At 34.6% G+C, this 144,179-nt stretch overlaps 7 protein-coding genes, 2 long non-coding RNA genes and 1 pseudogene across 14 annotated transcripts; 5 read left to right on the forward strand and 5 right to left on the reverse strand.

The window, feature by feature from the left end:
- The first annotated feature begins 5,056 nt into the window (after positions 1 to 5,056).
- LOC142633606 (uncharacterized) lies at positions 5,057 to 8,317 on the forward strand (annotated as a pseudogene).
- A 12,782-nt stretch (positions 8,318 to 21,099) lies between these two features.
- Positions 21,100 to 22,032, reverse strand: LOC142635521 (G-type lectin S-receptor-like serine/threonine-protein kinase SD1-13). The gene has a single exon (XM_075809663.1). It carries the CDS (start codon positions 22,030 to 22,032, stop codon positions 21,100 to 21,102), a length of 933 nt encoding a protein of 310 aa, XP_075665778.1.
- Positions 22,033 to 28,587: 6,555 nt separating this feature from the next.
- Positions 28,588 to 33,058, forward strand: LOC142635522 (uncharacterized). The gene is made up of 4 exons (XM_075809664.1): positions 28,588 to 29,035; positions 29,708 to 30,393; positions 30,532 to 30,674; positions 32,983 to 33,058. Exons 1-4 carry the CDS (start codon positions 28,588 to 28,590, stop codon positions 33,056 to 33,058), a joined length of 1,353 nt encoding a protein of 450 aa, XP_075665779.1.
- Positions 33,059 to 42,037: 8,979 nt separating this feature from the next.
- On the forward strand, positions 42,038 to 44,765 carry LOC142637222 (uncharacterized). The gene is made up of 2 exons (XM_075811505.1): positions 42,038 to 43,045; positions 43,640 to 44,765. The coding sequence occupies exons 1-2, from the start codon at positions 42,098 to 42,100 to the stop codon at positions 44,531 to 44,533; spliced, it is 1,842 nt and encodes a 613-aa protein (XP_075667620.1). The 5' UTR covers positions 42,038 to 42,097; the 3' UTR covers positions 44,534 to 44,765.
- LOC142637223 (uncharacterized) lies at positions 42,408 to 43,190 on the reverse strand. The gene is made up of 3 exons (XR_012844582.1): positions 42,987 to 43,190; positions 42,629 to 42,908; positions 42,408 to 42,544 (listed from the first exon to the last, which is right to left on the reverse strand). It is a non-coding gene; the product is annotated as an uncharacterized LOC142637223 (long non-coding RNA).
- Positions 44,766 to 45,054: 289 nt separating the features above from the next.
- On the reverse strand, positions 45,055 to 50,061 carry LOC142637487 (uncharacterized). The gene is made up of 4 exons (XM_075811762.1): positions 49,939 to 50,061; positions 49,329 to 49,419; positions 49,014 to 49,119; positions 45,055 to 45,449 (listed from the first exon to the last, which is right to left on the reverse strand). The coding sequence occupies exons 2-4, from the start codon at positions 49,395 to 49,397 to the stop codon at positions 45,409 to 45,411; spliced, it is 216 nt and encodes a 71-aa protein (XP_075667877.1). The 5' UTR covers positions 49,398 to 49,419; positions 49,939 to 50,061; the 3' UTR covers positions 45,055 to 45,408.
- Positions 50,062 to 58,861: 8,800 nt separating this feature from the next.
- Positions 58,862 to 60,914, forward strand: LOC142634399 (photosystem I reaction center subunit III, chloroplastic). 2 transcript variants are annotated; one of them, XM_075808686.1, is made up of 2 exons: positions 58,862 to 59,784; positions 60,772 to 60,914. In XM_075808686.1, exon 1 carries the CDS (start codon positions 59,091 to 59,093, stop codon positions 59,766 to 59,768), a length of 678 nt encoding a protein of 225 aa, XP_075664801.1. In that variant the 5' UTR covers positions 58,862 to 59,090; the 3' UTR covers positions 59,769 to 59,784; positions 60,772 to 60,914. The 2 variants fall into 2 exon arrangements, with proteins under 2 accessions (XP_075664801.1, XP_075664802.1); XM_075808687.1 differs by having other exon boundaries at positions 58,907 to 59,784; positions 60,735 to 60,914.
- Positions 60,915 to 62,980: 2,066 nt separating this feature from the next.
- Positions 62,981 to 65,966, reverse strand: LOC142634400 (LOB domain-containing protein 4). The gene is made up of 2 exons (XM_075808688.1): positions 65,514 to 65,966; positions 62,981 to 63,746 (listed from the first exon to the last, which is right to left on the reverse strand). Exons 1-2 carry the CDS (start codon positions 65,688 to 65,690, stop codon positions 63,408 to 63,410), a joined length of 516 nt encoding a protein of 171 aa, XP_075664803.1. The 5' UTR covers positions 65,691 to 65,966; the 3' UTR covers positions 62,981 to 63,407.
- A 24,319-nt stretch (positions 65,967 to 90,285) lies between these two features.
- LOC142636901 (uncharacterized) lies at positions 90,286 to 103,635 on the reverse strand. 4 transcript variants are annotated; one of them, XM_075811189.1, is made up of 4 exons: positions 103,317 to 103,635; positions 103,006 to 103,138; positions 101,088 to 101,190; positions 90,286 to 90,697 (listed from the first exon to the last, which is right to left on the reverse strand). In XM_075811189.1, the coding sequence occupies exons 2-4, from the start codon at positions 103,084 to 103,086 to the stop codon at positions 90,519 to 90,521; spliced, it is 363 nt and encodes a 120-aa protein (XP_075667304.1). In that variant the 5' UTR covers positions 103,087 to 103,138; positions 103,317 to 103,635; the 3' UTR covers positions 90,286 to 90,518. The 4 variants fall into 4 exon arrangements, with proteins under 4 accessions (XP_075667304.1, XP_075667301.1, XP_075667303.1 ...); XM_075811186.1 differs by having other exon boundaries at positions 103,409 to 103,626; XM_075811188.1 differs by having other exon boundaries at positions 103,253 to 103,361.
- Positions 103,636 to 109,198: 5,563 nt separating this feature from the next.
- Positions 109,199 to 111,151, forward strand: LOC142634401 (uncharacterized). 2 transcript variants are annotated; one of them, XR_012844136.1, is made up of 3 exons: positions 109,199 to 109,353; positions 110,342 to 110,426; positions 110,684 to 111,151. It is a non-coding gene; the product is annotated as an uncharacterized LOC142634401 (long non-coding RNA). The 2 variants fall into 2 exon arrangements; XR_012844135.1 differs by lacking the exon at positions 110,342 to 110,426 and having other exon boundaries at positions 109,199 to 109,338.
- Positions 111,152 to 144,179: the final 33,028 nt, after the last annotated feature.

Genomic DNA, 144,179 nt, shown 5'->3' on the forward strand with positions numbered 1-144,179 from the left:
ATGTTCTTGCCGCATAAGGAAGTGTTCTTGGTCTTTATTTATCCAAATTACACGTTTTTAGTTGAAACAAAATTTGGTTTTTGGCATGTTTTAATTGATTATAACAAATTAACTAAATAACTTTGTGGGTTTATTAGTTTAAATAAAATAGAAAATCTGATATGAGTGTTTTTGAAAAGTTATTGTGTAAAATAAAAAAAAGTAAGTTCTTAAGTAAAAAATAGACATAGATTTTTATATGAGCTAATGAGAATACTTTGTTGTTAAAGTGGAAAAATGCATAATTTTACATGAATTGATGTGGATGATTTTTAAGGATAATTGTCCAAAATTTTGCATTTAAACCATTTTAAATATACAGATGCAAGTGTTCTAAGTTTTTTTTTATTTTTTTTTATGCTTTTAGAATCACTCATTCTATTTACTCTATTCTGAAATTCACCGAGACTAAATTCTCCTTTTACCCCCCATAATTTAGATAAGAATCACAACACTAATTCACTATACTGTGAGTCATATAGTTTATAAACTTTACAAAGATTTCTAAATAATCATTTTTTTTTATTTTTATATTGATCAAGTAAAATGAGTTTATATTTAGTCCAATCATTTTTTTATGGAATAGTTAGTTCAATCATATATAACTATATATATTTTCCAATCATATTTATATTCTTTTTTCCCTAAAAAAAATTTATATTCTTTTTGAGCGAAGTAAAATTTCTAAGTATACTTATTTATATGACAATGTTCGGTTTTAAAGCGGTTTCTTTCATAAAAAATACGTAAGATAAGAGTTTAGACTCATAAATTTATATTATAGTAATAATTTAGTTTTCTTTTTATTATTATGGGACTTAACCGTACTCAATCACATAAACACTAACAAGTGAAGAAAAAGATTGAAGATAACAAGCAAGAATATTAACTTTATTCACTAATTTTATATGTTTTTGGACATATAAAATATATAATATTCACATGTAATTAATTATTTTTGCTAAGTGTATGTATGTGAAACTCTCCCTTAATTAAAAACTTGAACTTCAACTCTTACTTCTTTATCCCACAAGAACTTACACTTATAGTTTTGTAAAGTAACTATTGCATCAATGGTGCATGATGTTCAAACTAATTATGTTTTAAGTACATTTTGATTTTCACAAAATTAGGGGGCCGTTTGGTAGCATTATTCTGATAATATTGTTTGTATTTTTAGAAAATACATATGGGTGAAAAAGTATGTTGAAATTACGTGTAATGTTGTTTAAAAACTAAAAATATATGTTTAAATACATGTACCAAACGGGCTCTAAATTTCTAACAGGCTTCTTAGGTACGTCATGCCTAACATTACGGAGGCCGTAGATTCCTCTGTATTTCCTAGTGATCTAGAATGTTTGAAGTTTTTTCTTTCTATATAGACTGCCAATCAAGGACGATTTCTTAAGCCTTTATTGATGGTCTAATATTACTATAATCACAATGTTTTCGTCTTATCTCTCAATTTCAAACCTATCAATTTTTATTTTCCGAAAAAGAAAAAAACGATAAATTTTTAGCCGTATATGAAATCTACAAATCAGATATCATCAACAAAAAAAAAATCTACAAAAGTCTGTATATATAGTCAAGTCTTCTAGTAGGGGACCACGCATATTAGTTCCATGGACCGCATCTTCTTCTTTTTAATGCTATAATTCAATAGTTCACAAAGGGAAGATTTGAATTCTAATTCTCTTCGTAAAGGGACAAACAAATTGAAATTAGAATGTCGTTTTCAGTGACTTCATGAGCTTTCCATATTTGGCGCTGTGTAGCTAATTATAATAGCCTAAAATTCAAACCAATTGGAATGCGCAAATTGCTCTATTATTAGGTCGTTTTAAAAGACTGCGGTGAGCTTTGACTTTTGATTTTATTAAGGTGATTTTGTTTTCAAAGCAATACCTCTGAATCTGATCAACCCCAATCACGCTGTGAAAGAACTCTTAACTCAATGTGGGTTCTATTGTAGGAGTGAAAAATTCTTAGCTTATTTTTCAACTTCAAGCGGGACAAAAATCTTTTGCACAATTGTCAAACTGAGTGCCAAATTTTACTAAAGAGCTCGTTCAAAGCTTTTTAACTCTCCCTTAACATAGACTAGAGCAATACGAATTCTTCAACCTTACTTGTTAAGGAAATCCCAAGCATACCCTTGGTTGGAATTATAACAACTAAAGCCTTTAATTCAAAGATAATTGTTTTGCCGTTTATCTTGATATAGCTTGTTTGGGTTATTTTCTTTTTAAAATGGAAATTTGGATTCTTAATTATCTTGGTATATTTATATTCAGCTAAAGTGCAAGTTACACACCTTAAGTTTTTGGATTTTACATCCTAATAAAACTTCAGAATTTGAATTTTACTCTCATAAAGTTGTATTGCATTTGCATTAACAGTCTCTCCAACCATTGTTTTACGTTAAATGTCACATAAGCTTGCCACACATGTTTAGTTCATCCAATAAAATGGTGTCACATCATTTTCATCATAGCACATCATTTTTGTTTTAATTATTTAAAGTTTTTTAGGCTACAAAAATGACATGACACCATTTTATTGGGCGGATTAAACATGCTTGGTAAGCTTATGTAGAACTTAACAAAAAATATGAATGGATGGACTGCTAATGCAAACAGAATATAATTTTAAGGAATAAAATACAAATTTTGAAACTTCATAGTATAAAATCTAAAGACTCATAAATTTTAGGAGTATAGATTGCAATTTACCCTTTATATTCTAATACTAAATAGAAATTCAACATTTTTTTTTGGTGGTTAGAAATAAATCCAGTCCTTCTTTGAGCATAAGTATGGATTGCATTTGCAATTATATATTTTACATTAACACATGTTCTTATCATTGTTATATAAGGGACCTTATATAAATAGGTTTTAGAAATGTAATCATGTAAGTTATAGTTCTTTGTGATAATGAAGCATTCCATCAACTTCGTATGTTGTGTATGAACACAATATATATCCTAGCCTAAATTTTAAAGTGATGTGAATTTACATATATTAGTTATCAAAATTTGAAAGATTACTACATAGGTACTAACCAAAAAAAAAAAACATTGTTGCAAGCAAGCCTTTTTATTCTATTTATAAACTCTAGACATTTTCCAGCCCTTATATACATGCGGACTAGGAATTTTAGGATGGAGGGCGAGATTTTAATAACAAAAATACAACTATATGTATGCATTTGCTTAAAAAGTTTTTAGTAAAAAGTATCATGCTTTTGATAAAGAAGTAAATTAGCACCATATGAAGATTATTGATTCAATGTCTTTTTTAAACTTAACTTTATATTCGTTTTTTTTTTAATAATTAACTTCTTATTATGGCTTTTAAAACTCAACAAGAATTAATCAGATAAAATATGAAAACTTTAAAGACTTTTTTTTTTCTCAAAAATAAAGAAAATAAGACATATGAAAATAGGAGATATCTCTATAATATGATTAATTATTATTTTATTCTCATTTATGACACAACTTTGCTCCATTACAATAGTTTAAACCTCCTCAATATTAAAATTTAAAAGAAAAAAAATTCTTTCAAGATTAAGGAGTTCATACTTTTGGGGGACCAAAACCAAAAAGAATAAAATTTTAATTAATTTTCGTAAAAGCATTTTTCAAAGTCCTCCCCTTCCCACAAGCTATAAACAATATGTTTTTTAGGACCATACTATTTGTCTAAAGTCGTAAATTAACCAAACTGTCTATAAATAACTTGAGAGAACAACTTGGAAAAAGTCTTGTTTATGTTTTGCCAAACTCAAGTCAAGTTTAGGTGCAAGTACTAAATGAGCCAAGCTCAAATATAAAAATGTGTTCATGAATAAACTCATCAACAAAAGGCTCAATTTAATTAAAAATAATAATATATTTTATATGTATACTTTTCCAAAAATATATTGTTGTAGACTGGAGATTGAAATTTATAAGTTTGTAAATGGGTTCATATGACATCAAATTATTACTTGTAATTTATAGTTAATATAAACAATCTATTCATAGCAAAAATTCATAAATTTGTGAAATAGTAGAAAGTTTTAGCTATGGTTTTACAATATATGAAAAAAAGAATAGGTACTTAAGTAACTCGTAAACAAGTTCAAGTTTGTATTTTATAAGAAAATGAATTAAGTTCGAGCTTGTTTGATGATGTTGAAACACACCTAATGTTTGAACTAAAATTAAGTGAACAAGCCTAAACTTTTAATACTCAACTCTGCTAAACTCATTTACAATCCTACATTTGTCACAGATTTCGTTACAACTTGTTTAACTTGTCGATTGTGAGTGGCATGGATAATCACTTACACATAAATCCACTTTTATGATTTTACCCCACCATTCATAATCGATCACATTATTGTTATGACACATTTTTTTCCTATACTTTCTCATATTATAAGATCTTCCTTGGTATGATTTACATCAACGTCAATTTAATGATCAATGACATGTACTATTAACAACAGATCACATAAAAAATGTTTCCCCTTAATTTTTTTTTTTTTTAATTAGTCATAGTCAAAGATTCTATTATTCTTATAGACATAGTCTTCTTTTTTTTTTTTTTTTTTTAAATTCTATTATTCTTATAGTCATATTCTTCTCATTAAGAATAATACAATATTTGACTATAACTTAAAAAAACAAAGTAGTCATTGTTCTTACAGTCATAGTCAATTGGCGTTTGATTCAAAAGAATCCAAATAAAGGGGTAAATAGTTTCTTCTTTAACAGAAAATGATATGCGTAATCCTTCTCATACGTTAGTAACCCTTTTAATACGTTATAAACATATTATGATTGATGGAACATAACGTGAAATACCAAAAATAAAATAAATTAAGTATTCATTTTCATATAGATTAGTCCTTATGCTTATAAAAGGTGCTTAAAGTTAACCTCCCATTCATATATGGAACCCCAACATTGACCGACTTGGAAAACTGAAAATATTGTTTTACACTGGTACACATACACACAATGTCCATAATTTTCCTTGCACTACTTGCATGTTATCTGTTATCATTCAACGTTGAAGCAACACCAAACTTTGAGGCTGAGGCTCTCCTGAGATGGAAAGAGAGCCTTGAAAACCAAACATCTCTGCAGTCATGGACGCCGGGGAAGATCAACGAAAAGCTTACCACAGGCCCATGCATGTGGTTCGGAATTGCTTGCAACATGGCCGGAAGTGTCACAGAAATAAGCCTGCCAAGCGCACGGTTAAGAGGTAATCTCAGCAGTTTAGATTTCTCTTCCTTTACAAACCTTATTAGTCTCAATCTCAGTTGCAACCTTCTCACTGGTCCCATTCCATCCCAAATTGGTACCCTCTCCAGACTAACCCACCTTAATCTCTCAATGAATTTTCATTCTGGTAATCTTCCTCTTTCCCTCACCAATCTCACTAACCTTTCATTGCTCTATATGGGCAATAACTTGATAAGTGGCGAATTAGACCCGCGTCTATTCTCCAACTGGACAAGGCTTGAATTTCTTGAGCTCCAGAACAACAATTTTACTGGGGTAATACCTTCCCAAATAGGCCTCTTAACAAATTTGAAAGAACTAGCTTTGTTGAATAATCACTTCTTTGGCTCAATTCCACCCGAAATAGGAAATTTGATAAACTTGGAGGCTTTGGCTTTAAGTGGAAATCATCTTATGGGTTCTATTCCCCCATCTCTTGGTAACCTCAGCAAAGTGACCATAGTATATCTACATCAAAATAGACTCTCCGGCCCCTTGCCTAAGACAATTCAGAATGCTAAAAATCTGAAAGATTTGCGGGTGTTTAAAAATCAGTTATCCGGTCCTGTACCTCAAGGATTAGCAAATCTCTCATCCTTAGAGAATCTCCAACTTAATGAAAACTACTTCTCTGGTCACTTACCACCAGTCTGTCAAAAAGCACCTCTTCAAGTATTCACTGCATTCTCTAACAACCTCTCAGGTCCTATACCGAAAAGCTTGGGAAACTGCAAAAGCCTCACAAGGCTAAGACTGCATAAAAACCAACTTACTGGAATGTTAGACCAGGACTTTGGAGTGTATCCAAATCTCACCTACCTTGAGTTGAGCTACAACAACTTGAAGGGGGTGCTATCACCTCAATGGGGAGGGTGTAGAAAATTAGAATCACTAAGAATCGCTGGCAATAAGATCACCGGTGAAATACCCGGTGAGCTTGGCAAATTGAACCAACTCGGTCGGCTTGATCTCTCTTCTAACCAAATTGTTGGAGAAATACCAAAGCAGTTGGGAAGATTATCTAAGCTCATCTTCCTGCACTTGAGTGACAATCAAATTTCAGGTCAGTTGCCACCTGAAATTGGTGGCCTTTCCAATCTTGAGGATCTAGACTTGTCTGCCAATAGGCTGAGTGGACAAATTCCAGAACAAGTTGGGGATTGCTCAAGGCTGCGCAATTTGTGCTTGAGCAAGAACTATTTCAATGGAACTATCCCTCATACCATTGGTGATCCATCCCACCAAGGCTTACTTGATCTAAGTCAGAATAGACTCACTGGTGACATACCTCCTCAACTTGGGAGTTTGATAATGTTGGAGTACCTGAATCTCTCTCACAACGTGCTCTCTGGTTCCATTCCCTCTTCATTCAACCAGATGACAGGACTAACCTCCATCGATTTATCATACAATGAATTGGAAGGTCCACTTCCTGATAATAATATCTTTCGCCATGCAAATCTAACAGCATTCAGCAACAACAAAGATTTATGTGGCATGGTAGAAGGTTTGCGGCCCTGCAATGTTACATCACTGGAGAACGGTGCTCATAGCATTGCTGGACGCAAAGTTTTTATCATTGTTGGAGCTTGTTTGTTTGGAATGTTGTTATCATTTGCTATTTTGGTTTGGTTTTTAACTCTCTCCGGTAGAGCCGAATTGAAAAGCAAGTCAAAAGAAGCAACAACATAAATAGTGGAAACATTTTCTCGGTATTGAATTTCGATGGGAAGATTGTATATGAAGATATCATTACAGCCACCAATGACTTTGACGACATGTATTCCATTGGGATGGGTGGAACTGCAAGAGTTTACAAAGTGCAAATGCCAACAGGACATGTACTAGCAATAAAGAGAGTGTGGTGCTTGGAAGGTGAAGAAGAGGAAGAGATGGTGGAGACTTTCAAGAATGAAATTCGAGTGTTATCAGATATACGACACAGAAACATAGTAAAATTTTATGGGTTCTGTTCTCATGGACAGCACAAATTCCTAATTTATGACTACATCGAGCGAGGAAGCTTGGCTAATGTCCTTAGCAATGATGAAGAAGCCCAAAAGCTAGGTTGGAGCAAGCGGGTGGACATTGTTAGGGATATAGCTAATGCTTTATCTTACTTGCATCATGATTGCACTCCACCGATCATTCATCGAGACATCTCAAGCAAAAATGTGCTTTTGAATAGTGAGTTTGAGGCTTGCATCTCTGATTTTGGCACAGCAAGGTTTTTGAAGCCTGAGTCAAGTAATTGGACAGCTATGGCAGGCACGTATGGATATGTTGCTCCAGGTAAGCTTACCTTGCAATTCTGTTTTTACTTTACTATTTTATTTGAAAAGTGGTTGTTTCCACAATTTCAATTCAGGGTAAAGCTATAAGAAAGAACAAATTTTGGTAATTGAGTCAGTTGACAGCAATAGAAGTTGGAATTTAGATAGCTTTGTAATATAACAATAATGTTAGTATGTGATGTTGTGATGTTTTCTTTTACTGTATTTTGTTGCAGAGCTAGCATACACTATGAGAGTGACTCAAAAGAGTGATGTTTATAGCTTTGGTGTTCTAGCACTTGAAGTGATCATGGGAAAACATCCAGCTGAGCTAATTTCGTCTTTAAGTACACTTGAACAAAGCATAGAGCTAAAGGAACTGCTAGATCTACGTCTCCCACCTCCTACTGTTCTGTTTGAGAAAGATGTGGCTTCTGTAGTGAAGCAGGCACTGTCATGCTTACACATATCTCCAAATTGCAGACCCACCATGCGTGTGGTGTCTCAGGCACTATTGAAAGCTTAAGTAAATGTTACTCACTCCAACAGGCATCTCTCTCTCTCTCTCTCATAAGTTTCCATTATAGTCTTTAGTCCGTATTGACATGCTTCATAATCAGAGGAACCATGGTAGTTCAATGCACGCTGATGAATGAGGAAGTATAGATGGAATGGTGGGCAGTGTTTTGGTTTTATATAAAAATTAAGACATCCTAATATCCACACAAATACACGATGTTTTATTTTATATTTTTCTTTCTTGAGAACTTTTCGCATTATCTTTAGATAGAATTGATATTAATGAAATAATATGAATTACGATAAATTTAATACAACTTGTAGCCTTGTTGGTATCATGGGTACAACAAGAATGATGGCATCGGATCAACATGGACCACCAAAGGAAACAATTTGAGAACACTAATTTTTGTTGCACACAGAATTATATACACACTCTAGTTGAAATCGTGTTTTGTGAAATCAAGTTTTCACAATTATAACCAAAAAAATCATGTGTTTCAAAACATGATTTCAGTTGTACAGTGTGTAACTATCACATCTAGTTTGGGAAATATCACCAATTAGTTCTGGTCATTAATTGAGGAAAATAAGTATATAGCATTATCAACCTCGAGATATAAAAATAAATGTCAATGTAGTTTTTCAACTTCTAAGTATCACAAACCATATAAATACCTTCTCCGCAAACCACACTGCTAACATTAAATGATAGCTAGAACCTTCATAAGAATGTGTAAAGTGATGGTGTATAAACATATCAGCATTTTATCTATTTTGCATTGTTAAAAAAAAAAAAACTAAAAATTGGGAAATTAAAAAAAGTAAAGAAATAAATAATGCAGACGATGATATAGTGCAACAAGAGCATAGTAACATTAAATATTATGCTTTCATTATTACATAGTATATAAATATAGATATAGATTATTATTTTTGGACAAGAAAAACCCACCCTTATTCTAAGATAGTAAACAACATTCAGATGGGTCAATTTCTTTTCAAACAAAAGGATCAAGATTTTGTTGAATTTAGGTACTAATAAAAGTGGGAGCTCGGTGCCATTTGATTTGGGTCCTATAGCTCACTTGAATAAGGAGATTGCTTGGGATTGAACCATTAAGGCCGTCTTTAAGAAAGTTAACTGTTTTCAATGAATTCAACCACTTATGGAAAGGATTGAACAATTGCTATAAAGGGTGAAGTTTGGGTCCAATGTCCAGTTGCACTAGACCCATTAAAATAATGACATGTGTACACTTTTAGACACGTGTCATCATCTCAACGGGTCTAATGCACTGGATGTACTGGATCTAAGCCTCACCTGCGATAAAATTATGATCATCTTACATTTAAATACAATTTTTGGGAATCAAAATCTTTTGTCCCAAACCCTATATACTACCCTCATGCTCCACAAATCAAAATAGGCTACTTGTTCATTAAAACCCCAATGCATATTCATCTCCTCCCACCACCACCAACCTCCGGCAACACCAAACCACCACCTCCAAACTCATCAGCACATCCTAATCTAACTCGCTAGCTCCGCCTTCAATTCAGCTACAATAATTGTTAGATCTCAACGGATATTCATTCCACCACCACGACACCATTTTGCTATAGCATCAGCTCTCGGAACCATCGTGTCTTTCATATCCTAACAATTGTTTTGGATGTCTTTTGTATTTCATGATATTTGGATATTAGACTTACTTTGGGTTGGCGACTCTTCTGGTTGCCATTTGGGAAACAATTGTTAGTTTCTTCTCTTGTAACCGGTGGGTAATTGTTACAACATCTTAATATCTATGGTGTTTGCAACTTGTATTTGTCAAACCATCAGGCATTTCTCATTAGTGGGTGATTTGTTTCTTTCTAATCTGTTACCTATATATTATAGTACTTCAGCCTGCAAATTATTTTCTTGTGGGTTTGGGGATGAATATGCTTTGGGGTTTTTCTTTCTCCATTTATTTTGGGTAAATGAAATAAGTAGCATAAAATTAGGAATTAATGGGCAGATGGCCTATACTAATTTGTGGAGCATGGGGTGGTACAAAGAGTTTAGGACAGAAGATTTTGATTTAATTTTTGGGTGTTTTTAAGGAGTCCAAATCTTCTGTCCTGCTCTTTCTGCTCCATTATATACTCCACAAATAAAAGCATGTCACATGTCCATCTAATTTATTAAATGCTAACTTTTATTCATGATCATCTAGCTCCTATTGTTTATGGCATTTCATGACAAGGACAATTTTATTTCAATGGGCAATTTATTGCAATAGTTCCCACTACGACGTACCGGCAATACTATTGCAAGTACGGTAACGATGAATTGAGATTGAAATTTTTTCTTTTCATATTTTTCATTTTTCAGAAAATATTTTATTAATTTTAATATGAATTTAATAAATTTAATTTTTTTTTTCAAAATTTATTATTATGAATTTTTATAGTGTGAGAAAATTTATAATAAAAAAATCATTTAGGCACTTAATGTTGATCATCTAACAACATTGAATAAATTTAATAGTTAAAAGGACTAAATTGAAATAAATTAAAGTGATAAAACTTAGTTGAATTTTAGGCAAGTTAGGGGGTGTAATTTTAATTTAGTCTATAAGAAATTTAGTGTATTTGTATATGAATATGCATATGCATATGTTTATTGTAAGGTCACAATTCGCACTTGAACCCAACAATATGAAGGGTGCAGGCCCAAAAAGCCCTATACAATAAAATTTGTAGAGTGTGAGTTTGAAACCTAGGTTCTATGGATGTTGGATAACAAAAATGATGGGCTAGATTCCCAATTTACATGCGACGAACTGATTATGTAATAAGAACTCTCCTCGAACGTAAGCCGAGGATAACTTGTATTGTTTTTCCTTGTTTTAAAAATAGATTACAATTGAAGGTGGTGTGTACAGTATTTTTCTCTTTCTTCTCCCATCCCCTTGCTTGAGTGCCTTTCTCTTCCTTTTATCATCCTCCTTCTTCTCTCCTTGTTCCACGTATGGCTCAGATCATCAATCTAGATACTTGTCCCATCCACCACCCTCTTGAAGTTTTCAAACAATAGCTGTAAGGCTGATCACTACTGTTCAGAGGTAATTTCTTCATTAATGCAGCCAGAGAATTAGGTGCAGAGTCTTTAATGCGGCGGTAGCAACTTTCTCTAAGATATTTCTTATTCACTCCTTTTCTCTGTGTTCCTGTGGAACACATCCTTATCCACCAAACCTTCTAGAATTTCCTTATAAACATCATGGCGCATAGTATAGTCTTTACTTCATAGAGCTGAGGAAATCCCCCTCCTCGGACTATTTCCACCAACCTCTTTCGCAATAGTTTGCTTGTGGGCTTTTAAATTCGGTATAGTTATTACCACTAAACCCTCCTCGGACAAGTTAATACTCTCGGATCAAGCCCAAGGCCCAAGAACATATTCTGACCCTTTTGCCCCCACATTTATTTTTATGTTTATAAAGTTTTTATTAAATATTGTATTTAAAGCAAATGGTTCTTAATTTTTTACATAGTAACCCTTTAGGATTTTTGAAATGGTATATGAAAAGTAAAGATGATATATTAGAGTCAATTAAGCATCTTATGAAAAAAAAAATTGAATATTGAAAAATAAAAGGGTAAATTGCAAATTGCACTTGCAAAGTAAATTCATCAATTAAACTACAATAGTAATTAGCTTAGTTTAAATTTCCAAGAAAACATATGGTCTTTTATAGTTAAGATCCATCCATACAATTCTATCCATGCATTTTGAAATGAGTGAATTGAATATAACCACGTCATCAATAATTTAAATAGAAACCAAAAAGTTGATAGTCAACTTTTTATATCATTGACAATGTGGTAAAATCTAATTCACCCATTTCAAAATAGATGGCTTAGCCATGAATAAACTAAGGACTGAGTTTTGAGGGTTGAGCTCTAGTGTCAGTGCTAGTTTGGTTGTTTTCCTATGCATTTTGCTCGTGTGGCACATTCTTGATTTTGAACTTAATAAAGTTACCTTGAAACATTTTGAACTTTTCCATTTATTTCTTCATTTAGTCCTTGCCTCATAGTTTACTTGCACTTGATTTATGATCAACTGTGTCACTATTAACAACTAGGAATGGTAACGAGTCATGTTTGGGCCGGGTTTTTTTTATGTCCAAACCCGACCTGCGGGCTCGCTCGCAAAACCCAAACTCGACCCGTTTAATTAACGGTTTTTTTTTCAAGCCCCAAACCCACCTCATTGGGCCTCGCGGGCCTGCCCAGCCCATGCCACTTCAGGGCCCAATCTGTGGCCTAATTAAAAAAAAAAAAAAGTTTGCCTGAAGCCCTAAACCTCCACAAACCTAGATCAGATACCGAAACAAAAACCCCCAAGATCATGTTCATCAATCTAGATCAGAAACCCAAAAACAAAAACCCCAAGATCATGATCATCAATCTAGATCAAAAACCCAAAAACAAAAACCTAAAGATCATGTTCATCAATCTAGATAAAAAATGATAGGCCAAGAATGTATTGACCCCTTGTGATAAATTAATTGATTAATTAGCCAAGTTTATTAATTAATCAAATTAACATGCAAATGCGTGGTAGCACAAACAAATCACCAATAAACTAAAGTGCAGCGGAAAATAAATTGACACAGTGATTTGTTTACGAATGGGGAAAATCAACACGGCAAAAACCCACCACTTGGTGATTTTAAGGTTACCACTCTCGAGAATTCACTATTATCACAACAAGCGGTTACAAGTAAAGGAATCCCAGTACCTTATACTAACCTACAGTTGAACCCTTACCCCAATACCCAATTGGACTTATTCTATAGTGACAATCTCTCCTTTTAATGCACGGCTTCCGATACGTGACTAACCAATTGCGCGGATCCCAGTACGCGACTTCAATCACCAACTAGAGAAGGATTGTTGGCTGCAAAGTTCTTTAGTTCATCACACGATGAAGATCGAGAAGCTCATTGGTTACAAAATCCTACGGTACACAAACACAGCAGTTTCTTCACAAGAAAGATGAACTAGGGCAAATTAGGTCTCCGGTCACAATTTACTCTTGTGCAATTGTGCTCCTTGCTGTGTAACCTTTTACGGCCCGTAAAATAATCCTTTTATATGTCTAAGGTTGTGAGAAAATAAAACCCAAACATATAATCACGGATTGGATGAAAAACAGACCCGAAAATCTGAGTTTCATAAACCTTGACTGATACCTTATATGTCGAGCTGCTGTCGAGCCACAGGCTGGTACAGCTCTTCAAGTCTCGATAGATGCTAGTTGTTAAGCTTTAATGAAACAAGGTTTCTTGAAGTATTAAACACATCCTAGATCTACCCAATTACAAGTAAAGTGCGTTTTGTCAAAAAATTAACCAATTACATAAAATAGTGACATATGTTCCTAACATCAAATCACATATGTCCTAACAAAAAACCCAAAAGCAAAAACCCTAAGATCATGTTCTTCAATCAGACCAGAGTAGCCACCAAAACCCCAAACACAAACATAAAAATTTCATATTTTTTATTTTCCCTTTCAAAATCACAAACACAAACACTGAAATCACAAACACAAAAATTTTAGATTTATAATTTTCCCTTTCAAAATCACAAACACAAATCCTAATACAAACACAAAAATCACAAAAAAAAAAAAAAAGAGAAAGAGAAGAACATATCATTGAGAAATAGGAATGGCAATGAACCCAAACCCTAATAGGAACCCAACCCTAACGAACCTAACAGGAATGGCAAAAAATAAAATAAAATAAAATAAAAAGAGAGAGAAGGACATATCATTGAAGGCGCAAGGAGGAGGGAGAGTGGGTACAATTGAGGGGGGTTGTGGTGAGGCTGTAAGGCCATGAGTGTGGCTGTGCGGATCGGTGAGAGTGACGGCTTGAAGATTTGAAAGGGGCAGTGGTGAGGCAGTGGCCGTGTAGCTGTGACTGTGAAAGTGACTAGAGATTGAGAAAGAGTGGCTGGCGGCTCAGAGATGAGAATGAAGGAATGAGATAGGAAAGGATTAGGGTATTGAGAGAGAGAATAATTTAGTTTAACAGGTCGGGTCCGAGTCCAGGTTCGGGGCAAGTATCACTAAAACCCAAACCCGACCCGAACTTGCTTCGGGTTTTATTTAAAAACTCAGACCCAACCCTATTGTTTCGTAGGTCGGGTAAAACTTAACCCATTAGGTTCGGGTTGGATCGAGTATTGCGCAGGTTGGGTAACAATCTCCATCCCTATTAACAACTACCCAGTTAATCCCTACCGCCTTCATGAGCCTTAGTACGGCCAAATATTAAGGCTTAGTTCTTAGTCTAGCTGGTGGTGGTTGGTAACTCCAAACATATTGCTTAATTTGGTTTTTAGGGGAAGTTAACACCAACCATGCTCTGCGAACTTGGTGATTAATGACCTAATATTGATCTTCCCTTTGTTCATTGTCTTGGGAGTCTTTTGTACATTCTTGCTTTTTGTCCTCCTGAAGTGTGAATTCAACCACAAAGTTTGCTAAAGCCCGCACAATGTCAAATTCACTTAGTTCAATAGATGACTGAATGAGTCATCTCGACATTTGGTTTGTTTAGGGATTTCTTGAGGGGGTGGACAGTCCATACAAAAATGGCGTGAGCTTAAAAGCAGGGCCTGCATTTTCTTGTGATTATTTTCACTAATGAAAAGTGAATTGATGGAGGTTTGCCAAGGTACTCTTTCATCTCCTTCAATGCATGTTTGCACTCCCCATCCATTCAAAAACATTTCTAAGCACTTTGATAAAAGGGAAATATCTATCAGTTGGTCAAAATGCGATCCTGTTCAAAGTTACTACTCATTCAATAAGGTTTTATGTTTTGAATAATTGCTAGTTTCCCAATTCAATTTCACCCCCAAAAGCCAAAAGAGAGCCAATGACTCAAAAGCGAACTCACTTTTTCCAGGGAGTTATGCCACCAAACCAAGAAACTTTTAGCATGTTATAAAATAATCAAAGTTTAAAATAGAGGGTAAAAAGGCACTTGACATACTGCAATTTTGGAGCATAAAATTGAATGAAAAATTATTTGTATTGGGTTATGTTATCTAGAAGCCGAAACACTTATCAAACATCCCTATCAACCATGCATGTTCACTTTAAAAGCCAAACAGAAAATACCACAAGACTACATAAGGAGCTCCCCAATCATTGTCAAGCACATATTACTTTCTGGTTTTAATGTTTTATACCTCATCAAAGTAAAGTTGCATACCAGCCTGGCTATATATGCATTATATATACAAGTTAATGTCTTGAATACTTTGCAAATTTATATGAAATGATTTTTACATTTTTAAGATCATAAATGCTTATTTTGTTGTATAATATTTATGTTTTCCCACAATATTACTAAATGCTTTGAAACTAAAATAGTGAAGCTTGACACTAGTTTCGACACTAGCATCTATCGAGACTTAACGAATAATTCTCGACACAAGCTCAGCACCTTTGGATCTATCGAGCTGACGGATTTTAGAATATAGCTAGAAACATGTTATTCTAAAAGGCTATTTGTTTATGGGTTTGTATAATCCTTATAGGACTAGAAAATCCCAAGGTTTGTGTAAATCTAATTGGAATAGGAGAGCTAATTAAAAAGACCCATTAAGCTCATATTTAAATAAGGAGGTGGAGAAAGAAAATCACAACCTTAGAAAGCTTCATAAGGTTTTTTTTTTTGAAACCCTAGCCTCCTCCTACAGAGAAAAAAAAAAAAAAAAAAAAAAAAAAAAAAAAGAGGAGATATTGTTGTGTTTCTTATACGCCTTTGGGTTCTGTAACTAAACAAAGTCTTTAGTACCAACATTGAAGATCTTATTGGTGTTTCAATGTGAAATTTTTGCAAATCAACTATATCAATCAAAGGGTTGTTGTGGAGTTAGCCATGTATTGGGATCCGTGCAAAGCAGTTTCACGGATTTGAGATTTGTGCAAAAAGCGAAGAAGTCTTCTACAAGATCAAGTCCAATTGGGGAATGGATCAAAGGTTTAACTGTAGGTTGGTATTTTGAGATAATCCAAGGTGGTGGTAAGATTCCTTATACTTGTTACCACTTGTTCTTGATTAGTGGATTCTTGGGAGTGGTGACCTGAAATTCATATGGTGGGGTTTTTGCCTTGCGAGAGGTTTTTCCCATTCATCAACACATCATCATGTCCATTTAATTTCCACTGCACATAGTTTGTTTGGTGATTCGTTGATGCCTCCACAATTTGCATATAATTTAACTTAATAGTCAACTTGGGTAATTAAATTAATTAACTGGGATCAATCTATTTTAACCCAACAAATGGTATCAGAGCGAGCACACTATGATTAGGTTTTAATCTTTGTTGTGTGATCCATTGACCCTTGTTGTCATGGAAACTCTTGATTGTTTTGATTTGTATGATCTTGTGCTGAATGATGATGATGATATTCAAGATATCTATTGTAAGCTCTATAAATGTTGTATGAAATCTCTTAAAAGTTCTACAAAATTGAAATCTAAATTTAAAAACATCAAACTTGAAAAAGATGAATTGATTGCAAAATTAGATGAAGCCAATAATTTGAATGAGAATTTAAAAAATCAATTTTCATCTTAGGTGGACAAAATTAAAAGTTTGGAAGAGCAACTAGTTGAATCTAAAACTGAAGTTGAAAAATTAACTAGTGCCAAACTTGTTTTTTAGCTTAACTCAAAAGAAAAAGATTTTTATATTCCTCCATTTGAAAGGAATAATGGAGAGTTGAAGGCTAATATTGCTAGTATAGACAAAAGTAAAAAAATTTGATGTTAACATTGAAGTTCCTAAACCTATGTTTAAAACCCCTCCTAGGATAAAAGAAAATTTTGAATTTCTCCCCACTTGTCATCATTGTCATATTATTGGTCATATTAGGCCAAATTGTCCTAAGTTAAGGTCTTTGCCAACCTCTAAGGTTAGACCTTCTTATAGGAAACCTAGTAGTTCTAAAACTACTCATGTTTGTCACCATTGTGGTGCTTTTAGTCACATTCGCCCTAACTATTTCAAGTTGTTTCCTCTTAAGCAAGTGTTTAATGGGTCTCAGCCTTTGTCTAAAGGCTTTGTACCTATTCTTGGTGAGTTATTAAAAGTTTTGAACTTTCTAACTCAATTCAAGGGAATTCTAATTCCTCTATGTTCTTTAGTAAACATACTAGGACATGTGCTTTTTCATCTTCACGGCCAAAGACACGTGTTGTGTGGGTGATAAGGATCCTAAGACTTAATTATCTTTTTATTTTCCTTCTGCTTTAATTCTTTCTATCTAAAGTAGGACTTTCATGCTTGATTTCCTCTATTTTTGGAATCATTCTTTCATGCATTGCATTTTTTTTTTTTTTTTGCATTTATTTAATTTTGCATATGAATTTTTTATTTCTTTTATTGCTTTCAAGAAAAGAAAAATTAAAAAAAAAATTTTAAAAAATACAAAAAATTGTGTGTATGTGTATACAAGTACTTGTGTACCTTTAGATGGCCATTGAAACAAGGCTTCTTAACTTTGTATCACTTGTAACTTAGATAAGCATCTTCATGCACAACTAAGTAATGTGAACTTTGTGGCTTGTTATTTGATTTGTATGATTTGGTTAATCTTTTATCACTCATATTCATATCAGTCTTTTTGTCGGGAATGGCTAAAAAATCCTAAAAGAAAAGTATAAATAATCATTTGACCACTAAAACTCGTCAATCATAAAACATTTACATGCAACTCATAAAAGTTGTGCTTAGTATGATGTAGCACTTGCACAGCAAGAAAAAGATGTTTGGCTAAAAGATGTTTGGGTGTGTGACTTTTAAACAAATTTCAACATTCTAGCATAGCAAAGTCTCCATGGTGATGGATTTAAAATTTGGAAGGTATTAAAATTTAATTAGTTTAGAGATTGCTATTTCCTAATTTTTATTCTAACCTTGCTAGAAAGTTCAATACATTTGTCATTTGTTGTGTACTAATATCTATAGCATATATAGTTACCAACCCTAGATATTAATTTTATAACATACATTTATCTCAACTAGTCTATGATCACTTCTATCTGTATGACATTTATTAACATTTTAGGAAGTGTTAGAGTCATGCTTCAAATAGATTAACTAAGAGATTATTTAATCAATCGAGGTTAGAACTCAGTAAATTACATCTTTTCTTATTTTTGAAAAAATGGTGTGGTCATTGAACAATTGAGGACATGTCTAAATGAGCATTCATATCCAAATATGTTGAGAGATTTGCTATAATTCTTCGACAATTTCAAATAGTGATCAACAAAAGTACTAAAACAAAAAAGGCATAGTCTTCAAACAATTAATGATTTATCATAGTAACCATTCGTTTGTAATTTGTTTGAAACGTTAATTGTCTTTCATATCAATGTTAGAAATTCTATTATATTTCACAATTATATTTGAATAGAATGTAAAATATGTTTATATGTAGAAAAATATCAATGTTTATGTGTATGTTTATGATATTTATGTTTGAAATTGGATTTAAATAGTTTTAATTTTTTACATCTGTAACCGTTTTAAGTTTTTTGAAAATGTATATGAACAATGAACAATTTCTTTGTTTAGAATTCATATGGCGAGATGATGATGACAATAATAATAATAATAATAATAATAGTAATAACATGAAATTTCCATATTAGAAAAATGGAAAGCCTTTGAGCTGACATATGAATGCTACGCATGAAATAGTATTCTACCCAAAGAACTTGTTAAAGTTTAGGGATGAAAAACAAATTTTCATTAAAGTTTAGAGACCAAAATAGTATTTTACCCTAATTTGTTTTTCTTACCTTACCTTATCTTTAAACGTTTTGAGATTCAAACAATTTCAATGCCCAAAGATGACCTAATTTTATCTTGGTGTGCACTTCCCTTGTTTGGTACTTTCTTTAATCATGTTTTGGAGTTGTTATAGCAGTATTGTTGGTTTTGGTATTTTAAGCATTAGAAAATTTGTTTTAATATAACTCTTCTTCCACTAAGTATCTCTAGTAACAACATCCCAAAACTAAAGACATTTGATTTCTCTGAAAATCGTCTTTCCATTGCATATTCAAGAGACATATAGCCACTAAATTGCAACAACAAAACACATCAAAATCTTATCATCTCAAATATTATTATTAGTATCGAATTGAATTGGGCAAACTAAAAGGTACTTACTAATTTCCAACAACTCTATTACTATTGACCTCGTCTTCATTACTTCCAAAAATTTTGGCCATAGCAAAATCTAATATTTTAGGACTTAGCTCTATATCCAGCAAGATGTTACTAGCCTTTAGATCTCTGTGAATAATCCTTCATCTAGAATCCCAATGAAGGTAGAGCAGACTTCAACCAATTCTTTCAATAATGTTAAACCATTTTCTCCAATCTAGCAATTTTTCTTTGTGTGGATATAGAGTTTAAACAAAAGAAATAAGAGAAAGAAACTCACAAGGTGAATGAACATAAACTTTGCATATTGTAAAAGAAGTTCAAGTGGTGAAGTCAAAAGAAATTTAGAATAGTATGTTTCAAGTGAAGTATCAGGACAGAGAATATTGTATTGTATTTGTATTATAAGAAAGGACAACAAAACTAACTGAATAGGAATGCATCTAGACTTTTGTTCAGCATGTATTCATTGCATGTATTCTTTTCTTCTCTTTCAACACAGCAACCAAGGATCCTAACAAGGTTCCAATGTTGAAGTTTAGAAATTACCACCACCTCATTCATAAATTCTTGTAACCCTTGTCCAGAGGCTTTAGACAGTCTTTTTACTGCGACCTCTTGTCCATCTGACAATTTTTACTAGACAATCAAATTATTAGACAATAAACCTTTAGTAGAGCCCTGTATACGGGACCAAAACCACCCTGCCGAGCTTGTTAGATAGATGGAAGTTGTTTGTTGCACTTGTCAGCTTCTCAAAATTGAATAGTGGTAGCTCCTGGACTTCAACTTGGTCCAAGTTGTCACTACGAAATTTAGGTTGTGCTTCCCCCCATGTTGAACAATAAGATCTCCGCCGCTTTCTTTTTCCTTGCCTATGTCCACAATAGTAGTAATGAAATAAAATTAATAAATAGCTAAATTTCCTAGTCCACTGAGCTAATTTATGTGGGAATATTACCTTTTCATTTTGCCATCCCCCTCCATAGTAAATAAGTGCTGATGGAAAAGAAAAAAAATTGCAGATGGAAATGAATATTGTTCCTATAATCACTATGAATGTGACAACTGTTTTCACATCTGCCACTTTATCTGTAAATCAGATAAAAGTATGGCAATTATTCTAACAAAAGAGACGACAAAATCGTGATAAATAAATAGATTTTTAATAATGATTTCTTTATCAAGTGCAGCTGGGGAGGTAATGGGTGTCGGGTAAGACTTCAGTAATCTAGCAACAAGACCGGAAGTGGATAATTTGAAGCCTAATTTTCACCAGGCAAAAACAACTTACCAAGTTCTAAGTAGGCCACACGAACATAAAGATCAACTCCATCATTGATTAATTGTTGTGTGTCAAATAAGTTTCTAGTCCATGACATACAAGTGATACAACCAATGCCAGTTTCTTATGAATAGGCTAAACAGGAATAATTCTCCAAGAATTGCTCTCTGCATTTGTTTTCAGGAGCTGTTGACCAATCTGCATTGTCTGGCACTTTCATCATCTTCAGTTTCAAATACCCATCTTTTTTTTCCTTCTTCACCACTAGTGTTCACCCTGTCACACTGCAAGGATGCCCTTCTAACACATCCACTAGTCCAAGTTTCTCTACTCCATTCTTCTGTATTCTTTGGCACGAATCCCTTGAAGCAGCTGCAAATTGGTGAATTCTGTGGACTACAGCTTCCAAATGTCCCACACATACTGTAAACTACACACTCAGTCTGCAAAGCTGACCACCCTTCTTCCAATCCTTGTTCCCATCATACCAATACGATAGCACTAAATTTCCTTGTGAATTTAAGTCAAAATTTGACAAGAGAGTCTTGTTTGCAAAATTAAATGATAAATAAGAGGTTCCTTCATGATCATCTACAAGACTAAATCCATCAAGATATACAGAATCCATATATGATATACCAGTGAAGGCCCGACTATTCCAGGGACCACTGCCCCAATATGGGCTACCATCTTTCCAAATGAATGCTTGAGGAAGACTAAGAGGTTGAATGCCAACAGAGAAACTTCCAGCTGATAGATCCGAAGGGCTTGTCCATGATGTTAACAGGACTTTCTTACCTGTGATTACATTAGTACTAGGTTTTATCATTGACAAAAATGTATTAGAAGGATGTTGAAAACTCTCCCATATAATTGTCCCTGTAGTGCTTTCTCGCAAGACTAGGTTCCCCGAATTTAAAAGTTGGGCACTGGAATTGACAAAAGATTTTGTAACATTTGATGACCAAAGAATCTCCATTTGTCCAACTAGTACCACAAGATTGCTATCCTCAGATATACTAAGAAACCTGGAAGAATCTTTGAGAGGTTTCTGTCTATTAGCTATCCATACGGCTGTGAATATAGAAATATTATCAAACCATATTCCGAGGTAGCGATTGGTAGAATATACTGGGCTGAAGAATCCCAGTTTGAAAGCACTCCCATTGGAGATTATGTAATCTTTAAAGGGTTGAAAAGATGTAATGGTGTTTGTGGCAGAGCCAGAATCTAAACAAAAGCAACATAGCAAGACTATAAGAACTGACATGCTTGTATTTCGAACAAGCCCCATAACTTGTTCAATGCTTCTGGTTGGAGTGGTTTTGTGGGGATACACTAATGCCCCAAACCATTCAACCATTGTTTATAGATGGCTACCCACACATGGTTGGTGGGGTTGTACATTAAAGATTCGTCTCCACAACAATAAAGCGGACAAACGAACGGGTTTTCTAACCACATCCGTTTGATGATTCTGTATCGTACAATGATTCTGGTTTTGTGAGAATCTGAAAAATTTGGACCCCGACAATATTGATTAGAACGTCAAACATTTGAATCCCATATTGACTAAAACATTTGGATTTGAGTCCGTGAGCAGAGTTATTAAAATCTCAAAAAGTAAAGGCTTAAATGATGAGATTCAGTAGCATTGCCCCTGCAATTACCTTTGTGAAAAATTCACTTTTTCACTATGTTTGATTGAGGTGAAAATAAGAAGGATGGAACACTTTCGGTGGAAAAGTGAGTAGAAAGCTGCTAGGATTTTTATATTGTTGGCAAATTCCATGACAAGTTGAAGTATTTCACTCAATCAGAGCTCAATTGCAGATCTAGATGCTTGAGTAGAGAAAGGACTTGCAAAGTCAGTTGTGAGCAGGAGCTTAGAAGGCTTGAGTCCATAAATAGTACTACTAGACTTTGAGGGTTTTGTGAGTATCATGCATTGCAACTATCTATTCTAATGGATCAGTTTCGGCAGTAAGGCTGCAAAGAAGTTTCTTCGCCTAATTCTCAAATTTTCCTCTTCAATAACACACCCATGTGTTATGGTTGTGTTATTGTGGTTTTAATTTTTATTGACTGTTCACTTTATTTGTTTATCCTTGCTTAGTCTATCATCCATGTTTATGCTAATTGATTAATCACTTTAATTTGGATTTCATTGTTAGATTAGCCTAAAATTGACAAAGTCATAATTTAAAATTTGGGGTCTAAATCTTAATCAATTTAGATTTGATTGTTATCAAAAATTGATATTTTTATTGTTTGATTAACCAGAGAAAATAGTGGGAAAATAGTGAGGCTTAAGTGTTTTCCACTTGGGCCTACCAAATTATCATCTGCCCAAATTGTTGCCAGTGCTATTGTGTATGGAGCATATTTTTTGTACTGGGAACCCTTAGTTATGGGTTCCTTATTAGTTATTTTCATTGGTTTGGCTGGGGTTAGTTTCTTGGAGTCAGTTGTGTTTAGGTACAAAATCCTCTTTCCGTAGCTTTTAGGGATTGGCTCTTTGGGCCTTGTTGTGGTGTCTTTTGAGTTGAATAAAATCCTTCCTGCTTGATCAAAAATTAAATGGGTATTCAGTTGTTTATTGTACCCCAACGGATTGGAACATGAACTGTTATGAATTCATAGCCAATTGGCGTTTGATTCGAAGAATCCTAATACATAGGCTTCATTAATTTCACCTTAATCAGAAAGTTATGTGTAACCATTCTCATTCTCTTATGATTGCTATAAGTACTAGTCACAAACTCACGCAATATGTGTGGAAAATGTAATATAATTATTTTATAAGAATATAATATAAAATTTGTATATTAAATAGTGCATGTGTTATTTAAAAGTATGTTCTATATTTATAAGTTTTATGAAATGAAATATAATGTATTTTTTATTCAACAACAATACATAGTGATATATATGTGTGTGTGTGAAAAATGTAATCTAATAAAAAGATTTAAATTACATAATTATAATATTGTTTTATTTTATATAAATGGAGAATATGTTATTTAAATGATTTTTTAAAATATACTATAATTGGTTGACTAATTTGAACAAATCCAAGAATATTAAAAAATATATATACTCCCATTCCCTAGAACATATGCAACAAGTTACATTAAATTTAAATTATTCTATAAGTTCAGAATTATAACATTTTTTTTATTTCCAAATATAAGTATAATGTCTATATTATTGAAACTTTAAATTTAGTGTAATCTTTTGAATATTTATTAGTTTTATTGCTTTTTTGGGGCTCAAATCTCTATTTTCTAATACCTATTTTTTGTATTTCTTTGGCCCAAAACTAAAGGGTTTCGCCTAAACAAAATAAAATTTCATACCTTTCAACATAATAATTAAGGGGGAAAGAAAGAATTTTTGAGCTCCAAACTGAAAAATGCAACCTAAAAAAAGAATAAAATTAAGGTCCAATTAGAAAAAAAATGGACCGAACTGGACCATTCAGTCCACTTCGGTCTAGTTTAGTCCATCAACTTTGGTCTACTTTTGGGCTAAAAAATACAAACAAAATAGGTATTAGAAAATAGAGATATGAGCCCTAAAAAAAGCAATAAAAATAAATATTCAAAGATTACATTAAATTTCAAGTTTCAATAATATAGACATTATACTTATATTTGGAAAAAAAAAATGTTATAATTCTAAACTTATATAATAATTTAAATCTAATGTAACATGTTACACCTGTTCCATGGAATGGGTGTATATTCTTTATTTTTATAATATTCATTGATATGTTTGAATTAGTCAACCAATTATGGTATTTCTTTTTTTTTTTAAACAACATCTTTTCCTTTTGTATAAAATAATATTATAATTATAAAATTTAAATCTTTTTAGTAAATTATGTTTTCCACATATACAAATTTTTCACATACATCATTATGTATTGTTGTTGAATATAAAATGCATTATATGTTCCACTACATAAAACTTAAAAATATAGAAACTACTTTTAAATAGAACATGCACTATTTAACTTATAAATTTTAGCTTAGAGCCTTGTAGCTTAATTGACTATTTCTCATGCAGAAAGGTTTTTGGAAGCCTAGGGGAGAAATGATTGTAATTATCTCAAAAAAAATTACAAATTTAGTTATATTTTTATAAAATAATTATATTATATTTTCTCACTCATTGTGTGGGTTTCCTATTAGGGGTGAGCAGAAAGTCACCAACACCAATCCAACCAACCAACACCGATCATCCCGCACCGCCATTGCAACAGACCAACGAAGCTGATGCCGGCGATTGGAGCGCAAAGGGAGTTCCAATGCCGGTGTGTTGTTGTCGCCGAAGCTAGAAATCCGAAATCAATATATGTTGAACCAAACCGAACCGGTTAAGGGCAGCTAAGCTATACGTTCTTCATTCTCCCTATACCTTTTTAGTCCAAAAAGGTTTGTTGTTCTCTCCCCAAGTTTGGCAATTGGAACAGGTTCTGATTTTTTTTTTTTTTTTAATAAAACGTCATCATATGAGGGTGTTATTAAAAAAAACAAAAAAACAAAATCAAAACGGTGCATTTTATGCTAGGTTTTCAGATTTTGCCTCTAGTATAAATTCATTCTTTTTGTCTCAAAATCCTTTAACTCTTGCTCTGGCTCTCGCCTCTCGCCTGACGCAGCGACGCACCTCGCCTGAGCTCTCGCCGCGCCTCTACAACAACCACAAGTGCTCACTCATCAGACATGGCAAACCAATGGTAAGCCACCAGCAACCCTCTCTCTGATATAAATGATTTGTCTTCATGTTTCCACCATTATAATGAGGGATAGAATTTACAGGCATCATTTTCCATGGGTCCAACTATAATTAAATATGAATGCTGATTTTGCAACTAAGCTCAGTGTTGTATTCTTCAAAATTTTACTGGAATGTAATTTCCATTGTTGTTCTTAAACCTAATATCTGTGCATGTCATTTATTGATCCTTATCAGTGTCTATTCCTTCTTATTTTTTTGTTAAAAAAGTTAAGTCTGCCTACCCATTTATATACGTGCAATGGTTTTTAGCATTGCCTTGGTTGAAGAAAACTTGGCATGAAAACTCCTTGCCCACTTGATTCTGTCGGTGATCTGAAACAAGTTGAGGGAGAAGTCTCTAAATGAAAATCTTACACGTATGAGGCAATAAAGCTGTCAATAAGGCTATCATAGGAAACATATAAAGCTTCTGTTGAACAGATTTTTTTTTATTGGTTGAACAGATTTTTTTTATAATAAAAAAAACAAAAAAAAATTATTAGTTGAAGAGGATAAAAGTAAGAGACGGATTTCTTTTATCGAAGCACGACGGAGTGATGTTGGCGGATTGATATTACACAGACACATATTGGACGGTGTCGACATCAGATATACGACGAGTATTGATTAGGTGTCATAGACTCCTAATTAATATCAACATACATCACGTGATATGTTTGATATGGCTTTGCTTTATCTCTACACAAGCGTGAACACAGGATGTTCTTGCGTTACGCGTTTGATCGTAATAAAAGACTCCTATATGGAAAAGAATTCTAAGAGATACGCAAAATCTACGAGTCACTCTCCTTGAAGGAAAGAACTTCTTGACCAAGGCGAAAATTTAGGCCCTACGCTACTATAAATACCCCAAAACCCTCACAAAGCAAGGTACGCATAATTAACTCAACTCTGGCACTCTAAGGTTGTAAAAAAAGATTCTAACTTGACCTTCGGAGGGTTTTTGGCCGGCACCACACTGATACTCTCTTTTAGGTCCTCTATTTTCTTTTTGCAGGTGTTGCTTCGGTTTGGGGAGTGCTTGCAGCTTACTGGTGATTTTTTCGGCATCATCAGTTGGCGCCGTCTGTGGGGAAGATTATTTAGCATTTGCTCTATTCCTGAGACAAAAAGTTGCATGGTACTCACTCGATCGATGGCAACAACCAATAATCAAGGCGACGAACCGCACGCCACAGCTCTAGAGAGGCAAGTCCAAACACTTGCAGTGGCAGTTGAGTGCCTCACCAAGCAGAATCACGATGTAAAAGAGCAACTGAGACAAAGGAATGCCCACCAAAGTGCACATGAGGAAGACCAGGAAGGTGCTAGTCTGGAAGGAAGGAACGCGGAAGGGCCTGAGGGTAGCAACGCTCCGACTAGACCGGAGCGGCAAGAGACCAACCGACCATCCGTCTCGGACACCTTGCCGACTCACATAGCAGCTGAGATGCAGGAGATGAGGGAACGTATGGATGTAATGATGAACGCCCTTAGAGGGCGAGTCTCCAGCGACCTGGACGACCTAGTCCATAGAACAGATTCGCCTTTCACAGCGCTCGTGAATTCATGCCCCCTTCCTCCTAAGTTTCGCATGCCTCACGTGGAGAATTACGACAGATCCAAAGACCCATTGGATCACTTGGAATCTTTCAGAACCCTAATGCATCTTCAGGGCGTACCAGACGAAATCATCTGTAGGGCTTTTCTCACCGCTTGGAAAGGGCCTGCGAGGGACTGGTACAGTAGGCTAACACCTAATTCCATCAGCACTTTTAAGGAATTAGGCGCACAGTTCATATCACACTTTATCGAGAGTCATCGGCATAAGAAGTCTACTGCGTGTCTGTTGAATATTAAGCAACGAGAGGACGAGACATTAAGGTCATACATAGCCCGCTTTAACAAGGAAGCCCTCTCGATAGACCAGGCAGATGACAAGATACTTGTGGCAGCATTCACAAACGGGCTACGAAAGGGTAAGTTCTTGTTTTCTCTGTACAAGAATGACCCAAAGACTATGTCCGATGTGTTTTACAGGGTGACAAAGTATATGAACGCAGAGGATGCCTTGCTAGCTCTAGAGGACAAGCCTAGAAAGAGGGAAAGACAGGAAGATACACAACCGGACAAAGGACGAAAAATGGCAAGGACTAGAGAACGACGAGAAGATCGACGACCCAAACCGCCTACAGGAAGATTTACGAACTTCACTCCCTTCATAGCCCCAATTGACCAAGTGTTAATGCAGATCAAAGATGAAGGAACCTTGACGTTTCCCGACAAGCTGAAAGGAGATCCGAACAAGAGGCCAAGAGATAGATACTGCCGTTTTCATGGCGATTATGGCCACGATACGATGGACTGTTATGACTTGAAGCAACAAATTGAGGCCCTCATCAGGCAAGGAAGGTTGCAGAGGTTCTTGAGGAAGGAGAGAATGGATCAACCCCAGGAACAGAATCCCCGACGGGAAAATGAGCATCCCAGACCACCTGTAGGAGATATACGGATGATTGTAGGGGGCACTACTTCTGCAGGGTCATCCAAAAAGGCTAGAAAGACATACTTGCGAACGGTTCAAAGCGTCCAGTCGACAGGTCCCTCACTAAAAGCGACACGACGAGATAGCCCCAGCATTGGGTTTTCGGAAGAGGATGCGCGACGCCTTCACCACCCACACGACGACATGCTCGTGGTCAGCATACGGGCCAGGGACTACAACATGCATCGAGTTTTGGTAGACAACGAAAGCTCAGCAGATATCCTCTATTACCCCGCATTCCAGTAAATGGGGATTGCTAAAGAACAACTGGTCCCAGCGAATGCACCTCTTGTTGGCTTCGGAGGAACAAGGGTCTATCCTTTAAGCGTCATCACGTTGTTTGTGACGATGGGAGATTACCCACAGCAAATAACCAAGGATGTTTCTTTTCTCGTGGTTGATTGCTCTTCAGCGTATAACGCCATCCTTGGACGGCCCACCCTCAATGCATGGAAGGCTGTCACCTCTACCTACCATCTAATGATCAAATTTCCCACCGAATATGGAGTTGGAGAACTGCGGGGAAATCAGGTGGCTGCACGGGAATGTTACGTCACCATGATGGAAATGGATGACCACCTATAAGCAATGAACATCGAGGAACAGAGAATAGTGGCAGAACCGGTGGAAGAGCTGGAAGAAGTACAACTGGATGATTCTAGGCCCGACCGAATAACCAGAATCGGTACCTTCGTCAATCAAACGGTCCGACAAGCACTCGCTTTATTCCTCAAAGAAAACAAAGATGTTTTTGCATGGAGCCACCAGGATATGCTGGAAATAGATCCAACAGTCATGGTTCACAGGTTGAACACGTCACCCTCGTTCCCTCATGTTCGACAGAAGAAGCGAGTGTTCGCCCCCGAACGAGATCGAGCCATAGCAGAAGAAGTACGAAAGCTACAAAAAGCAGACTTCATACGCAAGGTGTACTACCCTGATTGGTTGGCAAACATAGTGATGGTTAAGAAGGCCAATGGGAAGTGGAGAATGTGTGTCGACTTCACGGATCTGAATAAGGCCTGCTCTAAGGACAGTTACCCACTCCCACGCATTGACACCCTGGTAGACTCCACCGCGAGACATGAACTTTTGAGCTTCATGGATGCTTTCTTCGGCTACAACCAAATCAAGCTGGATAAGACTGATCAGGAGAAAACCTCGTTTGTAACGAGTCAGGGGCTTTTCTGCTACAAGGTAATGCCTTTCGGGCTTAAAAACTCGGGAGCCACATATCAGAGGTTGATGAATAAGATGTTCGCGCACCAAATTGGCAGAAACGTGCAGCTTTACGTGGATGATATGTTGGTAAAAAGCGTAAAGGTGTCTGATCACCTGAAGGACCTCCAGGAGACTTTCAATACTCTTCGGGCATACAAAATGAAGCTGAACCCGAAAAAATGCGCGTTCGGAGTAACCGCAGGAAAATTCTTGGGGTTTATAGTATCCTAGAGGGGCATTGAAGTCAACCCAGAGAAAGTAAAGGCAATTATGGAACTGACTCCTCCAAAGACAGTAAAGGAGGTACAAAGCTTAACCGGGAAGATAGCAGCCTTGAATAGGTTCGTATCAAGAGCGACGGACAAATGCCTCCCGTTCTTTCGAACATTGAAGAAAACATTTGAATGGACGGACGAATGTTTAAAGTCATTTGAAGAGTTAAAGATATATCCCTCCGCTCTGCCATTGCTTAGCCCATCTATGTCAGGAGAAGAATTGTTCCTGTACCTTGTCGTCTCCTCAGCCGCGGTCAGTGCAACCCTCATTAGAGAAGAAAAGAAGGTACAAAAGCTCGTGTACTTTATAAGCTGGGCCCTAAGAGAAGCAGAAGAGAGGTACCCTCAGATAGAAAAACTTGCATTTGCTCTTGTGACCGCGGCTCGGAAGCTCAAGCCATACTTTCAAGCACACACCATAAATGTCCTGACAGATAAACCCTTACTAAAAGCAATGAGCAATCCCGAAGCTGCTGGACGGATGGCGCTATGGGCAATCGAGCTAAGTGAATTCGATATCCAATATCGGCCACGGACGGCAATAAAGGGACAGATATTGGCAGACTTCGTTGCCGAAATCACTACCACAAAGGAGCAGGGGGCAGAAGAGACGCCCATATGGAGAATTCACACAGACGAATCTTCCAATAAGCACGTTGGAGGTGCTGGTATCGTGCTCCACACCCCGGAAGGAGACAAGATTCAATGCATGCTTGGTCTAGACTTCACCACTACTAACAACGGAGTGGAATACGAGGCCCTGGTTGCGGGACTGGAGCTTGCAATAGCGGCAGGAGCTAAAAAGGCGATCGTCTACTCCAATTCTCAAATCGTGGCCTGTCAGGTTAATAGGAGCTATGATTGCAAGAATGAGAGGATGAAAAGGTACCTTGGGGAAGTAAAGGGTCGAACGAATGACCTTCAATTCACGATGATTCAAATCCCAAGAGAGGAGAACCAAGAAGCGGACCGACTCGCAAAGGCAGCTTCGGCCGAACCCATAATCGTCCCTGAACAGGTATTGTCCTTCGTACAGCTTTCATCGTTATTAGATGACATTAGCATGCAGGAGGTAAGCAATGAGAATGGTTGGACGGCTCCAATTATGGCATATCTCAAGGAAGGCAAGCTGCCCGATAACAAAGAAGACGCAAGGAAGCTGAAGGTTAAAGCTGCCCGGTTCGTCTTAATTAAAAATGTCTTATACAAAAGAGGATTCTCCCGACCATATTTAAGATGCCTCGGCCGCGGAGAAGCGAATTACGTGATGAGGGAGGTCCATGAAGGAGTTTGTGGAAACCATTCTAGATCAAGGTCTCTAGTGCACAAGCTACTCCGAGCAGGATACTACTAGCCAACAATGCAAAAGGATGCCCACACATATGTTAGAGCTTGCGACAAATGTCAACGATTTGGAAATTTCATTAGGCAACCAACGGAAGAACTTACCCCTATGACGGCTCCATAGCCATTTGCACAATGGGGGTTAGACATCATGGGTCCATTCCCAACAGCGGTGAGACAGCTGAAGTTCCTGGTGGTTGGTATTGACTACTTCACCAAATGGGTGGAAGCAGAGGCTCTGGCTACTATCACGGAGAAAAACATCTGTAGTTTTGTATGGAGAAGTATTATCTGCAGATATGGAATTCCGAGGGTGCTCGTTTCAGACAACGGGAAACAATTCGACAACGACACATTCAGAGACTTTTATTCCGAGCTTGGAATAAAAAATCACTACTCATCACCCGCCCACCCGCAGGCCAACGGACAAGTTGAAGTCACAAACCGGTCCTTGTTGAAAATTATCAAGACCCGGCTCAAGGGGGCAAAAGGCATATGGCCGGACGAATTGCCAAGTGTTTTATGGGCATACAGGACAACGGCGAGAACACCAACAGGAGAGACACCGTTTCGATTGGCATACGATACAGAGGCCCTCATACCGGCAAAGGTAGGACTAACAAGCTACCGTGTGGAAAGCTATGATGAGAGCAAGAATAACTAAGCTTTGCGTTTACAACTCAACCTTGTAGACAAAGTCAGGGCAGCAGCTGCATAAAGACTAGCGCGATACCAAGAAATGATGGCAAAACATTACAACTCCAAGGTTAAGCACAGGGATTTCCAGGTGGGAGATCTGGTCTTACGAAAAGTACTCGGCGCTACAAAGGATGCCTCCCAAGGAAAACTAGGTCCTAACTGGGAAGGACCATACAGAATCATTTCATGGCATAGGAAGGGAACGTACTACTTTGAGACGTTAGATGGAAGAAAACTGAGCCATCCATGGAACACAGAGCACCTGAAGAAATACTACCAATAGTCGAAGAGCAAAGACAATAGCAACATCTATCTCCTCGTTTCCAGTTTATTTTTAAGCAGTCATAATTTTTACTTATTAAAGCCAAAGTTTTTATTTTCCATGAACAATATAGTCTACCCGTATGTCATAATAAGAGGAGTTTTATTTACAACATATGGAATGTGTTTTGCTCAAAATCTACCAAGTCCACACAATGGACGGATCATCCAAAAGGATGAAAATCTACCAAGTCCACACAATGGACGGATCATCCAAAATGGTGGAAATTTACCAAGTCCACATAGTGGATGGATTATCCAAAATGGATAAAAATCTACTATGCCCACAAAAGTAGACGAATCCATACTAAGTCCACATAGTGGACGGACCTCTACTAATTCCACATAATGGACGAACCCCTACTAAGTCCACATAGTGGACGGATAATCCCAAGTGGATAAAAATCTACTCAGTCCGTATAATGGACCCTACTAAGTCCAAATAGTGGACGGATAATCCCAAGTGGATAAAAATCTACTAAGTCCGTATAATGGACGAACCCCTACTAAGTCCAAATAGTGGACGGATAATCCCAAGTAGATAAAAATCTACTAAGTCCGTATGATGGACGAACCCCTACTAAGTACACATAGTGGACGGACCATCCAAAATGGATAAAAATAAATCGTCCACATAATGGACGGATCTCTACTAAGTCCACAAAAGTGGACGGATATCTACTAAGTCCACATTGTGGACGGATCATCCAAAGTGGATAAGAATTGTCCACATAGTGGACGGATCATCCTACAAGGATTATTATATTATTCTGCATGGTGTCGGTCCATAAAATGGACAGAACAACCTCTAAAGGGAGAAATATACAAGTCAAATTGTGAAACGGACTGACATCATAAATAAAAGATGTCTTCATCGCATATAACTCACAATTAGACATGATTAGACTATTATATGAAGCAATAATTAAAAATAAACGACGGATAAAAAGCAAGTGAATAAGCTAGTTAAATCCCATGAGGAAATTGTTCACAATTACAGTACGACGGTTCAACAAAATAAATTACAACGGTTAAAGTTTTGACCGTGATCTAAAAAAAAAAACTGCTACTGATGCTTGGGGGAAGTACTTTCAATTTTTTGGTTGTCGTCTGGATGATCTAGAGGGAGAGTCTGGCCTTCGTCAGCAGGAGCAGTGACAGCAAACACATCGTCTGTATTCTCTGAATGGACGGATTGAGCTAGTGTTTGCCCTTAAGCATCGATGGAGACATGGGATACATCCAGATCGGGATACGAAGCCTTGACCTGATGGAGGGCGTCGTCGAATCCGTCAGCAAAGGAGCTCCCGAGCTCTGCCAAAAGAAGGTCGGAGTCGCGATACTCCTGGATCGCCACTTCTTTTGCATCACGGAGTTGAGTCTTGGCGTCCGTCACGTCTTTTTCCTTATCTTTTAGAATTTGTGTCAACTGCTCATTATGCTTCTCCAGCTCACCTTTAACCTGCTCCGAGCATTTGAGTGTCCTCTCCATGTTGATCTTCCAGGTCTTTAGATCGTGGAGCTCGTCCTCCATCATCTTATTCTTCCTCCTAAGATGGTCCATAGTTGTCTTATGATTAAGACAACGGCCCATCAGCCCCTTCATCATTAGCATGGCCTGAAAGCAAAATACAACTATATAAACGACGGATGATAAAGGACGGTTTCAAGCTTGAGGACAGGTTAAAAATTACCTGTGCAATTGTGAAGAGGCCTGTCTCTTCCATCGCCTTCGTCGCGTGGTTGCCAAGGTCCTCATAATTATCAGCCGTCATGATGGACGAGAGTCTTTCCAGGGCATATCTCGAGTCTTCTCGAAGTAGGACGGGTGGTTTCTCACCGGTATGAATTGGACCCTTCATCAAATCCTTACCCTTTCCATGCCTGACGGGTGGTTTCTCGGCCTCCAATGCTACGACGGGCTCTGGGGTGGTCTTCTGCTTCTTCGGCAGACGGTCCATCTTCTCCGGTTGATTCCGTTTTGATGGAACGGATGGAACCGTCCCCTTAGCCTAACCGACCTCTTGCTTCTTCTTCACTGCTTGTTGCTTGATGAAGGCTCTTCTCTTGGCAGCGTCCATTTCTGCAAATCAAAGAGGGATGTGCAGTGAAAAAAAAAAAAAAAAAAAAACGGAAAGTGTTTATGATGGGCTTACGTTTGCGAACTCTGCTGTCGTAACGACGGGCGGCGGATGTGGGTTCGGGGCCGTCACAATACCAATGGAGTGTGTCGAGAGTGACTAGTTGTGCCCACGTCCTCTCTTCAAGCTTCGTTTTGTTGAAAATCCTCTCCAAGAAGCTCCACTCCTCTAAAGTAACTTGTGGACAGTCCCGAGCTACAAAAAGACGGTTAGACTAACTTTGAAACAAAATCAAATGTTTTAGTATACGGGAGCTAAAAGCAATTGCATACCCGACGGAGGCATTATGCCCCATGTGGTGTCAACGAGCATATATGTGTCATCCCCTGGACGACACATCCATTCGTCCCCTTCCAAGAAAAAGTACCTACTCTTCCAGTCCCTATTGGAGTCAGGTGTATCACAGACAAGCCTCAACAATGGGCCCCTAGCTACAAAACTATACATTCCTTTTGACTTTACGATCTCTGTTGGACGGTAACAATGGAAAAATTCTTTAACCGTCAACCTTCTGGCACCGTTGGACATGGCCCCGTACAGGACCTCCACGCCTATGAAAACCCTCCAGGCGTTTGGGGAGATCTGTGTGACAGATAGACCAAGATATTGAAGCAGTTGACGGTGGAGGGAACTTAGAGGGAATCTGAGCCCTGCCTTCAGTGCTTGCTCATAGATCCCGACACCGTCGACCCCCCTGTAGTAACATTTCTCAGATTTGTGGGGGAGACGGAGACGGACGTTGTCTGAAATTTGATACTTGGCCCTAAATGTTTTAAAATGGAATTCTGTGATTGTGGACCTAAAATCGTTGACCGTCCATAAGGGTAGCATGACGAACTCCCTAAGACCATTCGGACCGATCACCGATTGAACTGGTGGATCGACACCGTCTAAGTTATCGCTTGAAGACTCGGAACTATCCAACTCCAAGCCTTCGTCATCTAGGGAAGAAGAGGTAGAGGATGGATTCCTTTCTTCACTTGAAGTGTCAGGATCTCTTTGACCTGACGGGAATCCCTCATCGTAGCCCGCTCCGTCACGGACAAACGATTGGTTACTTGACGCACTAGACATGACCTACATATATGATGGTAAAACCTAAGACGCTGACGGATTTACAGAAAGTGCAAAAAATAATAATAACAATAATAAAGAAGGTTTAGAGCACGTACCGGATTGAGGCCGAACGGTACTATACGACGGATGATGTAGCAGGACGGTACGAACGCGCGATATAAATGACGGAGGCGCTCTGATTGCAAATTTTTTATGAGAAGGTGTGAATGAAGGAAGAAAAGGCAAGCTTTTATAGAACGAAGGGCACAGAATACGAAGAGACGCCTCGCTTCGAGGGAACAGCTAATCAACAAAGGCCACGTGTCCTTCGTCATAAATGAATCCCACGTGTCTTTCATCAGCAATAAGCTTAACCCGTCAATTTTCAATAGGTGGTCATAATGAAGACTGCCACTCCATGAGTCCGTCCAGTCTGAAGCAACGGATCCAAGGAGTGAGGGGGCAACTGAAGAGGATAAAAGTAAGAGACAGATTTCTTTTATCGAAGCACGACGAAGTGATGTTGACGGATTGATATTACACGAACACATATTGGACGGTGTTGACATCAGATATACGACGGGTATTGATTAGGTGTCATAGACTCCTAATTAATATCAACATACATCATGTGATATGTTTGATATGGCTTTGCTTTATCTCCACACAAGCGTGAACGATGTTCTTGCGTTACGCGTTTGATCGTAATAAAAGACTCCTATATGGATAAGAATTCTAAGAGATACGCAAAATCTACGAGTCACTCTCCTAGAAGGAAAGAACTTCTTGACCAAGGCGAAAATTTAGGCCCTACGCTACTATAAATACCCCAAAACCCTCACAAAGCAAGGTACGCATAATTAACTCGACTCTGGCACTCTAGGGTTGTAAAAAAGATTCTAACTTGACCTTCGGAGGGTTTTTGGCCCGCACCACACCGGTGCTCTCTTTTAGGTCCTCTATTTTCTTTTTGCAGGTATTGCTTCGGTTTGGGGAGTGTTTGCAGCTTACTGGTGATTTTTTCGGCATCATCATTAGTGTTTCAAATAAAACCAACCAAACCGCTTAAACCGAGCCGATCAAACCGCACCGCTATAGGTTGGAAAACCGACCCTAATCAGTATGCATCGGTTTAATTATTACAAAAACGATCCCTATCAATTCGGTAACAAATTTGAAAAAAAAAAAAACCGAGCTAACTGAACCACGCACATCCTTATTTGCTACTAGTGTTCATAATTTTCCATGCACTGTCGATAACATGGTATCTGTTATCAGTCAACGTTGAAGCAACACAGAACTAAAGCTCTCCTGAGATGGAAAGAGACTTTTGGAATGGACACCTAGGAAGATCAACAAAAACACCTTACCACACAAACCCTAAGCTTTTAGAATGCTTAAAATCTACAGGATTTGCGGGTGTTTAAAATCAGTGATCTGGTCCAGTACCTCAAGGATTAGCAAATCTCTCATCCTTGAGAATCTTCAACTCAATAAGAACTACTTCTCTGGTCACTTACCACCAGTCTGTCCAAAAGCACCGATGAATTTGATACAATGCTGCTCCATATAATTCATTACAAAGAAGATACAATGGTTTTACTGTATTTTCCATTTGTCCATGTGATATATGCTGCTTTCCAATGTGTAGTTTCACTGCGGGCATGAACTTTTCCTTCTGGTTATCAACACCATGGGTCAAGCTTACAAGAATTCAGAGTCTGACACAACTTTGAAATTTTGAGGTCATGCACACAGGTTCCATCATATCAGAGGCTTCATAAAAGTTCTTTCTAGGGGGATAACATGCCATAGTTTTACTTAGTAGAGGAGCCAGTGCTTCCAAGATTGACCATGAATACCAAATATTCTGTATATTTTACTATGATCATTTTTTTAATTGAACTAATAGAATATAAACAGTGGAAAATTCTTAGTTTATATTATGCAAGCATTATATAATTTACATTATAAACTAAACAACTATGTACAACAGCGCAAGACAAGCGATGGTTCAACCATTAGGCCCTTTAGACAATGGCAAAAGGCCCCCCAAATGGAAGTAGGCCCCCTAAAATAAAATATAATAATTATAAAAATAAATTTGCTCACCTTGTAAAAAAAAAAAAAAAAAAAAAAGACATCTTATATTTGCCAATAGAATGTCTTATTTATGGTCATATAATATAAAAAATTTAATTAAGACCCAAAAATGTGATGAATAATTTTTTTTTTAAATTATATTCTTTTTTAATGTTGTGCATTTTACTATGTTTGCAGTACGTAGTTTAAGAGAGGAAAATATTAAATTTGTAAAAAAATATTTCCTTTCTCTCTCTATCAAAATTAAAATTAGAATCAATAGTTTTCGGAACAAAGCCATTACTGAAATCCACTTTTCAATACATGAAGTCCAATAATAGTCAGGCATGATATTTATTTTGAAATTAAGTCCAATACATGAAGTCCAATATTTATTTAAATTAGTACCAAGAGAAACAATCCACCTCAGGCATGATATTTATTTTTAACAATACATATTACATTTTCATATATTTATTTAAAATTAAAATTGATTAAATCATATTCAATATAGAATATGTAACTAGAAATATTAAGTAAATTAGCGATATTACCAACAGAAAAATAAATCTTAGCTGTTGAACACAAAAACATAATTAGTAGTAATTTTGTATCTCAAAAGGCAATAAAAATATATATTTTTTAATGAATGAAATATCAAAACATAAATATTATTCAACCAATATTTAAAATAAGAGAAGCCTCGCACTAAAAATTGTGGCCTTAGTAGATTAGGCCTTATTATTGCAGACTACAAATTTGAGCGAGGTTTGAAATAAATTTATTTTAAGTTAGTTGAATTGAGGTATTTAATAGAAATGGCACCATTTAGAATTTACAAGTTTTTTATAATAAAAAAATTATTTTATATTTAAAATATTTTATGCATATAAAAATATACTCATAGTTGCTATATTTTGCATGAATGACATTTAACATGTCAATAATATGGTTAATATTTCATAATTTTGGCATGATGGTCATGGTATTAGTACATAGAAATCAATTCAATTAAGGTTAAAGTTGTTAAAAATACACAAATATAAAATTGATGGTTTTGCAAAAAATAGGTTCAATAAAAACTACAATTAAGATATTAAAAGAAACTAATAATTTTTCACATTAAATAAATTATATAAAAAAAATGTCTCCCCTTAGTCCCAAAATGTGTTAAGCTGACTCCTGAGCAATAATATGTTATTATATATTCAAAAGATATTTAAAGGACTAAATCAAAGGTATCTGGGACACTCACCTATTAATTGATATTCTTTTTTTTTTTTTTTTTCCCTCTGGAATGTCATTTTTATGCAATCGTTTGTTCCTCCACGTGCCAAAGGTAATAAAATGACTACCAGCTTGCACTCAGCTTTAACTAGTTCCACATTATCTTTAGTTTCCATCACCATCTTAGGATCTTTTCTAATTTCCAGCAAGAAAGGCCAATAAACTAGTAGAAGCTCTATCATTGTTCCTTTCTTTTCTCTTCTAATGCCAATATGACTATATTTCTGTTATTGGGCCAAAGGCATGTTCATATGTGCTTAACTTAACCACTCCTTCCAACATAGTTTTATTTAAAAGCATGCTACCGCAGCCATTAGTGAAGGCAATGTTGTGTGCAGTGCAGAAAGCTAGGACAGTTTCAACATACTTTTATTTAAAAGCATGCTACTATAGTCATTGGTGAAGTTACTATTTGAAAGACTTAATTCTGAAATGTAATTCAAATTAGAAGAATTTGAAATATTTTTTAAAACATAAGCATATATACTGTGCAGTTAGGGAACTTCTAAAATACAAGTAGTCGAGTGATTCATCTAGTTTAAAAATTGGTATGCTATTATTTATCATTTCCATTTGCAAAACCAATCACTGAGAAAAACTTGTTTTTTAAAAACAACAAAAATTCATGATGGATGCCCTCCAGCGAAGTTGTGCAATCTTTTATTATTTATTGGTGCTAAATTCTATTTGCAACTTGAGAAGTCCATTTTATTATATTAGCTTTATTCAGTAACAAAAAGTGTTTGTAATGCTTTTTATTGTTTGATGTATTTTTCATGGGCTTATATGTAATCTAGGGTAGAGTACTTGGGTCTCTCCTTCAAAATTGGAAGATGTATCAACCAGTGATATTGCAACCTAGAGACAACCTAAATGGCTACGAGATCCATGTGGCAGGTGTTTTGGATGAAAGTGCAATTGTATACCTCGCAACCACCACACGACCTTAGGGCGCAACCAGGTCACGAGTTGCACAATCTTTATACTCTATAATGCACATGTTCACTGCTTATCTGTCAGTGTGCACACAGATGTGAGGCATGGCAAGAGGCTTCAAATAAGGTTGAAAAAACCATAGAAACCAAAAGAGTGATAGAAGTGTGAAGCCTATCAAGTGTATGAAAAGATAGAGCTTTTTGCCTTGAGAAAAACTAAAATCCTACCTCTCTTTGCATCTCCTTCATTATATTGATTGGGATTCTGTAACCACCATCCTTACCCATAGAGTGAATGGCAATGGAAACTTGAGAAGCCATATCCAAATCTAAATCCAAATCCTTTGGTGGCTTTCCATTAGTGGCTCAACTATGGTGAATCTAGTAAGCTAGAAGGAGAAAAGACTCATGGGAGTTGGTTGCCAACTGAAACTTAGATGGCTCAAGTATATAGGGAGATATAGACTTGGAGGGTTTATAGTCATCCATGTACTGCAACTATTCATACTAGTAGAGTTTTTGAACGAGTGGTTGGCAGAGAGGTTTTTCCACCCGAGTGATCGGGTTTTCCTCTTCGAAAACGTGCCTTGGTGTTTTCATGTGGTTTGTTTTATTTTCCGCATTTCCATATTGCTCTTTACTTGCTTTAGATTGTTCTTTTATCTTGCTTGCAATATGAAACTTTTTTTTTAAGAGATAATTACAACATATTACTAACTCCGCAACTCGAACTTTTCCCCCTTAAACCTCTAAGCACTTTGTGCATAAAGAGATGCCGATTCAGCTACAAGGCCTTTGGCTTGCAATATGAAACTTATTGGCTAAACACGTATATTGGTCTAAGTTGTTAGTTAAGTATTAAAGTGATTAAATTATAAAACTTTGTCTTAAGGGTTCTAAATACTTGCTAGGAATAATATAGCATATTTCACAACCATTTTAAGACTTTCACCATCAGCTACTTCTAGCTCCTCATCCGCATACTTCTTAGGCAGATTAGAGATATGGTTACTTTTAATAATATGCTTCATAAGCAACTCAGTTTCCCCAAACCTATCTCCACAACAACACCACACACAAAAATTTCATTTTTTGTCTTTCAATACAAAATTTAATGCTTCATTTAAAACTATCAAGGTGAATTGGTTCCCATTAAAATGCTCCTTAAGCGGATTTATGGTGTCATTGAGTCTGTTGACTATCTCTTCGTGTTCATGAGAAAGTTTATGGCGTTTTGAATTTGATTCTGCCATCGACGAGCCTCAATTCACAACTCTCAATGGCGTTACGGTGAAGGAAGGTTAGGGTTTGGCTGAACTAATAGTTTGAACTTTGAAAGACTGAACTGACACAGCACCTACTCAATATAAGAGACATGCCATAAAATAGACCTAAAGTACATTACTAGCCAAGCCCAAAATTAAATCTGAAGATTCTGAACTGATTCCAAGCCCAAGGCTCAATCTGACCCATCAAATTCCTACGTCCACTTTAATGAAAATAATTCAGAATTTTTTTTTTTAAGATAGTTAAAATATACTATTAATTCCATAATCTACAAGCCTCTTGACTTCATAATCTTATCTTAAGATATTTGATTCCACATTATCTTATTATTATCTATACTACTATCTAAGGGCTTAACCTATTTAGGATCATTTTTATTTTGTTCAAAAATATCTCTACACTCCTATGTTTAAATAGAGCCAAAACTAAAGGACAATCCGGTAAAAATAGAATTCTAACTCCCATTAGAAGATTGCCTAAAAAAATAGGGTCATTATCCTGTTGATTTTCAAATTGTTTTATTCTACTTATAAATTAAATTTTCGAAATAAAAATTAAATATATATATATATATATAATAAAAACATGCACGTGCGATGAGGCTAGTTTTTATTTATGGATATATAAGCTGTATATATGAGGGGTTTGACTTACCTCCAGTAGTTTTTTAATTGGACATCGCATTTTGTTTTAATGAAAAACTACTACATTACCCACTAACTAATTAAAACTTTGGTGGAAATTAAAAAATCATGTTGTTTGTGTCAAACATTGTCACCCTAAAATTATAGTAATATTTATAGTCCTATACATTGATGACAGTCCAGGGTATGGAAGTTTGAAAATTGTAAATGTCCATTTGTTTCAACAGTTATCCATAGAAATATCTTGAGTCCAGTTTGCGAAGCATCCAATTTTTGACCATAGGTCAAGACATTCAAATTCTGTAACCTTTTATAGTGATGATATCTATGACAGGGTACCACCGACATGTACACAATCGGATTCCTTACAATATCAACCAAGAAATTGAAACCCATTTGAAAGAATCTTCCTCTCCTGTTAAAACTCACCGTTGTTTCAAAGTTGGGATTTCATGATAGGGTAAAATCTTGTCACACACTGCGTTACACTCACATTTTCAATTTATAAAAACACAGTGTGTGTAACAACTACCGCCCTTGATATTAATCTAAAAATATAAACTTGTCCTAAGAATACTGAATGATTCTGTCTTGCTTATTAGAAGAAAAGGAAAGAATAAAGCACCAAAAGATAGAGTAAATTAAAGTTATACGTGTATCTTGCACTCAAGCATCTCTCTCTTTCTTTCTCTAATCTTTTATATATTCTCCTTTCTATTGTTAGAAATTTATATAGCCAACTTCAATCATAAATGCTACCTCAAATAAAACTGTAAGAAAGTTGTCACGTACCCTTTTCACTAACAATGTTATCTGTTCCAAAAAGACCAAATCGGATCCTTAGCTCCCTTCATCCACACCCTCTTACCCTACAACAGGGCAAAGCATTTTGCTGCCATGCTTGTTTGAGGGGATACAGTGTGGTCCGAGACGGCTATTGCTGCAAGGACTGCCGTTTCAACCTTGATCTTAAATGCGCTAATATAAGGCTTGCTAGTTACGAATTAACCAAAGGAAGGCTGACCATAGAAGAAGAAGAAGAGGTAGGGGTTGAGTATTTTAGCCACAGACATCCATTACAACTTTATAAGAAAATTCCTAATGACCGTATTAAATGTTGCTTATGTAGAACATACTGCTCGGATCATGCCTATTGTTGCTTTGAATGTTCCTTCTTTCTCCATCCATCATGTTTCACACGAAAGTTGCCACGAGAGATCTGCTATCCCTTTCATCCAGCCCACTCTCTCACCCTGCAGGATAAGGTTGTCGCAAAGAAATGGTGGAGAAATAGATATGACATTTGCAATGCCTGTGGCAAGGATAGTATTCGTTACCTCATTTATGCTTGTGACCAATGTAGTTTTTGCTTGCACATAGATTGCAGTGATGAGATAACGCATGCCATAAAATTTGAAGGTCACCTTCACCTCATCTTTTTCAGGGACAATATAGAGAAAAAGAAACTTGAGTGCAGCTCTTGCAAATTCCATATCTGTGAATCATATGGGTTCACTTGTCTATATTGTGATCTCAATCTCCATCTTACCTGTGGTCCCTTACCATATACTATTACATATAAATGTCATATCAACCCCCTCGTCCTTACAAATTCACCTGTTCAAGAGGAAGAAGAAGAAGAGAGAAACAAATTTTATTGTAATGCTTGTGATGAAGAAAGAGATCCACAATTACCTGTTTATTATTCTGCAAAATCTCGTTTTGTTGCTGAAATCAAATGCGTCTTCTCTAAGGTACCTACATACATTTTTTTTTAATGGAATGGTACCTATATAAACTGATAAAATATTAAGCTTTTAGCTTTCTAAGCTAGAGCGTTTTAGTTTTATTTTAAAACGTTTGAGCCAATCCTTAATTTATAAGTTCTTTATACTAGTAAGGAAAAAAACAGGAAGAAATTACAGAAGTTTTCATAGGGAAAGTCATATAAGTTTTAATCCCAAGCTTCAAAGAAATACTAGAACCTCTAAGGTAAAGGCAAAACGTAATCAATGATGTCTCTGATGTTCTTTTTTTGTTACTATTACACTATTACAGTATCATACAATTTGTTATAGATGGTAGGCCACAAATCAGTTATTTAATTAATGTGAATTTTCTTGTGGTAATTTATTTCTTTTTCATTTTTAGTTTGGTGGGGGAAGGTTGGATTATGCATGTGTGTATGTGAAAGAATGGTATTGAATCTATTGATTAGCGCCATTTAAGTTCAATTTTGGGCTTGGTTGGTGGTCGTGATTGGTTTGATAATCTTGCACCATGACTTCCTCCAATGAACATTTTACGACAGGTTCATACTCTTAATTCAATCTTTGGGTGGTTTCTAGGTAATATCATTACTAAAGGGAGAGTACGAAGATCTGAAGTTATGTAATGTTCTTGGATTGTCTGGTAAGTTGATTAGCAGAAATACAGAAAAAGAGATGCTGCAAAATATATTTGAACAACTCAAGCTAAAATCAACCTTGTCTCGTTTTTTTGAATCTTCAAGTCAAGATGTGATGAAGGAATTGAGCTGTGTTTTCATGGCTATGAAAACACTCACCACTGAAGAGGATGACAATTATGAAGAAAGCCGATACTTGGAAGATTTATTGCTTCCTGACATGGCTTACACACAATTCATGAAGTTTCTTGATAGTGGCAGAGGGATTCATGAACCATTGGAGACTCTAGAAGAAGTTGTCAATGTTGGAGCTTACATGGTTTCTCAGGTTGTCAATGTTGGAGATTACATGGTTCCTATGAGGTTGGCTCCTATCCTTAAGCACTTGCTTTCCAAACACAAAGATATTAGTGCCAAGTCCACGTTAAGCCCAATAACAAAACTATATCTCATTAACATTTTATGTGAGTGTATATATAGCATGACAAACACTAGGGTTGTTGATATCACAAAAGATTTGCTTCTCAAGTGGTGGACAATCTTCAAAATGTTGCAATTTGCAACATTTGAAATTCAATTTGCCTTCGATCATTTGAAGAGAGTTGCTCATGCTTACTTTGGTCTCTATGTTAAAAAGCAAGTGGACAACGCTCTTGATAACATTGATAGAGATCTTGCAAAGCTGCATAAAGATATTGAGGCACTTGAAAAGAAACGTGGGTACATAAAATCTGGAAAATCTACAAAATCCAGCATAATTGAGGAATGCTTGAGAGAGGCTTCAGTTATGAAGCATAGTAGAGCGAGTAGTGGACTACTAAGGATTTTACCATAGGGATTTAGGGGATGTTTGAGAGAGTAATTTACATTATGTTGTTTGAGTGTTTTTTATATACGTGTGAGTGAAAAAGTGTATAGAAATGTGTATAATGCTATTTAAAATGTGTGAAAATGTGTTATAACATACCTGCCAAACAGGCCCTAATAATCTAGCAAGTTGTAAATTTATGTTCTCCTTACTCCTTAGTCGAGAACATATATACAACTACACAGGTTTGAAGATGTAACCTTTTCCTCTCTTTAATATATATATATATATATATATATATATATATATATATATATATATATATATATATATATATAATTGCAATTGCTGGAGAAGGTGGGATTTAAACCCTCGACATTTTCATTGAAAACATCAAGAAATGTCAATTGAGTTACAAGACTCTTGGCAACATGTATTTAACTCTTTTTTCTTTTCCCCCCCTTGATATAGAAGCAAACAAGATATACACTTCATTATTTGGATTATTACAGTTTAGCTCCCCTTCTGAGCACGCATGGAGATCATACTATACAAAACAAATAAAATAGTTCTTGAACCCTTTCATGTCTTACAAAAATTCTAGTCTATTTACTGGAATTGCAACCAAAATCACACCACATAGCATCTGATACTTTCCACATCCATCTTATGACAGTTCAAATAGTTCTCAACTAATTGCAAACATAATTTATTCAGCAAAAAACAATTTAAATTAAAAAAAAAATAAAAAATTGCATGCCTAGGTGCCACAGGCTCTTTGTTCAAACATGCAAGAGCATCAGGTGTTTACTAATTTCATGTGTCTCTTCACAATTTGGAAAAGAGTATGCACACCATTCAGCAGCCCTTATTTTCAGGAATCAAAAGACCATGCCCACAATTTAGTAGCCCTTATTTCCGCGAATCCTGGATCTCATGTCAACCTGGAAAAAAGGGGAGAAAATATAGCAATAAAATCTCACAAGTCACAACTGATTTCATAATTATTAAAGAAAGAATTTATTATGTTATAAAAAGAGCCATATAATTACTCAACTTCTCCACGGTATATACTATGGATTTATGCTCAACTCCAAAGATAATTGTGCAAACTGGAAAATCTCAGTACTTGCCTCATACACTTCCCCTGGTTTGTTAGTTGTTGGGTCTGGTGGGTTTCTTAGAGATGCTTACAGAGCAACCCATGAGCTTGGTAAATGGGCTCTTAAATACTCTTTTTGGTGTCCTCCTTTAGGCACTAATAATTGTTAACTTTTTAAATCTTCTCCTAGAAGCTAATTTGTATTTCTTTTTACAGTTTAAAGATCAGATTTTTTTCAAGCCAACAACAACAATGGGTTTAGGACAGTTTTATTACAAACCAATTTGAAGAAATCTCCTCTAACCCATTGGTAATTCAGTAAGCTATCAATGTTTATTAAATCAAATGACTCATTAAACAGATTGTGTGACTAAAGTACACGTGAATGATTGTTTGCGTCATCAAATTGCGGTAGGAGGAATTTCCCTCCAAGCCAATTTGGAAGTAAACTCTGACCACTGATTTCTACTCTCTCCACTTGAGCCAAGAACATAAATATCACCACTTGAATACTGCTTAGAAAAACATGTCTTCTCTCTCTTTCCAAATACTCTTAAGGGTGGCCATCATTAGTACCTAAGATCTTGAAGGGTGGAATTAATTGAGAGACTCCAATAGCCTCTCATAAACGGAAAAGGTTTAGTTTGTGGTGCAAAGGATTCACTAGGTCATGGTGTAGAGGCTTGTAAAACAAGCTGCCAAAGATCCTATGTGAGAACTCAATTCTCTTAATGCAAATGAAGCTTTTACTAGAAATTTAATATTGGTATCAAAGCCTTTAGGCTTGTTTTCACCTTGAAATTGCTATGCTTTGACTACCGATGTAAAAGGTAATTTTACAGCATGCTTTGTGTTGAAATGGAAATAATTTTCAATTTTCAGAATTTCTATTCTCAATAATGGCAGCCCTCAAGGGTTTTTTTTTTTTTTTTTTTTTGAGTTTTCAAGAGGAATATGTCAAGGGAATCCTTTATTCTCTCCTCTTCATTCTAATTATTAAGGTACTTAGCGATATGGTTGGGAGGGCAGTGGAGGAAGGCCATATGATGGGGTTCAAAGTCAAGGGGAGTAATGCTGATGCCTTGTCTATATCTCATTCTCTCTTTGCAGATGACAAATAATCTTTTGGGTGGCAGAGACAGAGCAAATAATAAAAATGAGAGAAATTTTGATGTTCTCTAAGCTGGTGATGAGATTAAAAGAAAACCTAAGCACGAGTGAGCTTGTGCATGTAGGATCCGTGATTGATGATGAGAGATTAGGGATGACATGAGGATGTAGGGTTGGTTCATTACCCATGACTTACTTGGGACTACCTTGGGGGCCTCATTTACACCGAGGTTAATATGGAATGGATGGTATCATTAGAAAAATGGAGTGAGGGATGGCTGGGTGGAAAGGATTAGATTGGGTACTCCGAATTCTTTGTTTCGTTGGAAGGGTGTTTGGAAACCAAAGGTTCTCAAACGAGTGGCTTTCTTTTTGTATACAGCTGCTCATGATCGGATTCTCACTTTGGATAATCTCATACTAAGGGGTCGCTCTCTAGAAAATCAGTGTTGCATGTGTTGTGATGGGGAGTCAGTGGACCACCTTCTTCTTCATTGTCTTGTTACAAATACCTTATGGACTTATATGCGTCAGGCTTTTGGCATACATTGGGTTATGCCAGGATCAGTGGCGGGATTGTTATTTTGTTGGCATCAATGGCTTGGGAAGCATAATTCGAACATTTGGAATTTGATTCCAGGTTGCTTAATGTGGATTGTTTGGTTGAAAAAAATAGCCGTTCCTTTGAAGACACTGATAAGACGTCCCTCTTTTTTGCTATTTGTTTTATCCTTTTCTTCTTGTTCATTATCATGAACAACTTGTACTCTTCCTTATTTTTTTCATTAATAATAGTTCACTGATTACCTATCAAAAAAAAGGGGATCAACCCACACTTATCAAAAGTACATTGTCTAACTTACCTATATGTTTTACATCCCTCTTCATTATGCCCAATAACATGGCTAATAGGTAGAAGAAGCTTCAATTGGAATTTTCATAGATGATGATTAGAAGTTACATAAAAGAATTGTGAACTTTTGTCTTGGGATGACCACATGGAAGATGCCATTGGTAGAAATATTGAGTTAAATTTGTTAGAGTGGAATATTGATTTCATTTTCACCTTTACTGTTGATAATGCTAGTTCAAATAGCACCACCAATCAAGAGACGTAGATCATTTCTTAGCATCAATGGAATGGATAGAGCACTGTCCTAATGTAGCTTAAATACTACTGCCTAGGCCGATCTTAAATCATCATTCAATCCTCCAGGATTGTTGGGGTTTCAGGAAAGGCAGAACCCTATTTTGAATTGAGATTATGTGGATCCAAGCCCCAGGTTTTACTAATCAAGTTAGGGAGTAATGGGAACAGCTAGCTGAATTCCATCAAAAAAAAGTTATTGCATTTGAAGGAAAACTTCAAGAAATGGAACAAGAAGAGCTTTAGGGACATTAGGTTTTAATAAAGGAAGGGCATTGACTGAGCTGTCAAAACTGGATGCAAAGGAGTGGGGCCCATCAGAGGAGGAGGGGATGAGTACAAATGACTTGAAGGAGATAGGAAAACTCACTCTAATGGAGGACACGAGCAGGAGACAAAAATCAAGGGTTTTATGGTTAACATAGGGGAACAGAAACACAATCTTTGCATAGGATGGCAAACTCCCATAGGAGTTCAAATTTGTTGAGAGAGGAGGAGGATGTCAAAGACTCAAAAATGGGAATTATCGGTTTTTATAGGACCTACTATAAGTACTCCAATTGGAGACCAAAAGTGGATGATATTGAATCTGCAATTCTTTAGGAGGGGCATGGAGCATTGTTGGAAAGACAATTTAAGGAGGGAGAAGTTTGTAAGGCTCTGAGCCCAGATAGTTTCACTATAGAACACTGGCAACAATGTCAGGGTCTGATTAAGGTGGATGTGATGAGATTTCTACAAGAATTCCATATGTTAGGTATATTTAGAGGAGTCTTAAACTAACAAAGTAAAACCCAATAAAATAAAATAAACTCTTAATACCATTGGAAATTTTAGAAGTCTAATACCATATACAATTTTAAAAATAACTTTTCATAATATTTCAGATCTGCCCCTGCACATGGAAAGAAACACGTACAACTCTTATACTTATAATCCATTTGATTGGCCTAATTCATGCAAGTTTTTTAAGCCATCATTCAAATTTTGATATGCCATCCTAAGTTCTTGCATTCAAGACTAGAAAAATTAACTTCTCAAGCTAGCGGATTTTCAATAACCAAGATACAGAAAAGACAATGCAGGCATGTGAAAAGAGATACAAGAAAAAGAAAATAAAGTATTAAGAATGAAGAGAAGATAACATTCCTGGCCTCTCTTGCAAAATAAATATGTTTCCCTAAGTCCCACACACTCCGTTGAAATTGCCGGGCTCTGCTCTCTAACACATTCCCTGAACGATCGATTCTGAACCTGTAGTCAATACATATAGCACCAATCTTATAATGATCAAATCAAATCAAATCATTTATACACATATTTCTATGCATTTCTTTTTCTTTTTTTTAGTAAGTACATATTTTTATGCATTTCATATTTTTCCATAAATCTGCATTTCATAAATACATTCCCGAATCATTATTTAAAGGCCTCAAGCATGACAGATATATGAAATTGAAAACCTTCATGCAATCAGATTCACTGAGGCACTTCACCAGCTCCCCTGCTAGACCTTTGCAAGACTTAGACATTTTTCCCTATTATCCTATCCTCCTGGGAAAAAAAAAACTATGCATCAAATACGTTTTATTCTTCAAGTGCAAGTGCATCATACAACATTAACAATCTATTTTCGGACACTTGGGTATTATATGAAGAGTTAAAGACAATCATACATATGAACTTAAATTTGGTCATAAAAAATAAAAAGCCCATAAATTTGTTCATGAAATTCAAGAAACTCTGCCAAATTACTAAATTAAAAGAAAAAGAAAACAACCCCATATAGCAAGAAAGGTCAAAGGGGACCAAAATGAAAACTTTGCTCTTGCTCCATTCATATCACATACAATCCAAACAAACCATGTGCAAAAGCTACAATTTTGTGTTCATAAAACAGACCCCCAAAAAAAAAAACACTTTCTCTTCCATAATAAAAAGAAAACAGCAATACCCAAAGGATAAAAGTATCAATTACAGTGAATTCTCTGTAATCAAGCACTAAAAAAGAAACCGAAAAAAAAAAAAAAAAAAAGAGAGAAACCCATTGAAGAAAACAGCGAAGTGGGTTACCTGGTAGATGCAGCAAAAGTGTTGAAGGCTTTGAGAGAGAGAGAGAGAGAGAGAATAGCTCAGATGGAGGAATAAGCGGGTTGACTAAAACAGCGTCGTTTTTGCAATTTTCAAATGCCAATTTAACCCCTCAAAATGGGAAATCCTACTTTAAATATTTTTACCATACCTTCTTTTTGGTACCACTCCTCAATTAACTTTTTTTTTTTTCCAAATTATCTTTGGTACATCATATATTTTCATACTAGGGTACTCTCTATTTGCTTTGAAATTGAGATAGTCTATTTTAGAGTGAATGTCAAATTTTGTAGAGAATTGACTTTAATTTTGCTTGATAAATTTTTCTACATAGGCATTAGATTTAAAGAAGATAATTGAGAGAAGAAGTGTACTAGGGTTCTTACTTAAAAGAGAGCCTTCAACCTTCTCTCTCCTTGAATTTCTTGACAAACCTCATCTCTAGAAATGCCTCAAGATATACACAATAAAAATAAAATAATCTTACACTTTTTTATATACCTACGATAAAACTTAGGTCTAAAAATATCAACATAACACATTCATTGTGTGTGTACTTATATTTTTTTATTTTCTTTCTTAAAAAATATTTTCTAATTAAATTTTATTTTGTTATGATATATATATATATAAAGTCTAATTTATATGTCAAATCAATTTCTTAATTTGGATGCAAGTATTTTATCACTCATTGCAACAATTGAGAGTTTTGTTATTTTTATATTAAATGTGTGGGGAGTAAAAAGACCCAAGGGGGCATATGGGCCTTTGGACTGTAGCAAGGAGTGCCGAACTGCTCTTAAGCTAAGAATCTGTTAGTACTGCGAATCGGTCCATACGCCGAGGGTCCGAGGACACATCCGAGGGTAAGTTTCTCCTCGGTTAAACCCAGGAGAACTCGAAACTTCACTATGAAGGTCAAGGCAATATTCCGGAAAGACTGTTGGTTAAAGGGGAGAAACCCTGAACCTTCGAGGTACACCGGTGCTAGAAAAATACCAAAAGAAAAGGCTGCCACCTCCACATTAAAGACTCTGCACCTACCTCCCTGGCCGCATTAATGGGGAAGTGACCCCTAAACAGTAGAACTGAAACTTCTGGTCACTATTCAAAGGCACTAAGAAAAGAAATATCTAGGGGGTAGGGGGTTGGAGCAACACGTGGATAAAGCATCAGGAAAGAAGTATTTAAGGGGGATGAACGCCAAAGAAAAGGGTGGTCCAAGAAAAAAAGAAGAAAAAGAAGAATTGTAACCTTTAAGAAAGAAAGAGAAATAATATAGAAGTAGTCATCGGCTCACGTCCGAGGAGGTCTATTTGCAATTACCATTTGTTATTTACAAGCGTTAGTAACTCTTAGCCTGTTATCAAGTTCTCAGTACCTCTAACCTAGATTTCCAGCCCACACTCTACAAATTTTATTGTTTAAGGCTCATTGGGCCTGAACCCATAATTGTCTTCGGGTCCAGGTGCAATTGTGCACTTACAAAATGTGACATCACTTTCAATAAGAACTCTTCTCAAATAAAAATTTTCAATAAGACTTATTTCTTCGTTAAATATAATAATTCTATAGCATATTGAAATTTTAATTTTAAAAAAAAAATTATTTATTTTAAAGAATATTATCATTTAAAAGGGAGAATATTATTTTTGAATTTAAATTGAGTAAGATAATTCAAGAATAAAATTTTTCTAAAACTATAATTAAAAATCTTAAATTGTAATTTATTGCATCACAATAAGAAAAATTAAGTTACTACGTAAAATAATATTTTGTTTCCTATAATAAAATTCACAAGCATGAACAATTTGCATTTTCTTCAAAAGAATATTCTTCAAAGGCTTTTTAAAGAGTTAACAAATAATAATAATGGCCATATTTAGCTTAAATATGAATTATAAAATGCATCTAATGACCATATTTAGTTTTCTTTTACAAATAGCTAGCTAGCCTAATGAATTCTAACTTACTATTTATTTGTCATATAATTTTAAAACTCTTAAAAAAGTGTACAAACATATAAAATTGTAACAACTCAAGAAAAAAGCATTAACCATATCTACACTTTTACTCCGAAAGAACGATCTCATCCGGGCTCACATTTTGGGGTGGTTTCTTTGAGCCCATGCAGGTTACTAGGCCGACTTTAATAATATTTGTAATGACTTAAGGTAAAACATTAGCCACATCTACTCTTATATCCCAAAAGGATAAATATAGTCACAATTGAGACTATTTGTTTTTTTAGAAGGAAAATTGAGACTATTTGTAGTTGTTAAGAAAGTTTATATCACTAAAGTATATACTAACGTGGAACTCAAGATACACCCAAATAACATACACTCATAAATATCAAATCAGTTTGGGGCATCACAAAAATAATAATAAATTTTTAGAATATAATGCTCAACTAAAAACTTCATAGACATAAGCATAAACATAAACATAAGTATTAATATAATATGCTATTTTTATTTAAACATAAACAATATATATATATATATATATACGAAATTTTTTTCATGTTAATTCATATTCTTATACTTTAAGAATAATAATATTATGAAGAGCATATAGTTAGCTCAAAGCCACTTATAATCTTAGATATGATAATAGATGTAAGTTGGCAACCGTATCATGTGTTATTATAGTACTTCCTATCAAAATTAACTAAATTTGTCAAATGAAATGAAAATCATTGGATTCTACAAAAAATGGACAAATATGTTATTGAAAATGTCACCAAATAATAATAATAAGAGCAATACTACTATTTAGTTCACAATAGTGTTCTCTCAACAAAACAAAACAAAAATTCATGGTGGATATTAACAATGGACCAATAAAAGTTAATGAAAAGATACCAAGACTTTTAGGGTCATCTTCAAAAATTTAAGCCATAAATGCTTTATTCGTAATAACATAGTTTATTAGTGAAAAATTAATAATGTGCCGATTCCAATAACACCCAAAAGCCGCGTTAGAATTATCTTTAGATTTTATCATCTTGGCAAATTCACACAGTTGGCTAATTACCAGTTTCCCTATTTAGAGACCAAAATTTCTGAGGACCTGCCAGACTTTAGAGAAACTGTTAAATTAGACTTTCTGTACATATTCTCAACTTAACAAACACAGTTGCATAACGATTTGTTTTTTTCTTAGGTAAAGCTTATAATATTTTTGGAAAATATAGATCAATACTTTGGTATCTTCCTACAGTAGTAGTTATAAGGCAATAAATGGTAATTTCGAGAGAGTTGTGGCATAGATAAATATATAAGTTTTTTTTTTTTTTTTAATCTAAGATAGAATTATACTCTAACTTAAGCTAAGTGTATATATGTGTAAAACTCCTTGGAGACTTAAGCCTTGGCTCTTGACCCTCTACCTCACAACAACTTGTACTTGTAGAGTAACCATCACGTTATAATTAAAATGTTATTTGTATGTTCAAAACAAATGAGGAAAAAGTATAATCAGCCGAATAAGTTTAAATGTTGACATTTTAATTTTCATGTTTTCTTATTCTTATTTTAAATCATGACAAATCTATTTGTGGGCTCAAAATAAAAACATATATACATGTTTATGTTTATGTGTATTTGTTTTTTATTCGCATTATATTTTTAAATAAAAAATCATAATATATACTCATAATCCTTCTACATTTGTAAACTATGTATAAAAACAACCATTAAGTTGAAATTTATTAGGCTATTTATACTAAAAATTATTACATATTAGAAAAAAAAAAATTAAGCACACTAATAGTGGTGTGTATGTTGTTTTTAGTTAGATGAGATTCTTAAGGTTTGCAACAAGATCGATCTCTCATCTTTTAGCAAAAAATAAAAATAAAATATTGGAATCTCTTCACACCTCTTGGACCTCCACATGATTTTGGTTAGAAGAGATATTCTTTCAAATCTCTCTCTCTCTCTCTCTCTGTGTTGTTGATGCTACTGCTGTTGTGGTGAGACTACTAATCTTAAAAACAAACCAAAAAAAGACAAAAAAGGCTTAGCAGCAAAGTGGTACCTAGTTGATGAAGCAAAATGGTTTATTAGAGAGAGAGAAGGGAGATAGCTCAAACTCAGATGGAAGAGTAAGGATTCAAGGAGCAATTTAAGTTCTTATGATCCTGGGCCACTTACTGCCTCTAGTTCTACCTAAGGCCTAGTCTCTAAGGGGCCATTTTAAATTTTTTTTCTTAGTAAACAGTATGTAAAGTTTTGATTTTCAACTAGCTTTTGTTGGCCTTAATTCTATGTCAAATTTGGTTGTAATTCATTCAATCATTTTCCTGTATTTATGTGGATTTAATTGTAAGGGATGAGTGTAAGATATTAGTGAAGAATCAAGCTTACAAAAGAAGATCAGTGCAGTTCGTGACTAGCTCGAGAGAAGCTCACGAGTAAAGCAATCCACAAAAAGACCACATGTGAAGCACATGACTAGAAGCTGAAGAGTTATGCTAGCCTATCCAATTCGCGAGTACTTCACAAGATAGGTCATCTCGTGAAGTACCCGTGAAACTCTCTGTTTGGCAAAAATGAAAAGTACTTTACCAAATTCTTTACCCACACTATATATACTCTCATTACCTACGAAATTGTAAGGAGTTCTTTTTAGAGAGAAAACTCTAGCAAAACACTCAAGAGTTAGGGATTGTCATACTCACAATCATCTACACAATTTCTCTTAGTTTTCCTCTACTCCTACCTCTCCATCTATACATCCTTGAGAGGTTTTTTGCCCAAACACTTACCTCACCCATTCTAAGTGTTGAGAGAAGTTTTGGTGCCTTTGGGAAACATTGGAAGAAGCCATTGAGTGGTAGATGCAATCGGGCTGAATTGCGGGATTCGAAAAGCTAGTGAAGACAAGACTCCGAGAAGTCCGTTGGTAGTAGGAGCTTTGAGGGATCAAGTACATTGGTTAAATTAGGTTTGAAAGGTCTTTTTGATATTCATGTACTCCAAATTATTCACTAGTGGATCGATTTCTACTTAGAGGGTCGCGAAGAGGTTTTTTGCCAAGTTTTCAGTTTTCTCTTCAATAATACGTCTGGGTGTTATTTTATATTTGCATCTCTCTTCCCTACTTTTTAAGTGTTAATTTTATTGCTCATTATGGTTGCATATGCCTTAGAGTAGTGTTACCAGTTTATTGCGCTTATTTTACTCTTATTCCGCACTTAGATAAGTTAGACTAAAAAACAATCTAATCGTAATTTTAAAATTGGGAGTCTAAACAAGTTTTGGTGTTTTAATACTAATTGAGTTTTCACAGTAATATTTATTAGAACACACACGAAAATAATAATGCTAGTATTTTAAACCGGATTTATAATATATTACAACTACAAAAATGCCTAACCTTTATAGTTGTAGACTGAGATTATAAACAGCGAACACTAGACACATACAACCAATGTGGGATAAACATTTCTATTTTTTTTTAGTAAATAGTAATACTTATTAGAACACACACGAAAGTAGTAATACTAGTGTTTTAAACTGGGTTTATAATACATTACATAACCAAAGTACAACTATAAAATGGTCTAACTTTTGCAGTTGTGGATTGAGGTTATAAATAGCGGACACTAGACACACACAACCAATGTGGGATAAACATCCCTTTTTTTTTTTTAGTAAACAATAATACTTATTAGAACACACACGAAAATAGCGATACTAATATTTTAAACCGGGTTTATAATTCATTTTAAATCTAATTTCTCTTTATTTAGCCAAAAAAATAGAGATAGTCTTTAATGCCACTCAACAAACCTTTTATTTTCCCATTTCAATTTATCTTTGGTACCCTATATGCTTAAACTAGAGTTCTCTATATTTACTTTGAAATAAAAGATAGTCTATTTTATAGTGGATGTCAAATTATTTACAATCTCATAAAAAATGATAACTTATTACAAATTATATGAAATCATATATAATTTTAAAGTAAGAATTTGAATTTATAACAAAACACAATCTTGGTTATGCTAATTAAAGATCAACATTAGGTCTATTTCAGTCCACTTCATCTTTTTGGTCCAGTTCGGTCTACTTCAGTCCAATTCATTCTATTTCGGCCCACTCAGTCCAATTAGGTCCATTCAGTCAATTCAATCTAATTTGGTCTATTCAGTCCAGTTCAGTCCATTTGGTTCACTAGATCTATTTTGATCTACTTCGTTCAATTTAGTCATGTTTGGTCTGAGTTAGTCCATTCCATCAAATAAGTTCCATTTGGTCTACTTCAGTCCATTTTGATCCAATTTGGTCCATTCTGTCTATTTCAGATCACTTCTATCCAATTTAGTGTACCTACTTAAGAATAGAAAATACAAGTTTGGATTGATAGTATTATCAATTATTTGAGTAATATCAATTGTAATTATATGATAAGCTTTGATTATCATAATTATTTCTTTTAAGAGAATGTGAATTTCAATAATAACTTTGAAACTTAAAATTTTTAATTGTACCAAAAATGAAAACTAGGAAAATATAATGCATAATAAAAATAATTTGAATATGGACCATTTCAATATAAGTTTTAGAGAATAAATTGTACATATCCAATATAAGTTTTTATGAGTTTTAATTATCATATATAATAATCTCTTTTAAGAAAATGAAGAGTCTGAATAATTTAGTACATAAAAATTATACACACGCGCATGCATATATATATATATATATCTGTTTGTTTTTCTTGAAGATATAATCAACTTTGCTTGAAAATATAATCAACCTCATGCAATTCATTTAAAAGTAATGACATTAAAACAAATGAATAACAAACTTAAAGATTAGATTTGTTTATCAATAGCCTGCATGTTAGAAAGACATTCACTTAAATTTAGTTAGACCAAAGTGGACTGAAATGTTAAGTTGATCTAGTTCAAGAAAAGTGTAGTAACAATAAATGATATGCTTAAAATTCAAGATATTATGATTTTGAGATCTATATATATCTTTTAATACATTTTGATGCGAGATGAGGAAGAGTCAAGAAGTAAAATATGTCTACTTCCAAAAAATAAGAAACAAAACACATTTGCTTTTGAAAATAACCTCGAATCCATAAGGGTTCCTTGAATCCACAAGGAGAAATGGTTTGGAATCCACCAGAAAATAAGAAGACAAAAGTTTAAATTTTATTAATAGAATAATTGTTCCCAAAAAACGTGTACAGACTTAAGGGCTCATTTAATGGCTCCATAAAACTTGATAGATAAGAAAATATTTTCTAAAATAACTTCTAATTAATACCTAACTATAATAGGAACCAAATTTGACCTAAAATGTATTAAATGCACCTAAAAACAAGGAAATAAATCACCTAAACCTAAAATAACGTTTTTTACATTAAAAAAAAATACAAAAGATAATAAATTATAATAATTAAATAGTAAATCATGTCCTACATCACATTTGGATTTATAATAGGTGCCTACAACCCAAACATGTCTTTTCCCTCAATGTAAGTATACTAAATTAAACTAAAGTGGACACAAATGGATCGAATTGGACCAAATGGAACGAGGTGGACCGAATAGGACTGAATGGGAACAAGGTGGACCGAGACCTTGCAGGACTGAATAGGACAAAGTGGCCGTATAGGACTGAAAAAGACAGAATAGACTAATGTGGACTATACAGGACGAAAGTGGACCGAATAAGACTGAATAAGAATGAATGGACAGATTAGGACGAAAGTGGACATAATGGACCAACTAGGACCAAATTGGACCGAATAGGATTGAAGTGGACTGAATAGAACCAATGTTGGCTGAATAGGACCGAAGTGGATAGAATGGACTGAATATGACCATAATGAGGGCCAAATTTAACAAAATTGAATAGAATGGACCGAATAGGACTAAATCGGACTGAATGGTCTAATAGGATTGAAGTGGACAAAAGTGGACAGAATGGACCGGAAAAGACCAATATGGACCGAATGAACTAAATAGGACTAAAATGAACCGAAGAGGACAGAATAGACCAAATAGGACAGAATAAAACCAATGTGGACCGAACAGGACTTTTGAATATTTACCAATTTTATTTCATTTTTATTGCTCATATGTCTAATTTCTAATGTCTTTTTTCTTTTGTATTTTTTAACTCAAAACTAAAGAGTTTAGCCCAAATATAAAAAAATTTCATACTTTTCAACTCAACAATTAATGAAAAAAAAAATGAAATTTTCAGCTAAACTTAAAAAGTCAACCTACAAAAAAGAATAAATTTAAGGCCCAATTAGTCCAAAATGGACCGAAGGGGACCAACATTGATCGTGTAGACCGAATTGAATCGAAGTAGACCTAATTGGACTGAGTAAAAATTGTTTAATTTTTAGGGAGAACAAATTATCTTCAAAAAATTTTAGAGAGCAAAATATATATTATTGTAAAATTAAAAAATAATTATTTATTCTCACGCGTTGCGTGTGTTTGTGACTAGTAATACATTATCTGTAAGAAGTATGTAGTTAAATGATTAAAATTATTATTTTCTAATAGTTTAAGTTTTGAGGAGAATCGTTAATTTAATATAGTATCAAAGTAGGAGATTTTGAGTTCTATCATTGTCTCCTTCACTCTACTTTTATTTAAAATCTTGCGAGTTAAGTCTCATCTATTAAAAAAGAGTTTGAATTTAATTAAATTTATTATTTTTTAATAACTTAAACTTTTGAAATAATGGATAATTTAACATTAATTCTTGACTTGAAGTTCATTCCATTATCAACAAGTACATAAATAATTGTTTAACATTGACTCAAAAACTTGGTGGAAAGAATTGTGCACCAAAGGCAAGCTAGCACTTCTCTTATCCAATCAAAACTTTAATTTCCAAGATAGATAGAGAGAGAATCTAAATGAGCCCACAACCAAATAACCCCTAACCAATTACAGACATCCAACTCAGCCTTCTTACTCCATCCACCTTATCCTCCCTCCTCTTCTTCCCTCCACCACCAATCTCTCCTAATCCTTCAAAGAATCTAAAAACCTTCTCTCCACACCCTTTGCTTCACTCTTCATCATCACCTCCTTCCATCTCCCGCACAACAAACACTTCCATAGAGGCATAACCCAAACAAACATGTCTCTCACTATCCCCACAAATCTCTCGAAACCCATTTTGAAGCCAAAGTTGAGCTCTTCCCCCACCCCAAAATCAAGGCCTACGATTGTATGCAGCTCCCAAAACAGTAACCAAGATGAGAAAATCACCACTTCACCATTGAAGGCCTTCTCAGCTGCACTAGCTCTCTCTTCCATCCTTGTCTCAGCCCCAATACTCCCAGCCAATGCTGACATCGCGGGTCTAACCCCATGCAAAGACTCCAAGCAATTCGCCAAACGTGAAAAGCAACAAATCAAAAAACTTGAGTCCTCATTGAAGCTTTACGCACCCGACAGTGCACCAGCTCTGGCTATCAAAGCCTCAGTAGAAAAGACAAAGCGTAGGTTCGACAATTATGGAAAACAGGGCTTGCTTTGTGGGTCTGATGGGCTTCCTCATTTGATTGTGAGCGGTGACCAGAGGCACTGGGGTGAGTTCATCACTCCTGGGATTCTGTTCCTGTACATTGCTGGGTGGATCGGGTGGGTGGGTCGGAGCTACCTGATTGCTATAAGGGATGACAAGAAGCCAACCCAGAAGGAGATCATCATTGATGTGCCTTTGGCTTCGAGTTTGCTCTTCAGGGGTTTCATTTGGCCTGTGGCTGCTTACAGAGAGTTAGTGAATGGTGATCTTGTTGTCAAGGATGTCTAAATTCATCGTTTCTCAGGTTTGCTTTTTATTGAAGCCTCAGCGAATTAAGTTTTTACTTGCTAATGTTTCACATGAGTGCTGAAATTCAATAGCTAGATTCTAAAACAACAATAACTAATCATGACTGTAATCATACATAATATAATAAGTGAAATTAAAATTAGTTTTAAATTGTGATATAATTTTATGTAAAAATGTTCATGTGTCCATTTTATTTAGGATGACCACCTTACTCACCTAGGAAAGACAATTATGCCCAAAATTTCAACCACCATTCAAATCTAAAAACATTCTTATAGTTTTTCTTTCTTTCTTTTTTCGGTTAAAAAAATCATATGTTTCTAGCAGTTGCGGTGATGCAAAATTAATCGCAATAGGTCTACTAATGCAGTAATGCCATTGTTTCAAAATCATGCATCTCTTTATATTCTACTCTTGGACTAAATTTGGTGGATAATGCTAGATAATTGATAATTTTGCTAGTTAATCCTACTAATGAGGTGGAAATTTGAGATGGGGATTCAAAAGAAAAATTATATATATATATATATATATATATATAGATATTCATGAAAATTCGCTTGTTCATCCAATAAAATTATCCTGGATTATTATTCTCATGGACATCTCAATTCTCACGAATTGAAAGAATTTTAAGTACAAAATTTCTACTGTTAATTTCAGAAAATAAATTGCTTATCAATTAACATTTATATTTATGAATATTGATATTTAAAAATACGGTATATATTCAAATTTTATGTATTCCAAACAATAAAAATATCAAATTTTGGGAATCCTAATTTATAATTTCTACCTTTTGTGAATTTAAAGTAAATTATAATTGTCAGAATTTGAAATTTTTAGCAACCAAACACGGAATAGGTCTTCAATCACTTAGCAAAATAATATAAAATAATATACCAAACAATAAAAATATCATATTTGTTACTATTGCTTCTGCAGAATAAAGACTCTCTATTTGGTTATGTTTCTCCAACAGTAGCTTGGGATGAAGAGATGCAGTAGAGGGAGGTGGAGTGCTTGTCTTGGGAATTTGTTTGAAGGAGAGGTGTGGTGGAATATTTCTTGTATTTAACTTGTAAAAGGTTGCTTCATTTTATGCGATATTGCTTGTGCTGGACATTTTAAACTAATCTTCTTTACATTTTTAGCCAGTGTAATCAACACCAATGCCAAATATCCCACTGAACCAGACCGGAGGGCCTAAGTGTTCATTGTTTAATATATGCACACGCCTTCTGTTTTGTATGTGTTGACTGGTTGAGATGATGGAAAAATAAGAAAATTAAATATAAAAAAAAATTATGAAGGATAGAAAAATATGAAAAAAAAAAAAAAATGAAAGATTTTACCTTATTACACAATTTTACTTATACTTTTGAAATGCACTGAAATCGTGACTTGAAGTCACAATTTTTAATTGGATGAAAGAGTTTAAGATCATGCCACTCATCTTGTGGAGAGCCACTCAGCTAGTGATTGTCAAAATTTTGTTCACACCTCATCCATAATGTCTTTGTAATGGGACGAGTGCCTCCATAATTCTTGTTGCGATGCTCCCACGCAAGTGCTAATGAAGTAGTCCCTCAATTGGTGAATTCAGTACTCGTAGAAACTTCTGGTTTGTGGTTTCCTACGAATGACACCAATTATAAGTGGGTAAAACTGGGAAAAAAAAAATGTAATGATTTTGACTAGCACATATGTCCGACGTACTAGGATTCACACATGAACAAAATGCATAATAGGGAAAACCTACTTCTTAGGTTGGAGACGACCCAATGGGGCTAGTTCGAGGCATTCCAAAGAGAAAGTTAGTGATGAGTTTAATAAAATAAGTTTAAGTAAAAGGAAAATTTTTGGTTTACATTGTATTAGTAAAGTAACATTTACATTATAAACCAAATAAATGTTTACTATTGTACACATTTGTTTAGTCTATAATATAATATTTACATTACTAGTATAATGTAAACCTATAATTATCCTTCAGAAATATGACAAAGTAGTAGTGAGATAATAGAGTGCACACCTTTCTCTAACTTGGTATGCTCTTCTAGAAATTTTTGAGTGGGAAGCTAAAATGGGAGGCTAGTATTATAAGGTTTTTATATATATATATAAAAAAATTATAATAATCTTTTTTCAACTTTTGTTAGTGGTTTTAACAGTGATAAGCTGTAGAGAGGTGAATATAATTTATTTTTGAAAAATAAGAGAGGCTTGTGTACAATTCGAAACAATGTAGAGGTGAGTGTAATTTTAATAAACTTCAAGGAAAGTTGGTACAATTTTTCCTTTGTTTTCTTTGGTCTATGCCTTGTAGCATTTATTCTAAATAACACTTCAAAGTTTCCGATCCTTGTAAACTTGTAAATTTTTAAAAGGGTGCAAAGTCTAAATTTCCGTGCTTAAGCTTTTCTTAGAGAATTTACCTTTTTCTAGATTTTTTTTAATTAAAAAAAAAAGCCTTTTTTCTAAAGAAAATTAAGACACGGAATAAAATAAGAGAGAGATAGAGACCTTTATAGCTCAACTGACACTTTTTGATATTTATAATCGAAATTTCTCATATTCAAATGCCCCAACTCCTAACTATCAAATTATAAATAAAAATTAAATTAATTATTGTCATTGATTATTAAATAAATGAAAAAAAGGGGAGAGAGAGAGAGAGAGAGAGAACCAACCAATCTCTCTGATTAAAAATATATCTCTCAATCAAACCATTTTCCACAGACGAAATTGAAGGAAACAGGACATAACATTCTTATTGAAGGCATGGGAAAACTCAGGACTTTTCATACCAACTTCATCAAAGTTCAACTTTCTTGTTCTTAAGTTGAAAATTTGAAATGTTGAAAGCCTTATGTTATAATTCACATTCACAAAGTAATCTAATGTAATGGTATGCTTTTGCCTTTTTCTTTCCTAGAATAATTCAAATGTATTTAATTAGTGTGGCAGGTTCATCAGGAGCTTTTGACTGAGATTAATAAAAAAAGTAATCTTTAAGAGAGAGAGAGAGCTAGGATGAACTAGAAGTACTCCACAACTAATAAGCATGTCATGGTAAAACGGCAAAACCCTGAAATAATTAAAAGTAGATACCACCCATTTATACTCCCTTGCTATTAATACCCAAGGCATCACTTAGAATACATGGAAAATTTCATTGTAATAATCTGATCACAAGTCCGCACTATATAATTACTAAACATATATAAGCTTGAATTATATTTACAATATACATATATAAGTTAATCATAAGCACCCATTTCAAACCAAAGCGGGCGAATGGCCTCCGCCACTGCTCCTGTCACTGCCACAGCCACAGCCACAGCCGCCGCCACTGCCGCCACCACTATTACCCCTACCAATACATAATGTATTTCTTGAGACGGTTTCATGGGTGTCTCTGATACATTTGGTGGGTTTTACACATTTGTAGAATTCATATATTATGAGAGGGACATTACATAAGACCATCTCATAAGATAACTTTTTTTTTTTTCTTTACTATTGCTGGTGTATAATAATTATATCAAATTTAAATCCAACTCAGGGAGACAAAAATTAATCTAGAGATAGGAGGCGTGACCAGTAGAAATTAAACTAGCATGACCACATTGACTCTCCCAAATGGGCCTGATCCACTACCATATCCATGTCAAAAATGGGCTTGACTTGTGAGCCCATGAGCCTTGATGAAGGTGAGCCGCTACTACTTGGGCTACCCGGCCCGACCCCATGGTTGGGCATTGATGCAGTCTGTCTCACCCTCAAGTGCACCACTTCAGCCTGAGCCAGAGCCAGTTGGGTCTGGAGCACATCAATTTGTTGCTGTAGAGAGGAAATCGCACCAACACACCCATACACAGGGTCACGAACCCTTGCATTTGCTTCATAAACCATGCTACTAACTGCATCACCTCGCTGGTGCACTGGCAATTCCTGTTAATTAAGTTTCACAATAAAAATTTCCTCTTAGCCATGGATCCAATAGAATCTATGTGTAACCCAACCCAAGCCCAAAAGATTTCCAGAGCTATTATACATATATGTCATGATCATATCATCTTGGTTTCTTAAAAAGCTTGTTTTCGTCTTTTGCATATGCCCATGTATCATTCATGTTAAAGCTAAATTCTAACTAGTCTAAAGTTTCTTTGCTTGCTTCTTTTTGAAAACCAGTTACATGATACCCAACTTCTAGAATTTGGTTTAATTCTTTTTCTTTCTCCATGTGGAATATATATATACAGACTTTCTTTTAGTTTTTTTTTTAACAATATTCTGTTAGGTAGTTTTTTTTTTTTTTTTAACAAAAATTATGTAAGAGGTAGACATTATTTGGAAACCACAGGGGGCCCAGATCTAAAAAAGGCGTGCCCGATTGACATTTAGTTCTGTTGTTTTTCAATAAAATAACAAGACTATATAAGAAACAACTTCACGTGATATGAAAACATCAATTATATTATATGTATAAAGATAATGTAAAAGACAAAAGATAACAATTTAATTATTTTGTTCATAAAAAATATGTTTCAGCAATTAGTGATCCTAATTCCGAAGACATCTTTCCTCAAAGTCGCTGAACTGCCCTTGCCCTTGATGCCTCGTCCAGCAAACCGTCAAGCTTGGTCCATGTTGGACAAAAAAGTAAGAGAGAGAGAGAGAGAGAGAGAGCATCACTCTTTTCTAATTTCTTGAGGGAAATTTTTATAAAAAATAAAAAATATAATTGAGAACTCTTAAATAGTTTTAGTCACTAATTAAAAAAATACAATCATAAAATCAACCCATACACCAAAAAAAAAAAAAAACACAAAAATTAGTAACTAAAACTAAAAGACTCACTGAATTAGTAAACCCCAATTTGTGTGTGTGTGTGTGTGAGAGAGAGAGAGAGAGTTTTTATCAAGATTTGGTACAATATCAAGGTTTCTTTTTTTTTCTTTTTTTTCGAACAAACAATATATATGATAAGTTAGTGAGATTTTCTAAAAGCACCACACAAACTGGATTCTTTCTTTCACGCAATTTGGTTGCAAACTAGTACGACAGTCTTCATATTTAAAGGACTAGTATCACTGTCACAGTTGATCGCTTGGAGTACTAAACACATAATTGGTAGACATTACATATTTTTTTACTCAATATTACCATATATAACTGCATTAATTTGTCATAAAATTGTAATAAACTTTGCCATACCTAATTCATAAACCCCAACAAAAGATATGGAGTTATGTACGCCTGAAGAATTAGTAAAAAATAGTAGGGCTGGTAAGATGTCTACTTTTCTTGTAGGGAAGACTTTTTCTTGGGTTATGCACTATGTAGGAGTATGAAGGAATGACTTCAAATGTGAACTAGTTGCGATATTTAGCCATCAATATAATGAAATTACCGCATACAAACAAAATTTACAACAATTTCAACTAATACCAAGAAATACTATCTTATTAAAATGAAAAAGTTGCAAGTGGGTCCACATGTGATGTGCAAATTATGGAAATTTTTATTATGAAAATAATAAGATTTTCATAGAAAAATTTATTTGGGCTTTCAACCATTTTTTTTTTTGAAGTTTAGTCTTTGTAGAAAATTTTCAGTCTTTGTTTAAGAAGTTGCTTTCAAAAAAGAAAAAAGAAAAAAAACCCCTATAGTCTTTTTCCAAGAGAGAGTTTATAGTATGAAAGGCTAGCTAGAAACCTGTAACATTTTGTTGACGTTGCTGGCACCAAACACCTTGTGCACATTAGCAAATTTCTGGGGATCATCTGCAGGAAAATAAGGAGCAAAGACACAGTCTTGAGCACACCTTCTCCTAAGAAGCTTGCATGCTGCACAGGGTGAAGGTGCACCTTGTTTCCTGCCACTCTCTTTCATGCTGTATTGTAGTAGAGTAGAGTATCACTTGTCCCTTAATTCCAAGGCAAACCAAAGACACCCCCAACAGTCTCAACTGTTAAGGACACAACTTACAATTGTAAGGTACTTTGGCTGAAAGAAAAAGACAAAATTAAGGCTATCTAGTATTACAAAGATAAAAAGAATCTAAGAGCAAGTGATAAAAGAAGAAGAAGAAGAAGAAGAAGAAAAAGTATGAGAGAGAGAGAGAGAGAGACAGAGAGAGAGAGAGAGAGGAGTGACTGAGAAAAAGAGGGGGCGTGAAGGGACGAGGTGGTGGGCAATATATAAGCCAAAGATGAGGCAGAGGGTAATACATCTGAGATGGGTCCCAGCATGGAAACCACTTTAGATTTTGATCCGACCAAAAACACCCTCCAAATTGACATGACACATTTGGCGCCAATTTATATAACTTTCTTTTGTGGTGAATATTTTACTATTTTGTGAAAATGATAATACTAAAATATTTCTATAGTTTGACCAAAAAGGAATTATCACATATAAGTAGCGAACTCATGGGTCAATACTCAATAGTAAAAATCTATAAAGTAATAGCAAATTCTGTAACTATTTGTACTAAAAAGTTAAGTGTGATTTTGTGTAAAATGTAACATATGGTTGCATGGTTTTAAAAATATATAAGATGGATTGGTGAATTGGAAACAAAACTAGTTTATAGTTTCTTGGTCTAACCTAGATAGAAGTAATGATCGGATTGATGCCGTTATAATTAATTTATGCTTATGGTTTTGAAAATTGGAATAATCAAAGAACCAGAAAAGGATTCAGTTTCTGATTGAACCAACAGTTTTTACAGTTGAACCATTGGTTTTTATAATTTTTATCAGATCAATTAAAGATATGATTCTCAAATGAAGTAGTTGGTCCAATCCGATTTTTAAAACCATGATTATGCTAGATCACGATGAATGATAGAGTAATATAGATATTTTGTTAGAGTATAGTCTCTAGAGAGAGAGAGAGAGAGAGAGATCCCTATTTGCCTACCATTAGACTCCTAAAATAAATGAATCCTAGTGAAAACCTTAGGGAAATTGGGTCAAATGGAGCATCACCTATAATAGTAATATTGGTCCAACATAAGATCAACACAGATGAACCATTTGATCTTCCTGATACCCTCATTTCGACTTCAACTTTAACCCCATCTCCTTCTATGCTTTCTTCTAATTGTTGTTTAGAGAGAAAGTTCTTAGGGTAAATAGTAATTATTATACATCACTCACTAGTTAACATGCTACTCTCTCGACAATCTCCCTTGCAGCCTTGTGATTTGCATTGATCTTAAACTCAACCAAGCAGTTGGGTGACCTTTGTTGATGCGAAGATAAGTGCTATCATTGCAGTTGGGTTGGTTTGAGTGTGTGTCATTGAATGTAGGGAATATACACGAAATTCCTAGATTTTTGAGAAGCGAAAATAGAAAAAAAAAAAAAAATATATATATATATATATATATATATATTCGCCAAAGAAAAACAATCACACAAGAAAATATTTACATGATTCAGCAATTTACTTACGTTCAAAGAGTTACAGTGATTTCATTATTCATAGGGGAAAAAAATACAAGAAGCAGTAGTACAGTTTTTTCTCTCAAAACAACATACCAAACCCTAATCTCTAAACAATAGTTTTTCTACCTTACACACAAGAATCACAATGGGCTAAAAATGGGGAAAATAAATTTTCCCAGAAGCTTGTCCATGACCGCTCAGGATCATAATCCCATTAAAAACAATGGACTAAGCCTCAAAAAAAAAAAAAAAAAAAAAAGCTATTAAAAACCATAACACTTTTATATTAAGTTGGATCATAATCTAGATCAAATAAATCTAAGCTCCACAAAGTCCAACATTGAAGTCATTAAAGCAACTACTGCAATGATGGACTTGTCAATGGAGACTTGATCTTGGATTTGTTGTTCCGGATTCAATGTGAGTTCCTCCATGATTGTTCTCTTGTTGATTCTTTTGGTGCGGTTGCATGTGCTGATTAGGACTCATTTTAACCTAGTTAACCCGATCCAGCTCTTGGTTTTGTCAATTGAATCATTGATTTTCAATTTGTAGCTGGTGATATATATGATAGATTTTTGGGTTTTTACGTTAATCAAATTGATAAATAGGCAAGTTTACGATTACACCGATTGAACTAGTCATTCTGATTTGATTTTTAAAACATTGTATTGGTGTGATACTTTTGTTTGAAGAACTTTTACATGAGTCGTGGAGTCAAAATTTCGATTTAAGAGGAAGCTATAATAGTTTATCATATATTAAAATTTCAAATCTAGGGTAGAAAATTCAAATTGCAATTTAATTTTTCTGAATATACAAATGTATGATACTTTTATGCTTTTTTCATCTTTTTAATGAATTTGATTGATCATTGCCCATTTGAAGATGAAACAATCCATAATTAATATAAATGGTATGCATTGAAATATTATGTATTCTGGGTATTTGAAATTTATCATATTAATCATACAAAAATATAATAGGAATTGAATGATGACAAACTATCGGCAATCAACTACAGTGCTTCAATTAATTTAGAAACCCTTTTTTTTTCCCACATAATATCAATAATTTGTTTTGTACATCCGAATTACTTGGACAAGACAGGCAATGGGGGTCATTCCTTTTATAGCAATCTAGCAATTTGGTTTCATTCCTTTTTAGGAATTCATGAGGAAGCAAATCACCAAATATAGTGTAACTATTGAGCAAGACTTCTTACCATTTATAGTGTAATTATTGTAGAATAAATGAGTTTTTTATATGTTATGCAATTTGGTCACCTCCACGCAATTATTGAAGAGCAGTTCACCCTGAAGTGACTAAAAATGTCAGACCAAGTTATTCATTCCTCAACCACCAAATAGGTAGTACGTATAAACATAGATAAAGGCTGCAAGTGTTACTAGTACATTAAATAATTGAATACCCCCACATCACTTGAAGGCTTGAAGCTAGGGGATTTTCGCTACATGTCGAAGCAATTTTTATTTTACATCCTAGACATCACTAGGATGTGTTACATATTTCTTACATGGGAGTAGGTTCACACTCTCATATGAGAGAAATGTGATATACCTAACGATATCAAATGCTTTTTCCAATCAAAACCCTTAGCTCTGCTTCTGCATAGGCACTAAATTAGAGAAAATTTTCAAAAGAAATCAAAGTTATAAAGATATGAAAAATTTATAGATTAAATCTTTTCTAAAAAGAATAGTAATTTATCTTGATAACTCACGGTCTACGAACAAGGTAATAAAAACTAAAAGTTGATTTAAATCTATATTTTGTACAAATGTGAAATTAATAAACAATGTAGTTCACAATGATAAATGAGAAAATTTTATTCAATATATATATATATATATATGAATAACAATTTTTCTTAAGATAAAAGGCAAGAAAAATTACAATTTTTTTTTTTGAGAAATAATTACAATATGCTGCTAACCCCGCAACTTGAACCCTTTCCTCCCTAAACCCTTCAAGCACTTTGTACATGAGGAAATACCAATTCAGCTACAAGGCCTTTAATAGAAAAATTACAATTTGATTTAACTCAATATTTTGTACAAAAATGAAACAAATAAAAGATATAGCTTACAAGGTAGCAATTGACCACCATCATACATAAAATAAAAGTAATACCATTATTATAACTTTTTCATTCACAGTTTTTTTTTTTTTTAATGGTAGTTTAAAAAATATCCAACTATCAATCAAATATTGGGTTTATACATCTATAACCCGAATAATAGGACATGAGCGAGCAAGATCCACTTCGCCAAATTTGCCTCTACCATGTCCACCCATCCACCTGACCAGTATCAGCCCGTCAAGATTCAATTAGTTTCGACAATGTCTGGGTTGGTTGTTTCGAAACTCGCCCTTTTAAAGGTCAAGTGTCGACTTTCCAACTTAGGAATCAAACTCGATTTAACTTATTTGACCCAAACACCCTTACCTTATTTTCTAGCAACATTACCACCTAAATCTAATAAAGATCTTGAAATCTTCGCCTAGATTAAATTTTTGTCTCTTCTTATCACCACCAGCCCCAAACTATGTCAATGTTGTTTGATCTGCAATTGCTATTATCTTTAGCCTATTTTGACAAATCCAACCGCCACCCTTTGATATCTAAATGGTTGAGCCGTCTCTTCTGCTTAATCGAAAATGGGCTTTGCCCTACCGCCCCCCCCCCCCCCCAACCTAATGTGGTTGGGTCAAGTGTCGGGTTGAGCCTAAATCTAAATTGACTCGACTTGTGGACAACTTTCCATGTATCAAATGTCCATCACAACTCTCTCTCTCTCTCTCTCTCTCTCTCTCTCTCTCTCTCTCTCTCTCTCTCTCTCTCTCTCTCTCTCTCTCTCTCTCTCTCAAAATCAAAAAATAGATATCTCACTTAATGGAAAGGGAGGGAAAATGGAGACCTATTGCTAGATCTAAGGTTGTCACCACTATATTCGACAGCAACTCTTTGGATATTTCTTTTCAAAAATAAATTGGCCACTTTTGCTAAAGGTAAACAACCATGATGCACAAAGACTTGTAATTCCAATAATTTACAATTATTATAATTTGTCAAAAAATAATGCTATTTAAAAAAAATTAGGATTTAGTTTTTTTTTTAATTATAATTTTAAAAAAGAGATATAATGTGATTTCAACTTATATCATTCACTCATGATATATATATATATATATATATATATATATATATATATATATATATATATATATATATATATATATTATCATCATGCTAAAACACTAATCAATTTTTAATGTAAACGAGATTCCAACTCCATATTTTTTATTCAACAATAACAATAATCCACTATAGATTTTAATTTGTTACACTTCTTAAAAGTGTAGGGTCTTAAATTTAATTTTCCCATTTTCTTTTTATATTTGGTTTTTGTGTATAAAATATTTAAGAAGCACGTGTATCTACAAATCTTGATAGATATATGTGATAATAAGGAGTAGTTGGAATTTGATTGAAACAGTCGGCACTGCCACAACCGCTTGTGTGTGTTTTTTTAGTTGGAATTTGATTGAAACAGTCGGCACTGCCGCAACCGCTTGCGTGTGTTTTTTTTTTTTTTTTTTGGGGGGAGGAAAAAAAAAAGGACGGATGGATTCAATGAATTTATGCATGTGGTTGATACAAATTTGGACAATTCAATTGAGAACTGAGAAGAATCTTCCATAAAATACATGTTAGGGACGTGTTACGGTTTATAAACGTTTTATCATAGATTGAGGGAGATGTTCACAATAGACTGAATAGAGTATATATAACATGTGGCAACCAAATGTTGTTGGATATATATATATATATATATATATATATATATATATATATATATATATATATATATATATATGTTAGGGACGTGTTACGGTTTATAAACGTTTTATCATAGATTGAGGGAGATGTTCACAATAGACTGAATAGAGTATATATAACATGTGGCAACCAAATGTTGTTGGATATATATATATATATAGAGAGAGAGAGAGAGAGAGAGAGAGAGAGAGAGAATAAAAGCTCAATAATCAATTTAATTTCTTCTCTTTCTCTCTCTTAAATTTTCATATCAAGTTTGATATTTTCTAGTAGAAATTTATCATTATAAAATATTTAAATATAAAAGAAACATTATCTGCAATATAAAACACTAATATGACAAGAATAAAATAATTTTTTTTTATATGAATATTGTAGCTTTCATCAAGAAGAAAAGAAATACACGGCATCTTGAGCTAAAGTAGCTTCAAGCATACGAGGATTTCCTCTATTCAAGTTACATAATTATCAATACCCTTAGCATGTCGAGTTAAGATATGTGTTATGTTGTTTCCCTATTGTTTTACGTGGCAAACTGTACTGTTTTGAAAATAATTTTATGTATATAGCAATAGAATCTAATTTATCAAAAACACTATTTCAACTTCAATTAATAATAGAATCACCTAATAGCCTCAACCTACTTCAAAATTGATTTCAACTAAATCAAGATTGATTTCACTATTTCAACTGTTCTAAAGAAAACACTATTTCAACTAAATCAAGATTGATTTCACGTGTAGAGTAAATATCATGGGTCAAATATAAAATTTAATAAAAATATGAATATTTAATATTTATTTTTAAAAAAAGAAGAAGTTTGCTTTACCTTGAACAAGGTGATACGTTGTTAACGAAAGTTGAAATCTAATTTTCAAATATTGATTTTGGAGGGGAGAGAAAGAGAGATTGGTTGGAGTGTGACAATGTGGGAGATTAAATGGCTAATGTTAAAAGTCTATCGTGTGGTGTTTGCAAAAATTATGTCCAATTTGTTAAGAGAAATTAAATGTTAATGATATATATATACACACACAGGAAGATAGTGGAGGAGTGGATGGTGGATTTTGAATAAAAAACATGAGGCGCCATAATCGTTAATGATGATTTGGCACATTTAAGTTACATATAATTTTTTTTTTTTTTTTGGAAACAATTTCGGATTTTGGGTGGGGTTTCTATAGGTCAAATATTTTGGGAGCCTTCTTGGAGGTAGAGGTAAGATATCACAACCCACTCATCCCCCTTGAAACTAATTATTATCCTAAAATTTGGGGCCTATTTGTAACAAGGGGCCTTAGACTTAGGCCACTTGGCCTAGAGCCGGGCTTGAAGTAATTGTAGGCATATCCTCACTTTATTTTTGTAAAAAAAAAAATGGAAATTATACCAATTAATAACATTTCAAAAATTGTAGTAAAATTCTTGTGTAAATGAAATCATTTTAAATTTCAATTTGTAATACAAGGAAAACCATCTTCACAATAATTTTAATGCTTGCATTTACAAAGGTATAATGATATTTGTATATAAGTAATTGAAAGCTCGGATTTGTGTTAAACACAAGAGCTTGTTTAGACCCTCCAATTAAAAATTACGGCTAGATAGCTTTTACTCTGACTCATACTAAGTGCGAAATAAAAGTAAATAAGCGCAAAGAACCGTTAACACTACCCTAAGCCATATTCATCCAATATTAACAATTAAATGAAAGCTAGGGAAAAGATATGCAAATACAAGATAATACCGAGACGTGTTATCGAAGAGGAAACCGAAGAACTTGGCCAAAAACCTCTCTGTGACTCTCTAAGTCGAAATTGATCCACTAGAGAATACAGTTGGAGTACAAAAAAAAAAAAAAAAAAAAACCTTTAAGCCTAGTCTACCCCATGTACTTGAGCTCTCTATGCTACCAACTAACTTCTCGGAGCCTTATCTTCTCTAGTTTTTTAAATTCCGCAATTTAGCCCGATTGCATCCGTCAATGAATGGCTCCTTCTAATACTTTCCAGCAGCACCAAATCTCACTTTATACTCAAAATGGGTGTGCTAAGTATTTGGGCTAATAATCTCTCAAAGATATAAAGATGGAGAAGTAAAAGTTGAGGAAAACGACAAGAAAATGTGTAGATAATTGTGAGTATAACAATCTCTAACTATCAAGTGTATTTTCTAGGGTTTTTTCTCTGAAAAGCATTACTTACAATTTGTGAGTAATAAGGGTATATATAGTGTGGGTAAAGACTTGGTAAAACAAAACACAACTTTTTGTCAATCAAAAAGTTTTGAAGGTTGGACTTACCCACGAGACAATCGCGAAAATTCTAGCTTGGTACGACTCTTCATTTTCCAATCATGTGCTCTACACGTGACTCTTTTTGCGGGTTGCTTCTCGAGAGACAGTCGCGAGCTAGTCATGAAATCCACTTATTCAACTTTTGAAGCTTGATTCTTTACCGATCTCTTACATTCATCTCTTACAATTAATCCCACATACATACAAGAAAAATGATTAAAGAAATTAAAATCAAATTTGACACAGAATTAAAGCCAACACAATATAGTTAGAAATCACAACTTTTCAGTAATATTTATGGGTGTACACTTTTTTTAAAAATTTTATTAAATTGTTAAGTTGTAATTCACGTAACTTGCTTTTATATGATTCTATAACTGATATTAATTTTATTGTATTTTAATTAACACGTCACCTGAACAATTATAAAAGAAGATTTATGTCATTATATTTATTATTTGTTAAGTATTTGTTGGATTCTTTTTTTTTTACTTGCAATAAGCATTGTACCATTCCCGTAAGAAATTGATTTGAATCTCCTAGCCCCCACTTATAATAAGCTTAAAAAAAAATACGTATCTCTACCTTTACCAGGAAATACGATCCTTTTTTATTTTTTTCCAAAAATAGTTCTGAAATGAAGCCAATAAGTTAGGTAAGTAGTTTCATGACAACCATGTTAACTCTCTCATCCCACCAAATCTCTTTCCACAACAAATGGGTCATATAAGCCTTATAAAGTTCTTCCTTCTCGGAACTATAGGGTTTTGGATGTCAAGATTCACAAGGTAAATGGGAACATGAACTGCAGCAAGAGCAGACTTAGTGTATGTTTGGATAGCGGCAAGCCTAGTACGTTTTGCACGTCCAGCTTTTTTGGTGGGTCCCATGCACAGTTCACGGGACCCACAATTTTTTTTCCAGAAAAACAATTTTAAAACAAGGTCTCACAATACTATTCACACATTTAAAAATTATTTTACTACAGTATTTTCAGTTTTCAGTAATAAGCGATAACCAAACAGACCCTTAATCAACCAAGACTGTGATCAATTTTAACAAAGGTCTATTATATATCAGGGAGGAGCCTAGATACCTAATATGGCATTCTAAGTTCTAACGACCTTAAACCTTACCTTTTTTTTTTTTTGGAAAACCTATATTTCTCCCCCATTTTTGTTGTTGTTGTTTTATTTGTTGGAAGGGATGTGCGGGAGAGATGATATTAAACGTATTTGTGAGATATTATGACTATTACATAAAATAAAAAATAATGGGAATTGTGCAGGGGATGGATGGTATTAGATGTGTTGGTGAGATACTACGACCTTATATATTAATGTTACATTAAATAACAAAACATGAATAGAAATTAGTGGGAACCCCACTTGAGGGACATGGGAGTGGGGGAGCAGGGAGTCACTCACTTCCTCCCAAATGCTCCTCTTGCGTATACTAGAAAATCATTAATAGATACTTAATTAAGCTGAAAGTCTATGTTAGAAGTATCAATAGTTAGTGGAGGGAAAAGAGGGGTATTTAAACCTTGAACATCTCTATTAAAAGCACTAATAGTCGAGTTACAAAACTCCTGGTGGAAAACAATATTCTTAAGAGATATTATTAGGACATATGTGGATCTTGTTAGAACATATGTTATGTAAATTGGATAATTTTTTGACAAAATGTACTTTACTTGTAATTGGATAGATCTAGGATGAGTTTAGTACTTCAAAAAATAAGAGCTCAAGTCTAGTATTGAAACCATGCAAATCTGTCAAAGAATCAATTTATTAAAGTTTGACAGATATATATCTATCGAGATTTAATGACGAATCTTGATAGCTGCTCGACAAAAACAATATCTATCAAGAATTATGAAATTCAAATTTCCAGATCTATTTTCACGTATATCCAAGTGTATTTGTGTAGGGTTTCTTTTCTCACAACCCTAAACATATATAAGGATTATTTTAATGATCGTCACATAAGGAATGAGAGCATCCCTTCATGCATTGTGTGACCGAAGACAAAAGTTTCCTTAGTTCACCATATTCTTTGAAGAAGCTACCACATCTTTGCGCTAAAGGTTTTGTAACCAAGGAACTTCTTGATCTTCATTGTTTGGATAAATTGAAAAAATTTGCAACATCTTCCTCAAGTTGGTGTGTTAGTCACGAACTTGGATTCGTTTAAAGGAGTAAGTCATGTACTGGGATCCATGCATCGATTGGTTAATTATGTACTGGGAGCCGTGCATTGAAATGAGAGATTGTCACTACCTTAAAAATCCAATTGTGTATTGGGATAAGGGTTCAACTATAGGTTGGTATAAGGTACTGAGATTCCTTTTCTTGTAACTGTTTGTTTTGATAATAATCGATTCTCGAGAGTGGTGACTTTAAATTCATCCGGTAGGGTTTTGTCTCAGTGGTTTTTCCAATTCACAAACAAATCACCTATGTCAAATTTATTTTCTATTGTATTTAGATAATTTGGTGATTTGTTTGTGTTATCACATTTATTGCTTGTAATTGAATCTAATTAATTAACTTGCCTAATTAATTGATTAATTTACCAAAGAGGTCAATACATTCTTGGCCTATCAGATATTATGAGTTAGGAGATACAAATTTATTGTTGGTTTATGTACTAAAATAATCATAATCTTATATGTATCAAAAATTTCGAAACTTAATGACATTACTTGGTCTTTTTTATAAGAAGAAACAATGTTCAAATCCTCCTCACCACTTATTTTTAGTCTATGATTAACTTAGCATTTAGGTTTACTTCTATATATATATATATATATATATATATATATATAAAAGAGGGAGTCCATTATGAATAGAGGTCATCAAGCTGAATCAAATTGATTATCGCTCTCTAGCTTATACTATCTAAAGTCTTGTAACTCAACAAACCCTTCTTAGTATTTTTGAAAGAGACATTTATAGTTTAAATCAACTTTCTCCCAACTAATAAACTATTAAGATAAAAAAGGAAGAAGAAGAAGATGATGATGACGATGGTAGTAATAATAATAATAATAATAATAATTAGTTTTATGGTAACGGTAAAAACAGGTAGATCTCAGGTCAACCTAACCAGACAAGGCAAACAAATGCCCAACCAACATTCTATTTCTAAATCTCACATAAAAGATTCTAGGGCCAACTTGTAAAGCATATTACTGTTCTTATTTTCGTTGTCACCCGCCCTGATCAGAAAAAGTATCGAAATTCTGAGGCTGTCTATTGCACAACTCAGTCAACTCTTAACTTAGAGTAGTTGCCTAATTGGACTCGTGGTAATTGGAACAGGCTTTTAGTTAACCTAAATCTGTTGGCAGTTTTGGTTAAGTCTATTCGAACCCATATAAATTAATCAAATAATATTGGTAAGATTCAAACCCTTACAAGTCTTTAAAGATGGAATGGAAGTTAAAGATCATTTTCAAGTTCCTTTCAATAAAACTGATTACTTCTTTTATCAATCAGATTTGGATGCAATCAGGATTTTTTTTTTTTTTTTTTTGGGTTTTTGTATTTTTGGACTAAACAAATTTGAGAAAATTAAGCAACAATTGGTAAATTAATTAAAGCAAGAACATCCTTCTTTTCCTTGAATTTGCAAGACAAAGCATGTCATGCATGTAGACTACAAAAAGAGAATGAAGAAAATTGAAAATTTGGATGGTCCCAGAGACAAACTAACTCATAATTATGAGGTTCTTAATGGCAAGATCTTTGAGTTTATGGATCCAATAATTATATTTGTGGTCAACTCTGGGGTCTACTGGCAGTTGGTCAATGATTATGCTCCATGAACACTGATTGGAATTCCACTAAACATATTAAAGAAACACGACCTCATCATGATAGTAGTTCATTGTGCAACAACTCTTTTCTTTTTCTTTTTTTGTTTGAAATGTGCAAGAACTTCATCATTTGCAAATAAATATAATAGTATACCTACGTTACATATAGTAAACTCATTTTTCTTCTCCAAATTACCTTGGATCTTGGGTTGTAACTTTAGTAGTAAAATAAATATATAATAGTATCTACATTACATATAGTTAATTCAACCTATTAATATTATATAATATTATTGCTACTTGATTTTGGGAATTTTCTTTTCAAAAATTTCATTCTCTCAAAACTTTTTTAACAGTCAAATTAATGATTCTTCCCCCCTTTTATATATGGGATTGTAGATAATTAAGGTGTTATACTCAAGTCCCAAGAATTACGTGAGATGCTTACTAATTAATTAGAAAAACAAATATTTTTATGTATTACATTATTTTTCTAGCACTTTAAAAGGAAAATTTGTTGCTTTAATCCCTTTTTGACCCTAAGCTAGAAATTTTGACTTGTTCCATTGTTTCATTAATCACCACAAGATGGGTTGTTTAGGATTCCCTTTCTCTTTTCTTGTTATGGTTCGACTGTTGTTGTAGAAGTAATAATAGTACTGTAGGTAGGTGAAAATAGAAAAAGAAAGCATAGCTAGAATTCCCAAAAGCATAGAGGTTGGTCGGGCTAGGGTTTGTCAGTTGGTAGTTTTTAAAACATGAACAACCCGTTTTTTAGGTCGGAGACCAACTAGTGGGATTGGTCAGAGATACTTCGATGAGCAAGTTAGCGAAGAAAATCATGTAAAAATACACTCAATTAAATGACATGTTTGGGAGAAAATGAGTGCATTCCTTTCTCTCTGGTTTGGGGGTTTATGTATAGTCTTGCTCAGACTAAGGTTCTATGAAAATTTTCCTCTTTATACAATACCAATCCAAGCCAAAAAGTTCTCAACAAACTTATGCAATCTACAATTTCTGCCCCTAGGAATTTGGCCTATCTATATATGAGCATTTCGACAGATGCATTATGGAACTCAATAAAGGGAGCCATGGCTTTGAATCTCCTAGTCTTCCTTTTTCTTTGCAATATGCGGGGTAGCACAGACACATACTACTCAATCATTAAACTCATTTATTTTTATATATAAATTTACAAATAAATCTGAATTGTAAATAATTCATTAAATGATTTAGTTATTAATCTTTAATTATCTTAATATGATTTCCTAAAAAAAATTATCTTAATATGTTACAAACATGTAGGATAGGAAAAGATGTTGTAACAAAATGGTTAATTTTTTAATATTCATTCAATAAAAATTATTAAATACTGGTGTATAATATTTTAAAAATTACAAGCATTTGAGTATAATTTGAACCTAAGACTATATATATGCATCGAGGCAAAGTAAGTCAAAATTTTAGTTTAGGGGACAAAACAACAATAAAACATTAAAAAGATAAAAATTTACTAATCATAAAATTAAAAAAATAATTAATAATTAACCAAAAATTTAATTGTTGTATGAAGTATAATGTAAATATAAGCTGTAATTGGGATGAAATTAATTTATTTATTTTTTCTAAATTTACAATAAGATTTTAAAAATGTATCTTGAAACAAGTACAAAAATAATCTATCTATAATCAGTAATGTGTGTCACGATTTTGTACCTAGGCCTAAAATAGGAAGGGGATAGGCTCAATGAGCCCCAATACAATAAATTTATAGAGAATGAGTTGAAAATCTAGATTTTAATGAGTTTAGATCACCATGATAATGGGCCAAGGTCATAGTATCATGAATATGGAATTGTCTATATAGTGAAACTTGTCCTCGGACTCAAGCCAAGGAGGTTAATTCTTATATTCCTTTATCTTAGGGACAGGTTACAGATATTGTTCTTGAGTCTACAATGTTTTCTTTCTTCTTTCTCCGATCCCTTTTTCTCAGGGACCTTCCTCTATTTTATACCTCCTCCACATGCAGGTCTAGGCCGCTAGTGTTGATACTTGTCTCATCCACCTCTTATTGCAGTCTTTGGATAGTAACTGTAAAGCTAAAATCAATGTTTAGACATTACTTTCTCATTAATGTAACTAGAGATTTGGATACAGAGTATTAAATGCGGTAGTAGTAGTTTTCTCTCAGATATTTTCTAGTCGTCCCTTCACTCTATGCTCCCATGAAACATATCATCATTAGTAAGACCTCCTGGAAGACTATTAAGGACAACAAGACGTACCATTTGACCCTTGCCTTACTTAGCCGAGGAGACACCCATCTTCGGACTACCTCCCTAGTTTCTTAGTTCACACTTTGCTTGTGGACCTCTAGGTCTGACATCTTCATTACTATTAATCTGTCCTCAGACAAATGAACACCCTTGGACAAAGCCCATGACCCAATATGCGTTTTTGGGCTTTTCATCCCTACTAAGTAACATATTAACTTAAAGATCATATTAAATATAAGAAATTCAAACAAGTAATTTAAATAATTAAGAGTACAAATTGAAAAACCACTTCTGTTAAATATGATTTTGGTATTTTATTTTAAATATAAAATTCATAACATTTTTTTAATAAGTGGATTCTCTTATAAGTAAGGAGATTTTTTTTTTTTTTTTTTGAGAAGTCAATAAAAGCAGTTCTTAGGGGGGGTGGACAATGTTATAAATATTACAATAAAACTTTATATGTATATTTTAAGATTTACAAGTTCACTATTTGAAAAGTCTAATTGTCTTCCTAATGTATCTTAGTATTTATTGGTGGTGGACCCAAGTCTTAAAATAAATTTTCTTCCCTTTTTATTTTTTCTTTAAAAAAATAGATAAGTGTAATAGGATCAAATGAAGAAAGTGTTTCATCCTCCAAAAAAAAAAATGAAGAAAGTATTTCCACATTAGTACTCCACAGTTCCACTTTTAAAAAACATGCTGAAAAATGAAAAGGAAATACTTAATTTTGGCAAGAGAAGTTAGTGAGCACATTCCATGTATGTATACAACTCCTATATCTCAATCATAATTAAAGTCAAAATTTAAGATAGTTGTTAGGCACATAGGATACTAATGGCTACAAAGACTTTAGATTTCAAATATTAATTGTCAAGCTATGTCGTGATGGATAAAGGAACTTATTCGAAGAATATTCTAAAACATGTATAACTATTTGTTACACTTGGATTGATACTCAATAAGTACAAAACAGTAATACTTTGCCAGTGTGTATAGGCTAATATTTAAAAATGTAAAATTTAATATTTTAATTTTAGACCTCAGTGCTGAATTGTTACGTGTTTTAAGGTTTTTTATTTAATTTAATTTTGTTTTAGAAAAAGGTAAATAATTTTAAGTTGATTTTAAATATAATATGAGGATATTTTAAAATATTTGAAAAGTGGGCACCAAAAGAGTTACTCCAAGTATAGATATAGCATAACTAGAGTGTTCAAAGTTATAGTCTAGTCATAAGTTATAATTAATCACGCGAATACTATGGATTCAAATTCTATCAGCAAATAAATGAATAAGTAAACAAATAAGAGCGCATGATGTAAAAAATTTTGAATTTAAAAAAAATAAATCACCCATAAAGTGATTTGCATGTTTTTTTTTTTTTTTTTTACAAGATAAAATTTCTACTCTAGCCTAATCTAAGTATATATATGTATGAAGCTCCCTCCTGAAGACTTGATCTTCGACTCTTGTCCCTCACACTCCACAAGTATGTATACTTGTATAGTGACCACCGCATTAAAAGTGCGCGGTAGTATGATTTGCATGTCTTAGCGCAAAAGGGCATGGTGAATAGTTTTAATTCTAATTAAATTCCATTATTGTGGCCTTTATTAGAACCAAATGGAATATTTTCATTTGGCAGCTGGTGATGAGTTAGGTAAAGAAAATCATTTTTTTTCCACGTCGAATTAATAAACTACCCGCCGTTTAAAGACAACTAATTAGGTGCTTCCAGTCAAAATATTGGAAATATAGCAAAGGCCACGATTTTTTTTTTTTTTCTCGAAATTACACTGTGGAAGCATAGATAGCCATTGGATAGTCAACCAGCAAAGGACACACTTTCGACCGTTGGGACGAAAAGGAAAGCTCTTTCGGTTTCGGTTGGTAGAGGAAATGGAATACAAGAATTTCAAGTTTTTGGAAAACATAAAATGGCATCAAAATTCAAAGCAAAGGGGGTCCCCATTTAGACGAAATTTTATCTACTTTTTTGTTCATAGAACAGCTTCCACTAGATTAAATACTTCATTAATTAGTTTTTCCGTGGAAAATGATTCATTACCCATTAGTTTTCTAAAGAGGAGGGAAAATATATTACTCCTCCATTATCATAGGTTTGGGTATGCCTTGAGCCCACCTTACACTAATATTTTTTTTAATAAAAAAATAGTGAAGTCGCATTTTGCATTTTCTTTTTAGGGGGTGCAGGGTGTTTGGAGAAAAAGACAATTTTAGGGTGCCAAAAGTCTTCGTATAAAGAAATAGGTAATGATTTTTGTTTCATAAGTGGTGGCTAAACCTCTTCTCATGGCCTATGGTCACGTGGTACAGCGACATTCTTATCAAATAGGATTTGGTTTTCAACGACCATAACATTTTGATTTTACCACAATTCTAACGTGGTAAACTATGAGTGGTTACCTATTACACATTTCAAAGTTATGATGTTAAATGTTCTCTTTAAAATTTAGTCAAATTTAAGAGAGAAGGTATTTTTTTCATCTGCCCACATGTGTTTCCACAATCTCACTTACAACTTAGACAACTCATGATATCTTTATATATATATATATATGGGCAACTCGTGGTATCTAACACATAGATACTATGAGTTAGATACCAACTTGTGGTATCTAATCTCACATGATGCATCTATCCACTTTAGATAGAAGTTCAAAATCCTTGTATTTTCCTGTCTTTTGTACTGGTCCCTATTAGAATGGAAAAAGGAAAGTCAGGCTTTCAAAATTGATACTCTTGTACCTTTATTCTTTTAAAACCAGTTAATATATGCTCTTAGGATATACATTAGTTACTTTTTTCATTTTTTTCATAAAAGGTTTTCTAGACTAGTTTACTAATGTGTGCCCTTAAGGCATATGTATTGTATGCCCTTTTCCTTAAAAATGACTATATATAAATAATCCTTTTGACATATTGCCAAGAGAATTAGACATATTTGGACCTCGGTTTAACTCGTTCAATGTTGGTAAATATGCTTCTTAGTGTTTAATCATAATTTGATACCAGTATTGACCCTCTGTCTGATCATGACAAATATATTTTGTTACTTTCAATTCAAAAGATCTCAGGCGTTGATTTGATAATTAATTTTTTTTTTAAATTACCTTTGGTATGTTTGTAAATCAAGACTTAAGTTTCAGTAGGTCGCATTTGTTAGCTCGATGTCCTTGCCATCGAGCTAGATGTCATCGATTATCCAAGAAGATGAGTCGGAGGTCGGAGCTGGAGCAGAGCAGATGTTACTTTGCTAGAGCAATTCAACCAATACACCATTAAAGGTTTTGGATTTTAATTGAAAGTGAAATTGAGAAACAAATACGTGAAGTTTTATACAAAGATTATTGTGGTTGCATCTATAAACCTATCTTAAGGACGATGATAATTAAAGAGCAATCCACTTTAAGAAGTCAAGTGATTACAAAGTATAGAAAATTATTAATATCAAAAAAGACACTCAACACTTTCTTTTTTATAGAGAAAATCTTGGACAAAATGGAGAAAATGAAGCAAAAAACATAGAATTTTGTCTACACGCAGTTTGTTAGAAAAGAAATGTGAAACGATGGAAAAAGAGTTTGGGACTCAATACTTTCTTACACTTTGGCTCGCTTTCCAATACCTTCACATAAGTAAGAGAAAAGAAGAAGAGGAAAAGTTAATGGATGCTGTAAGGCATTGGTTTAGAAAATAAATTTATAAATTTTTTATGTGAAAAGAAAAATAAATAATTAATTTTTTTAACAACTTTTTATGTTTCTAATGAAAATAATGTCAATGATTTATTTAAAAACGCCAATTAACATAATCCAAAAAAATAAATAGGAGGAAAATAGTTTGGTGAGATAGGGTTTACAATTTTTGCCTCTTGTTATTCAAACTTCCCTTGTTATTCAAACTTTGGACAATTTTTGACCCATACTTCTCCAATTTTCAATATCACTATTCTTATCTTCAATTTGAAAATAACAATTTTCTACGTTATTATTAAGTATAACATGTTATGCGTGATTTAAAAACATAATAATAAAACAACAATAACACATTATTCATTAAACTACAGTAAGCCCAAGAGGAATTGAATAATGCTGATAAAAAATTATATTTTATGAAACTCAATATTATATGATCCACACCATTATAATAAAACTTTTATTTTTTGTGAGAAGACCATTATACTAAAACTTAATTTATTATAAATAAAATAAAAAAACAGTGAAAACATTTTTTTAATTAATAATAAACTGATACAAGTAATTATACTAAGAAGAATTAAATATTTAAAAGGCGGTAAATAAGTTGATATTTTAAACTAAAACAAACCAATCCTGAGTTAATAAAGGGTTTGTCACTTCTCCGTTCAGTACAATATAGGAATGATATAAAAGAGAGAATAGGAGAGAATAAGAGATACCACTTTTATATTATATGTGTTTGGTATGAGAGAGAGAGAGAGAGAGAGAGAGAGAGAGAGAGAGAGAGAGAGAGAGAGAGAGAGAGAGAGAGGATAATTGATGTCAATTTATTTTTGTTTAATTAAGAACCAAAATGAGAGGAAATAAATTATACTTTCAGACACCTTATTTCTTTAAAAAAAACATAAGCTAAAAAAAAAACCCCGAAGACCTTATTTCTTTAAACAAAAATAAGCTAAAGAAAATAAAGGATTAGGTTAACTCACATTGGTGCAATTATTCCCTCTCCACTCATAAAAACTTTTTACCACTTTCACAGTTTTTTTTCTCATTGATTTTTATTGAATGATAATTGAGATTAAAAGTTCTTTTTTTCAACTCTCAATCTCAACATGAAGACTACCACCCGATCTTAATCCAATAAACTCATCCAAACTTCCAAGTCGTAACATACTTTTATAGGTGCGACACAATAGTTAGAAAATTACATTTAAGGTGTACAATGCAAATATATACAATTGGGTTGGATGACCAAGTTTGATTGAAGCTTACCCACATAGCAATTTGTTGGAGTTGTAATTTTTAGAAAGAAAAAGTTTGACTACAAACTTGATTGTAGCCTAAGACAATAACTCTCTTTAAAAATAAATAAATAAATAGCATGACTACATATTTTTAAAATCTAACTATTAAGTTCCATATTTTTTATGTTATTAACATACATGTTAAATTTCATATCAATCGGATGTAATTTAATATTTTATCTATAAATTTATTTTATATGCATAATTTTAAACTATAAACACTAAAAATTTAAAATGTTATTGATGATATAATTATTGATCTTAAATTTTTTTTTTTTTAATTTGTAAGCATAAATGATATAAGAAGAAAATGTAATCTAATTGTGGATTTATTAAAATTTACATCCAATAAAAAATATTGAATAGAGTTATAATCTTAAATTATAGCCAAATTTATAACTAAACTTTGTCATTTTTGAAATACAATCAAGAAAAAAGAAAGCAACTCCACACCCAATGGTTCAGTGCTCTGTGCGATGGTACAAAGGTCAATTCATCACACCCACAATGAGGCAATAATAATCAAATGAGACAAACAAATAGCTGTTGTTGCTGTTGGAACATTACAATTTCTCATTTAGAAAAAGACCCAACGATTTGTAATATACTTTAATATATCATGAAAATTACGTAAGAAAAGAAATACGATTCTGACACAAAATACTTTTTTTTTTTTTAAAGGATGTATAATATAAAGAAACCACAAATTTTTCCTTTGAAGAGAATGATGTGTTCAATTTTTCTCCATAGTTTATACTCAGTGAAGTTATGTCACCAAGATTTTCTCTTGATTACAGTTGTAGGATCTTGCCTGGACCTTGACATGAACAATATTAAAGATTGTCGTAATAAGGACACTACTGAATTTTGCTTTTGTTTTTTCCTTTTCTTTGGCCAATTATGACACTGACCTTAAGGTCCCAAATCTTAGTGTAGTAATTAACCATCTATGATATTGCAACTATATATATATAAGCATATTTTACAAAAAGCTTACATTCTCATTGGTTGAGTGGCATTTGTGGCTGAGACATCGCATGATTTGTGATCTCATCATTGAGTGAGTGCCTTGATGTTTAAGCAAAATCTATGAGGTCTCCAATGTCCCATTATCCACTAATTAAAAGTGCTTAGGGATTATATATGTATTATTTATAACCGACACCATTTTACATTCTTTAGCAAGGTTATGATACGATAAGATTCTGCCTGTCTTGTACACCAGCTTTTTACGCATTGTCGACCAACACTCTTCATTTTATTTATCTTTTATTTGTATTAATTTCTTGTGTCATCAAAGAATACAAAATTGAATTGAACTAATATTCAACTGAGCCAATGAAAATTTTTCCAATGGCCTTGTGATAAGTCAAGTTTGTCGTACTGTTTATCTGCATGGGGTTGTCTCGACTTCTCAGAATCTAGACGGCCAACGTGTCCGTATTCAACCGGGGACAATTGCGACGTCACGCACGTGGCAAAGCATGTGCGGCAAGAAAAGAAAAAAAGGAATAATCTGCGTGGTGAGGGAGACAAGTTGGAATATCTGTAATCATTGTTCTTCCTTAATCATGCTTTTTTTTTTTTTTTTAAACTACACTTTAATATTGTGCTCTCTCTCTCTCTTTGGATGTTACAAGGCATGGTAGCTATGTTGGTAATGGCATGATGAGTTTGACTTTGGAGAAAAACCCTCCATTGCTTAGTGGACTCTGTCTTTCTTTTAAGTGGCTCTCTCTCTCTCTCTCTCTCTCTCTTGTTGAAGCTATGTAAATGATTATTTAGGGAAACACTTTCCCTAATAGGGAGTTTCATTTAAACGTGTGATTAATAGCCTATTGCAGTGAGAAGCAAATGGGGTTTAAAAAAAAGTTTAATTCCACACACTTTGACACAGCTAAGACACATGAAAAACAGTAATTGGATTATTTTTCACTAAGTTATAATGATGAATTAATGTATAAGTAATTTAATCCAATCACACATTAACTATGTGAAAGTTATGTCAAAGTGTGTTGAAAAGCGTGCTCTTTTCTATCACCTAGCATGAAGACATACAAGCGTGGTTCCACAAAGGAAAGAAATGACATCTCTTATTGGATCTTTGTTGAACATGAGGGCCCCAAAATTATTTATTACCATGCGCTCTTTGGAACAAACAAAGAAACAAAGCATGGCCAACAAAAAATCGTGTTCATATGTGTCAACAAGGGGGAAAAAGAAATATTGCAGAAATGACTTAACACATCCTCAGAATTTTTATAAGCTCTTGGCCTTCATCCATTTGCCTCCCTCTTTTGTCCCCCCCAGGAATCTCACGAGCACCATGATGGGGTCTCAATTTATCAAGCCATGCAGCACAAAAAATGGAGTACAATTTGATGACCCAACATGCGGAACTTATGTCTCTAGCCTTAGCCCATTAAGAGCCTACCTTGAACAGAGGTTTAGGTTTTTGAATCCCATGCCACCATGCACCTCTCTCTTTTTTATAAAGGGCTAAAAGACCTCGACTATTCTCTCATTACAATCAATTTTAGTTGAAACATTGCTGAACTTTTTCTTCTGATAGATTACTTAGAGAATTTTGGTCTTCTGGGACTCAAAAGCTGTGGCTCGTTCTGGGATTGTTTTGGCTTGTTGTAGGAAGTAAAGCTTTAGTTATGAAAATTTACTTGTAAAGATTTTGCACTAAAGATTTTAGTGTGTAGAGCATTTGGCACATTAAAGTAATATTAAAGTGTTGTAAAGTTGTTAACCTATTTGATAGCTAAATTATTAATTATATATATATATACTATGTATTTGGTCCCTATCCTTTACACTATATTTCAAAATAGTCTTTAACCTTTCAATTGTGTTAATTTAGTCCTTAAACTTTTAGTGTTGTGTCAATTTAGTATTTGTTATTATCTCTTGGGTGGAAATTGTTGACATGACTAACAACTCAAATAAAAAATTAGTTTCCGCTAATGTGGCAATAAACTCTTTTCTTTTTTTCTTTTTTTCTTTTTTTTTTTTAATTTGGCCATTTGCCACACCAACAATTTTCATCAAAAGATAACAGCATAGACTAAATTGACACGACACTGAAAGATTAGGGATCAAATTGACACAATTGAAATGTTAGAGATCAAATTGAATTATAAAGTAAAAGATAGGGACCAAATATGTATTTCACCTTTTTGTTTTTTTTTTTAAGAAGAGTTTTTAGGTGTGAGAAATGACAAAAGAGAACATAGTAAATGTGGTTTGTATTTTCTAGTTGAACCCAATTAATTTAATTAATAACTTTATTATTATTATTATTATTAGAAGAAGAAGAAGAAAAAGAAGAAATCTAGGAACTTAAAATTTTTCACAACTATTGATATCATCTGTTATGATTGGAGATGATAAAGGTTATATCAATGGTAAATTCATGTAAAAGTGATTTTTTAGTCAAAATATGTCATTTTTATAAGTTATGAAAAAAATATTATAAGAAAGGTGTCCCAACAGTCAGTGGGGCCTCCATATGCACAACTACACTCCATTGAAACCTCCAAGATGACACTTGATTTTTTTTTTTTTGGCAACTTTCAAAAAATTGGAGGTGATTCCCAAAGTTTTAAGGCATATCATGATCATTTTAGAGGTTTTAAGAGGGATTTTGTTTTTTATCATTTTAATGCTTTTGGGGGCATTTCACTAATAATTTAGTTTTCAATATTATTTTGGTGATTTTATAGGATTGAGAGTATTTCCAAAAAAGGGAAATTTTTATTATTATAAGTTAAACTACTCTCTCCCCTTACTCTCTAAATGCTCCCAATTTGGAGGGATTAAAACTAAGGCAAGATATCTCTCTGAATTCTCTCAAATCCTCTCCGACCTTTTAAAAAGAAAATTCAAACAAAGTTCATTAAATCCTTCTCATCCCCTTCCCTCTAATCCCTTCTCCTCCATCCAAACAAACTTCAAAAATTTTAGGCAAAAATACAAAACTGACTCTCTAACTTTTAGTTTTTGTCATTTCAGCATTCTAAGTTTCAGCTTGTTATTTCAGTCCTCTAAGTTTTAATTTTGATCAATGTAGTATTCTGTTAGATATTGGTTACTCCTACCGTTAAGTTCGGCATTTTTTTAAATAATTTTCGTAATTAAAAGAAAATAAAAAAAAATAAAAAAGTAAGGGGAATGATGTTGTTCCCCTTCCCTTGAAATCAAAACCGAAAAACGGAAAAGAAAAAAAAAATCAATCTTGATCTCTCTCCCAAGATCAGTCTCTCTCTCTCTCTCTCTCTCTCAAATCCACCATCATATATGCATTATGCTTTAAAGCAAACAACCACCAAACCTCAATATTTAAACAAACCAACATATAATGCACAAACCCCAAAGCAAACACCACACCAAAGAGAGCCGTAATCCCATTGATGGTCATCTGGCACAGCACCACCAAGCCCATTGACCCGTGCTTGTAGAAGGTAACCTAAAACACCTCCATTTGAGTTACCCACTTTCTTTAGCTTGTGAAGATGATCCTAATCGACCTATCTTAAAAACAAAACCTAGACCCAACCAAAAACAAAAAACCAACTCAGTTTTTTTGCCTAACCCAGATCCAGCCCAAAACCATCTACGGTCTGGCTGGAAAAAACCCCACCGATGGTGGCTGATGTGAGAGGTTGGATTCGAGAAGCTCCAAAATCTGTTTTGGGCTTTTTGGCTGAGGAGTGAGGATATTATTTTGCCGTGAGTTTAATTAGAGTCGGGTTAAGTTTTATTAGGGTTAAAGTTTACTTAGTTTTGGTCATGAGTATTTTTGGTATGCTACAGAGAGAGAGAAAGCATAGAACGGGGAGGCTGAGGATGAAGACTGAAGGGGACCTTCCATTATTATTATTTTTTTTTTACAGCTTTTTTATCTTTTAATTACAATTTTTTTTTAAAAATAGGGCCAAATTTAACGGCTAACAAAATATTACATTGACAAAAATTGAAACTTAGAGGACTGAAATGACAAAACTGAAAGTTAAAAGACTGAAATAACAAAAGCTAAAAGTTAAGGGGTCAGTAATGCATTTTTGCCAAGATTTTATTGGGGCATTTTAGATGTTTTTAATGCATTTTAATCATTTTAAATATTTATGGATATTTATGTGATTTTATAGGTGTCCAAGGTATTTTGATCCTTCTCACAAAAAATAAAAAATAAAAAGGAATTTTGATCACTTTAAAAGTTTCATAGTTTATTTTTGTCATTTTAAAAAATTTGAGAGTATTTCACTTATTTAGAAGATTTCAATAGTGTTTTAAAGGTTTTGGGGTATTTTGAGATTTTTCTATATTTTTTAGATTTATGTTCTCTTCAAGTTGAAAATTGTTCAAGCATAAAACATTTTCAACATCAGAGATTGCTTTTTCTGATCTAACAGAAAATGACATTAATGTAACCAAGTTTTCCAACCGTTCCATCACACAAAATGAGGAAAACATCACATGAAAAATGTTTTACGTCGAAACAAGAGGGACCCAAGTAATGCGTTACCAGACATGCCCCCTCCATAGCTACATATCACCAACCGTTCTTTCTTTCTTTTTCAAACCACAGAAAAGAGGAAGCAAAAGATATTTACATCAACTGTAGTGTAGAATTTTCAAGTGCTATGATGATATGATCTGCCTTTAGCAACTAATGATTTTACCACGATCACTCTTAAATGTGTCTGTTAAGCTAGCAAAAAAAAAAATTGGCTACTTAATTTGTCCTTGCTCTACGATATATGGATATTCTGGAAAACAGTATTTAAGGTCATTGATTTCAGAAACAATTGACAGGATAGAACCTGTAAACCTAAGAATCATCATATGATGGCCAAAAATACATAGAATAAAAAATCATATGACGACCAAAAATACATGAGAAAAGAAAAATCACGAGACGACCAAAAATACTTTCATAATCAAGCCGTGCAGCTTGGACTCACGTTTTCGCTGGACTTATTTTGGATCGGCCAATATATGCCTTAATCTCTTCATTACTCATAATTTCTTCAACACTAAATTTCAATAAATTGCAACAATTTATAAATTCAGCATTCTCTCCAGAAACAAGAGATAAATCCTTGACCTTTCCTTTGAGATATTCCATCAATATGAACCCTGCACAAGTGCTCAGAGAAGTTACTGGTCTGGTCAGAAAATGTATAAGCTAAAACAATCATTGAGAATCAAATTCAAACCTTCATAAATTGACTATGACTAAGTGTACGAGCAACAAAAAATTCTTTTTGAGTTAAATGACCTGACAGAGCTAATTCAATTTTAAATTTATAAAAAATCAAACTTTGAAATGAATTAAAGATCAAACTTCAAAATGATCAAGCCACTCAGATTCAAGGGCACAGCATTTCCTAGTCAAATTTGTTTTGGTGCTGTTGCAACTTTCTACAGAAACATATACTTAGTACCTTCTTGCCTACAGAATGAAATTTGAGGCTATTCAAGTAAGTTCAAGGAAATATTAACTCCATGATCTTTGTAAAACCTACTCCATGGTGTTTGCTACATCCCCAAGAACCTCTCCCCAAAACAAAGAATGGACAGTGTTCTCAGCTAAACTTCATCAGAACTTGGTCTTCCAAATTACTAAAGGAAAATGATCCACAACCAACATTCAAAAGAAAACTTGGTCTTTTATTTTTTCCTTCTCTTTTTCTCAGAAGTTTTTATATATACATTGTTAGTTTAAGCTTATGCAATAACTGTCTAGAAACTTTTGATTCGGTTGCTTGACAACATTCTCTCTTGGGCTCTTAATGTGTTTCTTATGAGATTAAGGTTTCTGTGAATATTACAACCATAAAATGCAATAAAATTTTACCACTTTTTTTTGGGAGTGCCTTATCCTACATCGCAAGGACTACAAGGAATTAATTGACTTATACTTACGGCATAGCACTCATGAATCTCAAACAACATTTGATGATTCTAACAATAATTTAGCTTTTAACAAGACCATGAGAGGCCCGGCTACCTCAAATTAGTTAGAAATTTTGTTTCCAGTTTTTGTTTTATTTCTGTTTTGAATTGATATGGGTGGATTTCGCAGTTTTTTTATTGAATCGAAGTTGTTTCAATTGGTGGTTGAGGAAGGGGGGAACTTTTTCTCCCTTAAGATTTTTGAACGAGGGAAGTATTTCATGCACTCAGTGTTTATGGGTAGGAATGCAGCAAGCTGGTTAATGCAGAGCTTGGAACAAATGGTGATTGGGGTCAACCCCAAACATTTCTTCACGCTCAGGGATGGAGACTCTGCCTACACAGTGCAACGGGGTTCTAACCCGTTTGGGCAATTTATTTTAGTAACAGAGTTAAAAGTTGGCGGGATGAGAAGATCGATCATTATTCCTGCAGGCAAGGCACAACAAGGGTGGAGAGCTTTTGGAATTGAATTGCGGAGAATGTTGGAACCTTCTCATTATGCGTTGGGTTCAAAAGCTCTACCGTATAAGGCTAAGTTGGGTTCAGAGATTCATCCTTCCCGGTCCTTTGCTGAAACGGTAAAAGCGCCTGTGCAAGTAAGGAAGCATTTGCACCAGCCCTCCATTAGAGAGACAGAGAAGTTTCAAGTAGTGGAGAACACAACGCAGCCTCCGAGAGACGAAGTGGGGATTCAAGTGGTGGCTTTTGAAGCTCCGGCTGATAATGTTATACCGATTGCCGTGGGTGGTGTGGAGGGGAGCCACCGTAGTATTAATGGAGATGCTAGGCTTAAGGAGAAAATCCCGGAACAGAATAAATTCAGATTGAATAATTTGAATTTGAAAGATGTTGATTCTGGCAGGGAGCGTCAAATTAGGAGGTCGCATTTGGTTAAGGAAAGGTTTGGTTGTGGAAGTAAATGAATTTGGTAAGAGGCGGGTGTCTTGGCAACGTTATAGGGGAGATAAGCAAGCTGTTAAGTGGGTGGCACGTGAGGAAATTTCTGCCCAGGTTGTGAATAAGGGAATGGACAATGGGCCTTTTGAAGCCCATGCGGTTAAGTGTTGTCCAGGCCCAATGTTGACTAGCCCTTTTGTTTTTGAGGCAGGGGCTTGCTCCAAACGATCGGGCTTAAACCCGGCGGAGTCTTACAGGCCCATTTGTTGAGGATGGTAAGTTAGAGTCAAGCACCTCAGGCCTGAGCTCAATCTCGAATGGTGCGAGTGTCTCAGCGAGCTCGGTGCTTGGTTCTCTACCACCAAGGAGGACGATGAAGGCTCCAATGGCCAACCTAGGCTCGACTTCTCCCATATCGGCGCTAGAAGTACTTGGCGGGAGTGGGTCTTGCGTTCAGGTGAGCCTGAGCTGCCTTACCCAGCCCTCTACCGTGCCGATATTGACATCGGAAGTGGTGCAGGCTGTTTGCTAGGTGGGTTCATCAACGGTAGCTCCGATATGTCCTTCGGTTGAGCCGGCAGAGATGAAGGTGATGTCTTCAGGGGACTTGATAGAACAGTTGGTGGAGATGTCGTCATCTCCGACGAAGACGAAGGAGGAGGATGATGATTTGTTGGCTCCGGAGGTAAGGGCGACGGAGCATGAGGCCTCTGATGGTAAGGTGGTATTTAATCATTCTCCCACTATTAGGGAATTGGTCAGTGATTTGGATAAATCATGGGGTAATTCCAAAGAATGGATGCTACAATTGCGAGATGGTCGACAAGTAGTGATTCTGTTATCTCTATATCGATCTCCAGAAAGTGTGTCGGATTGCTCAGTCACTGATGTAGAGGCTGTAACAGGTAATGATACTTTTATCATTGACAGTCAGATGGTTAGTTGGGCAGAGGACTGTGATGGGTTAGTTGATTCTTGGTCTATTGTTAAGAGGCAGAGGAAGAGATGGGGGATTTTGATGAGAGGTTGATGTCTTGGGAGTGTAGTGGCAAGCCGTTAGAGGCGGTACCTTTGGCCACAGAAGTTCCTTTGGAGTTGGAGTGTAGTTCTAAGCGGGGGGTTGGGTGTATGGAGTCGGGTGATGGTAATAATTTATCACAATGGGTAACAAATCGGATTAAGGCTTTTAGAAAATCAGTGGGCACTTCATTGGAAGGTTTTGAGGAGCAGATTACGGGCTTGCTGCTGGCTATAGAGGCCAAGAAAAAGGATAAAAAGCTTAAGGCAGTAGATGATCAAATGAAGCATGGTAAGTCGGGGCAGAAAGGTCAGCGGGAGTTGAAAAATTTATTGACATCTATGAATGTCGAGGTTGGTTCAACGAAACCGAGGAATATAAGTAAGGAGAGGGCTGTGGTGGTTCATCAATGAATTTGAAGATTATTTCTTGGAATGTTAGAAGGCTGAATGATAGTAATAAAAGGCTTCGGGTTCGTAATTTGGTCAGGAGATGGAAGCCAGATGTTATTTGTATTCAAGAAACTAAAATGGAGTTGATAACTAGAGATGTGATTCACAGTTTGTGGAGGGGTCAACATGTCGATTGGTCTTATCTAGGCTCTTGCGGAGCTTCTGGAGGGGTGTTACTGATGTGGGATACACGGGTTGTGAATAAAGAGGAGGAAGTTGTGGGGCAATTTTCAGTTTCTTGTAGATTTACTAGTGTGTCAGATCAATTTGTTTGGGCGTTTACTGGTATCTATGGTCCTAATTCTGTGAGAGACAGAAGGTTCTTATGGGAAGAATTATTTGGTTTGAACAGTTGGTGGAATGTTCCATGGTGTGTGGGTGGTGACTTTAATGTGGTTAGGTTTCCTTCTGAGCGTTCTGGTTCAACCTCTTTTACTACTGCCATGCAGGAGTTTTCCAATTTTATTTCTGAGCAAGGTCTTATTGATATTCCGCTTCAAGGGGGATCTTTCACTTGGTCTAATACTCGTGAAGTTGCTTCGAAGGCTAGGCTGGACAGGTTTTTGTTTTCCGCAGATTGGGATGATAAGTTTCCATCTGTTTCTCAACAACGCTTGCCTAGGCTGTTATCTGATCACTTCCCGATTGTTCTTGAGGGTGGTTCCTTTCAGAGCGGTAGGAGGCCGTTTAGATTTGAGAATATGTGGCTGAAAGATGAGGGTTTCGTGGAGAGGGTGCGATCTTGGTGGGCATCTTATAATGTCCGAGGAGCTCCAAGTTTTGTGTTGGCCCATAAATTGAAGCTTTTGAAAAATGATTTGAAGAAATGGAATGTGGAGGTTTTTGTAAATGTTGAAGATCGGGTGAGAAAATTGTGGCAAGAGCTTCTTGATTTAGAGATGATTGAGGATAGTCGAACTTTAGTTGTGGAGGAAAGGCTGGAGTTGGAGAGAGTTCAAGGTGAATTAGAAAAAGTTACTTTGATGGAGGAAATCTGTTGGAGGCAGAAGTCTAGAGTCCTTTGTATTAGAGAAGGAGACAGGAATACCAAATTCTTTCATCATATAGCTAACTCTCACAGAAGATTTAATTCCATTGATAGGCTTATGGTAGATGGAGAATTGTCTTCAGATCCGGAGGCTATAGCTGGTTGTATTTCTCATTTTTATAGGCAGCTATATGCTGAAACTGTGGCTCATAGACCTTTACTAGATGATGTGGAGTTCTCTTGTATCTTGGAGGATGATGCATTGTGGCTAGATAGGCCTTTTGATGAGGAAGAGGTGTTTGGGGTGATTAGTGATTTTAAGGGTGATAAGGCTCCTGGCCCAGATGGCTTTTCTATGGCGTTCTTTCAGTCTTGCTAGTGTTTGTTGAAGGCTGAAATTATGGCAGTGTTCCAAAATTTTCATACTCAGGCGGTGTTTGAGAAGAGCCTTAATGCTTCTTTCCTTGCTCTTATTCCCAAAAAGGTGGATGCTGTGGAGATCAAGGATTTTCGGCCTATTAGCTTAGTTGGTGGGATTTATAAGATCATTTTTAAAGTGTTGGCTAATCGTCTTAGAAGGGTGGCACATGGGCTTATTTCGAATTCTCAGAATGCATTTGTGAAAGGTAGACAGATATTGGACTCTTTTTTGATTGCTTCAGAATGTATTGATAGTAGATTGAAGTCAGGTGTTCCGGGAGTGTTGTGTAAGTTGGATGTGGAGAAGGCTTATGACCATGTGAGCTGGGGGTTTTTAATGTATATGCTTCAGCGTTGTGGGTTTTCAGAGAAATGGAGAAAGTGGATAATGTGTTGCATCTCTACTGTTAAATTCTCCATTCTGATCAATGGTAGTCCTTCTGATTTTTTTGGTAGTTCTAGGGGGATTCGGCAAGGGGACCCTTGTCTCCCATTGCTATTTGACATTGTTATGGAGGGGTTGAGTCGTTTGTTGGATGTGGCTGTTGCTTAAATTCGGTTCTCTGTAGGTAATACAGCTGGCAACTCGGTGATGGTGTCTCATCTTTTGTTTGCTGATGACACTCTTATATTTTGTGACGCTGATTCTTCGCATATAGCTTGTTTAAGAGCGATCCTAGCTAGATTTGAGGAGGTCTCAGGCTTAAGGATTAATTTGGGGAAATCTGAGTTGGTTCCTATAGGGGAGGTCTACAATATGGATGTGTTGGTGGGGATGCTGGGTTGTAGGCTATCCTCTCTTCCATTGAGATATTTGGGGCTACCGTTAGGAGCTAAATTTAAGAAGTTGTCAATTTGGAATCCTATTTTGGAGAAGATGGAAAGGAGATTAGCAGGGTGGAAAAGGTTGTATCTATCTAAGGGGGGTAAGGTAACTCTTATTAAAAGTACTCTTTCCTCCTTACCTACATACTTCTTTTCCCTTCTGCCTCTACCTAGGAAGGTGGCAAATCGTATGGAGAAGTTACAACGAGATTTTTTGTGGAGTGGTCTTAATGGTGACTCTAAATTACACTTGGTCAATTGGGCTCAGGTTTGTAAGCCGTTGCAAGTTGGAGGGTTAGGTATTAGACGATTGAGGAGTTTTAATGCTGCCTTGTTAGGAAAATGGTTATGGAGGTATGGCATGGAGACCGATGCTCTATGGAGGAGGGTTATTGCAGTGAAATATGGGAATGATTGGGGTGGTTGGTGAACGAAAAAGGTGACCAGTGCTTATGGTGTTAGTTTGTGGAGACATATTAGGAGTGGTTGGACACGTTTTTCTAAACTTCTTATGTATGATGTGGGGGATGGTACTCGAGTGAAGTTTTGGAAGCATGTATGGTGTGGTGATCGTACTTTCCAAGAGGCTTTTCCAGAGCTCTATTGTATTAGTAGAACAAATGATTCTTCAGTAGCGGAGGTTATGTGTTGGTCTGGTGGGAGGATTCATTGGGATGCTAAATTTCGTCGTCCTCCACAGGATTGGGAACAAGAATCCTTTGATCGGTTTATGGATATGGTCTACTCTTCGACGGTACGGGGTTTGGGTCCGGATCGGTTGTGTTGGAAGCCAGCAAGGAGTAGAGGTTTTGAGGTTAGAGGTTTCTTTCTACCCTCCTACCACCTTACCCTTCCCTTGGAAGTTGGTTTGGAAATCGAAGGTTCCTCCAAGGGTAACTTTCTTTTCATGGTCTGCTTCTTTAGGTAAGATTTTAACAACAGATAATCTTCGCAAACGACGTGTGCTAGTTCTGGATTGGTGCTATATGTGTAAGAATTGTGGGGAGTCAATGGATCATCTTCTTCTTCATTGCCCCATTGCTTGTGAGTTGTGGTCGTTGGTTTTTTGCCTTTTTGGAATTCATTGGGTTATGCCTCAGAAGGTTATTGAGTTGTTTGAGTCTTGACAGGGTAAGTTTGGAAGACATAGAAATATAGAGTTGTGGAGAATTGTGCCTCATTGCTTGTTATGGTGTATTTGGCGCGAAAGGAATGAGAGATGCTTCGAGAGCTGTGAACGCTCTATACTAGAGATTAAGTGTTTTTTCCTACACACTCTCCTCGATTGGAGTGTGGTTTTTTGTCATTTTTTTTGTTCTTCCCTTCCTGTTTTACTTGATCGTTGTAATCTTGGTTATTGATTTATGCCCCCATAGTACATTCCCAATGTACTCGGGTTGACTGTTCTTCATTTTTTAATAAAATTTTCGTTACTTATCAAAAAAAAACATTCAAAAGAAAGCTCTGCAATAGGCTTTGACTGGGAGGTTACTTCGAATTAAGGACATTCATAGGTGTATAGTCCTCTCGGGTGGTTAGCATCTCTGGAAACTTTTTTCCAGCTACATTGTAATTGCATTGACTATAACGGTCATATGAGGATTTTTTTTTTTTTTAAATTTCTTTCGTCTTTTTTAGCTAGGGTTCAACTTAACAAGCACTCCAACCCCCATCCACCCCCTTCTTCCCCTTCTCTCCTAGTGCTTATGTAAAAACTGAGAGCACCCATCTTCACCCTTTAACCATTAGATGCTACCAGCACCAACCTGCTACCAATCTTTTGGCTAGCCACTCCTACTTAGTTAGCATTAATAAGACATTAAGGCTTACTTTTGAGCAGCCATTACAAACACTGAAAATCACCAAAAATGGGAAAGGAAAACGTAAAACATTACATAACATAAATGCTTACATAAATTTGGAACTTGACTCATGAATCTTCTGTGCATGCTCTTCAGAACGATGGACCAATGGACTATTGCTTACACAACTAACATCACAACTTTCAATCATTATAATTTTGACCATTCATCTTAGCCATAGTCCAGATTGGGAAGGCATCTTTCTCTAACACTAGAACTCAGTCCATTGTCTCAGGGCAATTGAGACTTCTGATGGTAAATATTTTTTATGATAGTTAAGTCTTCTATATGTTGAACTAGAGCTGTAAAGCATTTCAAATTGCATTTTAAACTAGGAAAGCTTTCTTATAATACCTTTGTTGGATTGGATGTCTGTTTGCATAGTTTGTCTTTATGTTTGTAACTGCTGTTATTAATTTGATAGATTCTTGTAACTTGCATGATTGATTATATGGTCCCCAGCTGTATACTTGGGTGACTATTGTTTTATATTAATAGGAATTCCATTACTTATCAAAAAAAAAAAAAAGCTTTCCTGTAAGACCTCAACTAGTTTTTCCTTCAACGCTGTTCCTTTGTCACTTTGAGACACTGGGATGCATGGGAACATTATTAGATGCTCCTGGAGCATAGTTATGCGGTGCTCCCAACTCTAAAATTCATTGTAGATCCAACCATGAATTTAATTAGTGGGATCTACCATGAATGTGAAAAGAGGGAGCACCACATCACCATGCTCTAGGAGTACCTAATAATTACTCAAGACGCATGATAGTATTATATTACAATATTTATTCAATCCAAAACCCTTGAATCAACCAAGAGGCACATAAATCCACCACTACAATGAAGAAACCTCTAAATCCCTAAGGAAAATCATAATCAGGTCATTATGATCACTTGAATCGATGAGACGAGTTGGTTGCTCTGGTTATGAAGTTGTGAGCTGTTGATCAATTGGTTCATGAAGCTTGGTTACATGTAAATGATCTCTTAATCATACGTTGTCATGAAATCGATGAAAGAACTGAAATCATGGCCTACTGTTTTTCTTCTGAATTATTCTCAATGATTATTTTCTCTATTCAATAATTTTTCTTTGACTCAAGTCACTTAGGATTAGTGTTTAGTCCTAATAGTCTATATAATAAAGCTATCGTACTCCTATGGTGATGAGTTTATGATGAATAAAATTTCAGTTAAATTTTTTCAATGGCATGGTGTATATTCCAAGATTATTTCTGTTCTTGGTAAATTTGTGTTGGATTGCATCAGTTTTGATTGTCCTGCATCAAAATATTTTATAGATAGCCTATAAAGATGGCATCATTATTACTGGTGATGACAAGAAAGGAGTTGTCAAGTTAAAGGCATTTCTTCAAACTTTGTTTCAAACTAAAGATCTCATAAAGTTACAGTATTTTTTTAGGTATTGATGTAGCTCATCAAAGGAAGGAATTAGTTTGTCAAAAAGAAAATGTGTTATTTTGGAAGAAACAGGTTGTTAGGTACAATGAGTTAGATATATATATATATATATATATATATATAAAATCCATTGAAAAAACGATATATGGGCAAACCCCAATACACAAGGAGTATACAAAGGAGAGCACCCTATGAATCCTAAACTATCTCTGAAGATTAGGAGTTATTCTCTAATCTTGAGTGGTATCATTGTTTGGTTGGTAAGATGATCCCACCATTATTCAACCAAATATCAATGTTCGCCATCAAAGTTGTGAGTCAGTATATGGCAACAGCCTGTATTCAGACCCAGCAAAGTCACCCTTAGATAGGACATCTACTATGGACAATGCCCATTCCTATGAGAAACCATGATCACTTGGAGAAGTAAGGAGCAGTGTTGTGTCCTGTTCTAGTGCAAAAGTTGAATATGTCATGTCTTATACATCTTGTGAGCTTATACAGATTTAACACCTTTTATAAGAGTCTTACATTTGATGTGCAGTTGTCTATGACTATTTATTGTGAAAATCAGGCAACAATTCATATTGCAACTTAGTGTTCATAAGTGAACCAAAAATATAGAGAGAAATTGTCATCTTGCCCGAGAAAGACTGGAGAGTGGTGTGATTGCCACTCAGCATGTCTCTATTGGGGCCAAAAACTACTGATAGGGTCACGAAACCATTATGAAAGGCCTGTTTTAGATTTGTTATGGGACAAGTCAGGACTATATGAAAAATATGTCCCAACTTGAGGGGGAGTAGTATAAGTAATATAGCATTAGTTGTAAGATCAATTTAGTCATTTTTTTATTTTATGACTAATACCTTTTTTATATAATTATATTTTATAACTAATGCTATAAATAATACATGTGTGTTACGGTTATGGAATGAATTAATTATAAGCATAATATTTGAATTAAAAGGGTTTAAAGGTACAATCTCATATTGACATGTAGAGGCCAAGACGAAAACAAAATATGACATGATAAAAAACAGAAACTAAATCAACATGTTGAAGAAATATATGACATTAAGGTAAAAGTTTTCAGTCTTAGGTGCAGAGTGTATAGATAAAATTCTGAAACCAGCATAAACAACTGTTGTTGTCACATTAGTGCAATTAAAAAAACAAACACACAAAATCAGCCCATATATAGAATGTGAATTGAAGGGAAGATGATAATTAGAATTAATAAAAGATAAACAGAATATATGGAACAGATACAACAGTCCTTTGAGAGACCAAAAAAAAAAGGCAGCGGAAAATAAATCAAATTAGACATCAGATAAGAAGAAGATAAATGCTAATTAGAATTAATGAAGAATAGCAGAAAATCAGTAAGAGATTTGATAGTTTCCTTTGACAGAACAAAAAAAAAAAGAGGCAGCACAAAAATTCAAATTAGACATCAGATAGATGCAGAAATAGGGTATAACAATATTTCACAGAATATTGCAGAAGTAAACTCAAACTCACACCTGAAAAAGTAAAATTAATAAATTATTAATTGCTCATAATATCATCAGTTCCTAACAATGGCAAAACATTTATTTATTTTTTGATAACTAACTATGGTAAAACATGAAAATTAAGGATTATAAACACACAGAAACAAAAGTGGAGGACATACCCATGGCTCGAAGCATCTTTAGATCAAATTTTTGGGCTAGACTTTCATGGCCAATTACTTTTGCACGTTGGAGGACCAGCATTTTTAAGCTAATCAGCATATCCTGTCCAATCAAAATATCAAATACTTTCATGGTCATTGTTAAAAATCAACATCGAGAATCATAAAAGCAATGGCAATGGCTAAAGGATTTTACTTGTACATCTATGGCATATGGAAATAGATTCCTATGAAAATGAAATATACCAATGTAAATTTGTAATAACACAAATTTAATGCTGAAATTTTTTGAAGAGGGCAAGCAGGTAGCATTGCAAATCAAACTCAAGCAAAATTTGATGTCCACAGTGCAATCAAGAAAATATTTTAAATAAACCCAATTTCCAGTAATGACACAAATGTAAATTTGTAATAACACAAATTTAATGCTGAAATTTTTTTAATGCTGTAAATTTGTAAATATACCAATGTAAATTTGTAATAACACAAATTTAATGCTGAAAAGTTTTTGAAGAGGGCAAGCAGGTAGCATTGCAAATCAAACTCAAGCAAAATTTGATGTCCACAGTGCAATCAAGAAAATTTTTTAAATAAACCCAATTTCCAGGTTTTAGATCCATACAGAGCAATCATGCATCAGGATTCACTCTGACAATTAATGGGGTTCAAATCCTAGTGCCCAGGCACCACAAGAGGTGATGGAACCAATGGGTATCTCTCAAACTCCATTCACATTGACAATTAAAAAGCAATAGACATACATTTACCACCCTTTTGTTTCTTGAATGGTACATTACCACATATGCTATTGAGTCTAACAGAATGAGACCAAAATCTAATCAACTTTATCATCTTCATCACAAACTAATCAAAATTTTTGTAAAATTTTAGAATATGTGATGAAATTTTGGTGAAACCCTACGTGACATATACGCTACAATTACAAAGATTGATTATGGGGAAGCAGACAAATTAATATGGGTCCCTTCTGAAACTCAAGGGTTTCAAGTGAAAATCTATTGCAAATATTTGAGAGGCAGAGGAAGTTAAAAAGTTATTTTCCCTTGGCAGAGCATTTGGAATGCTTGTGTACCGCCATAGATGTCTTTCTTCTCGTGGTGTTTAACATTAAGGAAGACCTTGGTCACAGATAATTTAAGGAAACAAGGGATAATTATTATGGACTGGTGCTTTATGTGTAAAGGACATGAAGAGTGTGGCTCATCTCTTTCCTTCACTATGCAGTGGCCAAAGAACTGTTATCATTGTCTTTTGCTTGTCTGGTGTTTTTGTGTTATGCCTTTTGCTGTGATGGAGCTTAAAACATGTTGGTAAGGATACTTTGGTGAGAGGGGCGATGGGGCGATTTGGGAAGTGGCTCCTTTAAGCTTAATAAGGTTTCTTTGGAGGAAAGAAATGCTCATTGCTTGGAGTGGAAAGAACATAACTTGATTAAATAAAAGTTCTTATTTTTGAACCCTTTATGACTGAACTTGAACTTCAACCTCCACCACCTTGTCTACTATGGACTTTCTAGCTTCTATCATGTTGCGCCTTTTTTTCCGATTTTTTTATTGGATTTTATTACCTACCAAAAGAAGTTTGGCGAAACCCAACTAGAATTAAGACCTTAGGATGTTGAACCAAAATGCACCCATTAATGTTGCCTAATATCTTAATCAAACCCACAACCAAATATGATTTCTAAGCAATTTTCATTTCAAAGAATGTGAGCTTGGATTACACACCTTTGATCAGGGACAACATTTCCAACGGACACAAAAGAAAGTAATTGTATGAACATTCGAATACACAAACTATAAAAATTAAATTAACTAACTAAATAATTTTTTTTTTTAAAAAGGGAGGGCATATAAATGATAAATGGGGTTTGGAAACTTTAGACGCAAATACTTACAAGCTCTGAAGCAGAAAGGGAACAAAGCCAACTCACATCTTCAGGCCTATGTCTCCCCAGTATTTCTTCTACCTCATCCATTCAAGTAAACCAAACTCTTCTATATTATCAAACTTGTACCAAATTTTCACACCTACAAAACCAAATCAAAAGGGCTTTATAGATACATTAGTTTGAGATAAGTAAAAACATTCATTAAAAAAGCAAAAAGAGGCGCAACCCAAGTACACACAATAGATGCACCAACCAACCAACAACCAAAAAAGAAAAACTGCCCAGAAGTTTCACTCCTGAAATTGAGCTTTCAAGACCTTCAAAACACTTAGCATTCTTTTCCTTCAATCCCACATGCCTATGTATGTATATATTCAGAATTGAAAGGTAATTCCGAATGTGGGGTTACCCAAATCTTTTTTCTTTTTCCTGGAGTTGAAGATAGCGGCGGAGAAGCCAAAGTGGTTTCGGCGACGGAGCTGTAGAAGAGAATCGGCAGTGGCTGTGGTGAACGGAGCAGATTGCGTGACGAGGGGGCGTGGTCGCGGTCCGGTTTTGTTGACTATGGTGGCGTTTATTAAATGGTAGACTCAAATCATAAACCAGTAACAAATAACAATTTATATTTATTTGAATTTTTTTTTTCTTTTTTGTTTTTGCTGGGAGATTTATTGTGAAAATATAAATATTGTAAACATGTTGCTTTCAATTTCTAAATTCTAATCATAAATTGAGGAAGAATTTTTTTTTTTTTTTTATATAGAAGAGAAGTATATTTAAACTAAACCATATTTTTTTCAATAATATAATAATTAACACATATTAATTTAATGAAATAACTTATTTTAAGTTAGGACATATATCACATAGTGTATTTGAAAATATGAAAATTTGAAAAGAGTTTCACAATATGTTAGATATAATGTAATGATAGTTGTATACGACATTATATGATTTAGATATAAATTAAATTAAATTATTTTAATGTTTCATTCACGTGTGCGATAAGACATTTTCTTTTTTTTTTGGATTTCCATGTTTTTTACTCATGACAATTTTTTTTTACATAAATCTCTTCATGCTATTTAAAAGTGTATAGACCAAGCTCTTGAAAATGAAAGAAATGAATATACCAAACCAAATCAACATGTATTTAAATATAAACACAGTCACACTAGTGGTAATAATTTCTCAACAACATTTGATTTTAAGAACCAAATGAACCAATAAAATGAATAATAATAATAATAATAATAATAATAAAAATAGTGATAATAATAAAAAGAAGAGGAAAAAGAATATTACATCTTGCCCGGACGTACCCCGAATCCTCCCAGTCTAATCTTTACATCCTGTATAAGAAACATACCTCTTTGAAAAGAAAGATAGTGATGAAGTGAGGAAAACAATTGTGGAGATCAAAGGAACTGTGAAAATAAACTTGAGAAAGAGATAAAGAAGAAGAAATTTTCTTAAAACAAAGTGTGATCTGTAAAAAATTACAAAAACAAAAATACACAAACTAACAAATTAATCATTTAAACAATGTCAAAGAAAACAAACCTTTCTTAAATTTGAGATGGTGACGAGGTGAATAAAAAGTTGAGGCACTCCAAAAGTATGTGCAAAGAAATTGAAAAGATATGTAAAAAGTGTGTGGGATATATCTAAATAGAGATAATGGATGTGAATTTTTAGAAGAAAAAAAAGAATATGTTTTTAGCTTTTAAAATTTATTAAACCGTTTAGTGATAAAAGGATGTGGGCAATTTCATTTTGGCAATTAAAAAAAGAAAAGAAAAGAAAAAAAAAAAGTACTTTTGTGGGGAAAAATAGTATTTTTTTTTTTTTTTTAAAGAAGAAGTTGTATTAGTACTTGACTACAAATATGAGAGAGAAATATGGAGGTGGAAAAAAACAGTTTAGTGTAAAAACTTGGGCCATTTCATTTTGGTAATTAGAAAAAAAAAAAAAAGCACTTTTGTGAAAGAAAAAAGAAATTAGTTTTATTTTTATTTTTTTTCAAAAAGAAGAAGTTGTTTTAATGCTTGACAACAAACGTGAGAGCGAAATGTGAAGGTAAAAGAAAAAATCTGTTTTTCTTTTTTTTGTTAATTTAAAAAAAAATTATGAGTTTTTAAATTACTAATTTTACACGTCTAACCTTATTATTTAAGCTATACAAACAGATGAATTTAATGGTATTTTGGGCATCTAAATTGAGAATCTCAATCATAGAAAACCCCTTAAATAGTAGTGTATGTGTGTGTGTCTATATATATATATATATAGACACACACACACTACTACTACTAATAACAAGATTCCTCATTTTAGATTCATCATTTTGTGTACCAAAATACCCTTAAATTCATATGTTTAGAAAATTTAAATACTCAAATTCATGTGTTTAGAAAGATTAAATAATAAGGTTAGATATATAAAAGTACTAATTTAAACACAAGTAATGTTATTGCCACAAACTATTTTACAACAATTTTACAAACTGTTGGTGTATCCAACTTCTTATTGGTTTTAACTTAAGCCTATTGGACATGTTTTAGTGAATAAACAACTTTTGATACAACAAATAATATCCTAAATAGTTAGCAAGAACATAAAATAAAGATAGTTTAGCACAATCTCACAATGCAATAGAATCACGCTGCTAAAGCGTTGTCCTTAAAAGTTAGTTCGTGCCACCTAGAGTAAAACTCGATGTGACTGGTTCTCTTTGCCAAACAACACCCCAAGATTAGACTATAGCGTCAACCTTCATGATGGATGCACTTCCAATCACGAAGGTTCAAGAACAACCCTCTATTGTCTTTCCTTAGTGTTAGGATGTGTGCCCTTAAATCCTATTGTATGAAGCTATAAATGACATTATGTATGATTTAATGTTGTGATTAATAAAGTTGTTTTTATTATTATCTAAAAATAATGGTAACATAAATATTGAGACATTATCATATATTCCATGAGATACATAGTATTTGATTTAGTCACAGAAAATATAAATCACAAGTTCTTTGTAAACTCAGAATTTTAGTTCGTAGTCGGTGATGAAATTGGGCATTTCATCTGCGAAGATTATAACATATTAACTAAGATGATTTATCTTGATCATGGAAATGAAGATTTCTAGTTAGTATGTTGATATGTTTTAAGAGTTAAAACATATTGAACTGGATTGCTGTGAAATTTATTATTCTCCTAACGACTGTCAAATGAATAATAAGCTCACGACTTCTATTTACATGAACTCTTAATCCTGAGAGAATAATGGACCTGATCATGAAGTGTAGGTTGCTTTGATATATCAGGAGTGAGGTCTAAAGATACGATCAAAACTTCAGTATGCTGGGCAACCACATTTAGTGTTGATGGAATATATATTCTCAAGATAGAATTCATAGTCTCTTAACGGAGATATAAAATATTCCCTTGAGATAAGCTTAATGGGTTTGATTATTCAGAGTATTAGGCCTAACCACTTTAGTAAGGAGTTACTAAAGTATATATTTATGGAATTGAATTTCATAAATATATAATAAATAACTTAAAGGATTAAACTGGGTACTTAAGGAATTAAGATGTAGTAATTTTCAAAGTGGTAGTCAATATTCATGACTTTGTATTACTACGAATATTTTATGAAGATGTTGCATGTACAATAAAGTCTTGGGATATAATTTATAAATAAGGCATAGAGTGCAACTATATTTATATAGTAGTATTAAATATAATTAATGGTAACTTTGGACTTGTCAAAAGTTGACAAAAAAGCCTAAGACCCATTAGAGCTAGTATCTTATTAATCCCTTTTGGTTCCACTCCAAGCCACACACTTAAGCCCAATTGGAAAGGCCCAAAAGGCCAACCCAATTAGATAATCAGTTAGATACAAAAGGAGAAACATACAAAATTTTTATTAAGGAACAACACTCTTGTGAAATAGTGTATATGTGAGTTACTAAAAAAGTTTGTAAAAAAGTTTGTATCTCTAGTATTACTCATTTAAACACTCCTAAATTTTAAATAGTTATCCATATCTCTTAAAATTAGGCACTTCTATCTCTCATTATTCCTTCTAAACATCAAGTCAGCTACTAAAATCAAATATAAATAAATGCCACTCTTCCTTTGTTTAATCTTTTAAAATAAATCCCAATCTTTTTTCTCCTCAGAGGGAGTAGTCCTTTCCTACAAGGTAGTTCTTTTAGTGCTTTTTTTAAAAAAATCTTTTTATTGCTCATATGATTTTTAGTTCCTTTTTTCTCTTTTATTTTTTAGAAAAATTTTGACACTATAACCAAAAAAATAAATCCTCATCACCTGCTCAAAGTGCTTGTGGTGAGAATAGTATATATAAAGTGAGTTACATGGCACAAATAAATTTTGTTTTTTTTTATAAAAAAAAAAACTAAAATGATTTTTGGCAAAGTTACTAAACTAAAATGACACACTTCAAACTTATAGGATTAAAATGATTTTAGGGTAAAATTAGTGGTTCTAAATTGTATTTTTGCATACTTTTTTTGTCTTTCATTTTTCTTAACCTTACCTAGTCAAATCTCTCTCTCTCTCTCTCTCTCTCCCCAACACAGAAGCACTCAATGTCTCAGCCAACCCTTTCAATCAGTCCCTAGATCTCTCAAATCCTTACTCTCTCACACTACCTCCTTAAGACCCTCTCTCACTTGTTGACGATGTCACCTTGTAGCTCATAAGTTGTTCTTTATTCATTTTTCTTTCCAAATTTTTTATTTAAATTATAATCATATTATTCATATATTTGTTAAATTACTTGAGGTTTTGTTTATTTTTTTTGTAGTTATATAATTTATTTCCATGTAGTTAGGGGTTTTGAATAATTTTATGATTTATTTTCCTTTGTCTATCTTAATGGTTTATGGGGCATTATGATTTGGAAATTCAATCTTCCCATGTTTTGTGCAAAAAAAATTTAAATTTTATGAAAAACAATTCTTATTTGTTAATTTCTCAAACTATACAAATTGAAATTACATCCCAATGGTGTAAATTGTGGTTTATTCTTCTTTATAGTTTTACAGATTCACTAACCATAAAATTCTACATATCAAATAAGAAATTAAAATTTTTTTTTTCCTATGGGTGTTGGAAACTCAACCCACTTTATTAATATCAATGTTCAACTAAAGTATAATGTCTCTTATGTTTTTAAATGCGAGGCATTAGGGCCTTGGATTAAAACCATGGACCTGTATCTCGTTCTACTCTGAGTTTGTTAAGTTATTATAGTTGTTAGATGCCTTTGTAATAAATTTTCCCATTGACTGTAGTACATTTTTTTGTGTTTCAATTCCTTTGTCATTGTGAGAAATGAGAGGCCAAGAATATTATTTCTCAAAGGGATAACCCAATTGCTAATATCATATTCATACCGCATATATTGAGGGTTTTATATTTTTTGTTGGCATTATTTTTATATTTATGTATATGAATATGTATATGTATATGTTTATGTTTATGTTCCTTAGAATTTCTTAAGTGGTAAATGAAAGTAAGTGTGATATGTTGGAGTAGATTAAGAATCTTCTTAAAACATAACAATAACAAATTTAGATATGGAAAAAATAAAAGGTCATTGAGCACGAATATAATTCAAGTTAAGAATTTTTTTTGGCCAAGAATTTTTTTTTAATATGAAAATTATAAAAAATAATTGAAATGGTATTCGAGTTGTTCTTTTCATTTAGTCTATTATTAGGAAATGAAATATCCCTGCAATTTTCTATTTTAACTCTTTGCCACTATGGATAGAACCTTATAATACCCCCTATATTGAGGGTTTTATATTTTTGGTTGGAATTTTCATTTATATATTTATGTTTATGTTTATATTCCTTACATTCATAACTCTTTAGGATTTCTTAAGTGGTAAATGAAAGTAAGCATGATATGTTGGAGTAGATTAAGAATCTTCTTAGGGAAAAATGCTCATACACCCCCTAAATTTTGGACTAGTGACTGAAACACCCCCTCAACTTTTTTATTAGTTACTTTACTCCTTAAATTATTCACAACTGCCAAATTAATACTCTAGTTTGTTTCACATTAAATAACTAATAGAATAATCATGTGAGAGTCACATGACTTTTAAAAACTAACTCAATCATCCAAACCCAATAGAAAGAACAAAGAAGAGAGACAGGTTTGAACACCCCCAAGAGAGAGAGAGAGAGAGAGAGAGAGGCGGAGCCAAGGCAAAACATCTTCATGTTATCTGACTATCGTCTCATTGTCCATGCCTCGACAGTGCTATAGTGGTCTTACCTCGCCGTTCGACAGCAAGTATGTCAGCCCTTGGTATATTTTTTTATTCGTATTTTTTTTTTCTTTCTAATGCAAGTACACTCTATTTTCCAAAGGTAATATGTGCAAGTTTCTGTCGAAATTTCTTGGTTTGGTTTAATTTTTGGGGTTGGGGTTTATGTGAAATTTCTTATTTTGGTTTAATTTTTGGGGGTTGGCATTTATGTGAGCTTGTTTGCAAAGGCCTTATGAATTACTTCTTCTGCTTTTGTATGATTTTTGAAGCTTTTTGTGAAATGCCCATTTCAAAACTGGTTTTGCAATTGATGTTTACTTGGCTATTGCTCTATTGAACGTTTACTGAAATGCAATGCTTTTGATTGTGCTATACAACTGTTTGATGAATTGCCTGAGAGGAATATGGCAGTAATTAACAGTGGCATCTAACACTTACTATGCAGTATTCCTCCATCGCTTATAAAAATTGGAGAAAGACCTTAATCAAGCCCAAATGCTTTATTTATTTTTTTCCCTAATTCTTATGGATTATAAATATATTATGCCAAAGAGCATATCTTTCCTCCTAAAACTCCCCACATGATTTTTTGAAGGAAGCATTTCAAGCTTGTATGTATCAGTATCTTCATTCTTTTTCCTTAGATATTGCTGAGTCTTGAATTGGATATAAAACTTATTTTTATTAATCACTGTAGTGGGATGGCACTTCTAATCCTTTGGTCACTTTAAATAATTAGATTTTGACACAAAAGAGAATTTCAGATTAACAAGAGCTCATTCATTCTGTTCAAAAAAAAAAAAATCTTGCCAGGGTTTGTGATGGGAAGGAAACAATGCCCATAAAAGTTACTTCTTCCAAATATTTGAAGTTGATAATCTTGCTATTCCTAAACAAGAGATCAATTATTCTTTTTCTTTGTCCTTGTTTTTTTTCTTAATTTAAACAAATATGAAAAAGTTCTTGATATTGGACAAGACTTGTTGATACTCTCATGTGACTTTCCCCCTCTCTCTATGGTTTCAGCTACAAATCATATAGCATCTATTGCAACTGGGAATAATGGAATTCTTGTTAGAAACTTAGAATGCATGGCTTTGAATTTGGGAAGGTAAGCTGAATGGTCCCCTTGCTAAAATATATGTTGTATTCTTTTTGGAGACCTCGTTCAAGAAGAGAGGAATTCTTGTTACAGCAGCTGTTTCATATTGTTTTATTTAAATAAGTAGATTGATAAAAATCACTAGCTTTAAGGGAACAATTTAGCTTATGGATGGGGAGTTTAGTGTATTTTTTTCCCCTATTTTCTATATTGTTTTTTTTTTCCAGATCTTTCTTTTAATCTTCTTGTTAATTTTTGTGTTGTAGCCATGGATGAATGTCCACTTTCACTCCCTGCAAATGCTCCTTCTATGCCAAACGTACACCCCTCAATCCCAATATGATTCTACTTAGGCTGAAGGCCAATTTGAATTTGTTAATGCTCCAATATGTGTGGAGGATGACAAAGATGATGAAGATTACAATTTAAGTGATTTTTCAAAATCCGATGATGATACAAATGAAGATTTTGGTATGGAGGATGATGGAATCCATAGAGAGATTGGGGGCAAGCAACTTGAGGGGAAACAACAAGGAGACGTGTACAATCATCTACTTTTGGAGCTAAAGGGCAATCAACACATCCTTTAAGGATACTAATGGGGCCATTATACTTTTTGTTTTTCAATATTGTTGGAAAAGTGTAATTATCGATTCATTGGGCGTTATTTTTTTACAAACAATATATAATTTATAAACACTCAATATTTAAATTCACTGCAGATTTGGACAATTCATTTTTTGGTGGTTATGCTATGATATTAGTACATCACAAATTTGAATTACTCTAATGCTAGGATTTTGTTTCCTCTTCTTTTCTTTTTTTTTCTATGGGGATGTAAAAAATTGCAAGTTAATTTATTTTATTTTTATATAAAGAAATTGAAGAGCTTACGTAAATGAAATTCAAGAATTTTCCCATTGACTGTATTACATTTTTTGTGTTTCAATTCCTTTCTCATTGTGAGAAATGAGAGGCCAAGAATATTATTTCTCAAAGGGATAACCCAATTGCTAATATCATATTCATACCGCATATATTGAGGGTTTTATATTTTTTTTTTTGGCTTTTTTTTTATATTTATGTATAGGTATATTTATTTTTTTTCTTTAGGATTTCTGAAGTGGTAAATGAAAGTAAGCGTGATATGTTGGAGTAGATTAAGAATCTTCTTAAAATATAACAACACAGATTTAGATATGAAAAAAATAAAAGGTCACTGAGCACAAATATAATTCAAGTTAAGAATATTTTTTGGCCAAGATAATTTTTTATTATTAAAATTAATAAAAATAATTGAAATGGTATTCAGGTTGTTCTTTTCATTTAGTCTATTATTAGGAAATGAAATATCCCTGCAATTTTCTATTTTAACTCTCTGCCACTATGGATAGAACCTTATAATACCCCCTATATTGAGGGTTTTATATTTTTTTGTTGGCAGTTTTATATTTATGTACAAATATATGTATATGTATATATTTATGTTTATGTTTATGTTCCTTATATTCATAAATCTTTAGGATTTCTTAGATATGAAAAAAAAAGAAAAGGTCACTAAGCACAAATATAATTTATGTTAAGAATATTTTTTGGCCAATATTTTTTTTTATTTACGAAAACACCATTTTATTTCTTACATTTTGGGGTTACAATCAATTTTGTTCCTACATTTTAGCAGCAGTCAATTTAGTCTCTATTATTTTCAACTTATAGTCAATTTGGTCCTTACTATTAACTCATTAACAAAAAAATGCTTACGTGGCAAACGATGTGCGTTGTTGGCACACTTAAAGTCTACATGGAAACTAAAATAAAATTTTAAAAACTTTTATTGTCATTAAAATGTGCCATATCAATATTTAAATTCAATTAATTCAAAAAATAAAATAAAATTCTTAAGGACTAAAGATCTCAAAACATCACAAGCTTTCCAATTGGATCAATTGATCAAATACCCAACAAATCCAAAGAAAATCAAGAAGAAGGAAAAAAAAAATAGAAGCCTCTTAATACGTTAAGGTTTGTGAATGGCAACAAACAATATCAATGTCTAAAGATGATTTGATTTTTTTTTCTTGATGTCCACTTCCTTTTTTTGTTACTTTCATAAATCTTGTTTTGGAATTTATTTTAGCTGTATAATTATTGTTTTTGTTATTTTAAGCAATATAGAATTGCAATTTTAATATAACTCTCAGGTGAATCAAAAAATTAATTAAGTTTAAAATTATTAAATAAATAGAGACTAACAATTAATATGTACTTAAATTAGGCTAGAGTAGAAATTTTATCTTGTATCAAAAGAAAATTGTGGAGTTTTTGAACACTTGAGGAAATATTTGAACAAGCTTTAATGCTGATGAAAATGCAAAATGTCATATTTTTCTCCCATAATGTTTAGTCTTTTATACTTATTTTGTGCCTAAATGTACTCATTATTCTTATATTTTGATTTAGGATCCAAATGGAGGCATTAAGTACAAAACGTAGCTAATTGGGCGATTTTGGACAGTTTTGACATCGCTTCATAATCTGGGCATAACTCTCTCATCAGAGCTCCGATTGAGATGATTCAAGATGCCATGGAATGCCAAGACAAAGCTCTACAACTTTTATGTTTTGAGTTTTGAGAGATACGGGCCGCATCAAGATCAAAAATTGGCTTAAAATTGCTGCGCCTGCCCTGCTGACGTTCTGGAATGTTCCTTAGCTTTCAATTCTAATACGCAGATCTAATGCGGTTTATTTTCAAAAGCTTCCAAATCTGATGAACAAAAATTCCAGCTGGAAAACACCACTTTCCTATTTATATTAGGACTTTGTTTTATTTTTAATATTTTTCCTTAATTAGTCAGATTTGGATATTATTATTTAGAATATTTTGAGGAGATTTTGTAGGCTTGGGAAAGGGGGAATTAACGTGTAAAAGAGGGGAGGAGAAATCAGATTGGACACACACAACTCTCTCTCCCCTCTTCTCTGACTTCTCCTTTGAGTTTCTGTCATAGCCCTATGTGGCTAAAATTTTTATATTTGGTCGAAGGAAACGGAAGCCTTGGAATCAATAAAACTATGAGATCTAATTTATTTTTACTGTTCAATTTTATGGTTTGAGTATCGGATGTTCTTCTATGCCTATTTTCATGATTGTCTCATTTAATTACTAGGAGGCCTACTAGTTTATTATTCGTTGCAATCTACTGCTAGGTTAGATATCAAATCTGTATTGTTTGATCCCTCTAATTTGTGAGGCAACCAAGATTTAATGATTTACTGCGTCAGAAATTATTAGATCTTAGGAAGAACGCTCAATTAAATTAAATGCAACCGCTTGTGTTTGTGTTGTTTAGTAGTTAGGGTTTATTAGATCGCTTGTTTTCTAATTAACTGAGACTAAGGAGAGATAGGAAAATAGTTCCAATGGTGAATATTTAAAGTGTGAATTGATATATATTTGCATCAATGGTCAGTTGTAAAATTCCGATGGTGGATGTTGACTTAGACCAAGGTTTGTTCTTTTAATTGATATCGATATTTTAATTTGAATTGTTCCTTAATTGTTTTTCTTAAAATTGTTTTCTTATACTCAAAACCCCCCCTCCTTGTTCACGTAGCATAACACTAGGTTAGATACTCTCCGTGGGAACGATCCTTTCTCGCATTACTACATATATTTTTAGGAGTATAGGTTTTATTTTTGGTTGCCTGCGACAGCACACCAAGTGTGCAAATATGTTGAGAAATCGATGTAACACTATAGTTCATGCGATTATCTTCTATCACAATCAACAAAAATATTGAAAGAAAAGTGTATAGACTTTAAAGTTTAAACCATGATTTTAAAAACTAAAACGGTCAAAGAACCGAAAAAGGGTCTGGTTTCTAGTTTTTCTCAGTTTTTGACTGGTTTTTACTGGACCGGTTCCATTATTTTTTAGGTATTGATGTAGCTCATCAAAGGAAGGAATTAGTTTGTAAAAAAGAAAGTGTTAATTTGGAAGAAACAGGTTGTTGTGCAATGAGTTTATATATATATATATATAATCCATTGAAAAAAAATGAAAAAGGAGCAAATCCAGTACACAAGGAGTATACAAATGAGATCACCTTATGAATCCTAAACTATCTCTGTAGATTAGGAGTTAATCTCCAATCTTGAGTGGTATCGTCGTTCGGTTGTAATATCAATGTTGTGAGTCAGTATATGGTAACAGCCTGTATTCCGGACATAGGCTGTAATAAACAGCCAATAGTCATTTTTGTGTAAAAGCTTTTACAGATTCAGACTCGGCAAGGTCACACTTAGATAGGATATCTACTATAGGATAATGCCCTTTTCTATGAGAAACCATGATCACTTGGAGAAGTAAGGAACAGTGTTGTGTCCTGTTCTAGTGCAAAGGTGAATTTATGTCATGGCTTATACATCTTGTGAGCTTATATGGATTTAACACCTTTTATAATAGTTTTACATTTGATGTTCAGTTGTCTATGACTATGTGTTGTGAAAATCAGGAAACAATTCATATTGCAACTTAGTGTTCCATTAGTGAACCAAACATATAGAGATAAATTGTCATCTTCCCCGAGAAAGACTGGAGAGTGGTGTGATTACCACTCAGCATGTCTCTATAGGAACTGCTGATATGTTCACGAACCATTATGAAAGGCCTGTTTTAGATTTGTTACGGGACAAGTTCCTCTATATGATAAATATGTAACAAATTGGGGGGAGAGTATTATAAGTAATATTGTATTAGTTGTAAGATCAATTTAGTCATTTTTTATTTAATGACCACTACCTTTTTTTATATAATTATATTTTATACCTAATGCTATAAATAATACGTGTATTATTTATAAGCATAATATTTGAATTAAAAGGGTTTAAAGATACAATCTGATATTGACATGTAGAGGGCAAGAAGAAGACAAAATATGAAATGATAGAAAGCAGAAACTAAATCAACATGTTAAAGAAATATATGGCGCTAAGGCAAAAGTTTTTAGTCTTAGGTGCAGAGTGTACAGAAAAAATTCTGAAACCAGCATAAACACCCCAATTTTACAGAAACTGCTGTTGTCACATTAGTGTTAAAAAAAAAAAAAACAAATACACAATATCAGCCCATACATAGAATGTGAATTGAATAGAAGAAGCTAATCAATCAATCTATATATATGTATATGTGTGTGTGTATATATATATATATATATATATATATAAGCAGAGATCTCATGCGGAAGTGCATAAGCTCCTGCCATGTGGCACTCTAATTTTGCATTTAGCTTTTTTAACTCCTTTCATTAGGTTTTTTTAATTGTTACCCAATAGATCATAGTAACTTACTTTTACTGTTATATAAAATATGGGCTGTTATTGAAAATTATTCTAAAGAATGGACTACCTTTTAAAAATAGATCAAACCTTATGAAAAGTCCAATCCTATTTATTACCTTACATATTATAACCTAGGCTTGACCCTCCCCACGTGTAGGTGAAAGGCTTTGCATGTTGTAAAATCTATTCTTTTATATATCCCCATCTCCTTAGGTCTCAAAAAGTTATGCTTCTATAATTTCTCTCTCAATATTTACATTTCATTTCAGAATGGTATGATCATTTTCAAAATTTCATGTTCCTCTTAAATAGTTTATTTAGTGTTGAATCCCAAAATATTATGTTCGTTTGAAGTATTTAGTTTAGCTCCAAAAAACTATTTATACTTCAATAAAAAAAAAAAACAATTGTTAACCAACATAAAAAAATATTGATTTGTTGTTCAATCCCAAAATACTATGTTTGTTTGATGTATTTAGTTTAGCTATCTCTAAAAATTGTTTGTACTTCGATAAGAAAGGAAATAAAAAAATAATAATTGTTAACACACAGAAAAAAAAAAAAATTGATTTGTTTGTTGAATCCCAAAATATTATGTTCATTTGAAGTATTTAGTTTATAATTCAATAAGAAGAAAAAAAAAACGGTTGTTAATCCATAGAAAAAAAAAACATAATAAGAAAAAAACAAAGGAAGTATTTTTTAAATACCTTTTCTAAAGAAGGCATATGATCATGTACAAGAAAAAGATTGCATAGATGTATTACACAAACATAGAATTGTTAAAGAAATTTGGAGGTGAAAGTCATAGGAGTAAAAAGCCTAATGACACAGCAATGATCCATGATACTAATAGTTGTAATAGAGCAAGACTTAATAGGAAAATGGTACTAAACCTTAACCGTACTCGAGAAAGTAGTTCAAATGATAAATGTTTATAGTGATCAACCCTTTCACTTATAAATGTTTTTTTTTCTCATTTGGTTGTTGGGCTTAATGGTGATGTTTTTTCTTTTTGCTAAACTAATGGTGATGTTGCTACTACAACTAATGTGCAAGAATTTGGGTGACATATCCCTACAAATGTCAATGCCTTGTATGAGCATACAAGTGAGCTTACAGGTACTAATTTAATAATTGTTCATGATTTTACTAATTCAGCAATTAGCTTGGTTAGAGTATCTGTATGGCTATGACATGCCTAAAAGTGTATTGAATCTTTGCTTAGGCTAAAGTATAGTCACCCTTTGATGTACTCATAAAACATGATAGTGATTAAAAAGAAATATTTTCTTTGATAGAGGTTTGATCAAAATAAATTCTTAAAATTACCCATATGTGTCTTTCTTTTTGGTGTTTTGTCAAAGTTACATTAACACTTATGGTTTTTGCAAACTCAACAAAATGACTAGAATTCGTAATTTTGAAGCCCTGTCAACTATATGACTTTTTTTTCGACATGCATATCAATTTTTGATAGACATAAAAGCACTAATTGGATTTATTTTACCTTTGAAAATCTGTTGCAATGTTTCATATTAGCTTTTATTTATCTTAACCATATAAGGAAATAATCAATAAAAGAGGAGCTTAAGTTGCATGGTCATAAAGATAATTTCCTAAATAATATTTTTAAATAAATTTATATCATGCCCGTGCATTGCACAGAACATCAGCTAGTTTAGTTAAAATTAATAAGAGTTTGTTTGGTACACTAAATGTAGATTACATTAGGAATAGTAATTTTTATTACTAAGAATAGAAGATATTGTAATGGAATAATTATTACTATTCATAAGTTTGGTCGTTACATATGAAAAGCTTGTAAAAGATGGTGTGTAAGGAAACTTTATATTTTTGAAATATATTAATTTTAAAACCTATTATATGCACTAAGGAATAGCTATTACATCTATTTTAAAGAGGAATAAATAATTAAAGAATAGTTTTTCCAATGTAATAACAAATCTATGGAATAAATAAGTAACCAAATGACCGAATTGATATTACACATGAATAACTATTCCATTACATGAGTTAGTACAGCGTACTAAACGTACCCTAAAAGATAAACAAAATATATGGAATAGATACGACAGTCCTTCGAGAGACCAAAATAAAAGGCAGCCCAAAATAAATCAAATTGGACATCAGATAAAGAAAAAAGATAAATGCTAATTAGAATTAATGAAGATAAGCAGAAAATCAGGAAGAGATTCGATGGTGTCCTTTGACCGACCAAAAAAAAAAAGGCAGCACAAAATCATATAAAATTAGACATCAGATTGATTCAAAAATGAGAAATAACAATATTTCACAGAATATTGCAGAAGTAAACTCATACACACCTGACAAAGTGAAATTAATAAATTATTATTTGCTCATAATATCATCAGTTCCTAACTATCGCAAAAAAATTATTTATTTTTTGATAAGTAACTATAGTAAAACATGAAAATTAAGGATTAAATAAATGCATAGAAACATAAAATGATGACATACCCATGGCTTGAAGCATCTTCAGATCAAATTTTTTAGCTAGACTTTCATGGCCAATTACTTTTGCACGTTGGAAGACCAGCATTTTTAAGCTAATCAGCATATCCTGTCCAATCAAAATATCAAATACTTTCGTGGTCATTGTTAAAAATCAACATCAAGAATCATAAAAGCAATGGCAATGGCAATGGCTAAAGGATTTTACTTGTGCATCCATGACATATGGAAGTAGACTCCTATGAAAATGAAACATACCAAAGTGTTGGGTTAAGATAGCTTGACACCGATTAATTATTCAATTACCCAAGTTGATTAATTAAATTCAATTTGCATACAAAATGTGAAGACACCAACAAAATACTAAGTGCAACGGAAAATAAATTTGATACGGTGATTTGTTGACAAATGGGGAAAACCTCGCAAAACAAAAACCTCACCGGGTGATTTTAAGGTCACCACTTCCAAGAATCTACTAAACAACAATCAAGCAATTATAAGTATAAGAAATCTTACCAACTACCCTGACCTATCCCGAAATACCAACCTAAAGTTGAACCTTTGCTCCAATGCCTAATTGGACTTCATCTTGTAGTAGCCTTCTTTCCCTTTGATGTACAAACCTTTAATTTGTGACTAACCCTTTACACAGATTCTAGTATGTAACTAACTCTAACAACTTGAACAAATGTTGTTAGCTGCAAAGTTCTTCACTTCATCAACAATGAAGATCAGAAAGCACTCAGTTACAAAACCCTATGGCGTACAGAAGCAGTAGCTTCACATGGAGAAAATAAGTCTCTTGGTCTTTGTATCCGTGTGTGACAACTTTTAAAATAAGCCTTATATATGTCTATAGTTGTGAGAAAAGAAACCCTAAATAAATATTCAAGCCTGGACTAAATTTCAGATCTGGAAAATTGAAAACCATAAATCTCAATTGATTGAGCTGCTGTCAAGCTATCTATTGAGTTTCACATTAAGTCTCGATAGCAGACATCTGTCGAGCTATCCATCGAGACTTAATGAACAACTTTTCTTCACTTGTTTCTTGGACCAATCTTCATGTCTTTAATACTTGACTTAAACAACATGTTTCTTGAAGTATTAAACACATCTTAGATTTACCAAATTACAAGTAAAGTGCATTTTGTCAAAATGATTAGCCAATTACAATAATAACACACATTTAAACACAAAGTAATAACACACATTTAATGCCCAAAGTTGTTTGAAGAGGAAGAAGGTAGCATCACAAATCAAACTCAAGCAAATTTGATGTACAAAGGGAAATAAAAAAATAAATAAATAAAATTGATTTAACCCAATTTCAAGGTTTTAGATCCATACAGAGAAATTGGGCATTAGCATTCAAGCTGATGGTTTGATTCCCAAGGCCCAGGCACCACAAGAGGTGATGGAACCACCGGTTACCCCTCAAACCCCATTCACATTGACATTTAAGAGCATATTGATATACATTTACCACCTTTTCTTTTAAGTCATACATTACCACATATGCTATTGAACCTAACAAAAAGAGCCCAAAATCTAAGGTTATGGTTAGTAATAGTTTTTGTTTTCTATTTCCAAAAACTTGCTTTTTAGAATATAAAGAAAAAACAATTTTCTTGTATTTTTGAAATAAAAAATAAGTTTGGTTAGTAGAAATTAAAAAAAAAAAGCTTTTTGAAGAAAAAAATAGAAAAATATTATGTTACTAGTTGAACTATAATGCTAACTCGTTTAAAAAGACAGATTCATTATTAAATGCGTGTTTTCATTGACTTTTGAAAATTAGAAACTGAAAACAGCCATTTGCATGTTTTCAGTTTCCTTCACAAATTGAGTTTTGAGAACAGTTTTTGCTTTTTGTCCATTTTGGGTTGCCAAATAAATTTTTAGTCTCAAAAATAAAAAATTGTTTTTGGAAACAGAGAATAAAGGGAAAAAATAGTTACTAAACATACCCTAATCAACTTTATCACTTCCATCATAAACTAACTAATTTTTTTAAAAGAATATTAAAATAGACAATGAAGTTTGGTGAAACCTCACTTGACATATATGCTATAATTACAAAGATTCATCATGGGGAGGCAAAAGTTAGGGTCCATTTGGATACCGTTGAAAATTAAAAATACTGTAACAAAATAATTTTTAAATGTATGAATAGTATCATGAGACCCATTTTTAATGAAAAAGTTGTTGAATAAAGTACTTGCGGGTCCTGTAAACAGTGCACGAGATCCACTGGAAAAGCATAATTTGCTCTTCTTAAAAACCAAAAAAAAAAATTTTAACGCTGGACATGGAACACAGACTTAGTATCCAAACGGGTACTTAATATGGGTCCCTTCTAAAACTCAAGGTTTTCATGTGAAAAGCTATTACAAGGATTTGAGAGGCAGAGGAAGTTAATAAGTTATTTTCCTGAGGCAGAGCATTTGGAATGCTTGTGTACCGCCAAGGATGTCTTTCTTCTCGTGGTGTGTAACATTAGGGAAGAACTTGATCCCGAATAATTTAAGGAAATGAGGGATAATTACAATGGACTAGTGCTTTATGTGTAAAGCACACGAAGAATTTGGCCCATCTCTTTCTTCACTACACGGTGGCTAAAGAACTATGGTCATTGGTTTTTTGCTTGTCTAGTGTTTCTTGTGTTATGCCTTTTGCTGGGATGGAGCTTCTAACATGTTGGAAAGGGATGATTTGGAAAGTGGCTCCTTTGCACTTAATAAGGTTTCTTTGGAGGAAAGAAATGCTTATTGCTTTGAATGGAAAGAACAAAACTTGATTAAATAAAAGTTCTTATCTTTAACCTTAATGACTGAACTTCAACCTCTCTCTCTCTCTCTCTCTCTCTCTCTCATAGTCCAACACAAAAGCACTTAATGTCTCAACCAACCCTTTCAATCGGTCCCTAAATCTCTCAAACCCTCACTCTCTCATACTACCCCCTTAAGACCTTCTCTCACTTGTCGATGATGTCACCATGTAGTCCATAAGTTGTTCCTTAAATTAGATCACATTATCTTTGAACCATGTTATTCATATATTTGTTGAATTACTGGAGGATTTGTTAAATTATTTGTAGTTGTATAATTTATTTCCATGTAGTTAGGGCTTTAGAATAATTTGAAGATTTCTTTTCCTTTGTCTATCTTAGTGGTTTATGGGGCATTATGATTTGGATATTCAATCTTGCCATGTTTTGTGCAAACAATTTTTAAAGTTAAATTATTTATGAAAAAAAAAATATTTGTTAATTTCTCAAAATATACAAGTTGAAATTACATCCCAATGGTGTAAATTGTGGTTTATTTTCATTTTAGTTTTGTATTCACTAACCATAAATTATTCAAATCAACAAAAAATTAAAATTCTTTTTCCTCTGGGAGTTGGAAACTCAGCCCACTTTATTAATATCAACATTCGATTAAAGTATAATATGTCTCTTATGTTTTTAAAGGTGTGGCATTAGGGCCTTGGATTAAACCGTGGGCCTGTATCTCGTTCTACTCTAAGTTTGTTAAGTTATTATAGTTGTTCAATGCCTTTTTAATAAATTTTCCCATTGACTGTATTGCATTTTTTGTGTTTCAATCATTGTCATTGTGAGAAACAAGAGGCTAAGAATATATTTTATTAAAGGGATAACCCAATTGTTGATATCATACCCCCTATATCGAGGGTTTTATATTAATGTATATGTATAGATTTATGTTTATGTTTATGAAGTTTTTATATAATAATTGTAATTAAAACATATGGTTCTTTGCATTCATAACTCTTTAGGATTTTTTAAGTGGTAAATGAAAGTAAACTTGATATGTTAGAATCGATTAAGCATCTTCTTAAAATATAACAACAAATTTTGATATGAAAAAAAAATAAAAAGTCATTCAGCACAAATATAATTCAGATATACGTTAATTTTGCTTTACCTTAGGTTTTGAGTATTTGGGTTATATACAAATTTAAGCATTCTAGCAAATCCAAGCATCTAAGAATCATTGTATTTTTGTAAATCATTGCTAATGTTTTGTGTTTTCTACTTAATTTTGTTGGAATACTAGCCAAAAATTATTTTTATTGTTGAAAATCATTACTACCGGCCGGTTTGTGTTTTCTACTTTATTCTGCCAAAATATTAAAATATTTGATTTCCCACTTTACAGATCATCAACAATCCAGTTGGATTAAACACACGTACTAGTTTATGTTTTATGAGAGTCATGTATAAGACTGTTTGTATGTGAATATTTAAGGTTGGATGAGAGTCATAGTTTAGACTCTTTTTTTTTATATATATATATATATATATATATACACATAGACTTTGTCTTAATAATAATAATTTTGGTTTTAATATGGATTTTTTGCGATTTTCAAAATTAAATAAATTTAAAATGTATTCGCTAGGAGATTATTTAACAATACAAGTTAATGCTTATTAAATTTAAAATAAATGAAAGTACTAAAAGAAAAAGATGTAGACTTCAGACAATCAATGATTTATCAAAGCAAGCATTCAAATGTAATTTGTTGGTGGAATTGGGTGTAAACACTTTAATGAATTCATATATTGGTTTTTAAAATTTTAATTTATTTCATGTTTATTTTTTAAATAAAAAGTAACATACGTTTACAAGTTGAAAAATATAAATATTTATGTATATGTTTATGAATCTTTAGATTAAAAATTTGACTAAAAAATAGTTTTTAGTTTCTACATCTGTATCCTTTTAAGATTTTTGAAAATGTATATGAAAAATAAATAGTTTTTTTAGAATTCATTAGGGGAGAGAGAGAGAGAGAGAGAGAGAGAGAGAGAGAGAGAGAGAGAGAGAGTAAACTAACACCCTAGCAAATATTTAGATCTCCATAATAAAATTTTAGTGGCTTAATCACTTTTAACCCTAAACTATCAATGTGTCCAATGTAAGTGATTAAACAAGTTTCACATTACATACAAAGTATAAGACAAAACAAATAACTAGCAATACGAAATAGTGGAAAAATGAACCAAACCAAAGCTAAACACCAAGAAGTGTTTAGGAAGAGGAAAAGTCAAGCACCTGTGCGGAAAAACCTCTCCCCCGACCATATCATCGAAAAATCTCCACTCGATGAATAGTTGTAGAACAAGTTAGATTGTGAACACTCCAAGCTCATATTCCCCTATGTACTTGAGCCCTTTATGCTCTAGCTAACAACCGGCTTCATCGAACTCTCTCCACCTAATTTTCAAGAGACACCACTATTGAGCCACGAAAAAAAAGCCACCAATATGATTGGATTTGAAATGACACCCTAAGTTTCCAAACTTTCAATACATATCTCACAACAGTCAACTATAGATGAGGTGAAGGTAAGAAAATTTATCTTAAGGTATGACAATGGTGCTAGAAATGGAGAAGAGAGGATTATTTTAAGCTCTTAGGCAAAAAACCTCTCTTTCTATACAAGATTGTTAGAATGAAATGAGGTTTCTCATAGTGTACATATTCAAATCCAAGTCTTTAGCCACGTCCAGCATGCACAAGATGTGTGTTAGACTATTAGAAAAGGCTGAAAAAGTAGATCAAGATAAAACAGAGATTCTGTTTGCATGTTGTTCGCAACCATGATGGTCACAAAGAGGTCATGGTAGCCCTATCTAGACAACCTTCTGGCTGGCATGAGTCACTCACAAGCTGAGCAAGTCACAAGAATGTCGCCAGACACATTGTTTAACCAGACTCAAGTACTTTCTAATTTCTATTCCAAATTCAATAAAGCACATAAAAACGCATTAAAATGAGATAAAAAGTACATAAAACTTTGTCACTGAATAAAGCCAACAAATATGGACTCAACAATTTTTGAACGAGCTTTTATGTGAGGATATGTTGGAAAATTGATGGAATACTTTATTTCAAGTGATTACCTTCAAATCAAAATTGATGAAAAAGTTGAAAGAAACTGGTATAGACTTCAAACACTTGAGGACATACCAAAAGGAGCCTTTGTGTGCCAATACATTTGAAGAATTGATTTAAAATTTTAATTTTTTTGGTTAGCTTCAAATTAGAGTTAACAAGAATACATAAAGAAAAGGAAGTGAACTTTGAACTTGTTAGGAAATAGTTGAAGGGGCCATTGTTAATGGATACGCTGAGAGAATTGATAAAACGTCTAAGTCTTTCTTTTTCTTTTTGTTAGCTCCAAATCACGGCTAAGGAAAATAGTCATAAGAATTGGGGAAAAACAAAATGACTTCAAATACCTTTAATTTATTTATTATATTTTGAGTTAAAAATGTTGGGAAATTTAGACCCCGATTGATAGAATTAACAAGTTTTAAACTCAAGTTGTTAATTAGATTTATTATGAATAAACCTTGTTGAAACAAACAAACATCAATATCATGTCAATATCATATACAGCGGAAAAATAAATAAGCCAAGATATGATAACCCAAGAAAACCAATGAAACAAACTAGTTTCATAGTAAAAAACTTGATGGAAACCTTCCTGAAAAGCATTCCACTATAATAAAGAAAAGTTTCAGGTCTAGTACAAAACCTTTGTCCCTAGACTCTACAATCCCCGTAGATGAACTTATAGTAGAAACCTTCTAACGTTTCAGAACCTCTGAACTCTTCAATATATGAACGCCACCCTTTTGCACGGATCCCAATATGTGACTAACACACCAACTTGAAGAAGATGTTGGCTGCAAAGTTTTTCACTTCATTAACAATGAAGATCAAGAAGCACTTGGTTACAAAACTCTAAGGCGTAAAGACGCAGTAGCTTCTTTCAGAGAGAATAAGACATCGGTCACCTTTTGCATGTGTTCTCCTTGTATTCTCTTATGTGACGGCCTTTAAAATAAGCCTTATATATGTCTAGAGTTGTGAAAAAAGAAACCCTATACAAATACATGTTAGCATGGGCTAAAAATCATATCTGGAAATCTGAATTTCGTAATTCTCGATAGCTACATCTGTCAAGCAGCTGTTGAGAACTCGATAGATAGTATCTATCGAGAGCTATCGAATTCATTAAACCTCAATAGATATTATCTGTTGAAAGCTGTCGGGAATCTATCCAGCTTTAATGAACAACCATTCTTCACTTGTTTCTTGGTCCAATTTTCATGGTTTTAATACTTGGCTTGAACAACATGTTTATTGAAGTATTAAACACATCCTAGATCTACCCAATTACAAGTAAAATGTATTTTGTCAATGGATTAGCCAATTCCATATTGACATATATTCTTAACATGATTCACATATGTCCTAACATAAAACTTCAGTGATTTGTTGTGTCTTGTATATTTAGTCTGGAATTGATTTACACATCCAAACAAAGTAGGAATTGTGTGTAAACAAGGTAATGAAGTCAAATGTTGGTGTAAGAATTTCAATATATTCTTATGTTTATATTTGATGATGCCAAAAATCGTCAGTAAGTCGCACAGTCCTCATGTGCTCTAGACAACACATGCGAAACAGAAACAAAGAAAATCTTGTAGAGAGTACCGGTGTGGTACCGGCCAAATACCCTCCAAAGGTCCAGTTAGAGAACTTTCACAACTCTAGAGTGCCAGAGCTGGGGTAAATTATGCGTACCTTGATTTGTGAGGGTTTTGGGGTTTTTATAGTAGCGTGGAGTTGACATCCGTTTCTTGGCAAAGAAGGTCTTTCTTTGTAGGGAAGATTCTCATTAATACGCGTATCTTGAAGGATCCTTTCCTTGTAGGGGTCCTTTTGATTAGGGTTTATCATGGGGCACAAGATGTTTCCTTATATACTCATGCGTGGAGGCCAAGCAAGGCCTTGTCAAACTCGTCAGAGGTTTTTTTTATCCCTGTCAGCTTCTTATCTCGTCTAGGCGTCCTAGTCGTCTCATACAGGTGTTGTTGATCATAAGGTGGAGTCATCTATGTCTCTGAATGCACAAGTAGGGCTAACGAGTTAATTGGGACTGTCAGCTTCATCTTACGTAAACAAGTTTAACATCTTTTTAGAATTACCCTTATCAACTACCCCCTACTCCATAGCTCCATCGGCTCTAGCAGACGGGTTATGGAGTTTGATTTGTAGCTTTTTATCATTTTTTATTTATTCAAAAGAAAAGGTGTTCATTAATGGTTCCTCAAGCAGCCATCATTAAATGCTAGAACACATGGCACAAGCTGGTTGGCCTCATTTCTGAATAAGAGCGTCGCTTCGTTTCCCGTGTATTTTCGCCCTATAAATATCTCATCTCCTCCTCTCATTTTTCCTTATTTCATCTTTGCAATCCTTAAGAGAAAGAACCGTCATCCCATTATCTTTGCTGCCATCAGCTTGCGAACCCCGTCATCTTCTTAAGTCATCAATTAATCCTGTAAGTCTTCTTCTTTTTCTTTTTATTTCTGCTTTTGTGGTTAGTTGTCACTTTCATAGAGAGACCCATCAAATAGGTTCTTAGTTTACTTCGTCGCTTGTAGGTGAATATGTGTCAGGTGATAGAGAAGCTATAAGTGAACAGTCATCAATCTGTGAGGGAGCGGGCTACGACGAAGTCTTCACGTCAAGTCATGATCCCGAGGAGGGCTTCTCTTGGTTGTCTAAGAGGGAATCGTCCACCCATTCCCATGATGAAGAAGTGGAAAGTTATGATGGAGAGGAAGTAGAGGGAGGTGAGGATGAAGGCGATGAGGGAGAAAAGGATGAAAAGTATGGAGGAGAAGATGACAGAAACGAAGGTAAAGGTGACAAGACGGCTCCCGAGGGAGGAGGTTTAGAAATCCCAGGGGACGGTCATACCCGTCCTTTCATTCTTCCCAAGATGTGGACTGTTAATGATTTCAAGCCGAAGATGACGGCCAACATTTTTAAGAACTTAAGAGACCGTTATCAAATCCCTGACAATATCCCAATCTGTCTACTTGAGAAGTTTGAAAAGTGCTACTCGAGGAAGACCGTGGATGTCAACATGTATGATGCCATGTTCATGGCAAGACTGAGGTTGCCATTGACGACATTACACCGTCAGTTGGCCAATTTTCTAAGGCTATCCATCAGCCAAATTGCTCCCAATGCCTGAAGGATACTCATTGGAGCCGAAATCTTTTGGGGTCGTCTTAGTGGTAGGAATCGTCAGCTTACTCTTGATGAGTTCTTTTGGTGCTATAGACCCTAACATATCGTCTTGTCCAAAGGGATATATCACTTCGTGGCGAGGAAGAAGGCACTCAGGCTAGTGTCAGACATGCCTAACTCCAATATGAATTGGAAGGATAGATATTTTTTTGTTCAAGGGATGGATTGGGTATGTCGTCAAGAGGAGTGGGATACAATGCCTCATGGCTTCGACAATACTTGGGGTATTGTGAAGGACTCAGGTTTAGTACCATTAGCCTTTTCATTTATTTATTTTTTTTGTTTATTTGTTGAAGTATTTAACATCATCTGCTTCTCCTTTTTTAGCTAGCGTTTGCCCATGTATAACTGACAAGTAGGAAGCTTTTATTCAACAGGTTCTTAAGATCCCTTTTGACGAACGGAAGTGTAGGGACCTAATCACTCTTGATACTCTGCACGCCTACTGTGGAGGTCTTGAGCCGACAGCACGTCATTTGAACAGTTACTCTCGTCGACGTAAGTTTTTGTTGACACCCCATTTTGCAACCCGCATTTAATCTCACATGGATGGTAAAAGGGTAATTTTGCCTTGGAAATATGCATCTTGATTTGGGTCATTAGATCCTTAATCTCATTTTACTAAAATGATCTTGATGTTGTAACGATCAAATCGACTGGTCATAAGCTCTAATCGAACCACCAGATTGAAAGTTATCATCAAATCAAGTTTTAATGGCTGAGATGCACTATCACAAATTGAGTCCGACTATATATGATTATGAACAATTGATTTCAATTGGTTATAAGTATAATTAATTTGAGATCAATGATGTGTCATAATTTGATTGGTTAGGACTACATTTTATGGCAGGGTTGCACACACCTAATTAATTAGATAGTTAGACATTAATTATTCAATGATTAATTTTTGCAATTATCTTTTAATTAGAGTAAATTTGGAACCAATTAAGTCTGAAATAGGAGTGATTGGAGTCATTTAATGTTAATTGGGAGCTAATTTGGGACCTATTAATATTAATTATGCTGAAACCATTTTCAAACAAATGACCTCTGCTCACCATTTCATTTATATCTCTCATAATATTTTGAATCTATGAATGAAGTTAATTTTCCTAGAAACTAGACATTCGGGGCTTCAATTTGAGTATAAGAATGAGGCAATTCCGATCAGAATTGAGTCAAATATGATTTTTCAAAGTTGGCTTTGCAAGCTGTTACAGCAGCTACGAGAAAATTGAATTTTGGCTTGCTCCTCACTCTCACCAATCTCTACATTTAATGCACCAGATTTCCTTAAAGGCTAAAATGAGGTCTAGGTTCATGATTTTTTGTCAACCCTCATTAAATGGTTTTCCATTCATATTTCCTCAACCACTACTATATAAACTCCCCCCTCTCCTTCATTCCAAGACACATAAAAACCCCTTCTCTTCTCCTCTCTTGAATTCTAGGAAGTTGAGTAGTCTTGTCATATTTTGGTCTTCTTGAGACTCAAGGTATTGAGTGAGACTCACTTTTCCTCTCCTAACTCTTCTTTTCCTCCACCATTAGGACCTCCCTTAAGAGTCTCCTCATCCACCATATGGATCTTGCATGAAGGTATAATCCCTTTCCCTAATTGTTTTTTGTGTTGCCATGATGAGAGTTTAAGATTAAAATATGATAATAATCATTTCAATTCCTTTGAATATGTTTGAATGTTCTTAATTGTTCTTATATGTTCTTCACATGTTTTTGGTTGTTCATCACATGTTCATGCATAAACACAAGTTTTGATCCTAAATCCACATCAAAAATATGAAAAATATGTTTTTTCTTAATTCTTTCAAATTCTTGAATCTTGGATATCACCATACACAGACATTCACTAGAATTTATTTTTCAATCCAAATTTAATGCTTAATAAATTGAATTAGGGTTTATCACATGCACACTCATTAAATTCAACATACAAATTGATTGACATATTGGATGATATGATATGAATGTTGGCCATCATAGTCTAGAAGACCGGTTTCACCGGGCAAGGTGGGTGCCTAACACCTTCCCACCTTATAACATAGCCTCCAAACTTAGATCAAGGGTTGATAGACCAATCTTTATCCTTGTAATTTTCAATTTTTAGATTGTAATTAGGAAACAAAGCTATGTATTTTATTTTAGATTGTATCTAGGACCAAAACCATGTAATTTTCCTATGATCAATATAAATTCAATTAAAAACGGACCAAATGAGGAATTTTTCAGTTTTTGTTTTCTTATTTATCCCAATAATTAAATAAGTGGTGACTCCATTGTAAAACTCTTAATCTAAAGGAGAAAATATAACTAGTCGAACCTCCATTTTGAGAGGCAATAACGCGACTCCACCCATTCACATGGGTTTGGCCCGACATTCATAAAAACGGGTCGGGGGCGTGGTCTCTCACAGTTCTTACTTCCTTACTTCTTCCCGTCGTTTTCTTTCCATCTTTTTACTTAACTTCCGTCATTTGCCCTTTTGCAAAAATGGAAGTAGCCAGACAAAGAGTTTTGGTACGAGCGTTAGCCGCGGCTTGTAAAAAAAGGCGAAGGGGAAGGAGGGAGCATCCTCGTCGGCTCTTAAGGTCGTCGGGAAGGGGGCGCCCAAACGGAAAGCTGAAGGGAAGGACGATCTTCCTCTTAAGAAAAGAACGGTCACTCCTGGTGACAAACATTCCAAAAAGCTGTCACCCCCTAAGCCTAGTCATAGAGCTAGCAAAGGCTTAATGATGGCAATGGGCCCCATCACCTAGGGAACTCGTCGTCTCCTTACGCATAAAGGACACGCCGTCGAGATGGTTGAGTCAATCATCAAGGAAATGTACTTGGACCCCTTCGCCGAACAAAAGACGGAGGATTTGGGGGCGTCGGGTCTTTTTGACCTCTCTAGGGTATGTTCTTTTCCTAGACTTTTCTATTCTATTGTTTATTCGTTAGCTAACGGTTGTAACTCATTTTCAAGCGATGGTGCGTATGAAGGCGCTGTAAGATAGGTGGGTCGCTGAGGAAGGGGTGATCAACCATCTTAGGAAGCGCAACGAGAACTTAACCAATGAACAGGGTCAAAACAAGGAGGCCCTCTTTACTCTTAACAAGGAGGCCCTCTTTACTCTTAACAAGGAGGTGACGACTTTGAACGAGAAGCTAAAGGAGGAGACCAGTCAGCGGGAAAAGGCGTAAGAGGCCAAGGCAAGCTTGGAGAAGGAGTTGACGGCTCTTTGTGGGCAGGTAGAGACGGTCAGGGCTAACACCGTAATAGAGTTCAAGGCTTCACAGCCTTTTATTGATGTCTGTGTAGTCTACTATGGTGACAAGTTTGAGGATTGCCTAAAGCAGGTCAAGTCCATCTACCCAAGCTTGGATCTATCCAAAGTCACCATGGACGTCCCCCTACCGTCGACCGCTGTGGGTGACGACACCATCAGTGAAGAGATCGACAACTCTGCTCAATCAGAGCGGGATCCAAAAGATGACGGTGTGATCCTTGCTCAGCCTGCTGTGGATAGACCTGTCACTCCTTTGATCCCATCTACCAAAGATCTTCCTCTTCAAGATGTTGAAAATCCTTCTACTCAGGACGCCCAGAATCTTCCTTCCAAGGACGACGAGAATCCTCCAGTTCAAGACGACCAGAGCCCTTTAGTTTAGCTTTTTAAAAAAAATAATAATTTCTTGTGTATTTCATCCTACTTTCAGACAATATTAAGTGCCCTCTGCTTTTAGGCTTTGGTTGTAAACACTTTTTATATTATGGCGTCAATTTAACATTTTATATTCATTGCTTTAAGTATTGGTTTCTTACTTCGCTATATACGTATGTCGTCAGTCTTGGGACGAGTATTATGGTATACGTGTTAGGACGCTCCCGGCTTGTTGTGTGCGCTCATCCTTTAGGGACTTCATGCATCTTCGGAATGAACCCCTCAACTTAGTATTTAGTAACTTGTCTGTTAGTACTTAACAACATGTAGGCACGAACTTGTCTACTTTGGACATGATTTGTCCTTTTTGAGGACTTAGTATAAGATTAGTCTATTTATGGATTTTGTAATGAATTTGTCCATTAGAGGACCTCGCAATGAACTCGTCCACTTGTGGACTTCGTGATAAACTCGTCCACTTGTGAACTTCGTGATAAACTCGTCCACTTAGGGCTTTCATAATAGACTCGTCCACTTTAAAGATTTCGTAATAGACTTGTCCACTTGTAGACTTAGTAATGAATTCATCTACTTGTTGGACTTGTCCTTTTTGAGGACTAAGTATCAAACTCGTCCATTTTATGGACTTGGTAATGAATTTGTCCACTTTTAGTAATAAACTCGTCCATTTGTGAACTTCGTAATAAACTCGTCCACTTGTGAACTTCGTAATAAACTCGTCCACTTGTGGACTTAGCAATAAACTCGTCCACTTGTGGACTTAGTGAATTTGTCCATTTGTGGACTCAACTGTTTGGTAGGCATCCCTTGGGATGATCTGTCCACTTGTGGACTTGGTGAATTCGCCCATTTGTGGACTCAACTATTTGGTAGGCATCCCTTGGGATGATCCGTCCACTTGTGGACTTGGTTTTGAAGTTGTCCACTAGTGGACTTAGTGAATTCGCCCACTTGTGGACTCAACTATTAGGTAGGCATCCCTTGGGATGATCTGTCCACTTGTGGACTTGGTTTTGAAGTCATCCACTTATGGACTTAGTGAATTCGCCCATTTGTGGACTTAACTATTTGGTAGGCATCCCTTGGGATGATCCGTCCACTTGTGGACTTGGTTTTGAAGTTGTCCACTTGTGGACTTAGTGAATTCGCCCATTTGTGGACTCAACTATTTGGTAGGCATCCCTTGGGATGCTCTGTCCACTTATGGACTTGGTTTTGTAGAAATGTACACATATAAATGTAATATCTAAATAACTTCTCTTATTGTGATAAATATGTGCATAAGTAAGAAAGTTGTTCTTAAAAAGAATAAAAACCTGCCCTTTGGGCTTAGAATGTACTGTAGATAAAAATTAATTAAAAAGAAATAAACTGGAAATGAGGAGTGGCGCTCTTTATGCTATCATCTACTGGTAGTATTTCCTGAGATGCTTGGTGTTCCATGAATAGTGCAACTTCTGTCCATCTAGCGTCTCCAGGTGGTAGGTGCCTTTCATCTGCCATAAAGTGATTCTGTATGGTCCCTCCCAATTAGCACCGAGCTTTCCCTGGAAGGGATCTCTAGTGGCGCCCGTTAGCTTCCTCAAGATAAGGTCTCCAACTTTGAGGTCTTTGTGTTTAACTCTGGAGTCGTAGTGCTTGGCCATGAGGTCTTAGTATCGTGCTACTCTTTGTTCAGCTGTTTCCCTGACTTCGTCCACTAGGTCAAGCTGTAGATGCATGGCCTCGTCGTTCCTTCTTTCATCATGATTGTTCACCCTGTAGCTTGTGAGTCCAACCTCAGTTAGGATAACTTCCTCGCTTCTGTATGCTAGTCGAAATGGCGTCTCTCCTATAAATGTTCTGGCTATTGTCCTGTATGCCCATAGTACGCTTGGCAACTCTTCTGGCCATATACCATTTACCCCCTCGAGCCGAGTCTTGATGATTTTAAGCAAGGATCGGTTCGTGACCTCAACTTGGCCGTTGGCCTGAGGGTGGGCGGGGGAGGAGTAATGGTTCTTGATCCCCAATTGTGAGCAAAAGTCCTTGAAAGTGTTGTTGTCGAACTGCTTCTCATTATCTGAGACCAAGATTCTAGGGATCCCGTATCTGCAGATGATGTTCCTCTAGATGAAGCTTTGTACGTTCTTCTCTGTGATGGTGGCCAGGGCTTTAGCTTCTACCCATTTGGTGAAGTAGTCTATGCTGACTGTTAAGAACTTCAGCTATCTCATTGCTATTAGGAATAGGCCCAAGATGCCTAATCCCTATTGAGCGAAAGGCTATGGGGTCGTCATTGGGGTGAACTCTTCTGTTGGCTGTCTGATGATGTTGCTGAACCTTTGATATTTGTCACAGGCCTTGACATAAGCCTGGGCATCCTTCTGCATAGTAAGCCAGTAGTATCCAGCTCGAATCAATTTGTGCACCAAAGACCGCGACCCTGAGTGGTTCCTGCAAATCCTTTCATGGACTTCTCTCATGACATAGTCTACTTCTTCGGGGCTTAAGCACCTTAGGAACAGGCGAGAGAAACCTCTCTTGTACAAGACGTCCTTTATCAGAACGAATCATGCTGCTTGGACCTTCAACTTCCTTACGGCCTCCTTGCTATCGGGTAGTGTGTCATTTTTCAAGTAAGAAACTATCGGTGAAGTCCAGTTGCTTCTTGAGTCTATTTTCTGTACGCCAACGCCATCTATAAAAGTTGAGAGCTAAACAAAAGAAAGTACCTTACTGGGGATAAACATGTGTTCTGTTGAGGCTGCTTTGGCAAGGCGATTAGCCTTCTCATTTTCTTTTCTGGGGACTTGGACGAACTTAGCCTGCAGTTCGCCTACTCGTCTCCTCACCAGCTCTAGATACTTCTTCATCTTTTCCCTTTTAAATTTGAAATCATCGTTCACCTGACTGGTGACCACTTGAGAGTCATAATACACAATCACACTTGTTGCCTCTGCGGCTTTAGCGAGATCCAGTCCTGCTACTAAAGCTTCGTACTCTGCTTCATTGTTTGTTGTAGGAAAGTCGAGATGAACCATGCATTCGATCTCGTCCCCTTCTAGGGAATGGATCACTATATCGGCTCCGCCAACTTGCCTATTAGATAACTTGTCAGTGTGGATGATCCACTGAGGATGTTCTTCTACCCCTTAGCCTTTCACATTGGTGAACTCTACAATAAAGTCGGCGACCGCTTGTATTTTTATGGCAGTATGAGGACGATATTGTACATTAAATTCACTCAATTCTAATACCCATAGCGTCATTCGTCTGGTGGCTTCGGGATTACCCATTGCTCGTTGTAGAGGCTTATCAGTCAGGACGACCACAGTCTGGGCCTGGAAGTAGGGCTTGAGCTTATGGGCTGCGGTGACTAAAGCGAAGGTGAGCTTCTCCATCAGTGGGTACCTTTCCTCCGCACCTCGAAGTGCTCGGCTAGTGTAGTATACGGGCTTTTGCACCTTATCTTCTTCCCTAACTAGAGCAGTGCTGACGGTAGCCGAGGATACAACCAAGTAAAGGAATAATCCTTCCCCCAGTTTGGAAGGACTTAGCAGCGGCGGAGAAGAAAGGTAGGCCTTCAGATCCTCAAATGCTTGTTAACACTTGGCTGTCCACTCAAAAGACTTCTTTAGAGTGGGAAGAAAGGTAGTAACTTGTCCGTTTCCCTTGATACAAACCTATTTAGCGCAGCCACCTTGCCGTTGAGGCTTTGTACTTCTTTCACGTTCCTTGGTGGCACCATCTCCATTATGGCTTGGATCTTGTCTAGGTTGACTTCAATACCTCTCTTAGACACCATGAATCCCAAGAACTTTCCACCCCGAACACACACTTACTCTGATTGAGTTTCATGTTGTAAGAGTGTAAGGTGTCGAAGGTCTTCTTGAGATCATCCAAATGGTCCTCCTACCTTCAGGTTTTCACTAGCATTTCTTCCGATTTGATGTGCAAACATCTTATTCATGAGCCTTTGATATGTTGCACCCGCGTTCTTGAGGCCGAACGGCATTACTTTGTAACAGAAGAGGCCTTGGCTGGTGACGAATAAAGTCTTCTCCTGATCAGCTTCGTCCAGCTTTATCTGGTTATAGCCAGAAAAAGCATCCATGAAACTCAGCAATTGGTGTCAGGCTGTAGAGTCTACTAAGACGTCAACCCGCCGGAGAGGGTAGTTATCCTTGAGGCATGCCTTGTTCAGGTCCGTAAAATCTACACATATCTTCCACTTTCTGTTGGCTTTCTTGACCATCACCACGTTGGCCAGCCAGTCGGGGTAGTAAACTTTTCTAATGAAGTCTACATCTTGCAACTTGCGGACTTCTTCTGCTATGGCTCGGTCTCATTCTTGGGTGAACACTCGCTTCTTCTGACGGATAGGGGGAAAAGTGAGCGACACATTCAACCTGTGCACCATGACTAAAGGGTTAACCCCGGGCATGTCTTCATGACTCCAAGCAAAGACGTCCTAGTTTTCTCTTAGGAATGACATGAGCGCTTGACGGACTGGTGGATTGGCGAGGGTGTCGATCCTAGTCGTTCGCTCGGGCCTAGAGTTATCGAGGAGTATCTCCTCCAATCCTTCAACGGGTTCTGCAACCATCCTTTGTTCTTTAATGTTTATGGTCTGCAAGTGGTCGTCCATCTCTAGCATTTCTATGTAGCACTCTCGTGCTGCCACTTGGTCCCCACATACCTCTCCTACTCCATACTCGGTGGGGAATTCGATCATCAGATGGTAGGTCGAAGTCACAGCCTTCCACAAGTTAAGAGTTGGTTGACCCAGGATGGCATTGTAAGTAGATGAGTAGTCGACAACAAGGAATGTAACATCCTTAGTGATCTGCTGAGGGTAATCACCAACCGTTATGGGAAATGTGACCGTGCCAAGAGGGTATACTCTTGTCCCTCCAAACCCAACGAGCGGGGCGTTGATTGGAACCAGCCGTTTTCTCTCAATTCTCATCTACTGGAATGCTGAGTAGTAAAGGATGTCAGCAGAGCTCCCATTGTCAACTAGGACTCGATGAGTGTTGTAGTCCCCTACCCGTATACTAACAATGAGCGCATCGTCGTGCGAGTGGTAGAGACTTCGAGCATTTACCTCCGAGAATCCAATTATAAAGTTATCGACCCACTCCATCTTTGGGATGAAGCCCGTCAGCTGGATGTTCTAAACCATCCTGAGGTAAGTTTTACTGGCTTTTTTAGATGAGCCAAAGGCTACAGTGCCTCCTACAATCATTCTTATGTCCCCTACGGGTGGCCTGGAGCACTTGTTATCCTTTCTAGCAACCTACTCCTACGGTGGATCAGCCCTTTCTTTGCTAACGAATCACTGTAGTTTCCTTTGTCTAATAAGGGCTTCAATGTGCTACTTTAGGTCATAGCATTCAGAAGTGTCGTGACCGTGGTCTCGCTGAAAGTGGCAGTATTTATCCCTGAACCTTTTGCAAGGATCTCCCTTTAACTTGCTAGGCCATGTCAAGGTCGTGTCGTCCTTTATTTGCATCAACACCTGATTAATCGGGGTAGTCAACGGGGTGAAGTTAGTGAACCTTCCAGTGGGGGGTTTGGAGCGCCTGTCCTCCCGCCGATCTCCGGTTCTAGCCATCTTCCGTCCCCTTTCTTGTCAGGTATCTTCTTGCCTTTCTCTCTTCTTAGGCTTTTATTCCCGGGCCAGCAACGCGTCCTTTGCATTCATGTACTTAGTAGGCCTGTAGAGTACATTTGATATAGTCTTCAGATCATTTTTGTATAGAGAAAACAAAAACTTGACCTTCTGTAATCCACTGGTGAATGCAGCTACGAGTATCTTGTCGTTAGCTTCATCAGTTGAAAGGGCCTCCTTGTTAAAGCGAATTATGTAAGACCTCAGCATCTCATCCTCCCGTTGTTTGATGTTCATCAGGCATGCAGTGGACTTTGTATACTGGTGCACTGCGATAAAGTGCGAGGCGAACTGTGCGCTCAACTACTTGAAGGTGCTGATAGAGTTTGGCGTTAGCCTGCTAAACATTGTTGGAAAGGCCCGACACATGATCTCATCCTCCACGCCTAGCAAGTGCATCAAGGTTTTGAAAGACTCTAGGTGATCTAAGGGATTCTTAGATCCATCGTAGGCCTCTACTTGTGGCATACGAAACTTCGGCAGAAGAGGAAATGAAGTGATGGATGCAATGAAAGGTGAATCCGTTCAGTGGACCAATTCGTCGAGGTCACTAGAAACCTGTCCTTTGAAGGCGTTCATCATGAGATCCATCCGCTTCTTCATCATTTGCATCTTTGCAACCATGTATGGTGAAGCCGTATCTGCGGCGGATGGACAACTTGTATCCTGTCGCTCTTGTTTGCTTGGGACGTTGCTGCCTTCTGGCCCTTTTTGGTCCCTTCTCTCAGCACTGGTACCTTCTTGGTCCTCCTCCTGAGTGTTAAGCCCCACGTTCTTTTGGTGCAGTTGCCCTTCTAGGTCATAGTTTTGCTTGGTGAGGTGTTCTACGACCACGGCGAGAGTCTGAACCTGTCTCTCGAGGGTGGTGGTATATGGTTCGTCTCCTTGATTATTGTTGGTGGTCGCCATCAAGTGAGTAAGTACCATGCAACTCTTTTTCTGGGAAGCGGAAGTATAGCTTACAAGTAATTCCTCACAGACAGGACCAATTGATAATGCCAAAAATCGTCAATAAGTCGCACAATCCTCACATGCTCTAGACAACACCTGTGAAACATAAACAAAGAAAAACTTGTAGAGAGTACCGGTGTGATACCGGCCAAATACCCTTCAAATGTCAAGTTAGAGAACTTTTACAACTCTAGAGTACCAGAGCTGGGGTAAATTATGCGTACATTGATTTGTGAGGGCTTTGGGGTTTTTATAGTAGCGTAAAGTTGGCATCCGTTTCTTGGTAGAGATGGTCTTTCTTTGTAGGGAAGATTCTCATTAATACGTGTATCTTGAGGGATCCTTTCCTTGTAGTGATCCTTTTGATTAGAGTTTATCATGGGGCACAAGATGTTTCCTTATATACTCATGCGTAGAGGCCAAGCAAGGGCTTGTCAGATCCGTCAGAGGTTTCTTTATCCCCGTCAGCTTCTTATCCCGTCTAGGCGTCCCGGTCATCTCATACAGGTGTTGTTGATCTTAAGGTGGAGTCGTCGGCCTTGAGATGGAGTCGTCTATGTCTCTAAATGCACAAATAAGGCTGACAAGTTAATTGGGACCGTCAGCTTCATCTTATGTGAACAAGTTTAACATCTTTTTAGAATTACCTTTATCAATATTTGAAGAATAAAAGTGCATACTTGAGATCTAGGGAAGAATGGGTTTGAGTGTGGATTAGCAGCATATTGTAATTATTTCTTAGATAAAAATATTTGAAGAATAAATTACATATGTTTATAGACTTTTTTTTTTTTTTTTAATTATTGAGGGAATGAATTTAATCTGTCTGCCCAACTCATTTGATTTCAGAAACAATTGACAAGATTTTAAAACCAGTACGCCTAAGAAACAAATATGACGACCAAAATCACCGTATGAAAAAAAAAATCATATGAAGACCAAAAATACATTCATAACCAAGCCGTGCACTTGTTTTGGCACACACTTTGGAGTCTCAACATCCCACCAAAACTCAAAATATTTGCATGGAGAGCTTGTTGCAATATACTCCCTACCAAAGTCAATCTCTGTCACCGTGGAATTATAGAGGCGGCCACATGCGAAGCTTGCCAACTTGGAGAGGAAACTAGTGGCCATGTGTTTTGGGAGTGCACCAAGGCTCGTGATACATGGACTGCCACGGGCCTACCTTTAGACACTAGAGGCGTGAGATTCATGGAGTACGTGGACCTCCTTTGGCACCTTATTTTCATTCAGCATGCAGGTAAGGATATGCTTGAATTGTTTATCATGATTTCATGGTGCATGTGGCATGATAGGAACAAAGCTCAGCTTGGCTCTCCTAGAATGTCCAGTCATGACATCATATTGAAAGCTAGAACAATCCTATCTGATTTCCACCATGCAAACTTTCGGTACTGCCATCCTAGTGCTGCAGAAGAAGTCAGGTGGACCCCCCTATGTTTCCATGCTACAAAGTAAATTTGGATGCTGCGGTCTTCAAGAGCACAAAGTCGGTTGGTAGGTGTTTAATGGTAAGGGTTGCACGTGGGTGATGTGCTTGCTGCTTTGAGCACGCAACTTCAGCTGCCACTGGGTCCACTGAGAAGGTATTCTCTGTTACCGGTACATGTTACCTCTCCCTCACAAGGGGTGAACCTCACTTGTGGGGTTCACCCCTTGTGAGGGATAGGTAACATGTATCAAGTGGGGTCCACCTTTTGTGAGGGATAGGTAACATGTATCGGTAATAGGGAGAAATTTTTCCACTTGAAGCCGAGGCCAAAGCAATGGACGTGGCCATCTCTTTCGCAAAGGATATTAGCTTACAGGAGGTCATTTTCGAGTCAGATTGTTCAGTTCTTATTGGAGCTCTATAGGGACACGTCAAAAGTACCCATTAGTATTGAAAATATCATCTCGGGTATCCATAACAAGCTACAGCACTTCAGGCAACACCAAATGCTGCACGTCAAGCGACAAGGAAACACACCAGCTCACCACTTGGCATGCCACGTCAAAGGACTTAATAACTTTGTAACTTGGATTGAGGAACCTCCATCTTTTATTGAATTCGCAGTGATTCAAGATGCTTTGTTATTTTCTTATTATTAATAAAATTCACGTATTTCTCATTTAAAAAAAAAAAAAAAGCCGTGCAGCTTGGACTCACCTTTTTACTGGACGTTTTTTTGGTAGGCCCAATAAATGCCTTAATCTCATCATTACTCATAATTTCCTAAACACTAAATTTCAATAAATTGCAACAATCCATAAATTTAGCATGCTCTCCAGGAACAAGAGATAAATCCTAGACCTTTCCTTTTGAGTTATTCCATCAAAATGAACCTCTGCACAAGTGCTCAAAGAAGTTACTAGTTCGAAAATTTATAAGCTAAAATAATCATTGAGAATCAAATTCAAACATCCATAAATTGACCAGGTGTATGAGCAACAAAAAATCCCTTTTCAGCTAAATGACCTGACAGAGCTAATTAAATTATAAGTTTATAACACATCAAACTTTGAAATGAATTGAAGATCAAAATTCAAAATGATCAAGCCACTTAGATTCAAGGGCAAAGCATTGCCCAGTCAAATTTATTTTGGTACTGTTGCAGCTTTCTAGTTTCTACTCGTACAAACTCTAAAACTCATAGCACATTCTTGCCCATAGAATGAAATTGGGGAAATTATACTAAAACCACTTGTGGATAGGCTTTAATAGTGTTTTTCAGTGTTATAGACTTTATCACTTTACCTACTTGAGATATCTTCCGTCATATCTCCGACTCTACGTAACCTACCTTAACTATTCACCATTAAAAAATTAGAGTAAATACGTCTTTTTGTTGTCTTTTTATGTTTCTCTCTTCTCAAAACATAAAAAATATAGAAAAACAAGATCAAAAAGTTGGGGTACAGCAAAAATCAAGACTCAACAATTTCCTGTTCCTTTTTCTTCTCCTTCTCCACCTATCAAACCCTCCTCCTCCATGCACTTTCCAAAACCAGAAACCACCTCCATTTCTATTTCCTTCGTCGATTTTCGCTTTATATATATATATATATATATATATCTTATTTCTGCTCTCTCACACTGTCTGTTTGTATTTGTGGAGAGGACAAAGAGAAACACACGAATACATACAATGGATAATAAGCATAGCTATATTAGTAATATCTAAAGAAAGAGAATAGAAAGATAGAAGTTTTTGTATAGTGTTCCATTAGTTAATGCTCTTAATCTTAAACCAACCAAATGTCTACACGCATATTAGTGCTAGTGGGTTCATCTTGGAAATCTTTTAATCATAGTCCAAATCTCCAATTGATAATCAAATCTAAGGGCTCTGGTAGAATCTTGAGTTTGGAGGCCATGAGTGTTATCAACTAGGAAGCACGGATGTGGCTCCAGGGTGCCGCACTCGACACGCACAGACGCACCGTGCGGCTGTAGACGCGGCTGCATGCACGTCCGTGGCAAGTTCTTCTTTTTTTTTTTTTGATTCAGGCTGATTCGGCGTTGATTCGGGTTGAAACAAGCTGAATCGGGTTGAAATACGTGTTTTTTAAATAAATTAAATAATAAAAAAAAAACTACAAACCCAGGTCACCACCATGTCGTTGGCCGCCATTCTTCTTCTTTTGCGTTTCTTCTCTGTTTCTTATTTTTGCATTGGTCTTTTCCTCCTTTGATTTATGTTTCTTTCTTCTAGAGTAAGGGTCTGTTTGGTTGGAAGAATGGAAAAGTGGGAGGATGGAAAAATAGGAGGATAGAAAAGATTTGGTTTTTCCTCATGTGTGTTTAGTTGGAGGGGTGGAAAAGTGAGAGGGTGGAAAACTTTTTTGTTTGGTTGAAGAGAAAAATGGGAGGATAGAAAATATAGTTTATATAAATTGACTTTTATGTCCTTGTTATAAAGTGAGAGAGGTAGGTGAGTGCAATAAAGTGAGAGTATTTGTGTAAATTACATCATTCAGCATCTATTCCTCCCAAATTGGGAGAATAAAAAAATGTGGGCTCGGAGGAATTATTTTCCTCCCCATTTTCTGTCTCTATTGTTTTCTCTCCTGAACCAAATGGTAGAAAATGTCATTTTTCATCCTATTTTCCATCCTCCCTGTTTTCTATCCCAACTAAACATACCCTAAGAGTCTTCTATAGTACTCTTCTTAAGTTTCAAGTTTTAGTCTTTTAGTGAGACCACACTTTATTAGCTTTGGAAATGACAAAGGAACGTTATAAAAAAAATTCTGAGCAAGTTTCAAACTATGTAGTACGTACAATGGTATATAATATATATTAATATACTAAAAAAAAAAGAGGTATTATTATTAGGAGAAGCAATTTTTTACAATATTTTCATAACAAATTATAAGTTAAAGGTTTTTATTTGTTCTAATTTGAACTTGCCATTGAAATTAATTTTTTGCCTATTAATATCAACTCATAATAACCTGTCACTCTGAATATGTTGTGAAAATTTTGTGGACATAATATTTCTCTATAGTTATGTATTCACTTTATTATCTACCATTACTCTTAAATTGGTATATGTTTACCATTATATGAAAAAATATGTTTAGCAATATATTGAAAATATAAATAAAAATATATTGAAAATATAAATAAAAATATATTTAATATTTTAGTAATAAACGTATCCCGCCGCACCTATATCCTACTTTTTAAAAAATGACCGAGTTGCTACACTTCACCCGCACCTGCACCTGAACCCGAATCTGCACTCGCGCTTCCTAGGTTTTAAATTGGAGTATGATCCTTGTTGATCTTTGAGACCTATTTCCCCGTTCGTTTCTTCTTGTTCTTGCATATATAACTGGTGTTTGGACCTTTCTTGTGTAGATAATTTAGTTTTGCATCTGGGTTTGAATAGAAGGCAAAAGCAAAGAGCTAATGAAAGAATAATTTGGGCAAATTTGGTGGTATTGTAAAGAGAAGTATTTATTTTACAAACTGGCTATGAAAGAAGAAGTTTTTGTGAGAGGTGGGAATGGGAAGTACACAAAAGATGCACCAAAAACTATTGTGTAAAATAACAAAGACCTAGCAACTCACATGTATTAGAAAAGGAAAACTGTCCAGAAGCTGAAAGTTACTCATATATGTACTGAGCATTCTTTTCCTTCCAAATACACCACGGTTGTGTTTGGATGGCAACATTTGGATTTGGCTTTGAAATCAATTGATTTAAAATGCCTTGATTTGAAATCCCTTGATTTTAAAATTCTTTGTTAGGGTCTTTTTAAACAATGAAGGATTTGAAATTCATCATTTGAAATTCTATTGTTGGGATACCTAAATTTGGGTTTGGATTTGGATTTAAGATCACTAAAATATATTTTTCAATTATTATATTCTTGATCCTTCTGCATTTTAATTTTAAATACATGAGGTAATATTGATAATCCAATTGACAAGATGGTGACTAAATATTTTTGGTCATAGCCAACTATAAAAATATCTTGCCAACTATTGACAACTAAAATGTTTTATATCAACTTGAGAGAACACCCAAATGAATGGTTTTTTTTTCTTCACAAAATTCAAAATCTCGAACTAAAAAATTATTATAAAGTTATTAACAACTTAAAAGTTATATATCAAGAGAGACAGATTAAAAACCCAAAATATGTCTTTTACACAACTTCCAAAAGAACTAATTAATGGGACTAAGTAGAAGTCGTATCCAATCCTTTTTATCATCATCATTTGAAATATTTTAAAAAAATTTAGAAGTCCACTGCACCTCCATGCATTAACTTCTCAACTATTTTGAATATTTCAAGCTGCGTGAGTCTAGACACTTTTAAAACCATGACATGTATTTCTTCACCAAAAGGTTGCGGTTGCTCTTTGCAGTGAAGTACTCATTTACAGATGAGCAAATAGTCTTTAAGAGAGGAACCAATATCTTCAACAACTTCAACGAGTGGATCTTTCCTATTCCTTTTTCTTTGGTAAGGCTTAGAAGCAGAACTTGTTGATACAGAATGCTGACGTGGTTGTTGTGCAATGAGAGAATTCGCCTTATTTTCTCATTCCTCAGCCATAACTTCAACTGCTTCGTTCATATGTTCTACACCAATGCCAGTAGCTCTATCCCTCCTACACAATATCTCAATGTTCTACCAATTGTCAATAACTTTGTTTTTATAAGCTCCCGCTTTTGCATTTTTCTAAAGAAGTAAAAAAAAAAAAAATTAGCAAATTATTTTGCGTAGTCTAAGCAAATTAGTGTAGTGAATGAAGCAGTATAAAATTTCCCCATGGGCTTATAGTTTCATTGACTTACTCAGTGCATTGGTAATTTTTGAAGAAAAAAAGATACGCAGAAAATAGTGCACCGAGGTTATGGGGAGGAACAGAACACTTGAGCCTCCATTTTGCATTTTCTACTTTTTCACTTAATTTAATAGTAATAAAAAAACCCATAACCCAAAAAATTATTAAGAAAA

The sequence above is a fragment of the Castanea sativa genome, chromosome 5 (assembly GCF_040712315.1).
Source record: "Castanea sativa cultivar Marrone di Chiusa Pesio chromosome 5, ASM4071231v1".
In the NCBI taxonomy this organism is placed as follows: domain Eukaryota; kingdom Viridiplantae; phylum Streptophyta; class Magnoliopsida; order Fagales; family Fagaceae; genus Castanea; species Castanea sativa.

Excerpts from the sequence above, each read along its gene's own strand:
- LOC142637487 (XM_075811762.1), bottom strand. The coding sequence starts at position 49,397 with ATGTCTAAGTCTTGCAAAGGTCTAGCAGGGGAGCTGGTGAAGTGCCTC. Across the intron at positions 49,120-49,328 it reads GTGAATCTGATTGCATGAAG|GTTCAGAATCGATCGTTCAG; the intron begins GTTTTCAATTTC and ends TATTGACTACAG. Across the intron at positions 45,450-49,013 it reads ATTTTGCAAGAGAGGCCAGG|TTGACATGAGATCCAGGATT; the intron begins AATGTTATCTTC and ends CTTTTTTCCAGG.
- LOC142636901 (XM_075811189.1), bottom strand. The coding sequence starts at position 103,086 with ATGGATGAGGTAGAAGAAATACTGGGGAGACATAGGCCTGAAGATGTG. Across the intron at positions 101,191-103,005 it reads CCCTTTCTGCTTCAGAGCTT|GATATGCTGATTAGCTTAAA; the intron begins GTAAGTATTTGC and ends TTGATTGGACAG. Across the intron at positions 90,698-101,087 it reads AAAGATGCTTCGAGCCATGG|GGTTCATATTGATGGAATAT; the intron begins GTATGTCCTCCA and ends GCACTTGTGCAG.
- LOC142634400 (XM_075808688.1), bottom strand. The coding sequence starts at position 65,690 with ATGAAAGAGAGTGGCAGGAAACAAGGTGCACCTTCACCCTGTGCAGCA. Across the intron at positions 63,747-65,513 it reads ACGTCAACAAAATGTTACAG|GAATTGCCAGTGCACCAGCG; the intron begins GTTTCTAGCTAG and ends CTTAATTAACAG.
- LOC142635522 (XM_075809664.1), top strand. The coding sequence starts at position 28,588 with ATGAACATCGAGGAACAGAGAATAGTGGCAGAACCGGTGGAAGAGCTG. Across the intron at positions 29,036-29,707 it reads TAAGGCCTGCTCTAAGGACA|GAGAAGAATTGTTCCTGTAC; the intron begins GTTACCCACTCC and ends CATCTATGTCAG. Across the intron at positions 30,394-30,531 it reads TGAAAAGGTACCTTGGGGAA|CTTTCATCGTTATTAGATGA; the intron begins GTAAAGGGTCGA and ends TCCTTCGTACAG.
- LOC142635521 (XM_075809663.1), bottom strand. The coding sequence starts at position 22,032 with ATGGTTGAATGGTTTGGGGCATTAGTGTATCCCCACAAAACCACTCCA.
- LOC142634399 (XM_075808686.1), top strand. The coding sequence starts at position 59,091 with ATGTCTCTCACTATCCCCACAAATCTCTCGAAACCCATTTTGAAGCCA.
- LOC142637222 (XM_075811505.1), top strand. The coding sequence starts at position 42,098 with ATGTTATCTGTTCCAAAAAGACCAAATCGGATCCTTAGCTCCCTTCAT. Across the intron at positions 43,046-43,639 it reads TCAAATGCGTCTTCTCTAAG|GTAATATCATTACTAAAGGG; the intron begins GTACCTACATAC and ends GGTGGTTTCTAG.